Here is a 143,428-nt window from a genome sequence, read left to right as displayed (position 1 = left end):
AAGTAGTGAAGGATGCCTCTTTCTAGAAGACCTGCCCTTGCAGGTTGCTCCTGGTTGGGTGGGGCTCTCGTCCCTTGCAGACAGTGCTAGATTTCCTAAGGGGTCTATTCAGACTGGAAGCCCTCCTTGAACACACAGGTCCAACGTCAACCTGGAACCACCCTTCCAGAATGTCAAGACCTCATTTCTTCACTGACTTTGCAGGCCAGCTTTGGGGAGGGGTCCAATCACCATGGGGAGAGGAGAGGGAAAAGACTTCCCTGTTCTCAGTGACTCAAACCTTCAGAAGCTTCCCTGTTCTTTGCTCTCTCTGATACCCCAACACAGACAAGGGTTAAGCCCCTGCTGAGGCTGTGCTCACCTCCTGCCTCCATCAGGTTTCTCATTGTCCTTTACAGATTTGTCCACTACAGTCCAAGTATGTGAGTGAGCACCTCCCTGCCTCCCTGCCTCCCCTCTTGGCCGCCCCTCCCCCTTCTTCTTATTCCTTTTCTCTGCAGTTCTAACAAGACGGTTCTTTCTGGAGTCAAACCATTATCAGCCTCCCTGCAATTTCCACCCATTGCTCCTGCTTCTGCCCTCTGGGGCCACACGGAGCACATCAATAATAAAAAGGATGCCTGAATGGCTCAGTGGTTGAGCGTCTGCCTTTGGCTCAGGACATGATCCCGTGACTCCGGAATCGAGTCCCGCGTCCGACTCCCAACAGGGAGCCTGCTTCTCCCTGTGCCTGTGTCTCTGCCTGTGTCCGTGTCTCATGAATCAATAACTAAAATCTTTAAAAAAAAACAAAAACAAAAACGACCACCCTGAGGATACTGTCCACACCACCGAGGGCGATGGCAAATGTCATTCAGCTCTTTTTTTGCACTAGGAGCTCTGCATGCATTACTCCACCCAGCCCTCAGGGCAGCTCTGCCAAACAGGTCCTTCTACTCCTCCCCCCCCCATTTCAAAGACGGAGAAATTGAGCCGTGGAGGATCCCAGGTCACATAGCCCACAGATGGCAGAATTAGGATCCGGACCCAGGCAATCCAATTCCAAAGCCAGGTCTCTCAACCACCAGGATGCACTATTTTCTTTCTGTCTTTCCTTTGCAAAGTTCACATCTTCACAGGGCAAGAAGGTTTGCTGCACAGTGACACACCACCCCGGGGTTGGGGGGGCAGTCATCCAGTCTGGTTGCCCAGGCTGGGGTGACACCCTAGCTTCTTGATCCGAACTTTCTAGAGCTGAGGATACGCTTTCAGCCACGTGCCCTCATCCTTCCCAGAGGCCTCACCCCGCCTGCCGCTTTGAAAGGCACGCGTTAGCCCTGCAGATCCAGCCCGTGTCTTCCAGAGACCTGCAAAATCAACCACAAAACAGATAATGGGACCAACTGGGCTGCCGCGGCCAGCAGGAACCATGACCGCCACCTCCATGAAGTCACTTGCGGTGACCCATTTGGGAATCATCCCGAAATCAACCGCCTCCCCCCCCACTGCTCCTTCAACACGTCTGCCCTGGTTCTGTGCGGTGGGTCCTCACGGCATCACTCAGGTTAGAAGTGTCCTCCGCCTGCTGCTCCCGGGGTCCGGCCCCTAATAGACCCGGCTGAAATGCAAGTCCAAGCCCAGCCCATTGTCATCGCAGTAAACAGCCTGGACACGAAGCCCGCCTCCCTCACTCCCCAGAAGATTAATAAATCAGATTCAGACGCCTATTGTTCTGGACACAGTCAGAATCAATTGCAGGATTTTAAATCTCTCAGCACAGAGCAGCTGGCTGGCTACGAGAGGCCCCGCTATGTCTCTGGGAAAGCTGGCTGGGGATGGAAATAAGAGAGAAGAAAAGACCAAATAATCAATAGTTACCATGAGCTCTTGGCCATCTCCACCCGGTCTCCTTCAGGAGGCAGGTCCCCAACCTTGCCATGATTCTCACTTAGGGTGGGAAGGGGGAAGGGCAGAAAGTCAGGCTGGGAGGGAGGGGGCCAGAAAGAGGCAGGACTGCAGCTCTCAGCTGGGCGAGGTTGCTCCCCACCCACCTCCTAACCCCACCAATGCCTAATTCCGTCTGCAAATGTTCTCTTTGAAAAGCAAGTGATCACTGCCTGAAGCCACAGGGTGACTTCTAGTTTATTATCCTAGAATTCCCAAGAAGAATTCATAGAAATCCTTGTATCTTAAACTAGTTACCACTCCCTTGCCACCCCTACCCCCTAGGCATTGGTCTTGTTGTTGTTGGGTTTTTTCTTTTTAATTCCTTACTCTCATGGGAGACATAGTGTGCCTGCCACTGCCGCCTGAGTGGCTGCTAGCATTTTCCCTAGCTGTTTATGTGGAAAATCATAAAAATATTTGGTGGCCAAAAAAAGAGAGGGGAAATGCTTTGGTGGTCTGATGCAACAGAAATGCTTTAAAAAAAAAAAAAGAAGTGGGATGTCTTATTCTAATCCAAAAGTATGCATAAACGCCGTATTGATTGAGAAGTACTAGGTGGAAGGCACATTTTTCTTGGGAAATCTGCCCCACCCCACCCCCTCCAAGCAGACAAAAGCACTGTTGGCAGCTGGCAGAGGGTAAGTCACTTATAATCCAGCCACAGGGTTTGGGAAGAGCTGAAAGCAAAAATTCTTGTGGGCTATGTTTTACCCCGGGTCTGGTATTATGCTCCTGCCCCGGTGGCCTGATTCTCTTGGCTGAAAGACAAGGCAATCCTGACGGTGATGATGGTGATGGTGGTGGTGCTGATGTAGATAGTTGCTCAAAACATACTCATCTGCGTTTCAGTCATGAAGCCTCCTCACATACATTCTCACCTTTGATGCTCATAGACATTTCCAGGTGGGCTAGGAATCATTATCACATCATGGCCCATTTCACAGAGGAGGAAAGTGAAGTCCAAAGAGGCACAGTGTCTTGCCCAAAAGCATATAATTTGTCAGTGGCAAAACCAACACTCAAACCCTTCAGATAAGCTTTTTATACCATGTTACTCTGGACTCTCAACAGCACAGCCCCAGGTTAAAGGTCATCTAGCTACATATGTCCTTTGAAGTCTAGTAGCCACATTTTTAAGAAATAAAAAGACACAGGTGAAATTGAGTTTAATAATAAACTTTTGATAACTCTGTATATCCAAAATGTTTTAACACGCCATCAATGCAAAAATTATTAATGTGGTATTTTTCATTCTTTGTTTTCATACTAAATGTCTGAAATCTGGTGTGTATTTTGCACTTTGAGCTCATTCTCATTTCACTGTGGCTAGTGTCTACATTATTGGCCAGCATCAGACTAGAAGGATTCAACATGGCTTTGACACTGAGTGTGGTCATAAGAGAATCTCAGGCAAAGGGAAGCATCATTGTTGTTTGACTCATCTTCACTTCTAAAGAGGAGAGCCTCTGCTCTCAATCTGATATTCCCATAATCAAGTAGGCAAAGTGCAAGAGATACTTCAGCTCCTGACTGTATTTTTCCCCCTATCTTCCTTCCTCTTCTTCCTGAACATCAGGAACTATCTAATCTTCTTGAGCACCAGGAACATCTAATCTAGATATTAGCACTGAGTGATTTGCTAGTCATCTACAAGCAGCAACACAGTCCCTGCTTTCTGAAGGTTTTCTGACCTTCATCCAAAATGTACATATGCTACACCAAGCACATGCAAGAACAATGACCCCTCTAAGCACACCAGGTGCTCAAATTGTTCTTCAGGAGGCAGATACAGATGGAAGGGGGAAAAAAGAGAAAGAGGGAGAGAGAAATGCAGGGAAGGTGGCAAGGAAGGACAGAAGGAAGGATGGAAGGAAGGAAGGGAGGGAGGGAGGAAAGTGTACTGGGTTGAAGAGTGTCCCCCAAATATTCATGTTCCCCTGGAACCTCAGAATGTAACCTTATCAAGAAGTAGAGTCTTTTCACATTTAATTAGTTAAGAAGAGGTCATAGTGGATTAGGGTGGGCCCTGATCCAATAACTGATATCCTTAGGAGAAGAGGGAGATGTGGATGAGACACACAGAGGACACAGGGAAGAGGATCCAGCAAAGACAGAGGTGGAGCCTGGGCGATGCATCTGCAAGCTAAAGAAAACCACGATTGCCACCACCATCAGATGCCAGGAAGGAGGCGTGGAACAGAAGGAACCAACCCTACCAACACCTTCTTTCAGACTGCCATAACTGCGAGAGAATAAATGTCTGTGGTTTTAAGCCACCGAGTTCGTGGTAATCTGTTATGGCAGCCCTACGAAGCTAATACAGAAGTGGGGGCAGGTGGCAGGCCAAACATGCTTTCTTGTGAAAATCAGTAAAGAGAGGCAAAGATCAAAAAGAACTTGCAGTTGAGACCGTGAACTTGATGCTGGCGTCCTTATCCACACTCATTCAATTTCCAAGGGAATCAAATCAGCTTCGCTCCCCCTCTCTCCGGTCACCCATTCTGGTAATTACCCCCCAGAGTCCCCCAAGGTTTGCTGTGATAAAACCTTAAAAAGAACAAACCCAGAGGGAAGGGGTGGAAAAAAGGGCAAAATGGGAAGTGGGAGGTACAGGCTTCCATTTTGAAATGAATAAGGCATGGGGACGAAAGCCACGGCATGGGGAATATAGTCACTGGCATTGTGATAGTGTTGTGTGGTGACAGGCGGTAGCTACACTTGTGGTGAGCATGGCATTAAAGCACAGACTTGTCCAATCACTCTGTTGTACACCTGAAATAATGTAACATCGTGCATCAACTGTACTCAAAAATTAAAGAGAGTTAAACCTTAAAATGAAGGATTCAAGTATTTCAAGTATTTTCTGCTAAAAGAGAGAATCATTTACTCGGCATGACTGAGGATAGGATAAAGACCAAAGAATAAAAGAGAGAGGGAAGCAAATTTCAGCTCTTCCTGCAGAACTGTTGAACGAGCAGAAGTGATAGGCAGCAAGTGTGCCACCTGATATGCGAGCCCTGATGAACTCTGGCCCAGCAGATATCTAAAAGAGGTGATGGAGATTTTATCTTTCTGACATCATCAAAGGAATTCCTGTCTGGATCAGAGAATAAACTGGATGATCTCAGGGCCTGCTTCCATCTTAAAGCTGACCACGCGATCCTGAGTAAGAAGAGTCTGCGGTAGTCTAGGGGCAATACCGCTCTGAAGGGGTGGAAGCCTGAGGCAACTTCTCATAGGCCAGACTCAGATAGGCCGTGGAAGCGGACACCGTAGATGAGGTTCTGGGGCTGCTGGGTGAGAATCTCCAAGAGCTGTGACCCATTCCCCATAAACGTGGCCCAGCCCCTGATCTTGGCTGATCAGATCCTCAAGTGTTTTGACTAATATGGAGACTCTGAACCCAGAGATGGAGGGGCTAGAGCAAAAACTTGGTAGGAGCACAGCAAGTCATAGCCATGTTCAGGTTAAATTTATAGGGGAGCAGGAAATATGAGTAAATAGGAAAAATCCATTGGTAGGAAAGCAGAAAGAAGCAGACTTCCAGTGTTCTGCTTTTTTATCTGCATATCAAACTACTCCGAAACTTAGTGGCCATTCTATTATATATCATAAATGTGTGGGTCAGGAATTCAGGCAGGGCTCCACTGGGTGAGCCTTGCATTCTGCATGGTATCAGCAGCAGCTACTGTAAGGTTACATGCTAGCAGATGGTCTGGTGCAAGAAGTCTCCACAATGGTCTCACTCATGTGTCTGGCACCTTGACAAGGCCAGCTGGAAGTCAGGCCCAGCTGGGGCTGTAAACCAGCATGCCTAACTCTGATGTCTCCAGCATGGCCTTTCAAGGTCATTGGACTTCTTGCAGGCAGATCAAGGCTCCAAGAGTATGTCAATGAACAAGCCAGAAGCCACATGGCTTCTTTCATGATGGAGCCTTAGAAGTCACATAGCATCGTTTCAGCTTGGTGGAAGAAGTCATAAACCCACCCAGATTCAAGAGGCTGGATATAGACCCTGTCTCTCTGGGGGTTGGAGGGTGGGGGGTCAAAGAATTTATAATCATTATTTAAAACCACCACCTCAGGGATCCCTGGGTGGCGCAGTGATTTGACGCCTGCCTTTGGCCCAGGGCGCGATCCTGGAGACCGGGGATTGAATCCCACGTTGGGCTCCCGGTGCATGGAGCCTGCTTCTCCCTCTGCCTATGTCTCTGCCTCTCTCTCTCTCTCTCTGTGTGACTATCATAAATAAATAAATTTTTTTAAAAAAATCAGAATAATTTCTTAAAAAATAAAATAAAATAAAATAAAATAAAATAAAATAAAATAAAATAATAAAACCACCACCTCAGGGAAGAAAGAAATGGGAAGCATTGCTTTCTAGTTCATAGTCCTCACAAGTAGCCTCATCCTTAGCAATAAATCCTTTTTACTTGGTTAACTCGAATGGGGTTCTGTGCCTCGCAACCAAAATAGTCCTGTTTGGGGTTAAATTTTGCCCCTCAAAATTGAATGTTGAAGTCCTAACCTCCAGGACCTCAGAATGTAGCTATAATATGGAGGGAAAGTCTGTAAAGATGTGATTAAGTTAAAATGAAGTCACTAGGGTGGGCCCTGATCCAATAGGACTGGTGTCTTTATAAGGGAAGATTAGGACACAGACACGCACAGAGGAAGACCATATGAAGACACAGGGTGGGGCACCTACAAGCCAAGGAGAGAGGCCTCAGAAGAAAGCAACCCCACCCATACATTGGTCTCAAACTTCCAGCCTCCAGAACCGGGAGAAAGTAAGTTTCTGTTGTGCAAGCCACCCTGTCTGTGGTACTTTATTAGGGCTGCCCCAGCAGACAAGCCCTGACTAAACAAATGTGCTCAGCGTCTGTGTCCTGGTGCTGATACACGCAAGGGGGAGCGTGGGCCCGCAAGCCTGCTGGTTAGAGCAGGTATGGCCACGCCCAGGCAGCTCTGGTGGGCTGCAGATCATAAAGCGTACACCGAGCACAGGTCGCTGCCTCCCCAGTGTGCATCCCCTGGAATCAGGAGATACGGAATAGGTGACTCATTTCTCCTGTCGCCACTCCTGGCAAAGGAAAGCATTTACTGACACCCTTTACAAAGGCAGCCGCATGTTTTTCTTTGGAAAGAGAAACACAGTCTTGGTCCAGCTTTCTTACAAATACAGACATGTGAACGTGAATTCACACATGCATGCGTGCATGCTCACGCACCCCTACACATGCACACACTCTACCCTCTGCGTTCCCTTCCTGACCCCTCCTCTCCCCCGTCCCATCCCAAAGCCCAGCACAGACCAAGAGTCAGGAAACCTGCATCTGGTCCCAGTTACCCAAAGCTTCACTTAACTTTCCCAATTTTCTGTTTGCTCAGCTTTAGAACGTAAAGACTGGCCTACAGATGCCCTCTAGGATGACTTTCAACAGCAAAGGCTCATGGTTTTATAATCTCAGTACAGGAAGAAGCCCTAGCCTGGTGTTAGGGAACGTGGTCTCTGCTGCTAATTAGCCATGAGCATCTCACGTCTCCTCTCCCGTCTCAACTTCCTCCACTGTGAACTGGGCTTCATGGCCTCCAAGCTACCTGCTGACATTCTGGAACCCAGACCTGTTCTTTTTCCCATACTTCCACTTTCCCAAACATCTCTTTCTTGTCATCCTAGCTTCCCCATCGCTCCTCACTGCTGTGACCTCCCCACCACCCAGTCCTTCCCCACTCTGGCCTCCATCCAATGACTTTGACTCCTGTCCATTTCCGCCCCTTCCCCCATAATCACACGGGAACCTTCCATTGCCCAGTACCAGCCCCTCATCCCTGGTCACAGTAGCCCACTCTTTGTTCTCATTAAGACCTCTCTCTCAGGGCACCTGGGTGGTTCAGTGGTTGAGCATCTGGCTTTGGCTTAGGTCATGATCCTGGGGTCCTGGGATTGAGTCCTACATTAGGCTCCCCTGCAGGAAGCCTGCTTCTCCCTCTGCCTGTGTCTCTGCCTCTGTGTGTCTCTCATGAACAAATGAAATCTTTAAAAAAAAAAAAAAGAAGAAGAAGAAGAAGAAGAAGAAGAAGACCTCTCTCTGAGGCACACTGAGTTCCCTCCTTTCCTAGTCAGCCCAAGGGTCATGATTCCTCATTTAACCCACTCTTGCTGTCACTGCCAACCCCTCCCCACTTTGTCCCTCCGTCACATGAGCCCATAGAGCCTTGCAGCCTTGTAGTTAACCCAACAACATGCCCTTTCCTTCCCTAACTCTGGACACCAGAATTCCACTAGGGAGAGTCATTTAACTGCATGGGCAAGGGCCAAATGAAAGGCTTCTAAGAGCAGCTGGCCTCAACAGAGATTGGCCATCCCTCCACTTGTCCCCACCAAGGGCCCCCACAGCGCTTCCAAACCTCCTCTGGCCCCACGAGCCCTCAGCCTGGGATGCTAACGGGCTAACTCTCACAGGATGAGTGTACCTCCTACTTTGCAAAGAAAATAGAGACAATCAGGAAAGGCCGCCCTCACCTTCCTGCCACCCCACCTACAAGCTCTGCACACTGGCACTGCCCTTCCTGCTGCATGGAAGGGGTGTTCCTCCACCTGTCCCTAGCTAATCCCGCCACCTGCGCTAAGGTTCCACCCCCACCCCCACCCCCACCTCCCTAAGTGCTTGTCCCACGAAGGAGCACACCCCCTCTGCTCTCTGTGTTCTCGTCCCAGCCATGGGCATCCTTCACTCAGCCCAAATGCTTGATCACATCCCTCCTTTCCCGAAAAAAAAAAAAAAAAAAAAGAATGCCCTGGACTTTTGTCATTGCCTTAAGGGGCAACTTGCTTCCCCGCTACGTTCCTGGCTGAGAAACCTGCAAGCAGGCACACACAAGTCTACAACGTCTTTTCTATTCTCCACTCGTGGATGTTTTGAAATGAAAATCCTCTAGGGGTTCTCTTTCTGTGAATTAAAATGCATATGCTCACTGTTCATTTACAAGAGAGGCAAATCATGCAGGAACATTTGAAAATCGAAAGTGAGATCTCCGCCAGACAGCTAGGTTCGGTGTGTCGTTGCGCTGCTGCCAGGCGTCTGTCGGTCCACGGGGATGCACACGCGCCCCGCTCTGCACAGAGCTTCAGAGTCAACGTGCCGTCCTCCCACCCGCTTTCCTCACAATGTGTCAACAAGTGTGGATGCATCATTGATAGCTACTAGGATTCTGCTATATGGACTCACCACAAGGTACTCAGCCAGACTCTACTGACGGGGCATTTCATTTGCCATGTACCACCCGGCTCCCAACTCTGTACCTGGCTAACTAAAAGAGAAACCCCTCCCTAGTCCCTCCTTCCAAGTATAGCAGCTGTACCCCCACCTCAGGGAGGGGTTCCCTCAGCTGACCTGGAAAGACTCTAGGTCAAGACCCAGTATTTCCCTTACTGCACGTAGCAAAGGTCACATCAGCTCCAGGAGGCCCCAGGGAAGGTAGCTTGGGCGTGGGAGGAGGAGAGAACCCCCTAACACACACACACACACACACACACACACACACACACACACACACCTGGCTGCTAGTACCAGCAGCATCCAGAGAGAAACTTTATTTTTTAAAAAATATTTTATTTATTTGTTCATGAGAGACACAGAGAGAGAGAGAGGCAGAGACACAGGCAGAGGGAGAAGCAGGCTCCATGCAGGGAGCCCGATGTGGGACTCAATCCCGGGTCTCCAGGATCAGGCCCTGGGCTGAAGGCGGTGCTAAACTGCTGAGCCACCCAGGCTGCCCTAGAGAGAAACTTTAAAAGAAAGTTCAGGAACATAAGCCAGCTTCCCTTCTGACTCATGAGAAATGTGGCTGTAGCAGCTCCTCCACAGCCCAGCACGGTGATGAGGACACCAGCCTTGGCATCTCACAAATCTAGGTTTGAATCTCCTTCCCACCCCCGCCGACCTCAGGCCTATGGCTACAGTGGCTCTGAGCCTGTCTCCCCATCTGTAAAATGGGCATAACAACCTCTGATTTGCAGGGTGCAGGCACTGTGTGGGTGACTGGCTGGCATCGGGGCTTAGGTGAGGAGATACAAATGGATGTGGAGGATCCCACCCGCATGGGCCAAGAGCCAAGGAGGAGTCCAAGGTTTGGAAAGCTGTGAGCTGGGTTGGACGACGTGAGTCTCGGCAACAACAGGGAGAGGCGAACACAGGGTGAGTGCTTAGGTGTCCAGTAACTTCAGTCTCACAGAAACCATGGGAAGCACCAATTAGGAAAAGAGAAATCATTTGGAGTCCTCAAAATAGAAAGGGTTTAGGGGCACCTGGGGAGCTCAGCGGTTGGGCAGCTGCCTCCAGCTCAGGTCGTGATCCCGGGATCCGGGATGGAGTCCCGCCTTGGGCTCCTGCGAGGAGCCTGCTTCTCCTACTGCCTGTGTCTCTTCCTCTCTCTCTCTCTCTCATGAATAAACAAATAAATCTCCTAGTTCCCTCTCCTCCTCTTCCTCCTTCTTCTCTCCATGCATTGTCAGTTCCTCTAACACAGTGTTATTCTAAGTGTGAGCCGCAGCCCCACACCAGCAGCACCAGCATCGCCTGCCTATTTATTAAAAAAAAAAAAAATAGAAAGGGTTTAATACAGAGAGCTGACTTTCTTGAGGATGGAAGTGCCTCAGTGTCCCCAGCTGGAAAGTGGGTTGAGGGAATAGTGCCCTGCTGCCTCCCAGCTCAGTTGATACAGGAATCCATCGGTTGGGCAGAGCGACCACATTTATTCTCTGCACAGGTCACTTATGTTGAAGACACATGGCCCGTCAGGCTGACCTCTCAGGCCACATAATCCCTCAGCCCCCATCATCCCCACCTAGAAGTTTGGTTCAGAAGCAGCAATCCAGCCATCCTGCTGGCTGGCCTCTCTGAGGTGGTGGATTTGGGAAGATCCTAAGCTTTGGGTCCTCCCTCTGCCGTCACAAACCCCATGGCCTTGACCAGATCTGTTATCCTGGGCCTTGGCCTCCTCCACTGCCCGAGGGGGGAAGAAGCACTTGCAGTGTCCAGGCAGGGGCTGCGGGGAACAGAAGGTATGCTCAGTGGAGAGATTTGAAGCGAACTTATCGAAGGAAGGAAGCTGTTACCTCCCCCAGGACAGAGGCCCAGGCGAGCTGGAGGCACAAGACGGGCCCAGGCCCATCACTAGGAGCTGTCACCACAGGGACAGAGAGCTGTGGCAGCAAGGGGGGGAGGAAATCCCCCAACCTCTTTCTTCTGGGCCTCTGATGTTCTGCTAATATCTCAGACAAGCCCAGGACTCCAGCCTCCCAGGCACAGAGAGCAGGGCCAAGAGGGTGTCTGGAGGACACAGCTGTCACACCAGCAGGGCCACTACTCCACTGGAGCACCAGACAGTGCCTTCCAGTTCTCCTTATCAGACTATCAACCGCATGAGCACTGTCCCCTGCTCTGTCCCATCCCTCCTCTCTCCAGGCCAGCACAAGGACCTGGTTTTCCCTTGTCTGTTAGGGAGGAAATTGTTGGTGAAGAGGACAGCAGTCAGCTCCATGCTGATGACCAGACTTCAGGTCTCATTTTACAAAACCTCCTTCTTTACCAAAGCTTTCAGACCCTCTGCTGGGCCTACCAACAGCCGACCAGCAAGCCTACCAGCCAGGGCTCCCATCTGTAACCACTTTTTTCTCCTGACAGTCAAGGAATCAGGGGCATAGATCAAATTGAGCCCGTACAGTGTATCTGGTACATTCTACTCACACACCCAACGTAGCTCAGTAGTATGATTAAGAGCATTCACTTGGGAGCCAGGCCAACCCCGGGCAGGCTGGTGAGCTTCCCTGGCCTCACCGTCCTCATTATAAAAACAATAATGCTACCCTTCTGCGGGTTGCCACGAAGAGAGGAGACCCAACACCAAGAAGACTTCTGTAACCTCTTCTTCCCCACATCAAGCCTGGGGTGCAGACGTGACGCAGGAAGAAACCAGGGTCATAACCAGGAAGGGGTTTCTTGCCGACCCACTCCAGCAAGTTCTTCTCCAAGCCAGGTCTGCGTTGGACCAAAGCCAGTGTCATTCTACCTCCCACCCCGCAACACCCCTCCCAGTTGACTTATCCCCATCAGGGTACCATCGCTATATTCTGAAGAAGCCAAAAATATTTTCTTTCTACCCAGTCTGAGAACACATTCTGTGGCTTTATTTTTCAGCAATTACAGTAGTTCCGCCTTATCCACCAGGGAGACGTTCCAAGACTTCCAGTGGATGCCTGAAACCATGGATGGTACCAAATCCTATATCCGCTAGGTTCTGTGCTGTGCATACGTGTCCAAGATAAAGTTTAACTTCTAAATGAGGCACACAGTAAGAGGTTCACAACACGAACTAAGAATAAAACAGAACAACTGTAACTACAGACTGTAGTAAAAAGTTATGTGAATCTCTCAAAAGATCTGATTGCACTGTCCCCACCCTTCTCGGGATGATGTGAGATGATAAGATGTCTATGTGATGAGACACAGTGAGGGGAATGGCGCAGGCATGTGACATAGCATCAGGCTCTGGTGGACTCTTTGATGATACCCCTGTTGACCGCGGAGAAAGCTAAAAGCACAGAAAGCAAAACCCCAGATAAGGGAGTCTGCTGTATTTCTCTATTGTCACTAGCAGATGGGAACATAGGCGCACAGTCTGATGGCAGCTGTGGGAGCAGCACACCCAGGTGAGGGTGGCAGGTGGGAAAAGCTCATGGCGGCAAGTCTCCTAGTAGAACATCCACACAGGGAAATGGTGGTGTTGACCGCATCTTGGGATTTTTCTCTTATTGACACCAGTGGCATTGGGTATTTGAGTCAGGACCCTGGGAACCTCAGCCCTATTCTCCACCCCATAGGATAACCCAGAGTAGCCCACTCTCCACATCTAGAACATGGTCCTTTCCCTCTCCTGCAAAGCTATGAGGTTAGGTCAAGTTATTCAAAGAGCTTGGATCCAAGAAGTCAACGTTGTTTGGAAATAAATTTTGGAACATATAGGCTTTGAGTCCTGATGTCAACTTTGACCTCAGGCAAATGCCTTTATACTCCCAGGCCTCCGTTTCCTCATCTGTGCAATGGGGGTAATAGTGCACACCTCTGGGAGTCCTTAGGAGGGCGCAGGGAGGTCACATCAGAGCGGCCTTGGCAAAGGGCTGGAAGCACTCACCAAATAGAAGGTGTGTTTAGGGGACAAAGCATGTTTGAGTGAAAGCCATCCTTTCCTGCCCCCTCAGGCCTGGGATGCTGAGAGCAGCCTCTGGGGTTCCCTAGGCCAAGACAAGGCTCCTGCCTGCTGGCCTCAGGCCTCCCGGCCCCTCTCAGGCAAGGTTTCCTGTCGTCCTCTTTGACTCTTTTAAAGAAAAGAAAAGAAGCATCCTTCCCCTGGAGACCTTTGTCCTGAAACTAGCTGGGGAATGCTAGAGACATTCACTCCATGCTGAGTACGTTGAGCCACTTTCTGGGCTTAAAAAAATATATTATTGTTTACCTAACGGTTCCTCTGTGAGAAACGGGTGTCTGTTCCTTTAAACAGAGCACAGCGTGGCAGACAGAGTGGCTCCGGGTTGTTTGCAGCCAGAGGAGGGGGAGAAGGAGGGCATCCTGTTGTTGAGTAGAAAGACAGAGTCAGACAGTCAGACAGACAGACAGGGAGGAGAAAGTCAGTACAGACCTAAGCAGGGGAACCCAGCTCTTTTTTTTTTTTTTTTTTGTCTTGCAAAGAATTTTCCTTTTGAAAAAGAAAATAATCCTTTTTTCTCTCTCTTTTGGCCTATAATTTACCAGTTTAACCCACGATACTGCTGGTTGACTTAAGACAAGGGAAATTTCTCTGAGCAGAGTGGCATTTCAAGATAAAGAAGGTCCCGACAGTCTCAGGTCCTCAAACTTGGTGCAGAAGATGGCATATTGTGAGCTCTCCCTAGGTCTGGGACTTGGGATTAGGAATTACGGAGAACACATCTCGTTGACTGAATGGCCCTGCTCCCTGGACACAGCCCTGCCTGCCAAGGGAGATTACACATCTCCATTTTACAGATGTGGAAACCAGGGCTCAGGCTGAGGAAGGGCGTGCCCAAGGTCAGGGAGATACACAGGCAGTGAGCTGAGGTTTCCCCTGCACCTTCAGGCTTCTCTTTCCAGCATACCACACTGCCTTCTTTTTTTTTTTTTTTTTTTTTGTAAATGCAGCAGCAGATCTGAGGGTGGGACAGAGGGAAGATGAGAGACAGGGTGGGCTTCTGGCTGCGTGGTTTACCAGTTTCTACTTAGAACACCTCTAGCAATCCCTTGGTTCTTAGAGTTTTCCAGCATCAAAGAACAAGCCCAGCATTGTAAACCCCCAAGGGTGTGCCTGATTCAACCACTAGCATTTGCCGCACTGTCACAGAGCACTTACAAAATTTAAGGAGCATTTTATCGATCACCAAATCAGACTGTGTGAGTCTGCCGCTTGCATTTACAAGGTGGCTCATGAGACCCTGCGTGATCTGATCCCTGTCTAACTCTCCTAGTTCCCTCTCCTCCTCTTCCTCCTTCTCTCCATGCATTGTCAGTTCCTCTAACACAGTGTTATTCTAAGTGTGAGCCGCAGCCCCACACCAGCAGCACCAGCATTGCCTGGGAGCTGGGTGGGAATTCAGGAGTTTAGCCCCATCCCAGAACTCCTGAATCAGAATCTGCCTTTTAATGATATCCCCAGGTGCACCTTAAAGTATGAGATGCACCACTATTGCACATTCAGCTTTTCCACTTCAGGACCTTTGTACATGCTGCTCCTTCTGTCTAGACAACCCTCTTTTATCTTGACCTGGCTTGGCCCTATTCATCCTGAACTTAGACGTCACTCCCTCAGAAAGTTCTCCCTTCATCCTCCAATAAACTTATCCTCCCTTAACAGTCCAGTTCTTTTCTCTCATGCACTTTTTGCAGTGTGTAATTACATACAAATTCATTGCACATTAGTCTCCACGAAGGCTGTGGCCTTGTCTCACTGGCTGACCAGGAACATAGTAGGATCTGCACAAACATGTGTTGAATGAATAAACATGTCACTATTTCTGGTTCTGGATGAAGAGAAGTTCACAGACAGAACCTGCTGGGGGCATTTGGTCTCTCTAGGCATTTTCATTCCACTTCAGCAAATATTTACTGAGTGCTATTATGTGTCCAGAGCTGGGGTCACATGTGTAAGGAAACTACTTGTGACGAAGTGGATCCCAGAATTTTGGCACAGCAATTCTGTTTTCTTGTTCAGGGCATAAGGTCAGGGGCTGAATGAAACTAAGCCAAGAAGTGTTCATTCCTGGTGTTAACAACAAGGAACCCTCAGAAGGAAGGATAAGAAGTTAATATTTCCTAGCCCCCACTTCTGGGCCAGACATCTACATAGCTTGCAAGTATCAAAGCTGGATTTCAAATACACTAGGATAGCATATGAATTGCTTAAGACCCATGACTTTTGTCTTATTTTGTTTTTAAGTAAAATTAACAGTGTACATAGTTAAAAAATAAACTAGTACAGAAGGACCTCATTCCTCCTCACCCTTCATTCCATTCTACAAAGATAATTATTTTTTAACTCTTTCACCTAGTAGTTCTTGTAGTTAACTTGAAATCTCTAAATATACTTACTTGTTTCTTGATTTGCCGATTTTATATATTCACTATTGATCCCTTGCTATATCAAGATGTGAATTTAGCTGCTTTATATCACTCCCCTTTCTTTCTCTATTCTCTTCAAATATTTACATCACTGTTGATTAATTATACTTGTAACTTCAAATAATACATTTACATTATGTTAATCCTTCAACTATTGTTAGTATTTAACTTCCTACTTTATAAAAATATTAGGGCCTCTGTCTTTTCCTAGCTCTCATCCCCACACCTATCGTCTAACTTCTGACATATTTACTTGTACATTGTCAAGGTTGATAACATTTACATTCTGTTGTTTGGCAAGTGCAAATAAATCTTCAATTCTTTATCTATTGAAAAATTTAAAATATGAAAATGAATAGTATGTACATTATTATTATAAACAATATTCCTAAATAATGCATAATAATTGTGATTTCTTTATCCTAAGGTTTTTTCCTTGAGTTTCTGATTGCTTTTTATCCTACATTATTTATCTTTATTATACTTCTTTTTTTTTTTCCCAAATTCTCCATCAAGCAAAGTGTTCAGTTAGCAATACTGCCCAACAACCCTACCCTAACTTCCACATGTTTCCTTTTTAGCCCTCCTGAAAACTCTCAGGAAGTGCTCTCCTGCATCATTATTCTACAATATTCTGAAGGCTATGACTTCCTCTTTCTCAATTTACTCCCTCAATTTCACTGTAGCACAATCTCAAGTAACTTCCTAAGAAAGAATTTGTAAGAGATACCTTCTCTAAATCCTTGTATCTTTTGAAAATATCTCTCAATTGATAACTTTTCTGAATAGAGAAATTTGTTGAAAATTATTTGTCCTTGTAACTCTGAAGTCATTTGCTATATTACATATTCCAGGATCCCGCATCACTAAGAAATCTGATTCTTATTCCTTTGTAGATGACATGTTTTCTTTCTTTCCCTTTTTCTTCCTTCCTTCCTTTTGGATCTTTTCATTTCCCTTTATGCTCTGAAATTTCACATTAATATACTTTTTTTCAATCACTTTTTCACTCACCTTTCAATTTATAAACATGTCTAATCAGCTCTGGAAATTTTTAAATATTCCATTTACAAAATCTTTCCTATTTTATTCTCTTTCTGGAACCCCTGTAAGTTGAATATTATACCTTCTGGATTAAACTTTTGTCTTTTATTTTATCTTTCATAGTTTCTACCTCTGTCAACTTTCTGAGCTATCTCATTGTTCTTATCAAACAAGCCAACCATTGACTAATTTTTTCATATTACTTACATTTTTCATCCCTAAGAGCTAGACCTTATTCTGTAGTTGTTAGTTTTAGGCCACACTGAATTATCATGGCATAGTATCTTCTCAAATCTCTGAGAATATTAATTAGAAAAAAGTTGTAGGGGCACCTGGGTGGCTCAATTGGTTGGGCACCTGCCTTTGGCTGGGGTCACAATCCCAGAATCCTGGAATCAAGTCCCACATCTGGCTCCTTGCTCAGCAGGGAGTCTGCTTCTCCCTCTCGCTCTGCCTGCTGCTCCCCCTGCTTGTGCTCTCTCTCTCTCTCTCTCTCTCTCTCGCTGTCAAATAAATAAATAAAATCTTTAAAAAAAAATTGTAGTTCTTTACTCTCTAAATTATATCTCCCAAGGTATCTCTCATAGTCTTTCTCTCCACCTCTTCTCTTTCTCTTTCTTTCTCTCTCAATCTCTCCCCCACCCCATTACAAATGTTTCTCAAATATTAGGTGATCTTTAGTTAACTGTTCACATTTTAAAATAAGCAAAAGTAACGTAAAGATATTTTTCCTACTTTAATATATCAATATTTCAATGAGATTTTCCATATATATGGTGTTTTATATATATAATGCTTTACATATATGCACATACATACATGTACACACATACATATATATACATATACACACATATAGAGACTAAAAGACTAAATTAGCCAAGATAATTTGAAGGAGGACAAAAAGAGGAAAGATTCATGCTTTCGCATATTATGAATTTATAGTAATTAAGTCAGTATATTATTGGTGCAGAAACTGACCAATAGACCAGAATGGAGAGCCCAGAAAGAGACCCACAAATAAATAGAAACTAGCTACATGCATTGGTGACATTATAGATTAATGGTGAAAAGATGGGTTGTTCAATAATTGGTGCAGGGCCAACAGCTACTCATTTGGAAAAATTAAAATAAGATTTCTGGCCCACTCTACAAATAGAAATAAATTCCAGATGGATTAAAAACTAGACTTTTATGTTTTAAGTGCTTTACGTTTTTTAAAGAAAATAGAGGAGACTATATTATACTGGCGTACAGAAAGCCTCAAAACAGAGTGGAAAAAATAATCCAAAAAGAAAAAAAAATGAGCACATTTGACTGAAGTAAAATTTAAAAGTTCTATACAACAAATGACACCATAGACAAAAGTTAAACAGACAAGTAAGTCACAGAATAGATGTTCAGTTTATCTGACTGGTAATGAACTGATAACCAGAATGTATATGATAGTACCTACAAATCACTAAGAAATAAAACAAGCAAGAAAAAGAAAAAGGGGAAGAGCAAAGAATGTGAATAGTTTATCCCCCAAAACAAACAAACCATGGTATATATTTAACATGGGGTAGTGTACAGCATTTACCTTGCAGGACAAGAATCACAGGAAGAAAGAAAATCAGGCATGTGGCTTACGTGTCATTCCAACCCAGAAACCAGCCCATGCTCTTCCTAGCACCCACCTGACCCTCTAAAATAGTGAAATCTTTACTTCTACAAGATCTTTGGCTGCAGGTAACAAAAACTGACTTTGATTAAATAAAAGTAAATGGAACAATTTGGAAGGATCTTGGTATAGCCCACAGACTCAATAGAAGAGCATAGAGGGAGGCAGGAACGCAGTATCTCTGGATCTTCAGTGGGGGAGCACATAGACCATTCATTTAGAGCAAAGTTTCTCAGCCTCAGCACTATTGGTATTTTGGTCTGGATAATTCCTTGTTGTGAGGGCTGCCTTATGTACCATAAGATGTTTAGCAGAATCCCTGCCCACTAGATGCTAGCACCAGCCATCCAGGTGTGAAAATCTAAAATGTCTTTGGAAGTTACCAAATGTCCCCTGGGAGGCAAAAGTATCCTGGTTGAGAACCTCTGTCCATAGTCCCCTGAACAGCAGCAGCAGCAGCACCTGGGAACTTGTTAGCAATGCAAATTCTCAGCTGCCATCCCAGACCTTCTGAACCAGACATTCTAAAGATGGGCCCAGCAATCTGTTCATCAAGAAGCCTTCTGGATGATTCTGGAGCTTACTCAAGCTTGAGAATCACTGTGCAAGTCTTGGCCTTGGGATGACCCAGCTGCAAATTTCCTGCCATCCTTGTGTGTCACCTTTTAAGATTCAAATGCTTGGGAGCATATGCCTCCTTAGTCTAGATTAAATTGCCCTCACAGGTGTGAAGAAGCAGCTTTATAGGGAACGGTATTGAATAGAAAAGGAGGTGGTTTCCTAAAAGTTGGGGTGGAGGCTGTTTCCAGAAGATGAAGAGAAGAGATTCCAGCTGGTCCCCTCAAGAGCTCTGAGTCCTTCCTATCATTGACAGTGCTGTGGAACTACAGGTTGGCTCTGATGGCCCCAGGAGACTCCAAGTAGAAGACCTGAATCCACTCCCTAGCTCTGCTCCTTGCTGGCCATAAAACCATAGGCCCTGAGCCTGTCTCCTCAGCAGAAGATAGGAAGGACCCTTGTGAGCATCAGGTGAAATAATACAAAGGTGTGATACAAACATTTATTGACATGGGAAAGGCACAGGTTTGCCAACTGCCTGAGGAAGCAGCGCAAAGCCCTTTTTCCAGCATTTGGATAATTATCAAGTAGCCTGCTCTGTCTCTGCTTAAAACATCAATACCACGAACCCTCACGTTTCAGCAGCTGTGATACCTGGTGCTGACATGCTATGTCAGAGTTTGCAGAGCGCTTTCTCATGCATCATCTCACTGGACTTGACCCTCACAATATCCCTGGGATTCGATGGGTACAAGCATTCAAAGTCAGCATTAGAGATAAGGAAGTTGAGGGTCATATGACCAAAACTTGACCAAGATCACAGAGCTGGTACACTTCAGGACCAAGCTCTAGTAGAGGAGGAACAAATACAAACCCTACTGCCTGGTACTTTGATGCCCAGGAAGGACAGCCCACTGTGGCAAAACACAATTTAGGGTACTTTCATGAAGCAGCAGCCTATGTACGTGCAAAGGTTACTAAGAACAGCTAAATATACTCACAAGCTGCCTCCTGTACTTGGAGGAAGTAATCCAAAGGTGGATAGCTAGAGACCTGCTGGCTCAATTAGTATGCCAGTGAATTCTGTTTGACAACTCAGCGTTCTCCAAAGTGCTCTATCAATCACCAGTGAAATGCACTGAAACACAGCTAACGCCATCCCATGGAACCTCTCCATCTCTCTGCTACTGTCACTCACACAAGACTCCAGGCCCTGGGAATGAATATCTGATTGCCTGAACCTCAGAAGGGTACCTGTGCCCTGGCTGCCATCGACAGGGAGGAGTTCCACAATGTGAAGCAGGATATTGCATCCTGGGGCCACCCTGTATGATTCTGCACTACACAAAGGTAAGCTGAAGGGGGTGAGTGGGGAATGAAATCCAGCCCGCCTCTGCTCTCCAAGTCCTGTGTCCTGGCCCAGGGCATGTGAAGTGAAGCTTGGACTATATTTCAGTCTCCATTACCCTATGAGTTGAGCACTTTTGTGCAGTGTACAACCTGCACAAGCACCCATGGCAGCCCTACTTCTCAGAAAAACTCAGATTTGGCACCACTAGGCCCCATCCCCACATGGCAAAAATTGGAGGGAACCAACTCAGAGCTGCTTGCCTTGGACAGGGCACACACTCTCCCTATCACCACAAGTCCCCGCCCGGACTACTTCCCTTGTTTTTGTCACCTGCCTGACCCCTAAGGCATTTGAGTTTATGACCCCCTTCTCAAACAATAAATTTTTTTACATTGGTTTATCCAGGTAATTAGTTTCATGGTCTATTTGTGAATGGCATTTTTTTTTCTTTCCCACCCAACCCCCTTTCCCAGCACTTCTGGTTAATCTATTTATTTTTACTCTACCTCCTTCTAAAAATACATACAATACAACAAGATTAAAAAAAAAAGAAGTCAGACTCCTGGTAATCTCTGGAATGTGGGAAAAGCACTCTGACCACAAGGTTATATTAAGAAGTTTAATTATCAGAAAATGACTGTATAACAAATATATCAAACACTAACTATGTACACTGTATATATGCACTAAAATTCCTGGGCAGCCACAGTCTATAAACCCATTCGCCTCACCCACAACCTCAACCAACTCTTTATTCCTTTCCTTTGACCAGCATGGGAGACTTTGAGGTGCATTTGCTTCTGTACAGCATCCCGCTTTTGCCAGGACCCACCACTACTTATGCAGAGTTTTCAAAGCAGTTGGGAGAACTTTCTCAGCTCCTTTCAAGGATATAATCATTTCTCCTTTCTGTTGGCACTGACCCACTCCTTATTTGTGAGGCATTTATTCACTTCCTACATTTCAGGAAGCCCTAGGGCTCTGGGTTGCTATTGTGGGTTGTCTCAGTCAGGTACCACTGTGTAACAACCACAAATATAAATGGAGGCATGCAACAATAAGTGTTTCTCACCTGAATGCCTGAGGGTCAGCTGGGGTGACTTTGCATCAAGCTACACATCTGCAGGTCACCTGAGGCAGGACGGCTTCACATCTCTCTCATTCTCCAGGGCCTATGTCATGTTTTTCTTATGACAGGAGAGACGTGCAAGATAGCAAGCTCTTTGAAACAGCATAAGCATGTTTCAAGCCTCTGTTCATGTCGCATTCATTAATATATCATTTGCCAAAACAAGTAAAATAACTAAGCCCAAAGTCAAAGTCAAGTATACTTACCCCATGGAGATGGACAAGAAGGGGAAGGAATGAACATTTACAGAAAATGCCCACCTTCTGTCCTTTTGGCCACAAATATCCTTTCCCACATGCAAAACACACTGACTCCAGCCCTAAGACACTCCAAAAAATTATATCCAATCTTGACACTGAGCTGGAAATCCAGAAACTCATGACCTACATCAGATCTCATTGAGGCTCCTCTTGACCAGGAACCTAAAAATCAAAAAGACAAGTTGCTTCCCCCATGTACACCCAACATACAATGGTGGGAACAAAGATAGAATCACTGCAAAAACATTCTCATCTGAAATGGGAGTGATCTGGGAGTAGAAAATGTTCCTTGATTTGGGCCCTGTTCTACATTCTCAGACCAGCTCCCTAGTCCTTTCTTTTCTGAACCTCCTGGCTCTGCCCTCTGGAAGTCCTCCCCTTCCATCAGCCTGAGCACTTCTGAAGTGCTCACTGGGGAATACGTCCTTCTAAGTGGAGAGCAACACTGCCAGTCTGCTTCCTTCCTGAAGAAAGGCAGGGACCCAGAAGTTTGTTTACATCTCCAACAGTCTCATTTTCTCTTAAATCAGTCTGGTGGCAGTTTTGACAATAAGCTCTCTCAAAAACTTTGTAAGTTTTCTATGAATTTTATTCTATTCAATTTTTGCACCAAAGCCACATCCACATTCTTTTGGAGAGCTCTCTCTCTCTACCTCTATCTCTATCTCTATCTATCTCTCTCTTTCCTTCTCTCTCTCTCTCTCTTTCCTCACACCTTCAATTTTTCTAGGAGTCTTCTTTTGCAGTTGAAAAGATGCGCTAAATACTCTCTTTGCTCAGAAGAGCTCCAGCTTAGTGGAAGATACAGAGAGGATGGAAAGCACTCTCCAAGTGTGTGCAAAGTCAGAGGAGTGCTTAGGCTCGGTGTGAAAATCTCTACAGTGATTATTATTTCTGTGCCATCCCTTCTACTTCTAGAAGGAACTGACTAGACCACACCAACTCACGCCTGTTCCCACATAAATGGGCTTCCCTGACATATATGTTTCATTCATTTCAATGGCCCCCATCATCCCAGCCCTTCTATATAAAATCACAACCCTCTCACTCCAGGGACCTCTCTTACCTTGTCTCCCCATAATGTATCTCATGTATTTGTGAAATGTAATGAATGTAAGCTCCATGAAGACAGAAAATTTTGTCAGATTTATTCACTATGTTTCCAGGGCCTAGCAAATATGTTGCATAGGATATGTTCTCAATAAATGGAACAATGGATGAATGGATGGATAATTAATAAATGAATCAATGTATGAACAAAATCCTGAATCTTCCACCTGAAAGGAATCTCATACCTTGGGCCCTACTCAGGCTCCAATCCCGCTGAAAGACTAAACATTGTCTCATCCTTCTGGCTCTGACTTGGCCTCCTGTCCTTTAGGACTCTGCCCAATACCGCATGGCTTCTTTAAAGTGAGCCATTAAAAGACGCAGGCTGGTCTGAGAGGCAAATCAACCTCTTGCCCTCGGGACCATCAAGTGCAGTAAGGACGGTAAAATTCAGATGGAGAAAAAGTCCTACAGTGAAGAGAGCTTCCCACAGGCCTGAGAACTCAGTAATAAACTTGAGACCTAAAAAGAAGCCCTTCAGAGCTCATGTGAACTTCAAGAAAGGGTATCGCACCCTAAGAATGGCACCCTATCCCCCAGGAAAGAGAGGGAGTTGGGGTCAGGGACAAATGAAGGAGTTGAAAGCACCTTCCAAAAAAATAATAAAAGTCCAGATTTACCTTACTGTATTTTATTTTGTTTCTCAGGCTGCAAAAAGCTGAGAACCATTAATTAATTAGCTCCCTTCACCAGAGAGCAAGTAGGAAGGAGTCCTAGTTCACTGGTTCCTTGACTTGTTCATCCGCTGAACTGTTTGTGCTCTGGTGACATTGGGGGTGTTATTTGGTCTGACCACAAGGGCTGATGTGGAGGTTTGCTTTCTTAGGGTGTTGGAGAACTGAGGTCCCCAGCGGTCCCAGGGAAGGCTCAGGAGAAGGTCGCCCACGCCAGGCCGTGGGCTTGGTGAGCAAGAGGCTGCGGTGTCCCTGTGGGTCTGGAGGAACCAGGTATGTGCCCAGGGAGGGAGAGTTATTATGCCTCTAACGGAAATATGAAAGAGACAAGCTTCTTTTGCTGAAATGCCCTTTCAGCTCACGGAGCAGGATTTGATTCCCAGGACAATCAGTTACCAAACTCATGGCTTATTCACAGCACAGCCTCTGTAAAACAGGGTCAACCCCTTCAGTCCAATAGTTTACAATATTACATTTGCTTCTAGAAGCCAGGTTTCCAAGCTCTGGGGGCTACCTTGTCCGGGGAGGACAGGGAGATGCAGACATAGTATTTACAGCATATCCCTCATTAGGAATTCCAGGAAAGTAAGCTGACCTCTCAGTTCAGAGCTCCTTGAACTTGACACTGCTCTCCTGTTTGGCTCCGTTAGGCCTGAGGCAGAGGTGGGGGCTCAGAGAAGGGTAGAAAGAAGAGTTTCCTGGATCTGGAAGGTGGAGTCGTAGAAGCACCTTGGAACAGATGCCACCAATACAAGAAGTGGTTTTGTCTCCTCGGTCTCTGTACCGCCTGGTTCATGGCTGAGTGCCGAAGCCAAAATTTGGTCAAACTCTTTCCCGGATTCCCAGCTGGGTCTTCCCTGTCCTGAGTTCCTGGCAAATTCTCTACTTACTAAATGTGCTTTGTGATCTCAGTTAGTGGGAGGCAAAAAAAAAAAAAAACAAAAAAAAAAACCCCACTGCTAAACAGGGAAGCGACTGAAAACCCAAAATGCCAACATGTCTCGTCTGGTACACGGTAATGCACTATCCCATTCATTCATTAACACCTCCATTCACAAATATCTATTGCCCATCCACAACACACAGCTGCGTTGCGAGGGCTTTCGGGTCTAGAAGCTTCATTCAAAACTGGACGGGAGAACCAATGGTGGTTGGAATGTTAGGATAGGGGAAAGCGCCTTCAGTCTATGACGATACTGCCCAGTACAGCCCAGAGGCAGGGTCTCTATGGAGAGACCTGAGAGAGGTATCCCAGAGAGGGGCGTGAAGGACGGATGGAGCTGTGGGTTAGTAAAGCAATGACAAACTGAAGCTAAGGATACTCTCAGCACTGTCCCCCCACCCCCCGGAGGGGTGAGGACTGGAATACTGTGCATCAACCCTCCTCTGCACCTCACCTCAGAGACCATCCCCAGGACCCGACTCAACTCTGCAGATGCCGGGGCAGCCTCCCGCTGTGGGGCAGGCAGTTTGGAGAGCAAGGAAACCATCAAAGGCTCCAGCAGCAGGAACACTCCAGCCATTAGACAGTGGAAGACAGATTTCCTCTAAAATGTCCCTTTAAAGGCGGCTCATTTACCTTCATGGGCCCCAGGAAAGCCCGAGATAGGTGCCATCCAGGAAACCCGGAGTCTTTAAGATCAACACGGTTTAATGCAGCATAAGAGCCGTAGGTCAGACCAAGAAACGACTTCCTGACTGTAAGGGCTTATTGGACCATGAAAGAGGATTCCCAGAGAGACTGTGAAATCGTCTTCTCTCAAAGTGTTTAGATTCTTGTTTTGGGGCTGCGGTGGATTGAGGGCCAGCCCAGGGGCAGCACGGAGAGACCTGGCCAATTCTCAGGGCCCCTTCTTCTCACTCAGAAGGCACTTCCCAGCTGAAGAACCGAGCCTCCCCACTTCTCCGATTGGAGAGTTGGTCTGGAAAGCAGGTGAAAACAGTAGATATTATATTCAGCCTAAATTGCTCTTTATTTCTCATTGGCTTCCCCATATTTGTTTTTTTAATTGAGGTATAATTGACATATAACGTTATTTATATTAGCCTCAGGTGTGCAACGTAATGACTTGATATTTTTATATATTGCAAAATGATCAGCCTAATAAGTCTACTTAACATGTCTTCCTACGTCATTACAAAGTATTGTTTGTCTTGTGATGAGGACTTTTAAGATCTACTCTCTGAGCAATTTTCAAATATGCAATACAGCATTATTAGCTATAGTCACCATGCTGTACTTAAATTGCTCTTAAGTACTTGGGGGCAACCAGTGTAGGATGAAAACTTTCACTTTTTTTAAAAAAAGATTTTATTCATTTATTCATGACAGAGAGAGAGAGAGGCAGAGATACATGCAGAGGGAGAAGCAGGCTCCATGCAGGGACCTGAGGTGGGACTTGATCCTGGGTCTCCAGGATCAGGCCCTGGGCTGAAGGCGGCGCTAAACCGCTGAGCCACCCGTGCTGCCCACACGTTTTATTTTTTATTGTGTTTTTCAGAGATGGGCCAACCGAATTGTGGGCTCCAGATCTTCAAATGCTGAAGAAGAAATATTCTCAGCCTGGAAGCCATTTCACTATTTTAAATATGTGGGGTTTCTCCAGCTTTGCAACAGCTGTAGGATGTAAAATAAAATCTCTCCAGTTTCTCTCTAGTCCTTGGGCAACCCGAAAGTATCAAATGGTAAACCAGGATGGTGGGTGGTGGGTGGTGGGTGGTGGGAGGTGGGGAGGGGTTGTGGCAGGCAGGAGTAGAGCAGAGAGGACACTTCATGTTGTGGAGCATTTTCTAAAATATCACATGTAAACCATTGGAGCCCCTGGAGACTTTAGATTTTAACATCAGCAGAGCACCTGAGAGCTTTGGAAATGCCCCCAAATTTAAATACAAGCTTCCTGAGTGCAATGGTTGGATTCAAACGGGCTGTGCCTCCCGGCAGCTGAGCACTGACACTCTGGTTGAAGAGGGGGAAAGGGCAGGAGAGTCAGGGTAGGACATGCCCTTTCCTCTGAGTTGTTTTGGATTTGTGATCCTTCTTTAGAATAATTCTTACTGGGTTTGCAAGCACAATTGCCATACTGGCAGATGCCACAGCCGTTTGGGTTACATAAATTCCTATATTTAATGACTATTTGGGGGGCGTTTACTGACATTGTTTCAGGCTGGGCCAAGCTTCTGACGATGGAACCAAGTAGCCCTGATCTTGCCTGACCTTCCGTCTCTGCTATCTCCTCATCCTTGGTGCCTTAAAGAGCACAGAACTATTCACTCATTCTTTCACCCACTCATTCATCCAACCAATCCTCCAATGTATTCATAAGTACTCAAAGCACTCCTCCCAAGAGCTAAAAATGCAGCAATACACGAGATACCCAGTGCTTTATTTCCATGGGTCTGGTGACAGAGACTATGGACAAAACCACAGATAGATAAAATGTTTATATTTATTTAGAAAGATTGTAAGTTATATTTTATATGCAAATTGTATGTATAGCTATAGTGTATATATATATGCAATATATACATGTATAGATGTTATACACACACACACACACACACACACACAATTCAAATGGTGATGAGGTCTCTGCAGTAAACCAACCAGGCCCAGGTAACAGAGTGACTGGGCTAGAGCCCCATCATTTGCTCAAGTGGGTGGAAAAGGCCCCACTGTGACCTTAGCCCTAAACCGAAATCTGCATGCCAAGGAAGCAGCCAGCCCCCTGAAGATCAGAGGAAGGTACTCCAGGCAGAGGGCCTAGCCCATGCCAAAGCCATGGACAGGAAGGAGCTTCACACATTCAAAAAGCAGGAAGAAGTGCAGTGTGGCTGGGGCAGGGAAAAGGACGGATCTAGAAAGAACCATATAGATTCAGTTAGGACCTAACACAGAATTAGCTCCGTAAAGAAATGTAGTCATTGCGTGCAATTTCCAGCTTCACAATTAAAGCACGTGAGGCTCACATAGCAAACATGACTTGCTCAGAATGGCACAACTGTTAAGAGCCAGGACTGGCCCCTCTGCCTGTGAGTCTCTTGCCCGTGTTCATTCCATGTGTCACATATGTCACGGCTCACATGTGAGCAGCATAAGCCCTGCATGTGTACTGCCCACAAAGATCAACAAGGCACATCATTGGGAAAAGCAGGATTGGAAAAAACAAGAGGAATGAGAAGTGGTAAAAGAGCAAAGAAGAGCCCAGACTTCTGTGTGAGCCCGAGCTGGCCTCAAGTTCAGACTGTCTCTTAGGAGATCTACAACCTTGGGGATGTTGTAGAGGCTGAGAATATTTCTTCTTCAGCATTTGAAGATCTGGAGCCCACTATTTGGTTGGCCCATCTCTGAAAAAAATGCTAGTTTCCCATCATTTAACCTCCCTGAGCCTCAGTCTTGCCATCCATCAAGTGGGGCCATCCCATCTCGTGGATGGAATATGGGGATAGTATGAGATGGTATATTTGGAGGGTTTGGCACAATGCCTGGTGCATAAAGGAGCTCCTGCTACATGTTCATTGTTATATGATTACAATATAGTCCCAGGCCTAGGAGAGCTTCCCCCATGGTGCTGGAGAAAACACCCAGGCTCAAACACACAAACACTTGATGCTTCTTCATGCACTCACCACATATGTGTTGAACACCTTTTCTATGGCAAGCACTGCACTGCTCATGAGGAATGCCGCAGGGAACAAAACGAGTCTGATCCTGCTAGTGTGCAAGATGGGCACCTGTTGATGCCACCACACAAAGTGCAAAGCTGCAGTCTCAAGAAGTGCTAGAACAGCAAGGGAGATGCGCACAGACCTCCATGAAAAAGTGAAGCTTGAGATGCAATGTAAGTGACAAGCTGGGAGTAAGCCGGCAATGGATGAGAGCAAAGAACAGTGTTCTAGACAGAGGGGAATAGCATGTGCCAAGGCCCTAGGGAGGTAGGGGTATGGTGGATGCAAGTGACGCAAAGGAAACCAGAGAAGCTGCCAGAGGGTAGGGTGTAACAGGAGAGAAGGACAGAGGAATAGGCAGGGGCCCAACCATTAAGGGCGTTGCACCAAGACACAGAGTTTGGGTCTTAACCCAAAATGAGTGATAGGGAGCCTTAAAGGAGATTTGAACAGGGATGCTTGGAACATGATCTTATTCCCTCAAATGTGCTAATTCATTCAACAAACATTTATTGGGCACCTGTATGTACAAAGCAGCATTCAGGCACTGAGGATTGGGAAGATGTCCCCAGCACTAAAGCTCTTGGAGAACAGTGGAGCAGACAGGAATGTTAGCAAGAGTTGATTGTAGAAGAAAGAATGCTGGACTTGGATACTGTTAGCATAGGTTCAAGTCCCAGCTCTGCCCTTTATGGAAAAGCACAGAGTTCTTAAGGATGGCAACCAGGTTTAACCATCTTTAGGTCCCCAGCTCCTGGCCTACAGAGGGATCAGCAAACCTGGGATGATTGTTTCACTTCTAATAATATCCATAAGACCTTGCATTTAGCTAGTGCTTTATCATCTTTAAAGACCGTTCACATGCTAGATGTTATTTTATTTTCATATCATCCCTGTGAAATAGATTAGGGATCAGCTCCATAATTTGTGGGACCTGGTGCAAAATGAGAACATGGGGCTCTTTGTACAAAAATTAGTAAGAATTTCAAGATAGTCACAGCAGAGTGTTAAACCAAGGGCAGGACCGTTGGCAAGCACAGCATCCTGGGGACTGCACAAGTTGCACAACCATGAAGGCAGCCCTGGGTAAACTCTATTTTACTCACGTTCCAGGGAAAGATCCCAAGGTGCAAGGTGAGGGGCTCTGTCAATGTCCTCAGCCAGCAACTAAAAAGGCAAGCTGCAAATTAACCCCAGCCTTCTGATTCCAGGTCCAGAATACTTCCTGCTGAAGTAGGGTTGGCCTGGTTTCTGCTCTAAGGGGTTAAGGTGTCCCTAGCAGGGCCATTGTAAGCATCCATTTAAAAAGCAGTATAGACAAAGAAGCAGAATGTAAATGTGCAGGATGCTGCCCTGCAGGAAACCTTTCTCTCCAGGATAGAGTCCAAAGGTTTAGACTGAGGTATGGAGTCCTTTTGTGGTCTGACCCCTGATTGAAATTCTCCAGCTGCGCCACCCACCTCTGCCCCCTCCCCAAAAATGTGCTTTCCAACCACACACACCCACATGCCTTCTTGCAATTTCCCAGCTGGGCCTTGCTCTCTTAGGCTTTGTGGCCTTTTCTTACACTACTCCCTGTGCTTCAAATTTTCTGTTCTAAAGGGTGACTTCAAGTTAGCAGGCTGAGGAATGAGGAGGATGAGGAAAGGCATCCGAGGCAGAGGAAAAAAAAAATCACAATTAATCTGTCTGCTTGCTTAGAATAGCCACCCACCCACCCATCCACCCATCTACTCATCCATCCTTTCTTCCATCCATCTACCCATCCATTCATTTATCCTTCCATCTATCTACTCATTCATCCATCCCTCCATCCTTCCTTCTTTCCATCCATCCATCTATCCATTCATCCAACAACTATTCACTGAGCTACTAAGCCCTGAGTGCCATGTGCCAGGTATTATGTTAGACACTGGGGATCCAGAAATGAATGAGCCATACTTTCTGCTCATAGTCCCAAGGAGCTCATAATCCAATGGCAAGACAAACAAGTGTTACCCATAGCTCAAATCCCCAATCTTATAACCTATGAGAATCCAGATCCCCTCTCCACAATTCATGCAAAGTCTTTCTTCCTCCTGACCTAGTCTCCACTCCTGTCAATAAGTGTCATCCCAACCCCAATATGGCCTTGAGCCATTTAGGATGAGGCCCTAGGCCCCTCTACCACTTTCCAGAAGAAATACAATTCCAGTGGTAATTTTGTAGATATAATGACTTTACTCAAGACCTGAGGAGTCCTGGTGAAGGATTACGTCCCACACTCTACAGCCTTCCCTCAGCTTGCTAGTTTCCCAATAACCCTCCTCTTTCCAAAAGCCCAAGCAATGAACATGGGACCCTCCCCAGTGCACAGGCCCTGGGAGAGTCATCTAGTCCTCATTCCCTACTCTGACATATCCAGGACAGTTGGCTGTCCCCAGCATCTGGTGAATATAATGTGCTCCAACTTGGCACACACGTGACTACTAGAATATAGGCAGTGGCGAGCACTATGATAGGGTAAGTTCAGGATACCTGTGTGAGGTGGTACAGAAGAGGGCTGGGTTCTGTGAAGCACTCTTGGGTAAAGAGGGAGATGGGAAGAGGCTAGCAGAACAGATGACAAGGGCAGAGAAGCCAGAGAGGCATGGTGCTGTAGGGGGACACAAAAGCGGGTGAGCAGGGCTGGAGGACCAAGGATGCTAGGCAACAAGAGAAACCCTCAAGAAGATGGACAAGGGCAAGACCAGAAAGGATGGGGTGGGCCATGCTAAGGACGGTAGACTTGAAGCTTAGAAGTGACACAATTAGAGAAGCTGGAAAGAGTGTATGGGGCCACTGGACTGTGGGAGCCTCAGGCTCGGGACCAAAACCCATGCATGGTGGCAGTGCCTTCCCCTCCCTGGGAGTAGGGACCACACAGGGTCAATCCAGGGGACAAAGCATCATGATAAAGACAGGCAGAGCCTCAGGGTGGCCCTCTTTCTTTTGGGGAGGCTTCGTGTCTGCTCTGTTCTCCAAAAATTCCCCCTGGGGATTGTTATCAGACCAAAACCAGAGTCTGCAAGATTCTTGGACTGTCAGGACCTGGCAGAGAGATTCAAACTCATTTTCAAACATCTTCGGGTCAGCAAAACCTCAAAAGCACTGTTTCCAGAGTTCTTTCCTACACTCCACACCCCCCACTACCACCGCGAGGCTGCTTAATTCGAAAAGCCACATGGAGCTTAAGGGGAAGGGAGTCAGGCTGGTCCTGGTTCATTCACAGCTGAATCCTCCACCAGGCTGTTTTGCAAGAGACAGAGGACTTCCAAGACACCTCTGCAGGCTCCCTTGGACAGCATCTTGTTTTGAATCAGGAAATTGTATTTTGCCAGAACTTTATGTTCAAGTTCAATATTAATCTCAGAACCCACGAAATGTGAGTGGGTTCTAAATTTGGAAAAACATGTTCTTCAATCTCTCCCCAAAGCATTCCTTCGGCTTATTGACTTTGGAGGCAACTTCTCTATACCGTGTGGTTATCCGACCTCTGCTCTGAATGACACACTGAGGCTTGGAACACTGGCGCTGCTCTCTCAGCAGATCAATATATCAGCAATCGGCTTTGGAGGAGCACTGCAGAGGAATCCAATACACAGCCAGCTTCCTTTCTTGGCAAAGCCACTGGGTTGGGTCTTGTTTCCATGCAAGACGTCTGCCCTGACTTAAACTTTGACTCCCTACCAGTGTCTTTCCTGAGCTATTTGCACTGTGAACATAGCGCCTAAAAAGATTTATTAAAAAAAAAAAAAAAAGAACTGAGTGTCATTTTTAGAAAGGCCAGACACCCAACACATCCTACTCTGAGTAGATTTCTTTGACGGCTTGTGATGTTGCCTGAATGGTAAATATGCCCTCAGACTCCGAGTAAATAGTCCATGGCATGTAACTAGGGTATAAAAGAGGAAATTTTACACAACGTGGCCACAGACGCCTTGTCATTTCCCAGAAAATTAGAGGGTCTTCCAGTGACCCTGTAAATTTATCACACAAGTATTCTCCCACAGTTTCAGGAACAGATGGGGCCTGTTCTGATAATGTTTTGCAATCCCCATAGATAACACGCTGGGGGGGCGGGGCAGGGGAGCGTGTGCAAGGGGGAGGGGCGCTGCCCCAGGACCCTGCAACCAGCGCTCCCGCCCCGCCCCCGCGCTGCGCCTGAAAGACACCTTGTTAGCAGCACCCGGAGCATTTGGTGTTTGAAGGCAAGCAGCAAGGCATCTGTGGGAACGCTCGTCCCTGTATCTGGTAACCCCGCACGAAAGCTCCACGACTTAAGGGATTACCTGAACGAAGACACTCAACCCCGGAGGGAGGGCGGGCGGGCATCAAACACGGGCTGCTGCCAGGGGTCGTGAGAGGCAGCCCTCCGCCTCCAGGAAGGATGCCAGGGTTCGGCAAGCAGAGGGACACTTCACGACCTCCTTACCAACTCTTTGCAGCGTCTCGGTGGAGATGGAGCCATGCAAATCCGCATCTTCCCTGTGGCGACTGTCGGGTTCGCTTTTTAAAAAGGGCCTTTCAGGGCAGCCCTGGTGGCTCAGCGGGTTAGCGCTGCCTTCAGCCCAGGATGTGATCCTCGAGACCCGGGATCGAGTCCCACGTCGGGCTCCCTGCATGGAGCCTGCTCCTCCCTCTGCCTGTGTCTCTGCCTCTGTGTGTGTGTGTGTGTGTGTGTGTGTGTGTGTGTGTGTCTTCCATGAATAAATAAAATATTTTTAAAAAATAAAAATAAAAAGGGCCTTCCACCCCTAATCATAAGGACTAATGTTGACTGGGGGAGTTCCAGGGCCCCACAGAGTGCGCAGCCCTGGGTGCTGCTGTTTCATCTAATCCTCGCCTCCCTGAAGGCGAGAGGAGACCAATGAGGCTCCCCGCAGGTAAGGGCCGCGGGAGGACCCGCGGGCTGACCCCCACCTCCACCTCCACCTCCTCCACCTCCGCCCCCCAGCGCAGGTGCCTGGGGCCCTTCGCGTTCCCTCCGGTGGAGCTGGGCTCAGAACCAGGAACAGCAGCCTAGCACGGCCCGGCTGGTCTGGTCTGTGCGCCTCCCGTCACCTTAACCCCCATGCTTTGCTTCCCAGCTCTCAGGGTTCCTTCGGCCCAGCTGAGCACCTACTACCTAGGTCTGTGCCATACGGACTTTCAACCAGGGCCTTTCTGATGAGCGAACCCGCCGCCTCTTCACAGAGGGCTTGCCCACCATCATCACGCCTTTAACAAGCATCTCATCGGGCCACCGTCTGCTCTACAGAAGCTAAGCTTATCTGTTTTGTGCTTTGCTGTTCACAGTCTTCTCACACAGACTTACTCGTGTGGGATCCTTATGACAACTTAGCAGAGAAAAACGAATAGGATATTATGTATTATTTTCCCCCATTTTACACACAATTGAAGTGAGGCCCAGGCATATTAAATGAATGCTGGAGCCAGGATTCAAAGTCAGATCTCCTGATGGCTACACACCCAAAATCTTTCCACTGCAGCACACCACATCAACTGGGACATTGCCCTCTGGGAGGGTGCCATCTAACATAGGCAAGGTTGAGGGGCGCCTGGGTGGCTCAGTCAGTTGAGCATCTGACCCTTGATTTCAGCTCAGGTCATGATGGTAGGGTCATGAGATGGAGCCCTGTGTCTGGCTCCCTGCTCAGCAAGGAGTCTCCCTCTCTGCCCCTCCCCACTCACACACGCTTTCCAGCATTCTCTCTCTCTCTTTAAAATAAATAAATACAATCTTAAAAAAAAAAAAAATAGGCAAGGTTGGTAAAGCCCAAAGGAGCAGGGTAGCTTAGTGGTTAAGTGCATGGACTCTTGTGTCAGCCAGCCTGGGTTCTAAGTCTTGCCTCTGCCACTTCTTAGCTGATGGCCTTGGGCAAGTGACTTCAACTCTCTGATGCCTCATTTATTCATGAGTAATAAGGGGATGACAATACCTACTTCATAGGGTTGTGGTGAAGATCAATGATCAATATAGGGAAAGCTCTCAATGACAGTGTTTCACACTTAATAAATAAATGCCATCTAATTATTCATTGTGTCGACATTTTCATAGAGGCATCTGAAAGCCAACAGAGGTGATGGGGGGAAGGACAGTAGGACAAAGAGCTCTACCTGGAAATCCAGAGGAAGAAAGTTAACAGGAACTACCCACCAGGAGATGTGGTTCTGTTCTCCATTTGGCCACTTACTATCTGTGCCACCAATCAGTCACTTTATTATCTTCAATTTCTTCATTTATCTCGTGAGAGTTAAACCACATTGGGTAGAGGAGTCTTGATAAGACCCAGTGACTCCTTCATCTGACCCAGAGCCCCTGGAGACTCTGATGAGTAAGTACACCAACCACCCCATTTTGATGAAGACTGACCGGCCGGGCTGACCAACTCACTCCGGTTGCCTGAGACTTTCCTGGTTCTAAAGCTGAAAGTCGAGGATCCCTGGGTGGCCCAGCGGTTTAGCGCCTGCCTTCGGCCCAAGGCACGATCCTGGAGTCGCGGGATCGAGTCCCGTCGGGCTCCCTGCATGGAGCCTGCTTCTCCCTCTGCCTGTGTCTCCACCTCTCTCTCTATGTGTCTATCACGAATAAATAAATAAATCTTTAAAAAAAAAATAAAGCTGAAAGTCCCACATCCCAGAAACACAATCCCAGGAAAACGGGGATGGCTGATCACCCAAATTAGCTCACACACACACACCTTTTTTTTTTTTTAATTCTATGATCTCATCCATCATTCTCCAAACTTTGCCACTCGTGCTCTCACCCTTATATGTTTTGCCATAGCTGTGTTCCAAAGGTCAAATCACTTAAATACATTTATTTCAAAAGAATATGTTACATCATTGCTGCAGCAGTCAGGATAGGCCAGATTAGCTGAGGCAACAAAGAACCCCACAAAACAGAGCTGGAGCAATGCAGTGGACGGCACTACCAGCATCTCATGCTACACAGAGAAAAGAACATTAAAATCAATGAAAATAAAGCCATTGTCACTAGAGAGTGCGTGCAGCTGAAGCCTCCTTCTGGCCCCAGGAAACTGCTCATTCTTTGTCCAAAGGAAAGATGAGTAAAATTTGAAAATATCCTGGGATATCCATTCCATAAACAGGATTGAAAATGAAGTAAGTTCATCACTATGTGATTTGATGTTACTTAATGTCATGCCTTTCTACCAGTTAGAATCATCTCCCATGCCAGAAGACATTGTCTCCATTGGAAAAGAGACTCAGAGTGCAAAAGGTGAGAGGGCAAGGGTCAGGTCATGCATCTAAATGCTCAAATCTGTGAGGGCCACACAGTCTTCCCTCCATAGTAGCTCTTACTCCCAGCTAACACCAAATCAGACGCCCACCAGCTGCAAGCAGAACCCCACACACAAATGCTTTTCTTTTATCAGGAATCTCTCCCTACCTTGCCCAGTGGCTGCCTAGGAAGATTTAGAATGGATCGAGAAACAGAAAGTACCCAAAAGAGATCCTTGATCCAGCAAGGTCAGGTGGCAAGAAGTTCAACCACGCAAAGACAAGCAGCCAGCAAAGGACCTGTGACTTTTAGATCCCAACAAGGTTTAGGCAGCTCCCCCAAACAGACTAGGAAATGACTGTAAATTTTCATCCTGTAGCTGAAATTCCAAGGGCCCATGTCACTGCTGTTTCTTCCAAAGACAAAGAGTGCAAAAACTGGTTTGCCTCCAAAGCTGGGTTACCCAGACCTATGCTTAACTGGCTGCAGGGGAGCCCAACAGTGCTATCAACACTCGTCATTGCCACCTCTCCAATTCCTAAGAGCCATTCATATTCTCTGTTCCAGGACCAACCTGCTCACCTAGTCGGGCCACCTCATCCATTCTGGGCCTTTAAATGCCATCCATGGCCAACAGCTCCCCATCCAGCCTATCCTCACACTGCAGACCTTTCCTGTACCCCCACTTGGACATCTCACCAGGACCTCAAACTCAACATGTCCAAAATTAAACACCCAGTCTGCTCTACCCCAAACCTATTTCCCTTCCCATTCACTCCTTTACTCCAACTCAAAAACCTGGGAGTCACCTATGATTCCTCTCTCTCCCCTGCCCCTGCCTCCCATATCCAATCCTATCCATTTTATCACCTAAGTGTTTGTAGAATAGATCCACCTTCACTGCCACCACCCCTCCCACCCTCCCACAGATGGCCCATATCTCTCCCCAAGCCTAGGACAGAGGCTCCTAACTGGTCTTCCAGGGTCACCTTTGCTTCTCTCTAATCTTCTCCAATCCACATTGCAGCACAAGTAACTTTTTTTTTTTAAGATTTTATTTATTTATTCATGAGAGAGAGGCAGAGATATAGGCAGAGGGAGAAGCAGGTTCCCTGCAGGGAGCCCAATGTGAGACTCGGTTCCAGAGTTCCAAGATCATGACCTGAGCCAAAGGTAGATGCTCAACCACTGAGCCACCCAGGCATCCCGCAGCACAAGTAACTTTTAAAAATATATATGTATCTTATTACTTTATTTTCCTTTAACTATATCCTATTACCTTGTAATAAATCCTCAAATCCTTAGCGTGGCTATCAAGGCTCTGGATGAACCATCCTCCCTACTCTGTAGGTTTGCCATGACTCACTGTCCCTGCCCTGTTCTCATTCCAGCCCCACAGGGCTTCCTCCTCTTCTCACCTTAAGAGGCTTGCACAAGCTTGGAACAGGCCATCATCCCCGTCTGCCTAGCATCCTCCTGCTCCTTCCTCACTACTCAGCTTGGACAGCACCGTCCTGGGAAGCCTACCCTGATCTCTCTCACCCCCACATGAACTCCACAGCAGCCTGGCCTTCTCCTGCACAGGGCTCAGTGTCACAGCACCTCTTGTCTACTAGCCACTCCCCATCAGGCTGCCCCTCCATGGAGACGGGGACCCACCACCATCCCCACACCCAGCTCAGTGCCCAAGGGTATAGCAGCTGCTCCGTAAACCCTGGGAGCCAGCGTGATAACAATGAGAATCACCCCCAAGCACTCTGAGTATCCCTACCCACACTCCTGGTGCACCTTTTGAAGAAAACTCGATGGCATGCAATCCGGTCTTAGTGTCTGGTCATAGTGTCTGGTGACACCACTGGCGCATTGACAAAAATGTGGCCGGAGCGGGTTCACCCAGCTCTCAGGAAGGAGCAAGTACCGAGTCATGCTGCATCAGACACAGGAAGAGCCTGAGCTGGTGCCGCCGCCGGCGCGGGGTGTCCTGAACCTCTGGTCTTGGGTTTCTCTTCCTTAGAGTATTTATAGCCATCCGGAGAAGCTGGCTGGCTTCATTAATTGTAAGCGTATGTCCACCCGAAGCAGCCATACACTGAATGTATTGAATACCAGGCCTTATATGGGCATCCCTGGTTGCTTTCTATGTTGTTAACAAGTGACATGAAGTGGAGGCTAAGGCCGAATGCCAAGTGTTTGCCTTTCCCCTGTCATCTCAAAGGCGCAAGTATGTTGTTGGTTTGGCATATTGTTTGTTTTTAATGGGATGACTACGTTTTAAATGAAAAAGAGGGAGTCCTGAGGCCCTGAGACATTTCATGAACTCTATAGGGACCAACATAGAGCTCATAAGTGGCAGCAAAGAATGCAGATTCTGTACACAGTGTCTCAAACAAGCGGCCGGTACCTGTGCCAAGCACCATCACATGAACCCCATGTAATCCTCGCCACAGCTCCGTGATGCGGGTGCTACTACTATCCCCATTTTGCAAATGAGGAAACCAAGATGCGGGGAGGTTAAGTGACTGGCCCAGCTGGTAAGCAGCAGAGGTGGAACTGGAACCCAGAGAGCCTGGCTCCAGAGTCCAGAAGGAGTGGGGCCCCCTGGGGACACATTCAGTACAAATTAAAGCCAAGCCCAGGTGCCCACTTCTGGAGGACTCAGACCCTGCCCTGCTTTGGTCTTTTCTCTCTTGAAGACTACAGAGTAGCCGGAAGCACAGCCCGGGCCTCAAGAAGCACCCCATTTTACAACAGCACAAGTTAGCAAGTGCACAGTGCCGTATGAGGGATCCATGCACCATGCCAAGGCGGGGGCCTCCCGGGCAGGCAGGGGGTCCTCCCACCCTCCAGTCTGTCTGGTCCATATCTCTGCTCTGGTTGCTAAGTTCTGTGGCTGTGGGCAGGTCAGTTTCTTCTTCTGAGGCTCACTCTCAAATCTCTCCCTACCTCTGTAGGTTTGCCACGACTCACTGTCCCTGCCCTGTTCTCATTCCAGCCCTTCCTCCTCTTCTCACCTTAAGAGGCTTGCACAAGCTTGGAAGAGGCCATCATTCCTGTCTGCCTGCCACGATGATGGTGGTGATGATGGCACACTACCTCCTGTCTCACAAGGATGGTGTAAGGACAAAATGAGAAAAAGCACACAAAGCATTTAGGACAGGGCACATGTTCCATCAACATTGGTCATTATTATTTGTAGCAGAGGACTTTGGGACACCACCATTATTCCTTCACAAACATATATCGAGCACCCTACTAACAATGTACAAGGCACGGCACCAGGTGCCAGGCATACCAAGGACAAGATAGCAGCCAGGCCTTCAAAGAGCACTTTGTTCAGAGAGGTTGTGTGATGCAAGGACAACAGGGAGGAGGCAAGGGGGGGTGGGGTCCTGGGTCCTTGCAGAAGGAATAAGAGAAGGTGCCATGGAGGAAGGTGACCAGGACACAGGAAACAGGGTGAGGCTGTTTGCATGTGCAACCAGAGTAAGGGGCCCCTTCAGGGCATCCCATCTGCAAGTCAGGGGGTTTGGGGATGGGTGGGTACCACTGGCAGACAGGAGCTGCGTCCCAGGCTGGTAGCTCTGATGTTACAAATTCTACATCCAAGTCCCGAAGTCTTCTGTAGCTCCAGATTCAGCCCGAGACAAAGGAATACCCAAACATCCAAGTAGGAAGCTAAGTGAGGCTGGTTTTTTTTTTTTTCCTTTTTTCTTTTCGGTGCCCAATTATTTGCCTGTTAGCCAGCTCCAGGATGAGACTGAATTTATGTCTCAGCAGAGAGGCACCAGAAAGGGAAGAGGAGCAAGAGAAGGGGGAGGGGAAGATTATGCAGGGTGGTTGGTTGGTTTTTTTTTTTGTTGTTTTTTTTTTTCTTCAAAGTGTCTCCTCTGTAGAATCCTGCCTGTCTCCGGGGAGCGGTTCGCCCTCCAGAAAATATGACACTTTATTTCCTGCCCCTGTTTGTTAACACACCCCATTACCATCCATCTCAGTTTCATGTAACTGCCAGCCGGCATTAACGCCCTCCTCCTCGCCCGGGCAGAAAATAGAAAAGGAAGAATTCAGCAGATTTTCCCCCGTGGCACCCTCGGAGGCACCAAGATAGCCAGAGGAGAAACCACAACTGGGTTCCTAATCCTTCAGCCCAGGAATGCGAGGGACGGGGCGGGTTAACCACCTTCTGCATTTTCCTGCAAAGAGAGTCGACTTGTTATTTCGGTTGTCTGGGCTCCCTTCTCTGCTACGGAGAAAGATACATTCATTAATTAATTTTTTTTTTTTTTAACCTTAGGCGGGAGATGTTGCAAACTGTCAGGCAGGGACTGTCAGCGGGCGCCTGCCCCATCAGGTGAGCGGCCCGCGGCGCCTGCGGCGGAGACACACTGACCCCTAGTGGCCGGCGCGGCCCTCGCGGCCCTCGCAGCCCTCGCAGCCCTGGCGCCCCGCCCCCGCCCCGCTCCCCGCCCCCGCTGGCCAGATCGCGGGGGCCTGCAGGCAGCCCCTCCCTGCGCCCTGGGGTTGGCGGTGCCCCAGCACGCCCACGCACTCGCAGACAGACGCACAGACATACGTGGACACCCAGACACACACACACACACACACACACACACACAGACATACACCTGCATACAGACACACACATACACACAGACACACATGGACAGACACATAGACACAGACATACACACGCACAGACACACACAGAGATAGGCACACACACAGACACACACAGATGCATGGACATACAACCCACACGCAGACACACACACACACACACCCCCTCACGTCCAATTTCCAACTCCATGGAGCACAGATTTCCCTAAGAACCTCCAGGGTGCTGGCCCTGGGCTACAGATAAGGCCCGTGTCTCCGGCTTGGGGGTTGAGGGGAAAACAGACAGGGGCCCAACAGGACACAGGGCAGAAAGGGAGGAAGGGAGCCAGTGTGTGGAGACTCCCCAGGGCTGGGCGCTATGCACTGCTTATCCCACCGGAGCCTCACACTAGCTCCAATGTGCAGATTTGGAAAGTGAGGCTCTGGTGGTCCAACGGCGTGCCCAGGCCGCAAAGCTAGTGTGATTTGATTTGTCTTAAAGAGCAGATATTTGCACAGCACTTTCCTGCCAGGCGTTCTTCTAGTGCTTTCCCTGTATTCAAATTACCCGTGTTGAATCCTCATCACAGCCCTGGCAGGGTACGACGATTACCTCCATCTCACAGATGAGGGTACTGAGGCACAGAGAGGTGACACAAGGAGCAAGGGCTGGCTCCAGCATGAGGCCTAGGCAGTGTGGCCTCAGAGTGCTCTCAGCCATCACCTGGATGCTGCCTGGTAAGGAGACCCCGATTCCAAACCCTGGCCCTTCCCCATACTCCCTTTATCCCCTAAGAACAAAGTGCTGGTGCCACACAGGAAAGGGGGCGGTCATTCTAACTGCGTCCGAAGGAGGATCCTCATGGGGAAGAGGGGTGAGGCTCCTTGAAGTCACAGACCTTGTTGCTCACCTCCACAGCCTCGTGCCTAGCACATAGAGAGGTGCTCAGTAAAAAAGCCCAACCACACTGGACCTTGAAGGAAGGTTCAAGAAAGGTAGGAAGGCAGGAGGGAAGCTAGGAGGGCTGAGTGAACCACAGCGCCCCCCCACCCCACCCCCCACACACACACAATAAAGTATTTTCCAAAACACCCACACTCTTTGTTGGCCAGGGCAGGGGGCTTAGCAGTGCTACTTTCCTGTTCCTGTGATTAATACCATCTCAAATGTGTGTGTCCCTCTGTATTTTATCTCATTTGAGCTTCAGAGCAGACCCATGAGGTAAGGATAAACAGCCCCACTTTTACTGGGAGAAAACAGAGGCCTGTTCCAAATGGGCTAAGTCACTAGTGCTAGCCTAACTAGCACGTAGAGACCTGGACACCCAGGCTTCCTGACTCCCCAGCTCTCATCCCCTTGTGCTTTTGCTGCCCTCCAGGACCCCACAGAGGGACCGCCCAGCCCACCTCCCCCTCCCCTTTCCCCCTCCCCCTTCCCTCCCGCCCCCACACCAGCCGCCCTGTCCTTCTCCCAAGTGGCTCCTTGAACTGGCCAGCTTGTTCCTGTCTTAAGATCTCTGCCCTGGCCATTCCCTCAGCTCTTCCTGTACATGAATCCTCATGCAGTTGGCTCCTTCCTGTCATTCCGGTGTCAGCTCAAGTGTCACCTCCTCCAAAAAGCCTTCCTTGTCCAACCGACCTAAAATAGCCTTCCAGTCACTCTCTGTTGCATCACTGTTTTATTTTCTTCCCAGCAGTCATGAATCTCTGGTAACTTCTTGCTCCGTTACTATTGTTAGCCTCACCTCAGGTGTATAGTAAGAACTATCAGTTACATCGCACAGAGCCACCACATGCCATGCAAAGTTCCAAAAGCTGTACATGCAGCAGCTTCCTTAGTCTTGGCAGCCATCCCTTACTCCACCTTCTGTTATAATCCCCCTTTTGCAGAAGAGGACACTGAGGCAGGAGAAGTTCAGAAACGTGTCCAAGATTCTACCCTTAGTAAGCTCTGCTCCCAGCACACCTAAAACATCAGCCCTTCAACAACCAAGTTTTTATTTTTATTTTTATTTATTAATTTTTTTTAACAACCAAGTGTTTAAATGGTCAAGACACTTGGACATTTCTCCAAAGAAGATATGGCCCACAGGCACATGAACAGATGCTCAACATTATTAGTAAATGCAAATCAAAACCACAATAAGATACCACTCCACAACTTCTAGGGTGGCTATCATAAAAAAAAAAAAAAGAAAGAAAGAAAGAAAGAAAGAAAGAAAGAAAGAAAGAAAGAAAGAAAGAAAGAAAGAAAAGGAAAATAACAAATGTTGGCAAAGACATGGAGACTTTGGAACGACGAGTGCAAACACTGGGTAAAGGGGTATTTTACATTTTTTCTTAAAGATTTTATTTATTTATTGATGAGAGACAGAGAGAGGCAGAGACATAGGCAGAGGGAGAAGCAGGCTCCCTGTGGGGAGCCCAATGTGGGACTCGATCCCAGGACCCCAGGATCACATCCTGAGCCAAAAACAGACACTCAACCACTGAGCCACCCAGGCATCTCAGGCCCAAGTTTCGGATTCAGAAAGTCTAAGTGGGGCCTGAGAGTTCGCATGTCTGACAATTTCCTACTGGACCTTGGGGGCCACACTTTAAGAACAATTGTTCTCTATTCCCATTAAACTGCAAGAGAAAAAGAACCTTGATACAACCTAGTACAGAAAAGATAGGGCCCACATTTCATTAAAAGAGAGAGATTTGAACCATCTGAAAACTGAACTACACCAAAAAATGAGTAGTCCATTTTAATCCGTGGAAAAAATCTGAGGAGGTTAACTGGGCTGTATGAGATCTACTGGCTACCTCCTTGGGGCCAATGCTCTCCCTCTCTCTTCAGAGATGAGGTCACTCTGGCTTTGTGGAAGCTCCTCAAACAAACCAGCTCCTTTTCCCACCTCAGGGCCTTTGCACTTGTTGTTGCCTCTGCCTGCAATAGCATTCCCCACCTAAACCCTCCCCTTGTCCTACCTCTCATCTCCACTCCATCTTTTTTTCCAGCTAATTCTCTCACAATCATTGAAGTCACCGCCCCCCCCCCCCCCCCCCAAGAAGCTGTCCCAGACAAGCCACACTGGATCAGGAACTTAAAGATGGTTTAACATTAGGGAAATCACATTAATGTTATTGTAAAAAAATTAAAAATTAAATAAAGGGAGAGAGAGAGACTTTATCTTGGATAATGAAGTAACGCCCAGTAATCTTTTAATCTTTTTAAGCAGTAATCGCTACTTATATGAAGTGTTTACTCAACAAAAGAATTTTCACAATAGCATTTTTGAGGTAAGTACTGTTATTATTTCCATTTTATAGATAAGAGAGCGGAGGCCCAGAGAGGTCGATCAACTTGCCTGAGGGCACACAGCTAGTCAGTGGTAAAGCCAGGAGTGGAACCCAGGCAGTCTGGCTCCAGGCCCGTATTCTGAACCACTGATGTCTGCTGCCATCAAGACAGTCCCGGCACGCTGTTGCTGTCACTCACCTGCCATCTGAAAAGCTGTCGTGAGTAGGGGGGAAGGTGAGGCTGCAGCAAGCTCACTGGGAACTATAGTACCCGAGCCCCTTTGTCTGTGGGCATCGGGGGAGTGTGTTCTGGGCAAGTACATCCATCACAGATGTCAAGGGGAGGAGGTTGAAAGCCAGGCTCTATATGACAGATGCAGACTCGCCTCTATTCCTAAGGGGAGCATTTGCCGCTGAGAAATGAACCATGCCCGGAGGTCCTGGAAGCTCAAAAAGGTCCCTCCTCTGCTCAGACATAAGACCCTGGTTCCCTGTGGGTCCACTGCATTTTTCATTCTGCTCTAGTCCTTCTCTCTATTCTGACCTGTTAGTCTCAGGCCCTTGCATTCTGTGCCCCCCCCCACACACACACACACACAGATACACAGGTACTCAGCTCCTACTTCTTAGCACCCTGAGAGGCAGGTAGCATGAGGTACTGAGCAGGAGCGTCCTGTCTGCCGCTGTTCTGCGTGCCCCAGGCAAGTCCCTGTGTTCAATGTCAGAGTCCGTGAAATGGCTCTGGCACTTGACGGATGCCCCCCTACCAGGTGAGGGATGCAATGGTGTCTCGGTAAAGACGCATGCTGAGCCCTCAAGGAGCTCAGCTGAGAAAACCACTTAATTCCAGGCAGAAGGATCTCAGGTTTAGGGCACAGGTACAGTGTTTGGGAGAACAAGGGCGATGAGGGGCTTCTTAGCTTCAGACTCCCAGCTGCTCTACCTACCAGTTGCGTGAACTTGAACAAACTGCCTGTGGGAGGCAGAATAATGCCACCCACATCCTAATCCCTGGAGCCTGTAAATATGTTACCTTACATGACAATGGGGAGGCAGGGGCACAGTAATCAACTGGCCCAAAGTTAGTGAGGTTGTCCTGCTTTATCTGAAAGGACCCAACGTTATCACAAAGGTTCTTAACAGTGGAAGAGAGAGGCAGGGGAGACAGACGACGACGTGGTGTGAGAGAGAAGCACTTGTCACTGCTGCCTTTGAAGGTGGAGGAGGCGGACACCCGTTGAGAAGTGCAGGAGCCTCTAGACTCTGGAAAAGATGAGGAAACAGATTCACCCTTGGAGCCTCCAGAGAGCAACGCAATCCCGCGGAGTGAGACTTCTGACCTCGGAATGTAAAATGATAAATTCACGTTGTTTTAAGTCACTAAGTTTCCGGTAATTTGCTGCAGCCAAGACCGAAAATGAATACACTATCAAAATTCTGTAAAGCTCAGTCTCCTCCCCTATAAAGTGGAAATAATAAACCACATCTACTGCGTGGGTGTGATGATTCAACAAAAATCCTAGTATGTAAAGATCCTAGTGTGGGGCTTGGCCCTGAGATCCTCCGTGACTGCTCCCTAGACAAGCCTGCCCAGGGTCCCTTGGGTCAGGTGACAGGCCCTCCCTCCCCACTGTAACCCAGGGGACTTGGGCCACTCTCCGAACCACCAAAAAGACGACGGCAGATTCTCTGTAGGACCATTCAGCCCACTTTCCCTTCCCTCCCAATTTCTGCCTGCTTCTGTTGGTCTTTGATAGTGTACTCTCTGATTCTGGGAGTTGGGGGTACGTGAGGGACATGGGAGCCACCATCCATTTTCCACCAAAAAAAATGTATCCTTTGCTAGAAGACCAGGGTGTGCACCTGGTATTAAGTGATGCCTCTATTTCCAGGGCAAGCCTTGGGCAAGTAATCCCTTTACCAAAAAAGGATGGTCCTTGTGAAAAATTGCTAGGTATTTTGTATTTGCATCCATCTATTTATTCACAGAACCATAAGCTTTCCAATGCTGGATTCACAGGCAAGGAAATATCAGCTGTCCTTTTTGGAAGGAAAAGAAAGGAGACAGCACAGAAAGTAGGTTTAACACCAGTGTTTATTAGAGCAGACAGGATGGAGGGCGGAATAGATGACGGGACCCCTTTGAAACCCCCAGGGCTGGGCTTCACTATACCCTGCAAGACTTTCCAGAAGTTCCAGCTCATTGGCCCCAGGTGAGCTTCTCCTTCTGCCCACCCTATCAAACCTGCAGGAAGGCCATGAGGGGCAGGGAAGGGAGTGATACTTCAAGCTATTGGCTTTAATGAGTGATGCACGTTAGTCAAATGAAGCAGCATACATGTATATATATTTGCCATCAATCCCCGAGGCAGCCTTTGCCACAGAGGTCTGAAAACATCCGTTTCCATGGCTGAAAAATAAAGAAGGAGCCTCATCCGGTGTTTCAACAGTAGCCAGGTCGTTGCTTATCAAACTGCTGGCTGGAAAAGAACAAGAAAAGAACCATCTTGTGATGATCGACTTGATAAAAAGGAGAGAGGGAGAGGGCCAACAGCCAGCAAGCTGTCATCTCCTAGCACTCCCTCATATGCACCAGGGCAGCACTGTTTTCCATGCATCCAACTTTTTTTTTTTTTTGCATCCGACTTTTTTTTTTAATTATTTATTTATTTATGATAGTCACAGAGAGAGAGAGAGAGAGAGAGAGAGAGGCAGAGACATAGGCAGAGGGAGAAGCAGGCCGGGAGCCTGACGTGGGATTCGATCCCGGGTCTCCAGGATCGCGCCCTAGGCCAAAGGCAGGCGCTAAACGGCTGCGCCACCCAGGGTTCCCTGCATCCGAATTTTTTAATGGTCAGAAGGACCACGTCAGGGAGGAGCCCTTACTGTCCTCATTTTGCAAATGAGGAAGCGGAGAGAAAGTGACATTGTTTCCTGTCCCCCCCCCCCCCATCAGTCTTTATGACCCGAATCCTCTCTGAATCCACATTCCAAGTTGGTGCATCCCTCGGGCCACTGCTTCCCTGTTTCCAGGTGAGTGCCAGCTGCCTGCAGTGAGGCCCCCGTGGAACCTGGCTTTGCAGGAGCCAGCCTAGTCAGCACCCCGGGGTGCACCCGGAGGCAAAGGCCTTCCTCAGTCAGGCCTTGGAGGGCGCCACCCTGGGGGGCTCGCACCCAAAACCTCTGCTCTCGCCCCACCCACACAATGGCAGTAAGTGTCTCCCTCTATGGAAAGGTGTCAGTCCAACTCCGGCCCCTCAAAAGCAGAGCTTCTCTTCCACTGCCGGGCAGATGCTCCTCCTCTCACTGTTGGCTGATGCCCCTCAGAGGGACTCCACATGCCCCCACCCCCGCCCCCATCCACAGGGAGGGTGCCATCCCAACTACTGCCTGGCATGAGTGAGCGGCTTAATCACGCTCAGTTAGCTCCTCCATAACACGGGGCTAAACATATGCCTTTAAATGGCACAGGGGTGTTAAGAGGATCAAATAGGAGACGTCACGTGAGAGCACCCCGAAACTTACAAAGAACCCTAGTCTAGAGGGACTGCTCCTCCGCTGGCACAAAATCAACAAGAACGGAGATGTACGATTTCTCCCAACCGCAGATGATAAACCACCCAATCATATCCTGTCCTGCTTAGTCCATAGTACAGAGAAGGAGAGACACCCACTAGGCTCACCCTCCAAAGGGATCTGCTACTGTATCTAACAGGATCTGGGAAGGGGGAGACAGTGAGGGAAAAAGCAAGTGGCCTCGCGGGAGCAGAGCGCAGGCAGGCGCGCAAGGGCGCGGGGAACGCTCACAGTCCAGCGCAGGTGGCCTGCAAAGGCAAACCCTGAGCAAGAGGGATGCAGAATGGGTGGGCTGGGCAGACCCCCGGGGTTGGAAGGCTAGGGGAAGGCAGGGAAGACGTGGCTGGTCCTGGCCACAGTGGTGATGGTTGTGATGGAGGTCACTGGTCAAGCCCACGGTTGCCCACCCCCGCTGTAAAAACCAGAGTCTCCACTCACCTCTAGATGTGTATCCCGGAGTGACTTTGGACAGCAAATAGGGTCACATCCCTCCCCTATTTGGGATCTCTTGGTGAGTCTGTAGGGGTCGGTCTGTGTGTCCCCAGGACCTCTCTCATCCTGGCTGCCGCCTCTCCGCCCTGCGTGGCTCTTGCCACTCCCTAGCCCTCAGCCAGCTGCTTAGCTGGCTCCCCTAAGCCACGGCTTTGAAAGCTCCGGGCCCATGCACGTGCCGTCCAGCACCATCTCCCAAAACCAGAAGGCCTGGGTAGGAAAAGGATCATACCAGAAGCTGGTCCTGAGCCCCTTACACGGGATGGACCACATTCCGGTCACAGTGGGGCTTGCAGTGAGGGTTCAGCCAGTGCTCCAGGAACTGCTCCTCGGCGCGGTGTTCCAGGCGGAGCAGATGGTGCATGTACTCCTGTCAAAACAAACCCACACAGCAGAGAGTCTTTTATCCACAGTGACAGCTGAGCTGCTCTGGAGCATGGCACGGCGGTACCTCTGAGACAGGGCGCGGACAGGCCGAGGGAGACTGGGAGGTCGGACCAGAGGCAAACCTGTCATGCCCAGGTCTCTGTGGGGGGGGGGGAAGCAGTCAGGCAGCCCGCAGTCGATGGGCAAAATAAAGAAATCTGACAACCCTAAGTGCTGAGAGGGCGTGTGTCTATGGGAACTCACACACAGTTAGTGGGGTGTAACGTGGAGCCACCACTTTGAAAATTGTTTGGTGGCCTACAATCCAGAAATCCCACTCCTCAATTAGATTCTAAGCTGTGGCCCTCAAATATCAGGCATCAGAATCACCTGGAGGGTTTGTCAAAACACAGATTGCTGGGCCCCACCCGCCAGAGTTTCTGATTCACTGGGTCTGAGGTGGGGCTCCAGAATTTACATTTTGGGCAAGTTCCCAGCCAATGCTGATGCTGCTGGTCACTTTGAGAACCAGAGAAATGTATATCAGGAGCTGTGCAAGAATGTTCACAGCAGCAAAACCCTGTAGTAACAACACACTAGCACGGTGCCAAATATCCATTGACAGGAAGATGGATACATAAATTGGGGCAGGGTCACACCATGGAGTATTATACAGCAGTGTCCATGAATGAATTATAGCTACCTATGTAGTCACAAAACATGAATCACTAAATAAAATATTATTTGTGGCTGCATGCATTTGTGATAAAAATCATTTTTTTAAAGAGGCAAGGGATAACTATAAGAAAGCTGAAGTTGCTCTAATACTATTATCAAACAAAAGAGACTTTAAAACCAACAAAACAGGGCACCTGGGTGGCTTGGTGGTTGAGCGCTTGCCTTTGGCCCAGGGCGTGATCCTGGAGTCCCGGGATCCAGTCCCATATGGCACTCCCTGCGTGGAGCCTGCTTCTCCCTCTGCCTGTGTCTCTGCCTCTCTCTGTGTGTCTCTCATGAATAAATAAACAAAATCTTTAAAAACAACAACAACAACAACAAAACAGTACTAGGGAGAGAGGGGCATTTCATAAAAACAGCCTAGTAGTTCCTCAAAAATGTTTTTATTTTTTAAAGATTTTTTAAAAATCTGATAGTCTCAGCTGCACTCCTCCATCGCTGCCACATCTGTAGGTCAGGTCCTCAGTGCTCCCCACCCAGGCTATGACAGCCTCCTCCTCACCCCTCCACTCCTCACTTAGCCCCCCTACCCCTCCACCCAACACCACACCTGCCCCCAACATCTCTGCTCCATCCTGACAGTGACCAGTTCAAAATGCTGTCCAAAGGGGTCACAGCTGCCCTTGGGCCTTCACCAGCACTGCCCACCTGGACGGAGGAGCAGGTGACAACTCACTCTGCCCTCAGGGTTGGTCTGCAGCCCTGGATAACATCACTGTACCCAGCAGGTAAGGGCAGCTTCCTGTAGGAACTACTCCACTTCCCCATGCTTCACAACAACAGAGAGAGGCCCTGCCCCCTGCCCTGCTCCACACTTGTCATTGACAGCCTCATTGATTTCCGAGCTTCTCTAGAATCACTTTCTCCCTCATATGGTTCACCTGAAGGGTCTTTAATGAAGGGCCATTCACGTCCATGAGAACAGGGTTAAGGGGACCACCAAAGAACATTCCAGCACCCAGGGACTAGCAATAGAGGGAAGCCATGGACACGCCTATGCCTATACAAGGCTCAGAGGAAGAGGCCATGGAGGTCATGGAGGGGTGCAGCCTCTGCCGAGCAGGGAGGGAACAGGGAACAAATGCCCCAGCCCCTCTCTCCTCTTTTTCCTCTTGCCCTCCAAGGCCTGCTGAGCCCACACAGAAGCCAGGTGGCCAGGGAACCCAGCGGTGCAGACTGTGCAGGTCAGCCACCTGAGCAGAGCAGGGTACGGGATGGATGGGGAACAGGATGGAGACAACCAGCAGCCGTACAGGATCATGGGTGCTAGGGTTGCGCCGTTGTCCAAGAAAGGAGCACAGAGCACAGACAGCAGATGCTACCGACGTATGCTGCAGAGGAGCCGCCCACTGAATACACCGGGATCCAGCCTCGGGAGTACAGCTGTTTGCTTTGCGTGAGGTGGTTCTCCCTCCCCTCACGTCCTTGCTCGCTCATGCTCTGCCTCCATCCACGTGAGGGTCGCTTCCAGGGTCAGGGTGGTCTTGTCTTCCCAACAAGGCTCGGTCTTCAACCAAGCCAGCTCAGCCTGTGGGTTTCCCACATTGTTTCTCATTGCATTATCTCGTATAAATGATACACAAGATGGAAAAAATGATAAATGATAAATCAACAGGTTGCTTCTTAAATAAGAGTGAAGTGACAAAAATCTCTTCCTTCCTTAAAGACCTTGTCTCTCCATCTCCTGATCCAAACAGAGAAGCCCAGACTGCCTAGAACAAAAAATCTACCCATGTTGCTTCCTTGATGAAATTACTTGAATGGGATACACAGGGCTTAGGAGAAAATTTTAATTCCTTAATGTGGTTTGTATGGCTCTCTGTGATCCACCCTGACCTTCCCTCACCATCAATCTGCCCGAGCCTTCCTGGATGGGTCACACTTGCTCTGCTCTCTGAGCTTATGCTATTCTCTCCACCTAGAACACCCCCGTGCCTTCTCTTTTTCCTGACTCACTTTTACCTGACTTTTCAGGCCTCAGCCTAAATGTTACCTCCTCCAGGAAGCCTTCTCAGATTCCCTGTGACCTCAGAGCTCTCCAGACATCCCCCAGCATTGCCCTGGTCACTCTCTTTGTCAGTGACCTCTCCCTGAGGGTAAGGATGTATTTGACCTACATCATATTTTTTAGTGGTGGTGCCATGTGGGTGGGCTTACATACTGGCACATGAACTTGATAGTTTCTCCCCAAAAGGGAGTAGGTGAAGATGAGAATAATTTTTAACTTGGAGGTAGGCTGTTGACATTGCTCTGAATGAAGTCTGGGTGCTGTAATTATGGGATGGGAACCATTGCAAAGTGTAAAACAGATCCATATAAACACACATGGGTATCCCAAAACAGCAGGTCAATAATCAGAGAAGTGATATCTCACTTTGGGAGAGAGTAATCATATTCAGTAATATCTGTGCAAGATTAAATTATTTTGGTATGTATAAATATCATAAAAATCCCAAATCCTGAACACTCTCCTATGGTATTGTAAAGCTTTGAGAGAGGAATCCAGTTTAGAACTGTAATTTTTTAAGTTTCTATGAAACCCTATAGGAAGTCTGCATCTTGTATTAAATATAGCCTTAAAAAAAAAAAAAAAAAGCAGGGATAATGGGTTTCTCAGGGGTTGAGCGTCTGCCTTGGGCTCAGGGCGTGATCCCTGGGGATCCAGGATTGAGTCCGGGGAGCCTGCTTCTCCCTCTGCCTGTGTCTCTGCCTCTCTCTCTGTGTCTCTCATGAATAAATAAATAAAATAAAAACAAAAAACGTTTTTTAATGACAGTGCAAAGGAATGAATTATAAAGTGTCCAAGTTTCCTGAGTTTTTTTTTTTTTTCCCTTTCCTGCAGGACCCATGCAGTTTGAATTTGTTTTGTTTATCATTGTTGTTTTCATCTGACTTGTCAAAATGCATTCCTTGTCCCAGGCAGGGAGTCTCTGGGGCAGCCAAGGAGGAGGCAGATGGTGAGAGGCTCCTGCGGGACCCCACTGTCGGACCACGACTCCCTAGCAGCTTGCAAGGACCTGTTTGTGAGTTTTGGGCTGAATCCTGCCCTTTCATGCCCTGTCTGGGGAGTTTGGGGGCAGAAGAAGAAGAATTGGGGGAAACAGGAAAGCAGTGTGGAGTCTTGTAAATAAAGAACAAAGTTTTGCCAGCACACAGCTGTCCTCCTACAGTTCCTTGCGAGCAGCTCACTGAAGGAAGCCCACGTGGCCACCTTCTTGCCTGCCTGTGTGCCAGGCGGTTGGGTAGAGAAGCTAAGAGGTCTGGGTGTGAGCCTGGGGCGGGGTCTGTTCAAGTCCAGACTCTGCCGGTATCGGTTGGCCTGTCCATCTTCATTGCATCCATCTGCACGACAGGGATGGCTCTAGCACCCATTTCCCTGGGCTGTCAGGATTAAATGAAATGATACAGGTTCTGTGCCACATACGTAGTCTCCATCTATGCCTTTCAATCCATTTCTCTCCTCCCTCACCTGGCCCTATACAATGAGAAGCTGGCCTAGAAGTGCAGCCCAGACTCCCTTAGGAACCTGGGGCTTGCAGATGGGTCTGAAGTAGAGACCCCAGCAGGGGATTAGACGTAGGAGAGAGGGATGCCTCCAGTGAAGTCCCAAAGTGTCAGATGGCTGCATCCTCTCCTGAAGGCTCTCTCATTCCGGGAACCTGCCTTTCTGCTTCATGCCCAGGGGCTGTGAGCCTGGAATTTATCATCTCTTGCTAGTTGACCTGAACTCTGCAATGCCTTTGCAAGAAGCCTCTTCCTTATGAGCTGCCCAATTATTTGTGGTTACAATTAGATAAGAAAGATCTGAGCCTGTCTTGAAGTTGTAGGTGGAGCCCCTTTCCCAGGAACTGGTCTGCAGGAAATTGTCAATAAATGCTGGCGGAATGAAAGACCAAAGCAGCGGTCCTCAAAGTGGGGTCTATGCTCCCCCTCAGGGCTCCATGAGGTCAAAACTCTTTTTAGGATAATCTAAGACATTATTTGCCTTTTCATAGGTGGATAAAACTGGTGCCTTAACCATTTTAGTGATGGTGACAACCATTATCACTGTCCTTGTGCCTTTTACCATCACACACTCACAGTGAGAATACATAAATAGATATAGAATATTCTAAAAATGCCTGTTTCTCTGAAGAACACCCCTGTGAGGCAGACGAAAGTGACCCAATGTGAAGCATGCAGGCAGCACCTCTGTCGCATGGCCAAGTACAGTGGTTTCCTCAAAGAAGAACCCTTAAGTGACTGTTGGTGTCAAGGACTAGCTGTGTTTGGCAGGCATCTTTTTGAAAATGAAGTGAGCCTGTCACTTCAAGGAAAACAACTGACAGTACTAGTTACTAAACGATAAACTTCTTCCCATGAGTCTGACCGTTTCCCAATACGTACAGATTTTTCTGATGAGATCAGTGGGGATTTTAACAAATGTCGCCACTAGCATATAGCATTTGTATGCCTCATTTTTTTAAAAAAAGGATTTTATTTATTTGAGAGAGAGTGTACGAGAGAGAGCACGAGCAGAAGGGGCAGTGGGAGAGGGAGTAGCAGACTCCCCGTTGAGCAGAGAGCCTAATATGAGGCTCTATCCCTGGACCCTGAGATCATGACCTGAGCCAAAGGCAGTTGCTTAACCAACTGAGCCACCCAGGCACCCCACATTTGCATACCTCTTATATGCTTATTTGCATCCCTACTCATTTAATTTCTGTCCCATTCAGCCAAACCTCCAAACAGGCTTTTTAATGGCAGTGATCAAGGTATACCTAGTATAAGGCTTAGCACTTGGCACATAGTAGGACCTCAATAAAGATCACTGGAGAAATGTACAAATGAGTAAATGAATAGATGAAATTACTCTTTTTCCATAATCCCTCTAAACCCCTCTTGGAAATTTCCTCAACATCTGTGTCAATCTGCTCATTATAATGGCCCAGGCCAAACATACATAAAAAGCATCAAAGAGTAATATATACCTCACACTCCTAAATAGCAGCTGAAATCAGCATTGAAGAAAAACAACCAAAACAGACACACACATAGAGAGAGAAAGAAACAAGCACTGGTTTCCATGACATTTCCCTATTTATTTAAAACGTTAGGAAAATGGATATGCCACAAAGGCCTAGAAGCAATCATTAGTCAAAGATGAAAAGCCAAACTGCAAATCTACTGAAAAACCACAAATTCAACAATTGCATTGGCTGCATTAGAAATGACCCAGCATTAATGATAAACTCAAATGTTCCTGGATCAAGAAAGAAAGGATAGATGGAAAATAAGTTTTAATTTTTTTTCAGATTCCTTTCTTTTAAGGGGAAAAAATTTAAAGCAAAACAAAAACCAGTATCTGCATTCCATGTCCAATCCCAAGTGTAATGATTTAAGTAAATAATCTCCAGTAATTAGAGAGGAAATTGGAAGCGATCCTTTGTGATGGCACTGGTGTGATAATGAAATTAAATACTCACTGGAACCTGATCTAAGCAGAGAATTATTATAGAGTGGACAGTTAAGCTATCAAGGCAGGAACTTTTTCCAAGAAGGCAAAATCCTTCCTCTGACATTTGCGTGAAATTAAAAGTCCATCAACATTTGGATGAATTATTTTGCTCATTAGTACAAGCAAGATAGTCCTCTATGCAGGACGGGGGCTCCAAACGTAACTTTAGGGCTCAGCGCTAAAAGAAAGCAGATCAGTGATGTGTGCGATTTACATCATTGTCACTCCAAACTGGCCTTTGACATCATGGGGCACAAAAGGGTAGTAGAGTGACTACACATATTTGTCAAGGAGCTAAACATGAAAGCATATTTTAAGAAGACTACTTACAATAAAGCTAATATGATTTATACATGCCCAACAAGAACTTTCCTTAAAGAAACACAGGCCGAATGGAAAGCATATTCCCAGGGCACATGACCACTTATGAATACACTCACAGAAGACATAATTTTAGCTCCAATGTCATCTTTCTAAAGAATTTCCATGGCTCACCCCAGCAGTTGGCAGATAATTTCTTCCCTAAATTTTGGGATGATTACAAGAAACGTAATGAATTTAAGTGAGGCCATAGAAAAGATGTCTTTGAAATAACCTCCTAGTTGTAGGATAGAGTTATATCCTCCACAATTTCTCCCCTGGAGAGAAGAAAAAAAAAAAAGGGAATGGAAATAAGTATAATGAGCATCTAGTAAATGCCAAATACTGTGCTTGGTGATGAGGACCCAGAAATGCAACAAAAAGTCCATCTGCTCAAGCAGTTTAGAATAGTCTAGTAAGAGAGACAAAAAAAAAAAAAAAAAAAAAAAGAAATAGCTATCTTGTGTTATGCCAGAGTGGTGCTCTAATTCATGGTGGGGAGGGTACGAGCATCAGGGAGGCCTCCCAAAAAAGGCATAATTTACCATGAATCTCTGTGAACAAGTAAGAGTTAACCAGGTAGACGAGAGCAGAAGAAACAAATGCAAAGGCAAGTGCGATAAGAGAATTTCAAATTCAAACACCATCATAGCAGACAACCTGCTTCTCCTCAGAGCTTTCTAATGCCAATGAACGGTGCCAAGTTGTCCGTACAGACACCTGCAAGTCTGGATTCAGACCCAGCCATCTGTGACCACCTCTTAGCACTCTCCTGTATTGTTTTTGTGAGACTTATATGTTTATTGAAACTAGGAGACTGGGCGTACTTGAATGAATGGTGTCCTCCCCAACATTTATGTTCATCTGGAACCTGCACACATGACCTTCCTTGGAAGGAGGATCTTTGCAGATGTAACCAAGCTAGGATGAGGTCATCCTAGATTAAGGTGGGCCCTAAATCTGGTGACTGGTGTCCTTGTGAAATGAGTGCAATTTGGACACAGGGACACATGGGACACAAGGCCCTGTGATCACAGACAGAGAGCCTGTTTGAAAAAACACCAAGGAAGGACTAAAGAAACCATCAGAAGCTGGGAGAGAAAGCCAGAACAGATTCTCCCCCAGAGCTAGTTCTCTGCCTTCATCCCACCCCACCCCCTCGGCAGGAAAGAACCAAACGTACCAACATTTTCTTTTCAACTTCTGGTCTCTAGACCTAGACTAGAGAATCAATGAGAGAGAGAATTGACGTCTGCTGTCAGAAGCCACCCCACTTGTGCCACTTTGTTATGGCCACCATAAGAGACAAATACACTGAGGAATAGGAAAAAGGATGTGAAGATGAAAGTAAAAAATTTGCCCTGAATCTTATCACCAAGAAAAATATGGTCCCTATTGTTTGGCAACATGTCTCTATAAACATGTACAGATAGAAGAGTAGGTAAGTGTGGTAACTTTAAAAAACCTTGTTTCTTGGGCGCCCAGGTGGCTCAGTGGTTGAGCGTCTGCCTTTGGCTCAGGGCGGGATGCTGGGGTCCTGGGATCGAGTCCCCCATTGGGCTCCCTACAAGAAGCCTGCTTCTCCCTCTGCCTATGTCTCTGCCTCTCTGTCTCTGTGTTTCTCATGAATAAATAAATAAAGTCCTTTGAAAAAAATAAATAATAAAAACTTTATTTCTTTTCATTTTGAAAGTACTGGCCAGAGTATAGGGACCCGAGTACTCTTACGCATGCTCGAGGTGAGGGTTGGTACAGTTGATTAGGCCATTTGCCATATTTAATTCAGCTAAAAGTACATAAGCTCTCTGACCCAGCCAGTCCATTTGTTATCATTGCACTCGGCAAAACACATGTGCACACATACCCTGGAAATAACCAAAAGTGTCCCTTGTTCTGGGAAGGGCTAAATAAGTTAAGTTGAAAAATGTCTCCATCCATTTGGGCTGCTCTCACAAAACACCACAGACCGGGTTGCTTATGAACAACAGAAATGTATTTCTCATGGTTTTGGAGGCTGGAAGTTGGAGATTAGGGTGCCAGCATGGCCGGGTAAGAGCACCCTTTCGGGTCACAGACTTCCCATTGTAGCTTCACTTGGCAGAGTGGGCTAGGGAGCTCTCTGGAACCAAATACCATCACATGGGGGGCAGAGGGGTGGTGAGGACATTGACATATGAATTGGGGAGGGGGAACCACTGACATTCAGACCACAGCATGATACATTTCTACTATGCTTCAGCTAAAAATGAGCAAGATGAAGACATATTGCTGAATGAAAAAAAAAAAATAGCAAGTTGCAGAACAAAGCCAACCCTACTTACCATACAGCCTCACTGCAGCTGCGAAGGGATACGTTAAATCTGATGCATTCAGAGCACACTGATGAGGCCAGCTTGCAGAGCGGAGGACGAGGTGGAGGCCGAGATGGGGACAACAGGCCTCTAGGGCTTGGTAGGCCACTGTAGAACTAGGGATTTTATGGGGCATAAGGCAGGGAATCATTGGAAGGTTTTGAGCCAGGGAGGGACAAGATCTGGTTTACATTTTTAACATCTGATTCTTGCTGCCCTCTTGAGAACAGACACAGAGGGATCCAGAGAGCAGGCAGGGAGGCCAGGTAAAAGAGAATTTCTCTATCTCCCCTAGGGACCCCAGTGTTAGCAGTGGAGGGTGAGGAGTGGTCAGAGTCTGGATATGGGGCCCACAAAACTAGGGGAAGCCGGCACTATTCATCCTGATGTGGGAGGCAAGAGCAGGAGCTGGTGTCAGATTCAACGTAGGGCTGTTGGGTCTGAGCTGTCTGGAAAATGTTGCCAAGCAAGTGGACGGTCACGTAAATGAGCTGGAGCTCCCAGGAGAGGCAATGTGCAGTTGTCGCCATAGACATGATATTTAAACTCACGAGACTGATGAGGTGGGAAGACAGGCCCTAGGACTCTCTGACATTTAAAGGACTGAGGATCCAGCAAAGCAGATCCACAAAGTGCCAAGCAGGTAGAGAAGTCGGGGGCAGGGTGTCCTGGGAGACTGGAATCCAAAGGAGCAGAGTACCCAGAAGGAAGGGGGAGAAGTCAATTTTGTCATGCAAAACAAACACAGGCTGGCTCCTGGGCCTTGGGGTGTCAGGAACAGAGGCTGAGAGCCCCCCTCGCAGCTAGCTCTGCAGGACTGAAGTTACTGCTCTCAAACCACGGTGTGCACGGGCCCCCTGGGGCCTGTGGGAGGTGCAAGGAGGAGTGTGAGGTTCCAAGAAGCCAGGTGGCCAGGGCTGGGGACCACATTTTGAATAGCAAGAGTTTAGACCCAAACCCCAAAGACCAACAGAAACAGAATCATAACTGAGGCAATATATATTCAGGGAAGTCTCAATATTTTTTCCACTTTCTTCCTTCCAAACATAAACCTAGCCCTTCTTTCCATGCATCAATTTCACCCAAGGCGGATTTTTTCCCCTCCCTTGGGATCTTTTTTTTTTTTTTTTAGATTTATTTATTTATTTGACAGAGAGAAAGAGAGAGAGAGAGAGAGAGAGAGCACAAATAGGGAGAGGAAGAGAACCTACCGAGCCGAGAACCCGATATGGGGAGCCAGATGTGGGACTCGATCCCAGGATCCTGGGATCATGACCTGAGCTGAAGGCAGACGCTTAACTGACTCAGCCACACGGGTGCCCCTCCTTCCCTTGGGATCTTAAAACTATTCTAACACGAGGTCTTTGCAAACTGTTTGGGGTCCTAATGTAGACCCCAAAATGATTCAACTGACACCTAATCCAGATGGCTGCCTCCTTCCCCTGCAGTGAATCTCAGCCTTCTGTGAGTGCCCATCGAATTCCTGTGAGATCTAGAACCCACTCCCCCAAATCTCTGAAGATTTGGGAGCCATGTTTCTCCCAAATCAGTCCCATAGCCTGTTTTGCCACCACTGTAGCTTCCAGATTTGAGTGATTACCATCCTCTTTTGTCAATCACACAGCACACCACCCGCCACCTGCCATTCCCCACAAAGAACCACTAACACAAGGTTGCCGAATCAGCAGGCTTCTCCTAAGGTCTAAGGGTTACAGAGGGTAATGACACACAGAGCACAAAACAGCTGCAAATTTAATGCCAGGAACTGCTATAAATAAGTGTCCCCTACCCCTTCCTGCCCAGCTGCCTCCATACATTCAACATCCCTCCTGTTTTCTTCCCCAGAGCCATATCTCCTCTCAGCCTCTGTCCTCATCCCCACAGGGTTCCACCTTCTTCTATCAAGGATCCCAGCACCATGCTTACACTCCTTTGAGGCCAAGACCAATGCTCCCTGCAATGCAGGGCCACAGCTTTCCAAGAGCATAATGTTCTTGCCACTGCATGGTCAGAAAAGAACAGTCCTTGCGGTGAATTGCGGTCAAAACAGTCCAGCCCCTTGGAAGCACGGGCACAGCTTGCCTGAATGTGTCTCCAAAACACCTGTCTGTCCACAAGAAGCCAACATCTGTTAATACTTAGGCCACGTGTCAAGATCATAAACATTGCTTAGTAAATACTCCTGAACAGGGGATGCTGCAAATCTTCATACTTGTTTGCATTTGGAATTCTGTCCAAAGCTCCACTCATTCACCCCCATCACTAGCCTCTCCTCTCTGTACCGGTTTTCTTTTGCATGCTCCCTCGGAGGGAAGAAGTGAGATGAAATAACCCAACTGGTCATCTCTGTGATTTCAACTCAGGGGTGAGCATGAGTCTTAAGGCACAGTCCCCAAGAGTGCATACATTTCCCAAAGATCACTCTCTCTGCTCATTTCCACCTGGTCATCTCCTGAGTCACATGGCAAGGAGGGACCATAACCTGTCCAAAAGTGTCATTTCCCATTACTCATGGATAGTGGTAGCCGAAGGGCAGCTTTGACGAGACTGTGTCCCAGACCTCTGTCCCAGACCTCACGGCTCCTGGCAACTAGCTCCAATCTTGTCACTCCCTTGCCCAAAATTCCTGGTGGCTCCTAATGAGTACAGAATGGAAGTCAACTCTCCTGTGACAGCCATGGCTTTCCAGCCTAGCCCCACAGGACCTTCCGTTGCCATCACCTGTCCTTTCACATATTCCAAGGACTCAAGTCAAGGTTGAAAGTGGAAGAGAGAGAATTGGAATCCAGACCTTCTGAAAAATTATTCTGCAGGATGCCTGGGTGGCTCAGTGGTTGAGCATCTGCCTTCGGTTCAGGGCGTGATCCCGGGGTGCTGGGATCGAGTCCTGCATCGGGCTCCCTGTGTGGAGCCTGCTTCTCCTTCTGCCTGTGTCTCTGCCTCTCTCTCTCTCTCATGAGTAAATAAATAAAATCTTTTTAAAAATTTTTTCTGCAAGGTCTTTTCCAAAGCACACACACACACAGCCTCACATACATACACAGTGATACACACACCCATACATATACACTCTTACACACATACTCTCTCGCATATATTCACATCCTCACATATACAACAAATACACACACCTTCACATACACACACACCCACACATATACAACACTCAGGATGCGCGTGCACTGAATACACAGGATGGTGCATTTGCAGGACAGTGCCCTTTCCCTAGCAAAGGGACATCTAAGCAGAAGGTTTGCACAGAGAAACAAGGAGGGTAGCAGGTATCTTGGCAAAAGATAAAGAGCAAGGAAGTGTGGTTCCTTACTCACAAATCAAAGGGACTTAATTAAGCCCTTAGTTCCCATGCTGTAGGGTTTAAGCCTGTGAGGCAGTCCCACTCACCAACCCCTGACCTCCCCTACGGCCACAGGTTGCCACTCAGGACCAGACAAATGTGGGCTCACCCTGTCCGTCCAGGGCTCCATCACTGTCAACAGTGATGAAGAACCAGGATCATCACGATGTCAGCTGTCACCTAAAATGAGTAAATCGCTTCTTCTACATGAAAGGTGATGGGTATTCACTTTGCTCTCAGCGAATCCATGAAAAGGAAAAGTCAACAACAAGACCTGATATGGGGGAAGAGGTCAAATATAGGTCTCGGATGTTGGATACAGTGGTAGCAGGGCCACCATGAAGGGAGGAGGCTCTGGAGCTTTAGAGAAACCCTCTAAATAAACTCCTCTGGCTTCTCACCGGGGGGCCGCATCCTGCAGTCCTTGGCTTTTCCTCAAGTTGCAGACTGGCACCAAGAAACCTGGCTTGTTCCCTCAAAGCTCTATTCAGTACCCTAAAATACAAGACCTAGAATAGACCTTTTAGCCAGATTCACTGCAAATTCTCTACACTCTAGAGGAAAGTGAGCTCCAGAAAAAGGAAACTGACTCATCCTAAGTCCAAAGCCCAAAGTCCATGACTAGTTAGTGGGAGAATGTGGACTGAATGGCACTGGGTGGAATATGCTTCCCACCTCCCCTCCATCCCTTGCCTGAAAACTCCTCATCCTTCAAGCCTCAGCCGGTGGACACCTCCTCCCTCCTTCCAGGTAGAGCTAGAGACCCTTTCCTCTCAACCTCATTAGAGAACTCCAATCTAGTTGAGTCGCTGTGACTCTGTCTCCACACAATGGACATGGGCACCTGGAAGAAGGAAGACTGTCTAGTTTGTTTTATGTCCCCAGTGTCTGGCACTTGGTAAGGCCCTATCAGTGTTAAGTTTAATGAAGTGCACATCAGGTCAGCAAGGAGCACGCTCTGCATGCACCCCATGAGCCTCCTACTCTCTCTGACTCAACTGAATCCAGACTGGTGCCTTCGCTCTCCATGTCACTCAGTTCAACCTTTAACTGTTCCCTAAACATTTCGTGCTTTTAGCTTTCATGTTCCCGACTAGCCCACAGGAGCTGGTATTACATATGCCAGGTCTCTCCCAGAAGGCCTGGCACAGTAGTTCCCAGCTTCGGGCTGCACGTTGATACCACCTGAGGGGCTTTGTCACCCACCCAATGCCCAGGCCACACCTCAGGCCATCCCCTCCTGGGATTGGGACCCAGGCATCAAATTTTTAACTTTCCCAGTTGGTTCCAGCATGCAGCCAAGGTTAAGAAACACATTCCTAGAAAAATGTGATACCAGAAATTGCTTGTTGATTCAGCTGGTTCTGCATGTGGGTAAATATAATATAATATAATATAATATAATATAATATAATATAATATAATATAATAATAAATATAATATAATCTAATAATAAATGATAGTGCAAGAGATGCATAGAGTAGCACAGAATAAAAGAGAAAGAGGTTGTTCAGCATGGTATAGCCAGGGTTCCTCACTCTTGGGACTGTTGACATTTTAGGCAAGATCATTCTTTGTTATGGGAGCTGCCCTGTGCATTATAAGATGTTTAGCAGAATTCCTGGCCTTAACCCATGAGACACCAGTAGCAAACCCTCCCTCTTCCCACCTTACCTACCCCACCACCACTGCCCTCTCCCCTCTCCCCCTGCCTCCTCTGCATTGTGACAACCAAATGTCTCCAGACACTGCCAGATGTCCCTGGGGATGGAGGAGCAAAATCATCCCTGGATGAGAACTACTGATATAGACTAGCCACCAAGTATTTATTGCATATTTATTTCCCACTTCAACTGTAGGTCACATGAGCACTTTTCCAAATTCGGCTGAGTGGCAGAGGATTCTGGACACTGGGGTCAGTGTTTGGGGAGGGACATGCAGGGCTGGGTTATACACAGGAGGCATGAGGGGTCAGCAGTGAGTTCTGAGGCAAGAGAGAATCACACAGAAACTAGATATTGTAGGCTCAGTTAAGAGAAGTCATTGGTGATCAGCCTATAAGATGACCAAAAACAGAACAAAACCAAAAAAGTCAGACATTCAGTAAAATCACAGAGTTCGAAGCAAGATGCAGGTTGTCACAGGTGAAGACCAGTGGCGACCAGAGGTCAGAGGAAAGAAGTGGTCAGAGAAGGAGCTTTGGGAAGTTCTGGGCAGGGAAGGACCACACTCAGCCGTGTTGGGGACACAAGACTAGAATGGCAGGGAGGGTGACGCTGGAGGAGCGAGGGAGGCAGGAAGCTGATCTGCGTGGTCCAACCTCCCCTGCTACAACCATCCAAACTCACCTGTTGCCCAATGTCTAAGATGCCTTCAGCCCCTGTGAAGGCTGCCATTCCTCTGAGCCAGAGCTCAGAGGAACCAGGGGCAGATGCCGACAGAGAAAATGCCCAGTGGCAGACTCTACTGCTGATTAGAGCCTGTCTTCTGAGACCTGTAGCCTCCTAGGTTCCTGAGGAAGAGCCTCTGGAACAGCCCCTCCAGACATCAGGCCAAAAGCACAAGGTGCCAGTTGGAGCCCCTGGGGACCCTCGAGCCAAGCATTCCGCTCCCCACACTTTCTGGGTTTCCCCAATGTCTGCCCACATTCCTTCTCAGCCCCTTCGAGTTCCTCCTCTTCTGCTCACCTCTGAGTGTTGGTGTCCCCAGACTTCAGTCCTCGGCCTCTTCTCTTCTAACCACTTCTCAAACCATCTATCTGAAGCTCCAGTCTCCACCTCCCCATTGTCTTCCACCAAACACAAGATAAAGTCCACGGAACTCCAACCCTCCCTGATCTTGCACCTGCCCCACCAGGCCCCTTCTACCCTGCGCTTAGATATTTCAAGCCACATCTGACTTCAAGAGAGAAGGGAGAGAGGGAGAGAAAGACAGACAGACAGGAAGAAAAGACAGACAAGGCATGCCCACTCCTGACAGCCTAAAGTCCTTGATTCATTTCTAAGCCACTCTGTATAACAGCCATTCACTGACTTCTCTGTGTCTGCTATCAACTCAGAGCAGAATTCCAAGCAACTGCTCTGACAGCCTCTGCACCTTGCCTGGTCCCTGGTACTTAATAATCAAAGGAGTAGTTACTGTTTGCTGAGTATTATTATTATAAGTGCCTTACTAGGAATTCCTTTATTTTATCCTTATAGTTATTTTATGTTATTATTTGGAATAACAATATTAGAGGAAGGTAAGTAATATTTATTGTTAGCCCGCTTTTATAGATGAGAGTACTGAGGTATAGAAACATGTGGAAAGCTGCCCAAGTTTACACAGGTAGAAAATGGGAAGCCAAGCCCACACAGTCTGACCCAGAGCCAGCACTCTTCAGCACTGCGCAACATTGCATTTTTTTTTAATACTGTACCTTAATAAGAGATTTTTAAATGAACTCATCCTGGTAAAAATAATAATAAAAAAAAATACCAGGAATGTTAGTACTTCTCCAGGGAATGCGGGGACAAGCCAGACCTGGGGTCAGTGTGGCAGGATCTAATAGCACCCAGCACAACTGACAAAATGAAGGCAAGGATGGGTTCAGGAAGACAAGGCAGGGGCAGCCTGGGTTTAGCGCCACCTTCAGCCCAAGGCCTGATCCTGGAGACCCGGGATCGAATCCCACGTCAGACTCCCTTAATGGAGCCTGCTTCTCCCTCTGCCTGTCTCTCTCTCTCTCTCTCTCTCAAACTCTCTCTCTCTCTCTGTGTGTGTCTCTCATGAATAAATAAATAAAATCTTAATAATAAAAAAGAAATGATGAATACCCACCATTTGCTTCGACGTGAGTGGAACTAGAGGGTATTATGCTGTGTGAAATAAGTCATTTGGAGAAAGACAATCAACATATGGTTTCACTCATATGTGGAATATGAGAAATAGTGAAAGGGACCGTAACTAGGAGAAAAACTAGAGAGGAAGACAAACCATAAGCGACTCAACTCTGGGAAACGGAGGGCTACAGAACAGGGGATTGGTGGGAGGATGGGGTAACTGGCCATTAAGGAGAGCATGTGACTTGATGAGCACCTTATACTGTATGTTGGCAAATTGAATTTAAATTCAAATAAATGAATTAAATAAATTTATAATAAATTAATTAAATAAATAAAAATAAGTAATAATTAAATTAAAATAAATTCATAAAATGATTAAATTAAAAATTAAAACGAAATACATAAAATAAGTAATAATAAAAGAAAATTAATTAATTAATCAATTTAAATTAAAATAAATAAAAATTAAATAATTAAATTAATAAAATAAATAAAAATAAGTAATTATTATTAAAAGAAGAAGAAGACGATGACGAAGATGAAGACGAAGACAAAGACGAAGACGAAGACGAAGAAGAAGAAGAAGAAGAAGAAGAGATCACACTGTCCCTTCAAGTAGCAGGAGGCTGGCACTCACCCGCATGGGTTCATCAGGGAAGCCAGGTTTGCTTGGCCTGTCCTGGCGTCGGGACCTGAGAAGCTGTTTGGCCTGCTTTTCCGTCAGAATCGGGGAGGACCCTGAAAAAGTCAGGAAGGGGCCTGAGGGACTCTAGGCACACAAGCTCATGCTCCAGTTCACAATCTAAGACAAAGGATTTGCAAGTTCAATTTCGGTCACACACAAAAGTTCTTTCACGGCGACCTGTCCCAAAGGATGTGGCATTCCAGAGGGCTCTGAGAAGAATTGTAAATTGTTTCTAACATGGTAAACTCAGAGCAAAAGCTGTACAATTTCAAGAGACTTACCTATTGCAATGGTGTATTTCTTTAAAAGTGGGTGCTAACTTCATGAATATAGAGTTTTTTTCTTTTTTTTTTTTTTTAAGTAATCTCTATAACCAGCATGGGGCTCGAACTCACTACTCTGAGACCAAGAGTTGTATGCTCTACCAATTGAGCCAGCTGGATGCCTCTGGATACGTTTTTTAAAACATATTTTCCTCAGTTCTCTGGTCAATATGTTTCTCTTCCATTAGATTTGCTTTGATTTTTTTTTTAAAGCCCCAAAACACTAAATCAACTAAAAGTTGTTATTGGAAGATTCTCCTTGAGAACAAGATTGTGTTAAACTTGATAATCACACATGATCCCTTGAAGAAGATATTATGATAATAAAATTATATATTAAGTTTTAATAATCACACATAAACTCCAAATGATATCATCAAATAAGTCTGTCAGGTCTTGATGATCTCATATGAACTCTAAAAGATGCTATAGTTGGGGTGCCTGGTGGCTCAGTTGGTTAAGCATCTGCCTTCTGCTCAGGTCATGATTCCAGGGGATCGAGCCCCATATCGGGCTCTCTGCTTAGTGGGGCGTCTGCTTTGCCTCTGCCCTTCCCCTCCACTCATGCTCACTCGCTCTCTCTCAAATAAATAAATAAAATCTTTTTTATAAATCAAATAAAATATAGTATAGTTAAAGATTTATCAGCATTTCTGAGAATTACTATTCAAATACATTTAAAGATTTAAAGAATAATAATTTATCTCTAATGATAGCAATTCTGGGAGCCTGCTCCTGGAGAGGGGGGAGGATTGAATTATTACATATTATGTATTCTTTGAAATGAAAAAATATTTCAAAAATATAAAATAGGCTTATTCCAGTTTATCACGTCAGGAGAGAAGTAGGCCGTTTTCAGAGTTTATGCTCACCTGCGAAGTCAGTCAGTAAGGTAAGGGAGAGGACGAGCACAAATAGCTTCTCCATCCTGCCTTGTTCGCGTCTCAGCCTCCTGCAGAATGAACGGCCCGGGAATGGGCCAGCCTACTTGAAGAAAGCCACGTCCGGCCCAGGCTTGTTTACGCTGCAACTAGCTGCACTTACGGTATGATGCTAAGTGAATATGACCGAGTTTTTAATATGACCACTAAACTATTTTCCTCTGAAACCCTGTCAGTTTTCATCCTGAGCAAGGAAATTACCCCCTCTGAGATGTGACTTGCATAGCATGAATTTGAGAAGGCTGCACCGATACTCACTTCATTTAAACAGACACGGCCATGCAGTAGTTGTGTTCGTAGCTGCAGAGTATGCTCCACCTGTCTTCATCTCTTTCACTAATCATCTCTTACATTTGCACATTGTATGGCATTTCTCCAAAGCCCGTCCACCAATTTGATTTGCCCTTCCTGAGAGTTTCGGAGGTAGGAAGGGAAACTGGCAAAGTGCAGAGTAAAGGGGAAAGGTTTTTCCCAAATGACTGTGGAGCCAGAAAGATCAGGGTTCATGTCCTGGCTTCACCTCTTTCTAGCAACGTAACCTTCGGTAAGTCACTTACCCTTTCTGAAATTCAGTTTCCTCCCCCGTAAAAGGAGATAATAGTCCCTATCTTGTGGGTGTTATTAAAGATGAGGGGTAAGAAAGATACAGATGCAATGAAACGCCGGGACACCTGCACCCCGATGTTTATAGCAGCGATGTCCACAATAGCCAGACTGTGGAAGGAGCCTCGGTGTCCATCGAAAGATGATGGATAAAGAAGATGTGGTCTATGGATACAATGGGATATTACTCAGCCATTAGAAACGACAAATACCCACCATTTGCTTCGACGTGGATGGAACTGGAGGGTATTATGCTGAGTGAAGTAAGTCAATTGGAGAAGGACAAAAATTATATGGTCTCATTCATTCGGGGAATATAAAAAAATAGTGAAAGGGAATAAAGGGGAAAGGAGAGAAAATGAGTGGGAAGTATCAGAGAAAGAGACAGAACATGAGAGACTCCTAACTCTGGGAAATGAACAAGGGGTGGTGGAAGAGGAGGTGGACGGGGGGTGGGGGTGACTGGGTGACGGGCACTGAGGGGGGCACTTGATGGGATGAGCACTGGGTGTTATTCTATATGTTGGCAAATTGAACACCAATAAAAAATAAATTTATAAAAAAAAAAGAGGGGTAAGTAGCAGCTAGCACCATCTCCATTTAACAAATAAGAAAGTGAGGTTCAGAGAGATGGAAGCACGATCAAGTTTGCACATTATTGATGCTGGGGTAGAGCCAAACTCTCCAGTCTTTAAAGACCACTGTTCTTCCCGCAATGCTCAAAAGGGCCTCCTGCAATATGCTGTCAGTAAGTGGGGTAAGCAGCCCACTCCAGACTTAGGGTTATTTTTCTAAAGACAATAAAATCTCAGTAAGCTGACATCCTTTTTAAATTCAAATCATCTGTAAATATTACATAAAGAAATTATTAAATAGGAGCACCCGGGTGGCTCAGTGGTTGAGCATCTGCCTTCGGCTCGGGTCGTGATCCCAGGATCCAGGATCGAGTCCTACATCGGGCTCCCTGTGAGGAGCCTGCTTCTCCTTCTGCCTGTGTCTCTGCCTCTCTCTCTCTCTCTCTGTCTCTCATAATAAATAAATAAAATCTTTAAAAAAGGAATTATTAAATATATTCTTTAAAAAAATATGTCCAGAAGGTATGTAGCACTGGTGAGGATGAAATCCTCAATTCAGAGGAGTAAGCTGCTATTTCTGTGGTCACTTGGCCAGCTCAAAGGAAAACAATGACCTCTCTGTAGTTGTCCGAGTTAGTGCTAATGTTGTGTAACTGATATTGAACCTAAATGTTCTGCGGGCTCTGATGGTATAAAGACAATTTGAACAGATTGTAAACTGGGGCGGGGTGGGGGGTTGGGGGGGAATCATGCATTGTCCGCAAAGTTGCTCAGATTTAGATCTTTGGTTTTTTTCTCTCTGCCACATCCTTCTGTTTTTATATCGTTTTCAATAACTGAGGAATTTTAGGAGTATTATTTTAGGAATAGATATTTGTCACATTAGACATCTTGGGATTTTTTTATGTGCATTGTTAAATTTTTCATTGCTTTTGCTCTTCATGGTCAAATCGAACACTGACTGTATTATTTTATCAAATAAATATCTTCAGTGGAACAAAAAAAGAAAATATATACCTTTGTAGAAATTTCTACTGTGTTCAATGTAAATTGGACATATTAGAAACTAAGAAAAGTATTTTTTAAATTCAGTAACTTTTGTCCGTATCAGTAGTGTTCACAAAAAAAGCATAATGTGGGGGCACCTGGGTGGCTCAGTGGTTGGAAAGGTATCTGTCTTTGATTCAGGTCATGATCCTGGGGTCCTGGGATCGAGTCCCACATCAGGCTCCCCACAGGGAGCCTGCTTCTCCCTCTGTGTCTCTGCCTCTCTCTGTGTGTCTTTCAGGAATATATAAATAAAAAAATCTTAAAAAAAAAACAAAAACATAATGTAGTATACAAGCCACATACATAATTTAAATTTTTCTAGTAGTCACATTTTTTTAGTAAAAAACAGGTGAAATTTTTTTATATTCTATTTTATATACCATGAAATATCCCAAATATTATTTATGTCAATATGTAATAAAGCTAAGCAAATTACTAATGAAATATTTTGTGAGGTTTTTTTTTGTATCAAGCCTTCAAAATCCGGTATGTATTTTTATATTCATGCATTTCAGGTGCTCAGTGGCCACATGTGGCTGGTAGCTACCACATGGGACAGCATGGATCTAGATCCTTCTATCTCTACCACCGGCATCTAGGCTACTGTTGTTTCTCCTCACTCAGCTTCCGTCACCAGGCTCCCAACTAGTCTCCCAACTTTCCTTCCTACTCATTTCAATCCATTCATTCTCCATGCAGCAACAAGGATGACTTTTTTTTTTTTAAGATTTTATTTATTTAATCATGAGAGACACACAGAGAGAGGCAGAGACATAGGCAGAGGGAGAAGAAGGCTCCCTAAAGGGAAACTGATGCAGGACTCATCCCAGGACCCCAGGATCATGAAGTGAGCCAAAGGCAGATACTCAACCACTGAACCACCCAGGTGTCCCTGGGTGACTTTCTTAAAATAGAAAATGGACCTCATCACTTCCCTGATTAGGAATCCTTTCTTGGGGCACCTGGGTGGCTCAGTCGGTGAAGCATCTATCTTCGGCTCAGGTTGTGATCCCAGGGTCCTGGGATCTAGCTCCTTCCAGCTCCCTGCTGAGCAAGAAGTCTGCTTCTCCCTCTCCCTCTGCCCCTGCCCCCCCCCCCCCGCCGCCTCGTGCAAGCCCTCTGTCTCAAATAAATAAATAAAATATTTTTTAAAAAAACTTTCTTCTCTTCTCACTGGACTCAGAATAAAATCAGAATCCTTACCATGCATCACAGAACCCCGTGGTATCTCCGCCTGCTGCCCTTTCCAGCCCCACTGTGACCACTCCCCTCTAGCTCCCTGCAATCTAGCCACACTTAACAAACCCTTTCTCAGCACCTTTGCACATGCTCTTCCTCCCCTTTTAATGACTGGATCCTTCTTATCCTTCAGGTTTTGATATGAAATTCTCTTGCTCAGGCAAGCCTGCCTGTACCAACCTCATGAAGGTTCCCTGCCCCTTCCCTGGCCCCACCATTCCACTCCATTTTCATAGTACTCACCATAATGTGTAAATACTGGTTTTGTTTACTTTTAAAAATCTGGCTCTTCCACTGGACTATCAGCTCTAAAGAAGTATTACTTTTGTACTTTAGAAAAAGAAAAAAAGGAACCTCCAGTGGACAAGAGAGGTGCTTTTAGAGACAAGTCAGGGGCCTATAACCCACCCTGGGAGGCTGGCTCAAGGTTTCAGGGAAAGGGGCAGAGGGCTCTTCAGGTGTGATGGCTGGGCCACTCAAATGTCCCTCTGCCGATATTGTCCTAAAGGGATAACTATAGGAAAACTGAAAGAGCACGATCACTCTGTAATGAGTGTCACTCTGGTGGGAATTCTTTTCTACCCTCTACCCCGATTCTCAAGGAAAGCAGCCGCGGGATCAAAGGGGGTGAATCTGCAGGGCTGTTGAAGCTGCAACTCCCAAAACCTCCACAAGGTGGCAGCCTAGAGAGCAGCACCAGGGGATAACCAAGGTCACGGGAAAGAAACACAAGGCCATGGAGGTTAATTCTTCTAGAAGCTGCCAGGAATTCACTGTAAATGAAGAGAGATGGCCCTGCTGTGCCTCAGACTGTTTTCCTAGGATTTTAATCAAATCTGAAGATCTTCATTAGATGCAGAGGCCTAGGAAAGCTTCATTACCAATTACCAACAGAAAGAATGCTACCAACCAAAATCACGTCGTCCTTACACAACTGATATTTCCATTTGTGTGGGTTTCCTGTCTTTTTGTAAAAGGAATTCTTGGGGTACCTGGCTGGGACAGTCAGTACAGCATGCAACTCTTGATCTTGGGGTTGTGAGTTTGAGCCCCACATTGGGAGTAGAGATTAAAAATAAAATCTTTTTTAAAAATTAAAAAATAAAAAGAATTCTCAAATTGCACTGCTTAAGGATCAGTGATAAACCTGACACCATCAAGCTCCTGCCATCATCACACCAGATACTCTCTTAAAAGGATAAGACAGTGAGGTCCCCTGGATTGCTTAGTGGGTTAAGCATCTGTCTTCAGCTCAGGTCATAATCCCAGGGTCCTGGGATCAAGCCTCCCGTCAGGCTCCCTGCTCTCTGAGGAGTCTGCTTCTCCCTCTCCATCTGCCCCTTTCCCCTATTCTCTCTCTCTGTCTCTCAAATAAATGAGTAAAATCTTGAGAAAAAATAAAGGATAAGATAGTAATTTCTTTTTTTTTTTAAGATGTATTTATTTATTTGAGAGAGAAAGTGTGCGAGCAGGGGAAGGGGAAGAGAGAGAGAATATGCAAGCAGACTCCCATGGAGCACGGAGCCCGACAAGGGGCTCAACCCCAGGACCCAAGCTTAAACCAAGGGTCAGATGCCCAACTGACTGAACCATCCAAGTGCCCCAAGACAGTGATTTCTAATTCTGACAGCTTTAAGAACTTCAGAGACAAGAGAAACATCTTTATTTTTCTTTTAAAGATGTTATTTATTTATTCATGAAAGACACACAGAGAGAGGCAGAGGCACAGGCAGAGGGAGAAGCAGGCTCCATGCAGGGAGCCCGATGTGGGACTCGATCCCAGGACTCCAGGATCACGCCCTGAGCCAAAGGCAGATGTCCAACCGCTGAGCCACCCAGGTGTCCCAGGAAACATCTTTAAAAACAAAAACAAAAACAATTATAGAAAGATCTGAATCTGTCCCAAGAGAATTGTAATATGTTCACATTCTTTAGGCCCGGAGTCAATTAAATAACTTCTAATATTCCTTTTTGTAGTTGTTTTCATTTTTTTTTGTCTACCTTTCCCATTAGACTATAAACTTTTTATTTTTTACAGTATACATATAATTCTTTTATAATATTTATAATAATAACTGCATAAACTGCACATGAATAGTATACATGTTAATCTACAGGCACACCATACAAGCAGATGTTAGATTTGGGCAGGTGTGGTGGATTAGAGCATCAGCATTGATTCGTCACCACCGCCACCACATATGTATGCTCTTTGCCATATGACTTTGCAACCTGCCCTTTGACTGTGGGCTCAACCAAGGAACTTGCTTCAGACAATGGGGTGGTATCAGACACAACACAAACAAGGGTACCTGCAGTGTGTTTGTGCACCAAGGTGCACCCTCTTGCATTTCTGCCATTGCTCAAAAAAGAGCTTCCCCCAAATAGCTGCCCCTCTCCCCTTCAAGCAGAGCCTCAGAATTATCTCAGTTGGAAAGGATCGGAGCAAGAAGCTCAGCCTACTGAGCAGTAGACCCACTCAACCCAGCCCCACTCAGCTCACTTGGCCTCTGGCCCCCACAGCATGAAGCACAGCCACCCAATACCTGCAGATCCTTAAAATTACATGATTGTTATTTTAAGTCACTGAGTCTAGGAGTGGCTTATTACACAGCATCCTTATGACAACAGCTAACTGACACAAGGGTTCCTACAAGATGGGTCCCAACACAGAAGCTATTGAGTCTAAGTTTATCATAGGGTCCTGACAGAAGCTTCCCTCAAAAATGAATGAATATCTAGTGTGTAGGCCTTTTGATATAATGGCAAAGATTGTAGAGCAGAGTCATCAGTGAACCTGAGCTTGAATCCTGGCTCTGAAACTTCATACCTAGGTTATACTGAAGCTGTACTTGGGCAGATTTCTTTACTACCCAAATTACTGCTTTCTCATTTATAAGAAAAAAATAGTAATTATAACTTACCTCTCACAGTGTTTTGAGATTTTAAAAAAGAAAGGAAAGTGTGCCAGGGTGGCTCAGTCAGTTGTTGATTGTTTTCCTTTGGCTCAGGTCATGATCTCATGGTCCTGGGATTGAGCCCTGCATTGGGCTTCCTGCTTGGTAGAGAGTCTGCTTCTCCCTCTCCCTCTGCCCTTGACCCCCTACTCGTGCTCTCTTAAATTATTAAATAAATAAATAAATAAATAATTTTTAAAATTAAAAAAGGAAAAGAAATAATAGAAAAATTAATTTAAAAATAAATTAATAAAAAAGAGAAAGTATATGTAAAGTACTTGACAAATACAGGAAGGCTCTAATACTCGGAAACCACTGTTATTATTATTATCAGTAGTATTATTATTCCTCCTTCTCTTTGTGAAAGCACTTTTGCTTATATTTGCATGTCCATCCCATTCCCAGGCATGTGATAGAAAGTCGACAAAAATGTTTTTGATGATCAAATGATGCAGAGATTAATCACACATATATTTAGATATATAATTCTAGGGGCGCCTGGGTGGCTCCATCAGTTAAACATCTGCCTTCAGGTCAGGACATGACCTCAGAGTCCTGGGATTGAGGACCAGCAGGCAGAGAGCCTGCTTCTCCCTTTCTCTCTGCCTCTGCCTCCAGCTCATGTGCTCTCTCTCTCTCACTCTTCTCTTAAATAAGTAAGTAAGTATGTAAATAAATAAATAAATAAATAAATAAATAAAATATAATTCTGCATATTGTTGAAATAAAAATCCATCTTTATTAGAAAAGAAAACATGGTCCCTTTCCAAGAGGAGTTGATTCCCTGCTCCATGTTTACACCCCATGCCCCTGGCTTCCCTTTTCATACCCTCAGTACTTCTACACAAACACATACCTTCCTGTTTGGAGCAGTAAATACAATGGTAAGATGGTTTGGCTTTGGACAGGAGCCCAGCCGGCCTGCTGCATGCTTCCACAAGGGGGCTGTAATTTCTGCTCTGGGCCCAGGACGTTGGCCCCGGCTTCCAACTGCCCAGCAGGTAGGGACAGCCAAGGTCAGCATCAGATCCCCAATGGCCAGTGCTAGGCTTCCCTCCAACCTAAACAGGAATGACAGGCAAAGTGTAGGAACGTACGGTGGTACAAATAAACACACTGGAGGAGTGGATTGTGGATCGAATAATTTGTGAAACCACTTCTAAGGCTGCTGTCACATTACACTTCATTCAGGAAAAGTGCTAAACCTTCAATTGGGAGAGAAAAGCTCGATTCTGGGAAAAAGGTACTGAAATCTGTGTTGTTTTTCTCTGTGGGATCTCAGTTGGGACGATCAGCTTCAGAGAGATTGAGACACTCTGGCAGTGGTTCTCTAAACTAGAGCTGCATTAGAATCACCTGGAGGTTCATGAGACATCTGTAACAGCCTCTCATGCGGAAGGTGAAGACAAAGAAAACCAATGAAAAGCCATGTGGGGCAATCAGAGACCAAGCGAGGAGAGAAGGGGGAAAAAACTATCCAACAGTATCCTCTGAGAGACAAGAAAACATTTTTGCTCCCATGAAACGTGAACAGCATGCTGTAGAAGAAGAAGAGGAAGAAGAAGAAGAAGAAGAAGAAGAAGAAGAAGAAGAAGAAGAAGAAGAAGAAGAATCCAAAATCAAATCAACAATGAAAGAAGCTCTTAGAAATTAAAAAATCAATTAAGATAAAGCTATGGAATTATTTTAGAAAAAGAGCAAAATTGAGAGAGAGAGAATGAGAGAGAGAAAGGGGTAGAGGGAAGGTTCAAAAAAAAAGCAAGAGAGAAAAAATATTTTAAAGATGTCATTTATCCAGGTGAGTTGAAATTTTATGGCCACACAAAAACCCACAGACAGACGACTATAGTTGCTTTATTCATAATTGCCAATTCTTGGAAGCAACCAAGAAGTCCTTTGGTATGTAGATGGATAAATAAACTGTGATTAATAATATTCCAGCAATGGAATAGTATTCAGCACTAAAAAGAAATGAACTGTTGGAGTGGCTGGGTGGCTCAGTCAGTTAAGCATCCAACTCTTGGTCTCAGCTCAGATGATGACCTCGAGGTCCTGAGATCCAGCCCCATGTCGGGTTCTGTGTTCAGCAGGGAGTCTGCTTGAGATTCTCTCTCTCTCTCTCTCTCTCTGCCCTTCCGCCCACTCATACTCAAGCTCCCTCTCTCATTCTCTCTGTAAAAAAAGTAAATAGGGCAGCCCAGGTGACTCAGCAGCTTAGCGCCGCCTTCAGGCCAGGGCAGGATCCTGGAGACGCTGGGTTGAGTCCCACAACAGGTTCCCTGCATGGAGCCTGCTTCTCCCTCTGCCTGTGTCTCTGCCTCTCTCCCTCTGTGTCTCTCATGAATAAATAAATAAATATTTTTTTAAGTAAATAAACAAAATCTTTAAAAAAGAAAAAAGAAATGAGCTATTACGCCATGAAAACAGAGGAACCGTAAATGCTTATTACCAAAGGAAAAAAATCTGAAAAGGCTACATATGCTATGACTCCAACTCTATGACATTCTGGAAAAGGCAAAATTATGGAGATGGGGGGAAAAAATCAGTGGTTGCCAGGAGTGGGGATTGAAGGGAAAATGAATAGACACAACACAGTGAATTTGTGGGGGTAGTGAAACTACTCTGTAGGATATTATAATGGTGGGTACATGTCACTATACGTTTGTCCAAACCCATAGAATGTACACCAGTGATCCCTAGTCTAAGCTATGGGTTTTGGGTAGTGATGGTGTGTTAACGGAGGTTCATCAACTATAGCAAATGCACCACCCTGCTGGAGGATGCTGATACAGTGAGAGAGGCTCTGCCTGTGTGGGGTCTGGGGGTACACCAGAAATCTCTGCACTTTCTAGTCCATTTTGCTGTGAACCTAAGCCTGCTCTAAAAAATAGAATCTATTTTTTTAAAAAAAAAAAAGGAGACAGTAAGGAGAGGACAGTCTAGGAGGTCCAACATCTAAATAACAGAAGTTTTAAAAAGGAGATCACAGAAAATAGGAGGAAATGAACCATATGATTCTAGAACCAAAGGATATGAGGTGCTAGATTGAAAGCACCCAGCAAACCTGGCAAAATAGATGAAAACAGCCTCACACCAGGCACATGTCTGAAATTTCAGAACTCTAGAGAAAGAGAGAAGATTCTACAGGTTTCCAGAAAGCACAAACAAGTCCCATTCAAGGGATCAGGAATAAGAATAACCTCAGACATCTCTGTGGTAACATTAAAAGCAAGCAGAAATGGAGCGATGTCTTCAAATGTTGTGAAGAGAAATTATTTCCAGCTTAGGATTCTATGCCCAGATAAATAATCAGGTATGGAGGGTGGAACAAGGATATCGGGAGACATCCAAGGACTCAAAACTATACCTTCCATGTACCTTTGCTCCTAAAATTCCTGATGGGTGTGTTCCACACATACACACACACACACACAGGAATTCACCAAGAAAGGGGAAGTCCCCGGACCCAGGAAACAGAAAATTCACAGAAAAACAGTGAAGAGAAATTCCAAGATAACCACTGTGCTCTGACACAAAGGGCAGGCAGGCCAGGTTGGCACAGGGGCAATGTGCTCCATGAGGTCCAGACACACTGTGGATAGACTATTGGTACTTTGACAACTATGAGCTGATGAGGTTCCTGCTCCCTCAGCCCCATGCATTTTTTTTTCAAGATTTTGTATTTATTTGAGAGAGAGAGAGAATGAGCAGTGGGGAGGGGCAGAGGGAGAGGGAGAAGCAGGCTCTCCACTGAGCAGAGAACCCAATGTGGGGCTCGATCCCAGGACCCCTGGGATTATGACCTGAGCTGAAGGCAGCCGCTCAATCGACTGAGCCACACAGGCACCCCCCCGCCCAGCCAGATTTTCGCCAGATGAGCAAACTACAGCCCTACTCGGTTGTCCCCACTGTGGTTAGCAATCTTCCCAAGACCATGCTCACTGACTTCCCCAGGTGGTATCTTCTCGGAGAATCTGGATTCAGACTCTGTCCCAGACCACTCAACGCATCAACTCCAGGATCTTTCATATATTAGTGCTTTTACTCCTATTTCCTGACAGAGCCAGGTTTGTGTTTGTTTTTTCGAAAGAAAACTATATTGTTTAGGGATACTTTCAGGGATGGCAAAACTATCAAAGGCAAGGGAGTGGAGAACATAAAGATTAGGATAGTAGTCTCCCGATGAGGATAGCAATCAGATGGGCAGAGGAGAGGCTCCTAATGTTCAACATGTTAACCTGTGTGGTGGGCACACAGGTGTTTACTACTGTTTTTAACTTGCATAGATGTTTAACTGCATGTATGTGCATGTATGTTTCATAAGATCTTTTGTGTGTGTGATCTATTTTACAATTAAGCCAAAAAAAATATTCGAACAAGTAAATGAAATAATTATGTGGGGAATTGTTAGGCACACAGAATCTCAGCTGCACTACAATTCTGATTCGGGAGACCTGGTCAGGACCTGGGAATCCACATTTTTAGAAAATGCTGCTGTAGGTGGTGAAAGAACATATCTTGAGACATCTGCCTGTCTTGAGAGCATGACTGGCTTTGGCTTCAGACTAACTGGAGTCAAAGCCCCAACTCCACTGACTCTTGGCTATATGACATCAAACAGGTTTTCTTCATCTGTAAAATGAGGATGATAAACTTGGCACAGTGCCCAGGCTCTAACTAAGCAGGCAACACAGGTTGGCTATAATAATAACTATTATTATCATTTCCTTTAGTGTAAGAGTGTCTCCCTCAGGGGCGCCTGGGTGGCTCAGTGGGTTAAGCGTCTACCTTCAACTCACATCATGATCTCGGGGTCCTGGGACAGAGCCCCACATCTGCATCCTCTGTAACTGGGCTCCCTGCTCAGCAGGGAGTCAGCTGCTCTGTCTCCCTCTGCCCCTCCCCCCAGCTCATACTCTCAATCTCTCTCTCTCTCTCAAATAAATAAAATCTTTTTTTAAAAAAGTGTCTTCCTTAGACCTGCTAACCTCTATTAATCTGTCCCTATACAGATAAATTTCCCAGATGATTTTCACTTAGGAAAGAGAGATTATGATTGTTTTTAAAAAATTTCCATAACCCTTAAACTTTTCATATCCTTTAGCCAAATGTGAGAATCTGAGCAAAGAAACCTAAACAGAGGAATTATATATATCATAGCACAATATTTAAGACAAAGAGCCAAAAACAGAGGTAAGGTCACAACTGTGAACTGTCTTCATAGAATGGAATATTAAGAAATCACTAAATATAAATTCAAAAAAATGTGTAGAAGTTATTTTGGAAGTGAAAAAAAAAGCCAGAGAGCATATCCACCATACAATCAAAATTACGTATAGAAAAAGTAAACCACAGTTTACTTGCCAAGATCTGCAAGTACAGGTTGTCATTGGGGTGAGAGATGAATGATTCTTCTTCCTTTTTTTTTCTTTTCTACATTTTCCAAATGTTCCACAATGGAAATTTTTTTTTAAAACCCTCAATTTTTAAAAGTGTATTCTTTGTTATGCTTTCAAATCAAAACTACATTAAGAGCTCTGCCTCAATTAGGATCCACAGATGTGTACGGCCAGGATCGATCTGCTCCAGGTCTCACCGTGCAGCCTTACGCTCTTCCCGCTTCCCCCACAGCCAGCCCCCAAGCTTCATAATCCAGATGGTCAAACACTTTAGATAACTACTCAGGGCGTGACCTGGAAACCGTCAACATCAGCATCACTGAACCATGGGTCAGAAATGCAGACTCTCAGGCCTCTTCCCTAAAAAGGGAATTAGAATCTGCATTTTAACAAGATCCCCAGGGGCAAGGTTCTTAGAGAAATAACAAAATAAGAGACACTCTAATGGTTTCGTTTGGATTTGAAGCTCACTTGGACCACTAACTTAAAACAAAGGGACCTCAGTCCCAATATCGGCTTCGAGGCTTCAAGCATGTTTCTCTGCCGCTCTGTGCCTTGGTTTTCCTCATCTGGGAAATGGGGATGATAAACTCAGCCTGGTGCCTAGCAAGTGCAGAGATGGAGGCTGCAGTGCAAGTAAGCCATTGCTGATAGGTCTAAATAAATGCTTCTCGTCAGGCTTGTTACAATAGGCCCGGCACTCTGGGAGAGCTCGGTACCCGGCCCACAGCGCGTGTGTAATAAACAACTGGCAAGAACGCAGGCGACATTTATTAATTCCTGACTCGGATTGTTCCATGCTTTTTTTTTTTTTTTTTAGGATGTAACACAATCAAAGCTGCCAGTTTTCTCCCTTCCATCATGCAAAACCGGGCCAGCTCCCACCTCCGCCAGGCAGTACGCTTACTGTCAATTCCTAGGGCTACAGCGGTGCACGGCTCTACCTCGCAGCCCTCTACCGCCGCACCTGACTGTGACTCCGCCCACCGCCCAGGCCACGCCCAGGCCACGCCCAGGCCACGCCCCTTCCGCTCGGCCCCGCCCCCTCCAGGCCCGTCGGCCTCCGCGCCGCCCCTCGCACCTCCGCCGCGCCGCGCCCCGCCCCGCCCCGCCCCGCCCCGCCCCCGCCCGCGCCGTCCGGCTCGGCGTGCGTGCGGCCTCGCGGGGCCCTCCGCTGGCGTTGGCGCCCGGGCAGGCTGCGGAGCGAGGGCGGCCCCAGGCCCGGGTCGCGGAGCCGCGTTCCCACCCACGCGAGGTAGGGCCGGAGGGGCGGGGGGCTGCGGGCTGCGGGCTGCGGGCTGCGGGCTGCGGGCTGCGGCGTGCGGGCCCCGGGCTAACGGTCGCGGCCGCGTCCCTGCCGAGCAGCCGCCGCCTCCTGCGGCCGGCGCGGCTGGCGGGGGGCTCCGGGGGCGGGCGGCTGGGAGCACCGGGCGCGCGCGCGTCCCGGGAGGCAGCGCCCCCGCCCCCACCCCGCCCCGCAGGCTCCCCCGGAAGGCGGCGCGCGGCCCCGCGAGCCAGCCCGGGTGTACCCCGCCTGTTCCTCTCCCAGTTCGAAAGCGGCGTTGGACGCGATGGAAGCGGAGAGGCGGCCGGCGCCGCACGAGGGCCTGTTTGCCGACGGGCACCTGGTCCTGTGGACGCTGTGCTCGGTGCTGCTGCCGGTGTTCATCACCTTCTGGTGCAGCCTCCAGCGCTCGCGTCGCCAGCTGCACCGCAGGGACATCTTCCGCAAGAGCAAGCACGGCTGGCGCGACACGGACCTGTTCAGCCAGCCCACCTACTGCTGCGTGTGCGCGCAGCACATTCTGCTGGGCGCTTTCTGCGACTGCTGCGGGCTGCGCGTGGACGAGGGCTGCCTCAAGAAGGCCGACAAGCGCTTCCCGTGCAAGGAGATCATGCTCAAGAGTGACGCCAGGGCCCCGGACGCCATGCCCCACCACTGGATCCGAGGCAACGTGCCCCTGTGCAGCTGCTGCGTGGTCTGCAAGCAGCAGTGCGGCAGCCAGCCCAAGCTCTGCGATTACAGGTGAGGCCTTTGTGGGTCCTCGCGGTCCCGGAATGCGTGGTAAGCCACGCGGCAGGATCCCCTGGAGCGGGCGCAGAGGCCTACCTTGACCTCTGCCAGTGGCCTCCACTGCCCACTGGAAGGAAACAAGTTCATAAACGTCCCTGGTATCCGACAAACAGGGCAGCTTTGCAGTGGGCATCGGCCTGGACGATACCTCCATGCCCTACTCCTCAGCCCGCGTGCCCTTTTAGGTAATGACACTTGGGCCTTAATTCGGATCCAGAGATCTCCAAGTGCTGCATACTTCATAGCCACTGTGCCTAGTATTTTAGCGTTTATTCCTATTGATTATCTCCATTTTAAGTAAGGAACAACGAAGTATGGACACAATTCGCTTTTCTCTGGACTCGTGAAACTGATCGTCCTCCGGGTGGTATTATAAATGGGCAGTGAAAACCAGTGTCCTTCCATGGCAGCCCTGGAAGCATCTTTTTCGAATATAGACGTCCCCACTGTAGCGAAAGGTAACACTTAGAGGGGCTCTCCTTTTGTCACATGGCCTGGCAGGACATGTAGCATCTCAGACAAAAGCCTTTGGTTAAGCCAGAAATATTTTAGCAGCTTCTAAATACACACACGACAACACATTAATGTTCTTAAATACTATCTGAAAATAGGGGAAGATGCCCTTTGCTCTTGTTAGAGATTGGTAATGAGGGAGGCTGCTTCCGCAGATCATTTGATCTAACTCATTTTACAGTTAAGAGAATTATACGCGGTGGTAAAATAGACCTGCTCTCTGGGATTTGTAACCCCCAGGATAGGGTTAGGCATACCGACATGCCTAGCCTTGGCTCAGCCTTACGTCTGGACATCTTCATTGTTATGAGTTTTACTTCTGACAAGTGGAAAGGGCTCTCTAAACCTATTTAGAAACTAAAATAGAAACCTGACACTGGATGGCAAGTTACTTTTTTGTTTTTGTCTTTATTTTGTATTTTACTTCAAAATCTTTTTTTTTTTTTTTTTCTTTTAACTTAGCATGAGCACTGTTAGGTCAACACCTATTTTTATACTTCAGATTTAGACTTAAGAAAATTTTTCAAAAATATGTTTTAAACAACTACAGAGTTTTATAACCATTGATTTTATTTGTTATCTTTCAAATTTAGAAGTCCTTTTGGCATCAGCGAGAGCTAGGTTATAACCCAGCGTCTTTAAGTAAACTTTGTAATTCTCTCTGTAAGTCACCTTTAGCTTCAAAAGCTGGAATTAGTTGGAAAGAAGACATGACTTGCATCTTATTTCCTTCCCTTCTTTGTGTCTGTGCAGAATTAGATAAAAATGGCTTCTATAAATATCTTAACTGTGCTTTAGATACTCCTTAACGAATAAGCCTAGTGCTCTGATCCTCCACCTGAATAATCTTAGAAACGCATTATCAGATCCAGTCCCTGCTCTACTTAAACCCTTTCAGTTGCTCTGGTCACTTACCCTGATGAACCTTCAGTGTGAACTTCAGGTGCTTACCACGGTACCCAGAGTCTCATGTGCTCTCTGGACCCCACCTGCATGACAAAACGCCGAGCTGGTTGTGGCTTCCTTAAAATATCAGACTCTTTCATTCTGCCCTTCCCTTTCTCAAGGCTGTCCTCCCCTGGGTAGCTTCTAGTTATCCTTAGGGACTCATCTCATGCCCTTTCCTCCAAGAACCCTTACCTGATCTTCTATTCATCCCCAAGCCCACATCTTTTCTTCTCGGTGATGACATTCTATCCTATATTTCAGTAGTTTTCAAAGTAGGTTCCCCAGACCAGCAGCATTAGCATCATTTGGAAACTTGGTAGAAATGCAAATTCTAGTGTTGCCAGATTAAGCAAACAAAACATTTGCAGTATTTGAGACAGACTTATACCCGTTATACCTGATAAAAACTATTTATCTGAAATTGAAATTTAACCAAACATCTTCTAGTTTCCTGGCAACCCTACGTCTACCCCAGACCCACTGAATCAGGAACTTGGCCTGGAGACCAGCAATCTTTGCTCTAGCAGGACCTGCAGATAATTCTAAAGTTGAGGAGACACTGCTGTATTTATGTACGTTTCATAACATCAGCCTCTGTCCTTAGTGTTGTATCCTCCCCTTTGTGCGCAATGAATGTGAGGATAGATCTTTTCCTCACGAGGTTCTTCTTACCAGTTACTGAGCCATCTGTTCCCAGCATGCTAGAACCCCTCACTAATGGTAGAAACGATCTCTGTATAATTTAGGAAGTGTTTATTATTCCCATGGGGAAAAGCGCACAGTGTCCTGAATGTCCCGCAGTGTGCTGATTAATTTTAGCCAATAATCTTATGCAGGATTACTGTCTGCTATGACCTTCTGTAGGAATGAGATATTTCAGAAAAATAAACAAAATAAATATCTATTTAGAACCTTTAAACACAAGCCAGACTGTCCGTCTCTGGATTTTATCCAGCCGTGGCAAGCGCCCCTTCCATGTCTATATCACAATCTAAGTAAGTACAAGACTTAAGAGAACTGCATAGACTCAGGTAATAAGTGATTTTATCACACTGCAGTTAAGCTCTGCAGAATGAGTGACAAAGGCCCTTTAATTTACACTCATTAGGTCATTATTTAATTTTCACATAGCAAATACCCATTTTGTGCCAGGCACTGTGCCAGATTCTACTTTCCCTGTAGGCTTTTTCTCTTGTGAGTATATTCTCACATCCACCCCAACCACTATAATGTGTGTCTGCACCTGGTGTCTCACACGCCTTCCTGGTCTTCCTTTTTTCCTTCCCACTTCTCTTCTGACTAAAATAGGGAATTATAATTATTCATTACATTTTTTTAAATAAACCTTTGTTCCCCATAGTATGCCATCTCTTATTAGGAAAACTTAAGGTACCTTTTTATTTATAAGACCTTTTCATTACATCCTGTCACTGCATGCCCCCTTCCTCCCCCGCACGTGTGGGCTCTGGCGCACAAACATGCTGATTAATGAAACAAAGCTTCTGACTTTTAGCAGGTAATTACATCGACTACTTCAGTCTTGGCTTTGATCTTAAACTTTATGTTTCTGTGTTCTCTTGGTATGTATTTATTCATTTCATTCATTATCTGAAACAGTGAAAAGGTACCAGATCACCTTCTAGAGCAGAGGCAGACGAACTTTGTATAAAGAGCCAAAACTAAGTATTTTAGGCTTTGCAGACCATTACTTAACTCACTGTCCATCATAATACAAAACCAGCCCTAGACAGTACATAAACGAAATGGTGTTGCTGAAGTATTGGAAGGTAAAAATCTCATAAAGTCTCTAATACTTTTAAATGATTCAGCAGTATATGAGTTCACATCAAAAGAGGTAAAGCAATTGTGGGAAAAAAGATTAAGGATCAGAGTGAAAGGTTGGCTTAAGGTCATTTTGCTATCCTTTCGACTTCTATGTAGGTTTAAAATTTTTCAAAGTAAAAAGATAAGCAGTTAGTCAATGACATGATTGTTGAAACTAAAACATCAAGACATTAGTAGTGTCTTATTCTTCCATCAGGTTTGAAATCTAGGTTAAACCCTAATAACAAAATAAAGAAACCAGTCCCAATTTTGACTATGGTAGTTGTAAGGAAAAGTCTAATGTTTCATAGCTTGCAAGCATTTGGCTCTAGCTTTACAGAGCCAAGGCTGATAATAACCATCATTTTAGTTAAAAGAATCTGTTGTGAAATTTATGAGAATGTAGTAAATGATAAAGATGTCCCAAATCAGCTGGGATAGAAAAGATTATGAATTGTGCTGGGACAGGTACTCTTTGGGGGGTGGGGGGGGAAGAAGCGAGATTTTTGGGACGCCTGAGTGGCTCAGCAGTTGAACGTCTGCATTTGGCTCAGGGCGTGATCCCAGAGTCCCGGGATCAAGTCCCACATCGGGCTCCCTGCATGGAGTCTGCTTCTCCCTCTGCCTGTGTCTCTGCCTCTCTCTCTCTCTCTGTCTCTCATGAATAAATAGATGATATCTTTAAAAAAAAAACAAAAACAAAAAAAATGAGATTTTCGTATCATACTATATACCAAAATAAACACTAGATATATTAAAGCAGGGGCTCTTAGTTCACAGATGAATAAGGTTCTAAGAAACCTAGACACTTCCATGAGTTTCTCAGTGGAACCTCTAGCCCTAGAAGCAGCACGGTAATTAAAGACATAGATAGATATGGGGGCACCTGGGTGGCTCAGTCAGTTAAGCACCTGCCTTTGGCTCAGGTCATGATCTCCAGGTCCTGGGAACAAGCCCCCACATTGAGCCCCCCCATCAGGCTCCCTGCTCAGTGGGGAGTCTGCTTCTCCCTCTGCCCCTCCCCCTGCTTGTGTGTACGCTTTCTCTGTCTCTCTTTCTCTCTCTCTCTCTCAAATAAAATCTTTTTTTAAAAAGATGTAAGTATGAAAACTGAATGGGTGGGATGGGGGTTTAGCGGAATAACGATAGGCAAGTGTCTTTTTGGAAATGGTGAAGGACTTCAGGGCATAAAAACATTTAAATAAACCACAGAGGGAAAGAGATCTATCAAGAAATAATTTTTTAAAAAGATTTCATTTATTTATTCATGAGAGACCGAGAGAGAGGCAGAGACTGAGGCAGAGGGAGAAGCATCTCCATGCAGGGAGCCCGACATGGGACTCGATCCTAAACTGCTGAGCCACCCAGGCTGCCCAAGAGATAAATTTTTTTTTTAAGATTTTATTTATTTATTCATGAGACACAGAGAGAGAGAGAGAGAGGCAGAGGCACAGCAAAGGGAAGAGCAGGCTCCATGTAGGAAGCCCAATACAAAACTCGATCCCGGTACTCCAGGATCACGTCCTGGGCTGAAGGCAGACGCTTAACCGCTGAGCCACCCAGGCGACCCTCAAAAGTACATTTAAAAGAAAACTGAAAAAAAAAAAAAAAAAAAAACCTGAAACAAATTTGCAATAAATGTGACAGAAGGGGTTGATATCCTGCAAAGTAAAAAGTACATGCAATTATTAAAAGTTAGTAAAAGATGAATATGGGTCATGAGTCAATTCACAGAAGCAGGCAGAAAAATATACAGCTTCACTAGTGATCAAAGACCCCCCAAATTAAAACAAAAGTCTTCTATCCAATTATCAAAGAAAACATTTAAAACACTAATGTGCAGGATTAGCAAGTGTTAGATATGATGAACATCTCCATGCACTGAAAACAAGGACACTAGACAGACATATCAGTGACTATATTGTATATTTAAAATGAGTGTACATATTATGTGTCAACTATACTCAAAAAAATTATGGAAGAATTATTAAAGAAAAAAATCTTAGGAAAATACATGCCCTTTGAGCAGGAAATTGACTTCTAGGATTCCAGAGAAATAATCTCATTTCTGTTTATGGTAGTTCATCATGTTGTTTATACTTAGAAAAATAAATTATCTAAATGTCTTGTACAGGAGACTATAGAGTAAAAAAAAGTGAATGTTCTTCTTACCCCTGAGTCCCACTTTTCTTACTGGAGGAAACCTATGTGAAATAATTCAGGGGTACTCTTTCAGGTTATTTGCAATAACAATATCCTCTTTTTAAAGTTAATAGCACAGTAGATGGAGTTGGTATACTTTGCAGTACACATGTATTGTGTATTGTGTATTTAAAATCAAGTATAAACAAAACATATGCAGGTTATTTTATAGTTTACTAACAGATAATGCAGATAACACTTCTTTCAGCAGCAAATAGGACTCCTGAGTAAATAGCAGTAATCACTTGGCAAATCTGAACATCCACCGGAAAAAAACAACCTTAAAATAGAAGTCCAAAAAAAGTCCAAGTTGACCTTGGGCAAAAACCTTTTATCCTCTTTTTTTTTAATTATTCATTTAATTATAACCATTATTTTCTGTCAGCCTGCTTTTGTCTATACAGTCAGCTCTGCCTTATTTGTGAGTGGATTAAATTCTTAGCAGATTAATAATGGAAACCCGGGACCTTTTCCAGCACTATTCTGTTTATTTCACACACATGGCCATCCAGAGGTAAATCTGAATATAAATGTCTTCTGCCTGTATTTCAAATGCAATATATAGACTAGTTTTGTATTAACTGCCAACAAGAAATTGACTGTCTTACTCTACTTACTAGACTGTTCAAGGATGTCCTAACGTAGGAGGTTTTCAAACTGGACCCAGGCCAGTGGAGCATTTCATTAAGCAGCAAGGACTTTTAGGCCTCACAAACATATTTCAACCAAAACACAAATAATTGGGCAGCCCCGGTGGCGCAGCAGTTTAGCGCTGCCTGCAGCCTGGGGTGTGATCCTGGAGACCCTGGATCGAGTCCCATGTCGGGCTCCCTGCATGGAGCCTGCTTCTCCCTCTGCCTGTGCCTCTGCCCCTTTCTCTCTCTCTCTGTCTCTATGAATAAATAAATAAAATCTTTAAAAAAAAAAAACACACAAATAATTCGGATTCAGAACCATTGTCGTAGACCCAGTTTTTTTGTTTATGTGGATTATGTCTACAGGCATTTCCATGTTTCACATTAAAACTGAGAAATTGTTTAAACATTCCTTTTTAAAGTAACATAACAATATTTTTATGAAAAAGAAATGAAACTTGAGAAGAGTGACACTGTTTTACTTTTTTGGTACATTTCTTTGGCTTAGAGGCCACCTACATACTCCTATCTGCTTCTGCATTGGGTCTGCACACTCCTGAGAGAAGGAAAATGGAATAGCATCTTGGTATTACTATTAAAGTGATTTTTTTTTTTAAGTTGGCTCCACACCAGGCACGGAGACCAACATGGAGCCAGAACTCATGACCCCAAGGTCAAGACCTGAGCTGACATCAAGAGTCAGACACTTAACTGACTGAGCCACCCAGGTGCCCCTTATTATTAAAGTGATTTTAACCTCAGAGTCGTCTTGGAAGGATCTTTGGGGGCCCTGGACCACACTTTAACTTTTTTTTTTTTTAATTTTTATTTATTTATGATAGTCACAGAGAGAGAGAGAGGCAGAGACACAAGCAGAGGGAGAAGCAGGCTCCATGCACCGGGAGCCCGACGTGGGATTCGATCCCGGGTCTCCAGGATCGCGCCCTGGGCCAAAGGCTGGCGCTAAACCTCTGCGCCACCCAGGGATCCCCTGGACCACACTTTAAAAACCACTGTTAGATTACACTGCCAAGTATATTCAAACTTGATCACTCCTTTTCACTATGCAGGCAGTTACAAATCTTTTATTTAGTAGATTTTATGTTCTAATAATGATGAGATTACTACTAATTTTTTTTACAGGAACAATCTGTTTACACATCAGTGAAATTATGGTTTAAAATTAATTATTGTCTTTGTTTCTTTCTTCCCACAGGTGCATTTGGTGTCAGAAAACAGTACATGATGAGTGCATGAAAAATAGCTTGAAGAATGAAAAATGTGATTTTGGAGAATTCAGAAACCTCATCATTCCCCCAAGTTATTTGACTTCTATCAATCAGATGCGTAAAGACAAAAAAACGGATTATGCAGTGGTAATTAGAGTTCATTTTTCCTAATGTAATTGATTTTCACAAGTCATTGAAGTCCGTGTGCAACAAGTATGGGGCATTGAGGGAAGAATCACTATGGTGAGCTGTAGAACCCCGCCTAGTGGTCAGAGATGTGCCACAGGGTTTGGCTCTGGAGCGCTTTCATGTTGAAAGGGAAATTGGAAATGTTCTCTTACTGGTTTCTCAATCGGTGCCTGCATCTGAATCACACGGGGAGCTTTTTGAGAATAAATTCCCAAGCCCCCCCCCCCCCCCCCCCCCCGCCCCACCGCCATCACCAGGTTTGGTTTAGTGGGTGGAAGGCAGGTCCCAGGAATATGTATTTCTTTAGGGTCCTCAGATAACTCTGATAAACATCCAGCTTTGAAATTCTTTATTACTATCTGTGAAAAGAAAACATGGATTTTCCTCACACGTTATTCTAACCGAATTTTTTATTTGGAACTTTATGTAGGGTGCCTAAAGATAGATTTACATTGCACATTAGGTGCTCCTTACAAATAATTTGAACATTAAAGGTGTTAACACTTTGCAGGATATATGTGTATGGAAACGGATATAAATGTATCTCTCAGTCTTTATGTAGTTCTTAAGGGATAACTTTAAAAAACTGCATTTATTTCCTACTTGAATATGCCAAAATAATTGAACTATTTTATTTTGAAATTATATTTTATGTCTTTTCCAAGTTAGGATTTTATATCTTAAATGTCATCTTTGTCAGTATTCCTGCTGAAGAAAAAGACATTTTAAAATTTTAAAACAGTGGGACACCTGGGTGGCTCAGTGGGTTGAACATCCAAGTCCTGGTTTTGGCTCTGGTCATGATCTCAGGGTCCTGAGCCTGGGCTCCTCCCTCAGCATGGAGTATGCTTGTCCCTCTCGCTCTGCCCTGGGCTTCCCCCAGCTCACACATGCTCACTTGCTCTCTAAAATATTTTTTTTTAATTAAGGCATTATGTTTAATGTTATACATGTTTTTTTAAATATACAGTCCCTTAATATGTCTGAATTCAATCTGAGACCCTGCAGGATGAGAAATGGTAAGTAAGGCCAGGGAGCATCTCCATTCAGGTTTACATCCACAAGGAGAAGGGAGAGGGAAGAAATGGATTGGTTAAAAGAACATGAATTTCATTTGACTTTGGCCTTTGTGCAAATCTGAATTCTTAAAACTGATTTTGAGTACCCCATTTAAAAAAAACCCTTGCAAACTAAAATACATTAGAATACATCCAGAAAAGGACAAAGTAAGAGAGCAGAGAAAATCTGTCTATTCTGTGAACAGTTGAAAGAACTTAAAATGGATCACCTAGAAGACAAGGCTCATAAAAGATACAATGCTTCAGGTGTTTGAGCAGAAGTTTTGTGGAAGAACAAATAAAACTATTTCTGGTTGCTCTAGGAAGCAAAATTAGAATAAAGAGACATTATTGAAAGATTTTTAACTCCGTTTAAGTCAAACTTCCTAATAATTTGAGTTAATAGTGGAATGGGCTACCTTGTTAGTTCCTTATTATTTAGGCATCGCCCAGGTGACTTATCTAGAATAATGGAGAAGAGAATTAAGACATAAATGCAAGTTGAATTATTCTCTCTGAGTTCACTTTCCATTCCTAGAATTCTTTGATTTATACATTGTATTCATTGTGCTGGGATAGTTGGTTTTCTCCCAGCAAATTTACAGCACCCATTACCAAGAAATGAAAATTTTATTGCTCAGTATCTTTGAGATATTAAACCCTTTTCACTTACATTAATTTTTTTTAGCTAGCCTCTAAGCTTGGAAAGCAGTGGACCCCATTAATAATCCTGGCCAACTCTCGTAGTGGAACTAACATGGGAGAAGGGCTGCTGGGAGAATTTAGGATCCTCCTAAACCCAGTCCAGGTAACGAAAGAGAAAAGCTTCTGTCTATATTAATCTTGTCATGTTTAGCTTTTCATTTTCCCTAAATTGTAGTGGTGGTTAATGCTTTAAACCAGTTGTCACTCTGTTATAGGAAAGAATTATAAGAGTACCAGACCATTTGAATATATGGAGAAAGGGATATTCTCATGGTGGGGATATAAAATGGTGCATCCACTTAAGAAAACAGCGCAGCAATTTCTTGAAAAGTTAAACAGAAATTCACCATACCACATAGCAATCCCATTTCTAGCAGACTGCCCAAGGGAAGTGAAAGCATAGGGGACATCCCACAAAGACTTTTAATGCAGATGTTCATAGTAGCAATATTCATAATAGCCAGAAAGTGGAAACAACCCAGCTGTCCATCAGCTGGCAAGTTGGTAAAACCAAATTTGCACCTACACAAGGGAATATCAGTCAGTGATAAGAAGGGACAAAGTACTGATGCATACATGCTACCATGGGTGAATCTCAAAAACGCGCAAAGTGAGCCAAGTGCAAGGACCCATATAGTTTGGCTCCATTTATATAACCTGTCCAGAAAAGCCAGGAGCACAGAGACAGAGGAGGTGCGTGGCTGCCTGAAGCCAGGCAGTGTGGGATCCTACATCCAGTGCTTGCATCCAGACACCAAGGGATCTTCTTAGAGCAGTGAAAATGTCCTGAACTGGATTATAGTGGTGCTTGCACAACTCCATAAACTTACCAAAAATCACTTCATTGTCCACTTTCAGTGGGTTCATTTTAAATGAGAGTTTTGTTATATGTAACTTATACCTCAATTTAAAAAATAAGAATCAGGGCGCCTGGTAGCTCAGTTGGTGAAGCGTCTACCTTCAGCTCAGGTCATGATCTCAGAGTCCTGGGATCGAGTGCTGCATCAGGCTCCCCGTTCAGTGGGGAGCCTGCTTCTCCCTCTCACTGTGCCTGCTGCTCCCCCTGTTTGTGTACTCCTCTGAAAGGAGCTTGTCCTCACAGATGGAGGACAATGTTGGATAAAAGTAATCTTTCCTTTTCTTTCATTTCTAGGTTTTCGATGTGACTAAAACTCCCCCAATCAAAGCCCTGCAGCTCTGTACTCTTCTCCCCTATCACTCAGCCCGAGTGCTTGTTTGCGGCGGGGACGGCACAGTGGGCTGGGTCCTGGACGCAGTGGATGAGATGAAGATGAAGGTATCTGTCTTTGAGACCTGTACGCCTCCCACAGCAGCAGCTCCGAAATAAGGGTTGTGGTATTCAGGCTGCCTTTCTTTCTACACTGAGGAGTGTTAGAAGACTTTACCGGTTTTGAATATAATGACTAAGCAGATCTTCTTACCTTCAGAAAAGCAACATATGGTTCAGTCTATGAGTTTTACCAAATACTGTTACCCCACAGATGGTCTGAAGAGAAGCCTCTCACCTGTATCTCTGGTTTTCTAGGGACAAGAAAAGTACATTCCACAGGTGGCGGTCCTGCCCTTGGGAACAGGCAACGATCTGTCCAACACCCTGGGCTGGGGCACAGGGTACGCAGGGGAGATCCCAGTCGCACAGGTCTTAAGAAACGTGATGGAAGCAGATGGAATTAAACTAGACAGGTGAGCAGTATTTCCCCTGAACAGTGGATTTCTGGAGCTTCAGGAATATCGTTTGGTTTAAAGATGAAGACTCGTGTGGTTATCGGATGTCATTTAAATGTACAAGATGGTGTTAGTTGTCCTCATCCACAGGCACTGGGCTTCTATTCTCTTACTATCTACTGTGTTATTATTGGAAGGACTGGAGTCACGGAGGCTGAGGATATCCCTCAGAATTTGCATCATCATTTAGGCGTGCTTATTTTTTCAAATCCTGTTTTCATAGAAGAACATCATCTATAGGCATCCAGAATTGACTGGTAATAATTATAGTTAACTGGTGGTTAATTTAGTAATAATTACCTTTTTTTTTTTTTTTGTAACTTTTGTTTTTTAGATGGAAAGTTCAAGTAACAAATAAAGGGTACTACAACTTAAGAAAACCCAAGGTATGTTTTTCGGGCCTCAGTAGCAGATGGTTTCAGCAGACATGGGGAAGTGCCCCTTGTACACGTATGGCCCAGTGCCGGGATGCAGAGACGTGGTGCTTATTACCTCAAGGGACTGCTCCCAGAGCAGAAGAGAAACCCACATGTTCAGCCCTCAAGTTGAACTGCAAAGAGGGCCATGGGGGAAAACACAGGGCGGGTGCACTTCTTACCTCCTCAGCAGATCAGGCAGGAAAGACTACAGGGGAAGTGATGTGTGGAGGGTCCTTACAAGGCAAACACAATCTAGAACAACAGAGAAAGGCACACAAGGCTTTCCAGGCAGAGGAAGTAGATCCTACAGGTTGCAGATTCTGGGTAGCAACAACTACAGAGACAGTAGCTCAGTAGCTCTGTATTTTCCAGCAGATATTCTGGGGATGGAAAATAGCCTGGAAACTTGCACAAGGGCAAAACACTGGGACTCTCAGCAGGAAGACAGTTAAAAGATATTCTAGAGGTAGAATTGAGGGGCAATGTGGCAGCTGTTGGATATTAGGGAAAGAGAAGATAACACATTATACCATGTTTCTGGTTGTTTCAGCTGGATGTATGGAAATGACATTAACCAAGCTAAGAAAAAGAGAAAGAGTTTCAGGTTTGAAGAAGAGGAAGATGAGTTAGATTTGGGGCACACCACCCTCGAGGCTGTGGCACATTGGATGGAAGTTGGAAGTGCAAGCTCCAGGCTCAGGAGCAAGAGACAGAGCTGAGATGGAGACTGAGGGGTTTGTGCAGGGTGGGAAGTAGATAAAGCAGGGACCCTGAGAGTTGCAATGAAAGTGAAAAGCACATGTGATGGGAACACAGGCGTGGAAAGCCTGGATGCAAAGTAGAGCTGTGCTAGACGAAAAGATCTGAGGTGTAGCATGTGAACCAGAAGACCAAAATGAAATTCATATAGGTTGTTATTGGCCTTTGAACTGAAGCTTTATTTCTGGAAACTTCACTGGGTAGCATCAGCTCTAAGTGAAAAGTAACTGCAGAAGGTATTAAATTTTCACAAAGAACTCAAAGACTAAGATTCAGGGATCCCTGGGTGGTGCAGCGGTTTGGCGCCTGCCTTTGGCCCAGGGCGCGATCCTGGAGACCCGGGATCAAATCCCACGTCAGGCTCCCGGTGCATGGAGCCTGCTTCTCCCTCTGCCTGTGTCTCTGCCTCTCTCTCTCTCACTGTGTGCCTATCATAAATAAATAAAAAATTAAAAAAAAAAAAAAAAAGACTAAGATTCACATTTTTTACATATGTCATAGACTTAGACTGAAGCATAATCTGTTGCTTACTCTTACCCTTTTGCACAGGAATTCACAATGAACAACTATTTTTCTGTTGGACCTGATGCTCTCATGGCTCTCAATTTTCATGCTCATCGTGAGAAGGCACCATCTCTGTTTTCTAGCAGAATTCTTAATAAGGTGTGTTGGATAAAATAACATTTCCTGCTTATCACTGAAGGTACAGTAAAAATCAATAGTTCGATTCTATCTCGCACTCTTTCAAGTAGATTCAGATAGAACTTATGGAAACATTTACTTGCTCTGTTTTGTGTAAGACTGTCAAATTAGATCCTTAAATGTATTTTATCAGAGTAATTTATAACTGTGACAAGCTTTCTAAAATTCACATTTTGCTTAGGTGACAACTAATGGAAGTTGGAAATGGAAAGACGCATGTTGCTTATCTTATTTACGTAAATGTAAACTAAGGGAAAAAATTTTAGGCAGGAGAAAGTTTGGGTGAAGGCCTCAGTGGAAAAAACAGATTCCTGTAGCCTCAAAAAACTCCCAAAATGCAGATGAAGTAAGAGAAGCAGCAATTTGTTTACTATGGCTTTTAACTATGATCATCACTCTAATTTCTAGTACCATTAATTCCTTCGGTGGAGGTTTGATTTTGGAGTTTTTTAAATGACTTGATAATTAAGCAACAAGATGTGAAAATTAAATGCAAAACAGTTTTTCTCCTGGTTTTGTTTCACAGACATTTCAAATTTACAGAGTTCTTTCCTATTCATATAGTTACTAAGGCAGTGTTGCTATTTGTATGATTAGTGATTAACATCTCAGAGCCTCCATCAACCTTCCTATATCCAAAAGTGATTATAAAATGTTCACTAGAATGATGTGTATTCCTGTTTCAGTGAGTAATTCTACCTTAGGAAAAGGTAGAATTTTCTGATTTTAATATAGTATTTCTTTGTAAAAAGTAGCTTTTTGGATAAACTGAGAGAAAACATCACTTAGGCGAACCGCTCCCTCTCAAATTCCCTGAAAAATGGACTAATTCAGCTCAAAAGTAATGGTGCCCATTATTCCCATGAGAATCTGGTCCATTCTAAGGAAACATGGCTCAATGGTCATGTCAGGAAACTTTGGTCTTTGTCTTGCTTTCAGAGCTTGGTAGGTTGTTTTGATATCCCTTTTTCTGTCCATTTCTCATAGGCTGTTTACTTATTCTATGGAACCAAAGACTGTTTAGTGCAAGAATGTAAAGATTTGAATAAAAAAATTGAGGTAAGTTTTTAAAGTTTTAGGTGATCTGTGGGTTGTAAACTTTTTTTTTTCTTTTAATAGAAGTGCTGAATTTTCTGTTAACATATTTCACTAACATACATGGAATATTTACTATGTGCCATGTAATTTATTAAATGCTTTATATGCATTATCCCACTAAATTGTCACCACAACCCTATAGGGCAGGTACTTTTATATTCTCATTATGCAGAGGAGAAAACTGTGTGAAATTAAGTAATTTGCCCAAATTCACGCAGTGTCCATCCATATACACCCATAATCAGGATCTGAACCCGAGTTTATCCACCTCCAGCCCATTTAACTGATACTGAACAGTTTCCCTTCATACTGGATGACAGACGTGAAGCAACCTCACACAGTGCCTGACCTCGTCAGTGACTCTCAGAGGAAGTTTAAACGCAAAGTTGAATTTATATTAGGTTGCCATGTTATCTTTCTTCTATACTAAAGTAAAGATGATATACAAGCAGTAAAAGTAGAATGTTAATGAGTGCTTATTGCTGCAGTATCCCTGACATCATGATATGGCAAAGTCTTATATGTATATTCCTTGCTTGCTTCCAGAAAGAATCTGTAATGGCTAACCATACCAACAAAGACATTAAGCCAGAAAAGCCTAGAACTAGTAAAATAAGTAAAAGGGAAAGCCAGGCAAACAGCTTGGAAAAAAGAAAAATAAGGGAATATGAGGAGCCTGATGATATGTACACCGAGGAAGGGCGTGGCGGTCAGGCTGATGCTGAGCTCACAGATTTTGCAGCCACGGCTCAGGATAGATAGCAAGATTTGCCATTAAAAAAAAAAGTTTTATCATCTACTTTATCATGTTTCCTTTATCCTGGCCTCTGATAGCATTGGTAAAGTGAAGCAAACATGATAATACTTTATTTTTATGTGTCTAATATTTTATTTATACAAAAATTATTTGTGGGGGTGCCTGGCTGGCTCTGTCAGTTAAGCATCTGCTTTAGGCTCAAGTCATAATCCTGGGGTCCTGGGATTGAGCGCCACATCTCAGCAGGGAGCCTGCTTCTCCCTTTCCTTCTGCCTGTCATTCTGCCTACTTGTGCTCTCTCTCTGTCAGATAAATAAGTAAAATATTACAAAAAAAAATTTACTTGTGAAGCCACCTATAAAATGCCAAGCACTGTCTTAGGTACTGGAGATACAGTGATAAATCCCTCATTCTGGGCAGCCTGGGTGGCTCAATGGTTCAGCGCCTGCCTTTGGCCCAGAGCATGATCCTGGAGACCCCGGATCAAGTCCCGCGTTGGGCTCCCAACATGGAGCCTGCTTCTCCCTCTGCCTGTCTCTCTCTGTGTGTGTCTCATTAATAAATAAATAAAAATCTTTTTTAAAAAATTAGGAAATTTGACAAGTCAGAGATTAGTAAATAAATAAATAAATCCCTTATTCTCACTAAGGTTATGGTGTAGATTGAAGGAAGATACTTAAACCACGCTGCAATACAGAATGAGGGATGACATGATAAGGAAAGTATTTGATCTTAAAAGAATAAGAGCAGCGCATAACCCAGAGGCTGGAGAAACTGTCTAGGGAAAGGGACCATACCAAGTCTTTCTTGAAGAAGTGACAAGGTGGAATCTGAAAATTAAGTAAGAGATAGCTAAGTGAAAAAGGAGGTGAAAATTGTTCTAGGCTGGGCAACCCTCTCAGATGGGTTTTGGGAGCTTTGTGCTCTATCATTCAATAACCTTCACTCTTGCTCAGTCAACCTTTACTGCCATTCCCCCTCCAAAAAAAGAAGATTGTTCTAGGCTAAGAAGAACACGTGTAGAGACCCAGAGGGAAGAAAGAACATGGTGTCTTTGAGTGAGTTGTAGCTGGAGCATAGCTTGTGGCAGGGAGAGGGGCAAGAGCTGAGGCCAGATGACAGAGGGGCCATGGTGGCCTGTCAGAGAAGTTGGATTTTGTGCTGAGCACGAATCAGGCACTGACAGGCTGTCATCGGGGATGGCATGTTTGCATTTTGTTAGTGCTGTGAGAGCGATGAGGAAGAGGAGAGACAGCTGGCTGGAGCACGTGGGGGAGGAGCTTGAGGAAGTGCCCTCCCTCACTCCCAGGTTGTCACTGGGAGTGAGGGAAATGGTAGCTACTTAGAAGTGGAGGGTGAAAGCGAAGAAGGCAAAGATGGCCCTAGCTTTGTGGCTTAGGTAGCTGGGGCCTGAAGCCTTCTCTCCTGGGAAGTAGGTGGTTGGGGCCATAAAGAAGATGCTTCACGTTAGCTCAGTGCCATGCATAGCAGTTTCAAGGGCTGCAATTGGTTGAAGTGTTTTATGGGCAGTAGGATACACAGTTTTGGCCCAGTGCTTTTCCCGGCCCAGTGAGCTAGAGCTAGCAGCCCCGAGATGGCAGTTAACGACGTGGCAGTGGCTGAGCTTCTCCTCCATAGTCTGCAGCCTGAGAAGAGTGTGGAGCCTTGGACATAGCCAACCTGAGGCAGGAGGTGGGACTGTCAGTGTTGTTTGAGAAGGACCACCCCAAGGAGAGTCTGGCTTCCAGAAGCAAAAGAAGGGAGTAGTTCAGGTGCCACAGCAAATCAGAAGAGGCCGGAAAAAAGATACTGAGATTTAATAAAAACTGTGCCATTTTAACCTTGGTAAAAAAAAAAATAATAATGAGGGATGCCTAGGTGGCTCAGGGGTTAAGTGCCTGCCTTCAGCTCAGGGCATGATCCTGGAGTGCCAGGATCGAGTCCCACATTGGGCTCCCTGCATGGAATCTGCTTCTCCCTCTGCCTCTCTCTCTCTCTGTGTCTCTCATGAATAAATAGATAAAATCCTAAAAAAAAAAAAAAAAAAAAAGAATGTTACCATTAATGTATTATAATAACCACTGAATAGGAAGGCAGATTCCTTGGTGGGGGGCTGGGGGGTTGGGGGGCGGGGAGGAAGGAATCTGTTACACGTGCGTCTCTCACACCCTACATGTATGGAAATGGATGTGAATCCTGAGTGGATATGTCTGGAAATAGCATGCCCCATAGTAACTAACTCCTCGGATTTCTTTAAAGCTAGAACTGGATGGCGAGCGAGTAGAACTGCCTAACCTGGAAGGTATTATAGTTCTGAACATCGGATACTGGGGCGGTGGCTGCAGACTGTGGGAAGGGATGGGAGACGAGACTTACCCTCTAGCCAGGTGGGTACACTTGTGGTCACTTTTGATATGTCATGTTCCCTCGTTCTCTATAAACTGTTAATATTTTGTGTTCAAAATTTTTCGTTTTTCCATACCTCATTAATACGAATATTTAATAAGTCAGTTGTCCACCTTGGTGAAAACGTTGTTGTCCTAACATGGCTGGTTGTATTTCATGGCATCACCTAATCGGTGTTTCCTTTTTCCACCCGTAGGCATGACGACGGTTTGCTGGAGGTCGTTGGAGTGTACGGGTCTTTCCACTGTGCTCAGATTCAAGTGAAACTGGCAAACCCTTTCCGAATAGGACAAGCGCATACGGTGCGGGTAGGTGGAATGTTGCTCTGTGTTTCATCTGTACGTAGGCTCATGGTCTGAGTCCATTTCTAAGCCACTGCTGCGTTAGAAGATCTGCACACTATAGCTTCCCTTGAAGGGTGCTCTACAGCCTGCACTGTTGTTCAGCCTCTGCTGAAGGATTGGGTGTGAGGGGGAAGAGACAGGAAGTGTAGAAGAACCAAAGCTTTCAGTGGAAAAGAATCCCTTAAACCATTGATGACCAAAGATAAATTCAGATTAATTTTGTAAGAACGAAAGACTAAGAACTCCTTGAGAAAGGTTAAGGGGCTGTGGATGGTAGTATTAAGGAGGACCCCCTTCTGAACTTTTGGGGACTGACTTTTGTCTAATTATCTCCCCCATACCAGTTGATTTTGAAGTGCTCGATGATGCCCATGCAGGTAGATGGGGAGCCATGGGCCCAGGGGCCCTGCACCGTCACCATAACTCACAAGACACACGCACTGATGTTGTATTTCTCGGGAGAACAGACAGATGATGACATCTCCAGTACTTCAGATCAAGAGGACATAAAGGAAACTGAGTAGGCGGATGAGGAAATGAAAGAGTAAAATCCTCACCAACAAGTAGATACATAGTCATCCGGAAGTTAGAAATTCTCTACCAACTGTTTAGTCTTAATTTCACCAGTAGCATAATGGGGATACATTTATGTAAATAGCATTTCCCAGACAGCCAAATTTCCAGTTGTTTACAGATGCCTGTTCCTTTTTCAGCAGAACACCCCATTCATAATGCACTAACTTTAAAAAGTCACAGAATGTTAATTACTTGAAGGTGAAGTGTTTCTTGTGGCTTTATGTTGGAGAATGGGCCTTGCTCTGAGGCATGCACCCTCATTCCTTATTCTTGAGCACACATTTGATGGACATGTTACCCATCCAGCAAGATGTAGGTGGAAAAATCATTGCCATCTTCTTAATGTGTGACACCATAACATTTTTAAGTAATTAACCCACTTTTTTGAAAGGATATGCTTAGTGTCAAACCAGCATGGTTAATGCAGGGCCTCCTCCTGCAGCTTGCCCCTGACCACTTCCTGCCTCCCAGCACTGAGTGGATCCATAAGGATCTATTTCCAGGAAACCTAAAAGGACAAGTGTTAAAGACAATACTTAAATTTTTTGTTATAATTTTTATCTTGAGAGCATTTTCAGACCCCCAAATGTTGTTCAGTTAATCTTACTAATGAACACGTTGAACTGAAATTCAGCATCTCATTTATGACCACGTGTAGCCAGCCGACAGTCACATAGGTGAGATGGTAAAGATGAACATTCAGAGCACTTTGGATTGAAATGTAGGGTTTCTGCGTTGGACTGTTGACCAGTTTCTCCTGAGTAAAAGACAGTATCAACAGTTCAAAAAAAGTACTGCAGAAAATTTGTCATAGTAATTGTTCAAAAAAAAGTTCAGTCATGATTACTAACTTCTAAAAGTCCAGTGGTCTTGTAGTATTTTGAAGTACAGTAGTTTTTGATATCCAAAGTACTTAACAGAAATTTCCCTTGGGGAAGTGGACAGATTCCTGTGCTAAAATGTTTGTATTTATTTATTTTAAAATGAGAGAGATATTTTTTTATTTATTTATTTTCTTCGTTGTGGTATACTTGTGGTTAGTGTTTACAATACATGGCTTTATTTAATATGTTAAATTTATCACATAGTCACAATTAGAAATGTAGCCTATTGACTAAGTAATTAAAACCCATAATTTAATTCTCCTGACATATATATTACCCAGATAATCTCATTTTCCAAATATATTACTCAATATTTTTTAAAAAGAGGGGAATGAAAGCACTGGCAAACAACTTTTGCATAACTGAAAGTTTTGTTTCATTGTTTTTATTTGACCCTCATTTGCCAAAAACTTATGGAAGGGCTAGTCTCATGGTTCACCGTTAGAGGGCGCTCTTCTGGTGTGAACCAGCCTGGTGTTTTTCTAACAAATGGCCCATTTTGTGGGCTTGGTGGTCTTTCATGACATTCATCTCTGAAAGACTAGACTGTTATCTCCCAAAACAACATTAATCTTCTTTAGGGATCCATTTTGGATCTGTCATCCGTGAATTGCCATAAACTTAAATTTCATTGATCCTCAGGCTGGGGCCATGTTTTGAAGGAAAAAAGTAATGATACAGTAGTCAGTGCATTATATATATATAAAATGCTTTTATTCGGGTTAAGTTAACCTCTCTTCCAGATCTAAACAGGAGATGTTAAATTCTAGTATTGAAAGATTTTGTGAGTAAATCTGTTTTCACCTTTTTCATACGCCTTTGTTGAGGTTGGTGGGAGAGTTTTATAGATTTTCTTTTATGGACTGATCATGTTTTGAGTATAGTGAATTTTATTCCTTAACTCATGGTCAACATTGTTACAGAAACCACATTTTATAAATACACTGTTAAATTCACTTTGCTTTAGGCTGTAATTTATCTATAATATAATTCTATAATGCTAATTATAGAATCCAAGTAGTTAGTTTGGGATATCAGAATTAAAATAATCAAAATAACTATTTTTTAACCGTTAAAACTATACTCTAACCCTGATGTTACATTGGACTTAAAACAGGTTTATGTATAACACCCTTGTGTATTTAAACAAATTTTTTCAATTTTCATAATCCAGTAAGGTTTTTTCCCCCCTACTGACCGTTCATGAAGTTTTTCTGTTGCTTTATTCAGTCATTCAGACTTCATTTTCATTTAGGAAAGTTATTTCTGAATATCATTATCATAAAGTACCATTTTAGCAAAGCCCATTTACTTTTTAGGTACATTTACCCAGCATTTCAAATAAATGGATAGGCACATGTCTGGTTTTAAATAAGGGCAGTTTACAAGGCTCATGTTTGCAAGTTATATATTAGAGTAGCAGATGTCAACACTACCAGGGATTCTGTACTTTCCAAAAATAACTTGCCATGATATTTTCCTGTTCATTTTAAAGTGTCTTGACTTAAACATAATAGCAAATTCTACATTCTCAGGAAGAAATACACGAAGTAAAGCATATCTCCTTGTCTGTTTTTAGATTTCTCTCCTTTACCGTCTTAGTACATTCCTAATTCCTTAAACTTAGTGGCTTAAACACTGAATACCTGGCAGCTCCTAGGGATCCCTCCAGTAGATGGTGATAATTTTCAGTGCTTTGTTATGTTTAGCAGAAATCAAACTGACTTGTGTTTTAAAATACAGGTTGTCTAATAGGGAGATTACGTGATCTTAAATGAGTTTTAGGTTTTCTGTAACAAGTAGCTGTGAACTCTTAATGTAGCTAATGTTTATACAAATTTTATAGTCAAAATTATTTATTTTTATTTTTGTAGGGTTGTCAAAACATGTAGTATTTGCTTTTTGAAATATGTTTGCCTAGAGTTGTAAAATATTCTGTGACTCAGAAATTGTAAAGTCCTTTTGGCATTGTAAAAATTAATACTACCAGCATGTCAAAAGAAAAATGGTTTGCATTTGTAATATAAAGTAAAATTGTATTTACTGTATATTATGGAATTTTAAATTTGCACTAAATAGAAGACTTTAAAGGTTATATTAATTTACAGATTCACGTGGATCCGAATTCATAATTTGTACTTGTTTGGCCAAAAAGGTCAACAGAATAGGTGATAATTTTGTGTGGTTTTTCCTTGAAATGATAATATTGAAGCAAGAACCAGCACTTTATATTCAGAATTTTTTTTAATTCTACCTAATTTGGAACAATAGAGTATAGGTAGATTTATCTTAAAAATATCTAGGAATTTAAAAAGAAAAAACAGTGGTGTTACTCTGTCCCAATCTGAATGAAGGTATGTTCCCAGCAACAAGATGGAAGAGGTGGTTTTGGTTTTAAAGTTTGTCCCTACTTTCTCAAATTTTCCCTTTAGGGCCTATCTCCTGTTTCTCAGAGTGTGATCTACGGGTGGTCTGCAGCATCAGAAGCCCCTGGGGAGCTGACTGACTCTGATGCTGAAGCCCAGCCCCTGACTTGATGAATCAGTGTTTCAGGAGATGGGACATAGGCATCTCTGGTTTTATTCACAAGGACCTTGAGTGCTCCTGATGCACACTGAAAAAAAATTTTTTTAAGATTTTACTTATTCATGAGAGAGACAGAGAGAGATGCAGAGACACAGACAGAGGGAGAAGCAGGCTCCATGCAGGGACCCTGACGTGTACTCGATCGCGGGTCTCCAGGATCAGGCTCCTGGCTGAAGGCGGCGCTAAACCGCTGAGCCACCAGGGCTGCCCTGAAATTTTTAAACCTACTGGCCCATACCGTACCTCATGTTGGCTTCTGTTGAATCGATACCTTGCAGACAAATCGAATTAATTGGATGTTCTTAAAATTGTCTAAGAAAAATTTTAGGAAGGGAGATTCCACTAACTGCTTTCTCCCCCCACCCCAAATCATTCTTCTAAAGGAATTCTATGAACAGTTTGTTCATATCCTATCCAAATTAATCTATCCGACTGCTTAAAAATTGGTAGCCTCAGATCCTTCTATGGAAATCGGTTTTGGACTGTGATCCATGGAAGCTTAGAGCACAAGCAGTGCTCAGGGATCAGTGGAGTAGACCCCCTCGGAGCTCCTGCTTTCTCTCTTCATTCGGCACAGCCCCCTGCTGGATGCTGCTTAAAATAAGTTTCCGTAGATAAAATCCTTCCTCTTCTTGAAAAAAAGGATTCCACTGTATTTTTTTTTAAGGGTTTAGAAGCCACTACTCTGATGACTTTTGTCACCTGGTTAATTTTCTGCTGATTTGTATATATTCAGAAACCTCATGTTTTTGGTGAAAAATATTTTGGAGGTCTTGGTTGCTGCTTGGAATATGACAACTTGGCTATTTCAAAGTTTTAAAGGCATTTTGTGAATAGTAAAGCACTGGCTTAACCTCTGTTCCTCATGTTTCTAATTTTAGTGAAGAAATGGTCTGAGAATCCAGTTAATTTTAGTTCTGACAGTGTGCACGTGTGCGCGCGCGCACACACACACACACTTACTCCCAAGGCCCTGACTGTAGTCTGTGTGTGAGGCTCACAGGAATATCAAAAAGGTACGTTCCAGGGATCTGGAGAAAGAATCCAAAAATGTCACTGTCTCATACAGAAGTTCACAAAACTTAAATGATTGAAGTTAGTCATCTCCAGAAACATGTGAAGAAAGTGAGTCACCTAGAAGCTGCAGTTTCAAGCACATTGTTGACACCAGACACTTCCTCAGTTTCTGCTGGGGCCTGGGCTGCCTCCCCATGAAAGGGAAGCGTGCATACACACTGAGCAGGATAGACCATAGAAGTTGCCACAGTGTGGTGCTTTTTGGTGACCAGTGTGGGGAGTTGAAGAGGAGAGCTGGGAAGTTAGATTGCTGTCCTTGTTCCCCTCACACTGTCCAGGCTAACAGGGCATCTGACGGATGTGATCCGTCAGATGCCCAGACCATGCCATGTATGAGAACATTCCTGCTGGAAGGGCAGCCGTGCTAGTGTCAGAGGACGGTGGCTCATCAGAACATTTGATCTTGTTCCTCTAGTTCTGGGCCTGGCAGTCTCTCTGTAGAATGGTTGGCTTGAACGAGCCCTACAGATAGGGCGCACTCTGGTTTGTAATTCTATTTTATACAAGTCTAGAGCAGCCTGGATCCTTGGCCCTGATCAACTGGCAGGTAAGCTGGCGGCACTTGCTCTCGGAGCCCAGAGCGTCAGCACTTGGGATGGCCCCGCTGACACAGCCCACTGGCCCTGTGCACTTTCTCCCCCACCCCCGGCCCCAGGGCCACAGACCTACCACTTAACTACCCTGCTGTACTTGCCTTTGTTGCATTTGCTCTGTATTGTGGTCGATGCCTACAGACAGAGAAATGGAATTAAAGCATTTGATATGTTGAAAACGTTTGCTTGTTTTTTAATAAAATTTAAAGTTCACTCCAAAAAGCGTGATCCTGCTTTTTTTGACACAACAGTGAGATAAAAGAGGCAGCTTTGAATTAGTTTCCCAGAAGATGGTCCTTGGTCTGCAGCAGGACAAACTGTATGGGAGACTCTGGGTCAGCTGCTTGCAAACAGAAAGAAGAATGAGATTCGTACCGCTAATGGTTCTTGTAGCCTGGGGCAAAGCACTTGTACTTGAACGCACATTCATTCTTGTCATCTTTACCCAAAAGTTCCATTCTTACAAATTTTTTGAAGTAACTTAAAATTCCCTGTTCACTTACCTACTTTTTTTAAACAGACAATGCCAAGGACAGTGTACCTTTTCCTGATTGGTCAGTTTAAACATGAATTACCCCGCTTGGCTGTGACCCCCACGGAAGTTCACAAGGAAGACTCTATTAACTGAAGAACCCTGGACAAGTACTTTTTTTTTTTTTAAATGCAGTTTTATTTAACACATTATTGGCCATTTGGGTCCTATGTTAGATGTTTTTACTTTCAACTCATAATCTGCAGTGCTGCAAGTAGACATTATCAAGTCCATTTTACAGATTGCTCACCCAGAGCTGGATGCTAATGCCAGGTCTTCACGCCTGCTGCTTTTTTTACCCTCGACACACCCATCAACCCTGTACAGTATGGAAAGCAATGTAAGGTGTGGGCAGACACGTCATTATGCTGGGCACTGAGAATGCTAGGGTTTATGATAAGCCCTCAAAGGGACTCCCCCCTCCCCCCCCACACAAGGAAACTCATCACATACATAAAAAGACAAATTACTTGTTCAGAGATTTTGATGAACTGAAAGCATTGCACATTGGCCACAAGAATGTAATTTTTTCAGTAGGGTTTTGGAACTAGGAACTAGAAACTGAATTAATTAGTCTGTGAGAAAGGTGTGTACACTCTGAGCTCTTGAGGGCAGGGAGCTTATCTTGTTCATCCCTGCATTCAAATTAACGAGGATTTGCACATCTTTTGTGAAGGTTCCGTCTGTGTTCGAACACTTACTCTGCAGGACAGTACTTTCAGCATCCAATTTCCAGCATACAGAGCACACTCCATAGGCTTCAAACAAATGAACTTGCTAGGCACAGTCCTAGGGCAGTCCAGGCAAACAGCATACCTGTGTGTATCTCATGCCCCGTTCCCCGGGAAGTGGCCCCAGTCCAAGATTGCCAAAGGGCCATGTAATCATTCCTCCCTTGTGGCTGATTGGACCCAGGAGCCCGTCAATTGACCAGTAACCAGATTCTCTGCCGGGCTTTGTTTTCACATAACCCCTGCAAATCCGTACTCAAAGCATGGCCCACAAATTGCTTGCAATCTATCAGGCAGTAAATGCAGAAATTGAGTTAAGAATTTAGACATTTTTATACCTTATTTTGGCAGTTGATTATTGAATAAAGATGATCAAATGTGGCTTGTTTGTATGTCTTTTTCATGTCATTTTTCTCTATTTTATAAAAATACCAATATCTAATGCATTGACGAGCCTCCTGGTCCACCTGGTCCACCACAGTTAGCTTTGAGAAGCCCTGTTTTAAATAAATCCTTACATCCCTCAGTAGAGGAGGGGGCCCAGTTGCAATGAGTCTCCTCACAAAGAAGCTCTGCCTGAACTGTTGCAGGAGACTTGCTGCAATTTGGTGATAGGAGCAGTGACCTTTAATATCCTACCAAAGTGTGTGGCCATGATCAGGTAATGACAAAGGACTTTGAACCAAGGAAACAGATCACAGGAAGGAGGGGGAGAGAGGACAAATAAGAATTTGTCAACTCTATTTCAAATTAAAAAGACTGGTAAGAACTTGTTATTTCAAGATAGGTAAGAAATTGTGTAAACTGGAACATATACGCAGAACCATATGGCTTGGAATTAAGTGGTATAATAATTTATGCTTGTAGAGTGATCATTTATGAAGCAATTTCATATATTTTATTTATTCCTCACAAAAGCCCAACTGAAGTAGGCAGAGGAGATGTAATTTGTTTTCCAAACAAGTACACTGTGATTCGGAAAGGCTAGTGACATGACAGTGTCTCACAGAGCTGGGATTCCGGTCAGTCTTGTGACTCCAAAATCTAATGGGGTTTGTTGTTGCTCTAAGTCCTGCCATGTTTTGTCTAGGTCAGGGGTTCTCAGCCTTTACTAGGTCACAAGCAGACCTTGTAAGAAGCCAGTTATAGTTACAGACACACACACACACACACACACACACAGTGTTACAGTCTTGCTATACACGCACAGCAGAATTTTACAACCAGCTCCAGGGGCCTCCTAGACTCCACTTACGAACTTCTGAGCCACAGTCTCAGCAGAGATGTCTCAGACATTTACTACCAACTGGCGGTGAACTTGTTCTGATTATCCTCTGCAATCTAGTCATTTTCTTTTCGGACTCATCCACAAACCCACTGAGTACTACAGAGAACTCAGCAGCACACGGGTTCAGGAAGGAAGAAAGTGGCACTTGGCCTGAACCTCACGGGAGATGCCACCTGGCATATTCAAAGAGCATTGTTTTGGCCAAGCTGGTGAGAAGAAAAGGTTAACCTGGAGGATTACTGGAAGACGAATGTGGAGATAACAGCAAAAATCGGAGAGCCTTGAACAAGAAGCCAAAGCATCACTGTACGCCTGAAAACCTTGGGGTACCACGTATGAAATGGCATTTTGACATTACTCGGGCAGTACTGTGGAAGATGAGTCACAAGGAGAAGGAATGGAAACAGGAAGCCTAGTTCAAGGACAGTACTACAATCTAGGAGTGAGCGGATGAGGGTTTAAAGGCAGGTGGAGACCACAGATGAGAATAGAGGCAGAAATGAGAACATTTACAGAGGAAGGATTGACAGGTCTGGATGAAGGATACCTCAAGGAAAGGGTTCAGCTGTCTCAAGATTCCAAGCCTTGGAAGAATGAACTTGTTCAATAAATATGAATTGTGAATACATAAATGACAGGGACGGGGAAATGCAGGATTTCAAGTTCACACATACATTGCCAAGGCTAAGCCCTGACTGACTGAATCAGTGAAGTTACAAGGAGCCACTTCTAGATTTAAACAGTTTTTTCCTGGATTCCCCGGGGGAGCTCAGTCAGCTAAGCGTCTGTCATGATCCCAGTTGAGGCTCCTGGAATGGAGCCCTGCATTGGGCTCCCTGCTCAGTGAGGACTCTACTTCACCCTTTCCCTGGGAGCTTGCACCTTCGGCTTATTCTTTTTGCTCTTTAAGTAATAAACTGTTATTTTTATTTTTTTAAAGATTTTATTTATTTATTTATTTATTTATTTATTTATTTATTTATTTATTTATTTATCTATTTGAGAGAGAGGGAGAGAAAGCATGAGCTCCCAGGGATCTTTGCCTCACACACCAAAAAGCACACCAGCGACACGAAAGGGGCCAGGTGACTGCAGCATGCGTGGAGCAAGCATTGCTGAGGAGCTAGTTCTACACTGCAGCGAAGTGGTTTGAGATTCTGAGACCCACGCCTCGGGAACCTCAGGGAGCTGAGAGACGCTCTCATGACAGCTTCCCAGGAGGGATGCGGAGACCAACAGAAGCCGGCCTTGCACCAGCTCCTCACCGACCTCGCGTCTCCCGTCGGGGAGCATCACAAGGCATTCTGGCAAGATTCAGTTACGAGGTGCTTCAAGCCTTGGCCTGAGCCGTACCGGCAAGGACGTCACGCTGGCCTGGCAGGCCTGGTCCTCTAGGCGAGGGAGAGCTGGCTTTGAGCAACAGGACATGAGCTCGGTCCTACACACTCCCAGAGACTGGAGTTGCAGGACAGTCACGCCGGCTGGAGCCCCGTGACCAGATTTGTGCGTCATCGTTGGAGAAGTGGGGGGAGCAGCAGGCAGTTTTCAGCCCCAGGCCCTGGGTCCGGGCTCTGGCTGTCACTCACTGCGTGTGCGTTCCAGTTCGCACGGCTGTGTGACCAGTTACCTGAAAACTTAGTAGCTTCAAGTACCAATATTTATTTTGCTCCTGAATCTGCAGCCTGGGCGGGGCCCGTGCACTCCTCGCGGGGTCTGTTTGCCGCGGGCTCAGGGGCTCACGCATTCGCATACCCCTCGGGTGGGGACGCCAGCTGGGCCGGGCTCCCGCATCCGCATCCGCACCCGCATCCGCACCCGCATCCGCGGTGTCTGATTTCCCAGGAAAGCCGGAGAGGGAGAGCCCTAGCTCCTTTTGTGACTTGGCCTGTAAAGTCCCACAGTGTCACCTCTATCACTTTCTAGCACCAAGGTGGGGACAAAACTGCCAAGTCTCAACAAAATGAGCAATAAGCTCTGCCTGTTAGAGTGTGGGAAGGTTCTGGAAAAGCATGAAGGGCTGTGGCCGTTTGGGGAATCTCGCTCTTGCTCTGTTGGTAGAGTACACATAACAAAATGTATCATTTTAACCATTTTTAAGTGTGCAATGCAGTGGCCTAAGTACATTCCCCTTGTGCAACCGTCACCACCATCCACCCATCTCCAGAACTTTCTCATCCTCTCCAACCAAAACCACCTACCCATGAAACGCTAACTCCCAACTCCCTGCTTCTCCCAGCCCCTGCAAGCCACTGTCCTGCCCTCTGTCTTCACGAATGTGCCTATTCTATGTACCTCATATAAGTAGCATCATACGCTATTTGTCCTTTTGCATCTGGCTTACTTCACGTAACATAACGCCTTCAGGGTTCTAACATCTCTTGAGCCTGTGTTCCTCATCTACAAAAAAAAAAAAAAAAAAAAAAGGAGAATAGAACCTTCTCAGCGTGGCTTGGAAGATGTAATAAGGTAATATGTGTTAGGGTCTGCAGCATCCTGACTACACAGAATGCCTGCAGCCATTACAGTCGCTTTCTGACCATGAGATAAGCAGACCTGAAGGAAGACAAAGCCAACAGGCTAAGAATGGCAGTGTGGAAGGAAGGAAAGACCCACTGATGACAATGTTGAGCCACTGAGTCAGTCAACGCTGGAATTGCCCTACCTTGAGACTACTTGGTGCGTGAGATGAAAATTTTCCCAATTTTTTAAAGTTGGGTTTTCTGTTCATTGGCATCAAAAGTGGAGTCCTAATTAATATGCGTGTATAAAGTCTGATACCAGGAACATAAGAAGTGGAAATCAGTGTTAACTATGATGGTGATGGTGATGATGGTGGTGATGGTGATGGTGAGTGGGTTCCTGGAGGGCAGAGTGCTACGGTGAGAATAGCAGGAACCCTGGACACTCACCTTTAAGGGGAAGTGGACAAGTAGAATTGACAGGATGAAATGACAAATAACCAGGAAAGGGGAAGTGAAGTATGATCCAAGTCAAGGAGATGAGAAATATCAGTATTCAAGGGAAGGCTTCACCATGTAGAGAGCTGCCAAATGAACGTTCTTTCTCTTGCATCAGTGGACGTCAAAGGGACCCAAACTAGACACGCAAAAGCCCAGATGGATATACTTATTGATGCCCCCGAAGGTGTTCTTCTAGACCAGTGATTCTTAAAGTGCAGTCCCCAGATCTACAGCATCAGCAACACCTGAGAACATGCTAGAAATGTTAAGTCTCGGGCAGCCTGGGTGGCTCAGCGGTTTAGTGTCGCCTTCAGCCCAGGGTGTGATCCTGGAGACCCGGGATCGAGTCCCACAATCAGGCTCCCTGCATGGAGCCTGCTTCTCCCTCTGCCTGTGTCTCTGCCTCTCTCTGTCTCTGCCTCTCTGTCTCATGAATAAATAAATAAAATCTTAAAAAAAAAAAGAAAGAAATGTTAAGTCTCAAGACCTACTGAATCTGAAACTCTGGGGATAGAGCCCAGAAATCTGTTTTAACAAGTCCTCCAGGTGATTCAAATGCGTCGAATGTCTGAGAATCATCCAGACTAAATACCTAGGTGTAAGGGAATTTGCTCCTAAGGATGTTGTGTCGTATGAATTGCCCTGTGGGGAGAAATGGGAAGAACTAAATCCCAGAGCAAAAATCAGTCTGTATCTAGGGTTTGTGAGGGGTATGGAGGTCTTCTCTGTTTTCTCTTTCTTCAAGTTTGAAGAAAGGGCTCTCTCCTCCCAGTAAAATGAGATGGACTCAGACCAGAAAAGATAGGCTAAGCTCCAGAGGGCTTCTAGGGAATATCTGTGAAGGATTTAACTTTTGCTTTTTTCCCCTAGAACTCTGGAAATAGTCATGTTTAGCATCAAGTGTTAAATATTATGACTTTTTTGCTCTAAATTCCTCTGGCTGACCCCAAACATATTGCAGTCTTTCATGCACATTGGAGCATGTATTCTCAATGTTCATTCACAAACTGACAAACATTTCTTGTGCATCTACTATGTCCCAGGCACTTTTCTGCATGTTTGCAAAATAGCTGTGAACAAGAGACTTGAAATTCCTGTTCTCATGGAGCTTACTTTCTGGAGGGAAACAAGAGAGAAAGACTAAAGGGAAGTGTGGCCTTCCTTGCATTACCTCACACTTGGAATAAAATTCAAAACTACGCCACGACGTCCTCCAGATGACAGACACATTCCTGCCACAAGGCCTTTGCTCTTCTCCCCAAGCTTAGCTTCATATGGTCTGACCTTCTACATCACTTCATTCTGGATGTTGATCAAATGCCACCCCGTCAGAGGGGTCTTCCCTGAATATCTTATCTAGACCACCACACACACACATAAATCTATGACACTATGTCCTGACCTTGCTTTATTTTCTTCACAGCACTGTTTCCCTAATATTTATCTGTTTTCTGTTCCTTCTCCTAGAACATAGACTCCATGAAGGCAGGGATTTGGGTTTGTTTTTTTGCCCTGCTGTATCCCCGGCATTAGAACAATACCTGGCATATAGTAAGAATTCCAAAGTATTCACTGAATGAATAAGTCACCCCTCCATTAGGCCAGTGTGGCAACAGTAGCATTGTGGGGAGGGGATCTGTAGTCAGAGTTTCACACAAGGAACCACTGATGACCCACAGAGGCATATCTGGGGCAGGGGCGGGACAAGTGTCCTAAATAGAGCAACAGAAGATGACCTATGACCTGGGGAGGCTCGCCCTTAGGCTATACCAGATTTGGCAAGTTGGTGGGGTTTTCACTAACTATTGTTGCTTTGTTAAAGGAACACAGGGGAAAGGAACTACTTCATGGAAAGGGAATGATCACAAACACAACAGAGAAGAGACACAACTCTGGGATACAATTCCAGCACCTACTTTTCACCTTCATTTAGTCTCCACCTTGCCAGAAGGTTGGGAATGATCACTTCTAGCATTCTCTCCTTTTCCCCATGGCAAAGCCTGCAGTTTCCTAAGTGTACAACCATACCTAATACTGTTGTACTTAGTTTCTGGTTAATGGCCACTTTCCAGAAAGGTGATAAATGAAAGGTCACTTATGTGTCACTGTTTGAATATGCTAAAGAAATATCCAACTGTTAGACATCAAGAATAATGTCTCATTATGAGTCATTAAGGAATACAAAGGCAAAACAGAAACCACCCCACCTAATAGTCAGGACTCCTGGTAATAGAACAGAGATCTGCTCATAGAAGAGTACAAAATTGTGTGGCCACCCCACAACAGGGAAGTAAATGGGGAAGCTTTTTTGTTTACATTTCATAGAATTCTTTTTAAGATTACATTGCTGGCATCTATTTCTGACTAAAGTTAGTTGACACTCCTATCATTAGCAAATTTCAATTTATATTTTTAAAAATAACTTTTCCAAAAAGAAATAGAGCACATAGTGCATTCAGCCTTTTCATTAGGTCTTGCATAAAGAGATGTTATTCCTTTATAAATGAGTGTTTTATAAAGTGGGAATGCATTTCTGAGCTTTTTTTTTTTTTAATAAAGAAGCAATTTCTGTTAATGAAGCATTAATTTGGTTTGGCATTTTAAGAATTTAGTTTCTGAAAAAAAAATTTAATTTCTGGGGGCACCTGGCTGGCTTAGTTGGTGGAGCGTGCAACTCTCGATCTCAGGGTTGTGAGTTTGAGCTCGATGTTGTGTGCAGAGATTACTTAAAACTAAATTTTAAAAAAAGGCCTTTGCCTTTTAAGAATTTAGTTTCTGTGCAACTAAGCAGGTGACACTACTCTTTGTGTCACTTCAAGAGTTTTCACATTTGGTAGTCCCAGGAACATCAAAGGGTAATAATACAATATTATTAATAAATATCGGTAGTAAGGTTCAAATGTTATTGTGTGTGTGTGTGTGTGAATCTTCTACATAGAGAAGATGAATGTAAAATTACAAGCTGAGTAGTTTTTTTCATATGAACTTTTCCCTATTCTCAAAAGTAAAATAATAGTAATCTCACAGAACAAAAAATAAATTAACATAGATACTGGCCACTCCAAAACCCACATAGAAGTGTTTGAGGAGAGGTGAAAAAAGGAAGAGCATTATGGCAGTATTTTTTTTTTCAAAGATGACCAGAGCATTATTTCCCATTCTACATGCATAATTACCTTACATGTAAATAGTCTAAACATACCAGGTAAAAACCGAGATTGTCAGATTGCAGATAGAAGCAAGAACCAAATATATGCCATCTATAAGAAATCCACTTTAAATATAATGACATAGGTTAAAAGCAAAAGGATGGAAAAAAGATATGCCTTGCTAACATTAATCAAAAGAAAGCTAGAATGTCTATATTAATATCAGACAAGTAGTTTTCAGAGTGAAGAATTCTAGTGGGACATATAATGGTCACTTCATAAGAATAAGAGGGTCACTTCAACAAAAGGATATAAAAACCCTAACTGATATTTAGGTGCTTATAGGAAAGCTTCAAATTTCATAATATGAGGCTGATAAAAAGGAAAGTAGATACACCCACACTTTCAGTCAAAGACTGTAACTCCCTTCTCCCAAGAATCAATACAATAAATAGATGTAAATCAGTAAAGAAATAAATAAAAGGCTTGAACAACACTATCAACCAACTTGACCAACTGACATTTATAGAACACTCCACCCAGCAACAGCAGTATATACAATCTTCTCAAGTGCATATGAACATTTTCCAAGCTGTATCATATTCTGAGTCATAAATCAAAACCTGATAAATTTCAGGATGCCTGGGTGGCTCAGTGGTTGAACCAGATGTCTTTGGCTCAAGTTGTGATCCCGGGGTCCGAGGATCGAGTCCTACATCAAGCTCCTTGCGAGGAGCCTGTTTCTCCCTCTGCCTATGTCTCTGCCTCTCTCTCTGTATCTCTCATAAATAAATAAATAAAATCTTTTTTTAAAAAACTTGATAAATTTCAAACAATTCAAACAATGCGAAGTATATTCTCAGACCACAATGGAATTAAATTAAAAACCAGTAACAAAGATATCTAGAAAACCCCCAAATATGTAAAACAAAAAACAAAAACAAAACAAAAACAAAAAACAAAAAAACACAAAAAAAAAACACTTCTAAATAACTGATGGGTCAAAGAAGAAATAAGGGAAACTAAAAGTATTTTGAACTGAATAAAAATAAAAGCATGAACGAATGTCCAGTTTCCAGTTCCACACATAGGAAGCTTAGAAGCTGCAATTTCCTCCTACCAATAAGTAAAAAGCTGACAGATTGATGATCAACCATTGGACCCATATGAGAGGGGAGGACGCAGGGCAAACTGCTGTCCCCAAGATTGGAAAGACAGGCAAACACAAGGAATCATGACTTCCGAAAGTAGACACTCACCAATGGAACCAGTGCTGGAGTAGAAACACCTAGAGTGTAATTGAAGAATTGCTGGAGGCTCTGTAGACGACTCTGAAGGTTAAAAACTCCAAGGGGACCCAGTCATGGAGGTACTCCCACCATATTGTGAGATTTACCTCCAAGAGCTCAATCAGGTTTCCCACAGTAAATATTGGAGAATAATCCTCTTGAGCTTTCAGGAGGGTGGGCAAGAGGAACCATTTTGAAACACAGCAGAGCACTCTGCTCTTCTTAGCAAGGCCTGCCCTCAGGAGAAATTATTTAACCAGAGCCTACCCTGCTGGGGTTTTATCAGGGCTTAATGATCTGGAGGCAGAGGAATACCCACTTCCAGCCCCCTCTAGCCATCCAGTCCTACTTAGAGGGAGGAGAATAAAACTGATAAATATTTGTGAAGTTCACAGTCCAGAGGCATAGGCTCACCCAAGTCTGAGACCTCATCACAGGACAATGGTACATGTCTCCTCCCCACCACACCAAAGGCCTGTCTACAGCAGTTCCTTTCACCTAGTACACCCCATCTGGCTAGTCAGAAGAAGTTACAAAGCACACCAAAAGGCAAACAACGTAAGCTGAAAAGATAGAGCAAGCATCAGAACCAGACATGGCAGGGAGGTTGGAATTATCAGACCGGGAATTTAAAACAACTATAATTGGGACGGCTGGGTTGCTCAGTGGTTTGGCACCTGCCTTCGGCCCAGGACATGATCCTGGAGTCACGAGATCGAGTCCCGCATCGTGCTCCCTGCATGGAGCCTGCTTCTCCCTCTGCCTGTGTCTCTGCCTCTCTCTCTCTCTCTGGGTCTCTCATGAATAAATAAAATCTTAAAAAAATAAAATAAAAAACTAAAACAACTATAATTAATAAGCTAAGGGCTTTAATAGATAAAGTAAACAGCATACAGGAACAATGGGTGCTGTAAGCAGAAAGAACCAAAAAGATGGGGGCGCCCAGGTGGCTCAGTCAGCTAAGCATCTGCCTTTGGCTCAGGTCATGATCCCAGAGTCGGGCTCCCTGCTCAGCAGGCAGTCTGCTTCTCCCTCTCCCTCTGCCCTTCCTCCCTGCTCATGCTCTCTCTCAAATAAATAAATTAAATATTTTCAAAAAAAAAAGGAGAAAGAAATGGCAGAAATCAGAAACATTGTAACAACTAAAGAATGCCTTTAACAGGCTTATTAGTAGCTGGGACATGGCTGAGGAAAGAATCTCTGAGCTGAAGTATGTACCTCAACAGAATCCTCAAAAACTAAAAAGCATAAAGAAGAAAGACTGAAAAAAAAAAAAAAACAGAACAGAATATCCAAGGACCATGGGATTACTAAAAAGGTATAATATACACATAATGGAATACCAGAAGAAGAAAAAAAAAAAGAACAGAACTATTCCTCAGAATAATGACTGCAGATTTCCCCAAATTAATGTCAGACATCATCAGTCCAGATCCAGGAAGCTCACAGAACACCAAGCACGATAAATGCCCCCACAAAGCTACACATGCAACAGCTGAACATCCTAGAAGTACCATAGCATGCACCATGCCCTAGCCCCATGCATTGGCATCTCATCAGCAAGCTTCATGGACATTCAACCAGGAATGTTTCAAAATCCAACTGGGAGATGTGCCCCCAGCTATAAGTTTTCAACTGAGAAAACCCAGGAGGAGCACATGGAAAAAATGAAAAACCTCAAGTGTTTGGACTTCCCAAAGGAAACAATTGTTCAACATAGAAAATTCTGTCACAAAAATGGGCCGGGGAAATCATCAGTCATGACGTGTTTTCACCCAAAACACCCAAAACAGTTCCCACCTGCCTAGCCGTCCTTATTATATTACTGTCCCTTCTCTTCCCCTTAGACCTGCCCCCCTATAGTTTACGTATTGAGATTGTTCTGCAGCAAAATGCAGGCAGACCATAACTACAGGGTCAGGAAAGGCTAGGTTCCATCCATCGTCCAAGATGCAGTGGTGTTCCAATACCACCTGGGATGGACATTCTTTTATAGAGGAAAGTGGGGCGGGGGGAGTTGGGAGGGCTGTTACCAACAAAACACCTGCTGGAGTAAACTGGGAGTTCTAAGAGGCTTTCCACTGGCTAAGTTGTAAGGGTCTCTCATTGGCTGAGCTGTTGCCAGGAGGAGGAGAAAAATCTCCCTTCCTCCTGCTGGGGTAGTAAAGTGCAGGTGCTTTCCTGTTGGGAATGCAAGGTGCTTTCTTCCCATTGGGTCTGCAAGGGGCTGCAAGGAGTGGTACAGCATGAGAACTCCCCCTTCTGGCTTCCCAACTCCATTCTAGGAAAAAAATATTTTATTTATTTGGGGGGATGAGGCATAAGCAGGGGGAGGAACAGAGGGAGGGGGACAAGCAGACACTGCTCTGAGCACAGAGCCCAAGGTAGCACTGAATTTCATGACTCTGAGATCATGACCTGAGCTGAAACCAAGAGTTGGACACTTAACCAACTAAGCCACCCAGGTGCCCACCCTCAACTCCATTTTAAATGAAGTTTCCTTTATTCAGTTTCCCAGCTCCCACGGTATCTTCGTCTGGGATGCTATAACAAAAATACCAGAAACTGGATGGCTTAAATCACAAACTTTATTTCTCACAGTTCTGAAGGCTGGAAGATCCAGCCAAGATCCATTGTTGGTAGATTCAATGTCTGGTGAGGAACCACTTGCTGATTAAGACAGCCGTCTTCTTGCTATGTCCCCACATGGCACAAGCGGCGAGGGAGTTCTATGGAGGTCTCTTTATAAGGGTACTTAATCTCATTCACGAGGGCTTCACTTTTATGACCTAACCCATCCCCCATACCATTGCACTGGGGCTAATTTTCAACATATAATCTTTGAAGCAAAAATAAAATAATAATCTTTGAAGCAACGCAAACATCTAGTCTATGGCACACGACCTCCCTCAGGCTCAAGAATTCGTGAAAACTTAAAAAAAAAAATCACGAAGGACTCACAGAACTCAGAAAGTGCTATACTTTTTGCTGTGTGTAGACAATGCATACAATGTCTTCAATGCAAGAAAAAGTATCAGACACTGCTTTGTTACATTACAGCTTCCTAGGCACGTCAACCAGCCTTGGTGCTGGTAGTTCTCCTGGGTTTCAAAAGATCTGTGGTAATGACCCTAATTAGCTCTTAAAGAATCGGCTCCCTGGGCAGCCCGGGTAGCTTAGTGGTTTAGCGCCGCCTTCGGCCCAGGGCGTGATCCTGGAGACCCAGGATCGAGTCCCACGTCAGGCTCCCTGCATGGAGCCTGCTTCTCCCTCTGCCTGTGTCTCTGCCTCTCTCTGTGTGTCCCTCATGGATAGATAGGTAAAATCTTAAAAAGAAAAAAAAGAAAGAATCGACTCCCTAAAAAAATCATGAAATAATAGCTCAAATACTCCTAATTAACTAAAATCAATAGTGCGTTGGGTGGGGGGGGAGGCAGGATAAAGAGATTATGTCTCAATATTACAGATCACAGATCCATTTCAGAGCAATTAAAGCGGGCAGATCGGCCAGCCTTGAATAATACAAAAACCTGACCCTGACCTGATCATGCCAGAGTGACTGTCAGTCCCTGATACCCGGATCTAGGATAGTATTTTTATGTTTGTGTTCCTGGGGATTTCTGACTCTTCCCCAGGGTACCAGGGGGCATCTAGGAGGCATCTCCTCCATGATGGGATGGCAAGAGTAGGAAGCAGAGTCATCCAACTTCCTCATCTGACTTACTTTGCAAAACAAGAAGTCAGATAAATACAAAGTTGCCCCAAACTCTGGGGTGGGCAGTGTGGAGGGAACACTGTCTCCCCAATGCAAATAGAATGGCTCGAGACAGCAAGGGCGCACTCCTCCATTTACATCTCCAGAGCGCCCTGTACAGAGCTCAGCGTGGGTTACCTACTTGCCTCTTTTAGAAACAGAGGCAACCCTGCTTCCCTGTCCCGAGCTGTATGATCTCCAGGGACGAGCACTCTGTGAGTCTCAGGTGTGCATAAGGAGGCCACAGCAGGACCCTTGGATTCGTCTTCAGCATTCCCCTCCTCTAACCCCAGCCATTCCCCAAGTAGGAATTGGCTTCAGACAGGACTTTTGTTTCAGAAGATCGATAAAGATCTGACCTGGGCCAAAAGCAGAGAAGAATCACTAAAGAACTCTCCTTCCCAGTATCAAGGGAAGAAAGCTTTTTAAAAACCACATCTCGGCTACTGCAGGGATCTCTTCCCTACAAAGATGATCTCCCTCCCAAGGAAGTGAAAGTCCTTGCTGGGAGACAATCCAGACGAACCTGTCAGGAATTTCCAGTGCTCTGGGCCTGAGTGAAGTGCCCTGGAATTCCAGCACAAGGTCAGAGATGTGTTAAATTCTCAAATATTCATAGAAGAGGTCTAGGGTCCCCACGTCCCCAATGGTGACCTCTTCTTTATATCACAAAGAGCCTGATCTGAGCTCCCCCTCTTAGGAAAGTCCAGAGCAGGATTCATTTCACCAGCAAGAGGCTAAATTCCTCCCACTCTTGGATTGGGAATTTATGTCCTGACAACATCAGGACATAAGCTCGGGGAATTCGGCAATCCATGCCCTCCTTCCCCTTCGTGGGCTACGGTTCTTTTCACTGCAGAGAAACACTGCGGGAAAGTCATCCCCTTCTGCTTGGGCCCTGGAGCGTGTTCCCTCCCTGGCCCTGAAAGTCTCTGTGCCCCCTGTCCTGGTCAATCCCCACATCTGGAATTAGCTCAAAGGAGGAAAAGAGAAGGGGCCAGAGCCAGTGACGGGCATCTGACTCCCACGAAGGCCAGCACTGGGTGTGCAGCCCGTGGCCAGGGGTAAACAGGAACATTGCCATTTCCCCGGGATTTGCCAGAAGGCGCTTCTGGCCCTAGGTAGTCACCCCAGCAGGTGAGCTCACATGGTCCCCGAGGCTGCCCCAGTGACCTGTCCACACGATTGTGGGCACTCGACTGTGCCGGCCATCGTGGTATCTACACCAGCCAGGAGAGGAGAGGCTCTCGCTGAGCACAGTTAGCAGCAAGGCAAGAGGACGCTCCGGAGAGCAGGACCACCACACCTTGTGAACCCAGGGCAGCCCTCGCCCAGTAGAGTCCCTTGCCCCAATGCCTGAGCTTTGGGAAGAAGGCCTCCCACAAGGCTCTCTGGGTGCTGCCAGAGTGTCTACCAAGGGTAGGACTGGGAGGGGTTGCCATACATGGGACCTGGGTCACCCTGATATTGAATCACAAATCCCACACAGGGGGATTCAGATCAGGGCTCAAAACCTTAGCCTGAAGTTTCCCATTGGATTCAACGTCCTAAAAACCATCCAAGGGGTGTCAGGTATGAGGAGAGGAAGCGAAGCAGGGCTATTTTCCAGTGGAGGGAGAGGACACACTTCTTCCAGAAACTGATCTGGATGGAGACCCGCTATGGGTAGCTTAAGGATAGAAAATAACCAGGAACCTGAGCATACACCTGAACCCCCCCAGGTGGGGGATGAATAATATTGAAATTCAATTACTTTGGAATTTTTCAAAAATCTATTGAGTTGAATAGCCCTATAGAGAGTAATAAAAAAAGCTAAGATCCAAAGGCTGCTCCAGAGAGCAAAGGAGCCTACACCACATGGCCTGAGAAAAGAGTGTGCAGTGGCTACAGATTCCCTCCAAGAGGAAAGGGTGCTAATGATTTTACTTCCCAAAGCCCCGTCCACCTGCCAGTAGCCGGGGACCTAGAAGAACAAGGGGGAGGAGGTTTCCCTGCCCTGATGGGCACCAGGACGTGGCCGTGATTCCTGGCCCACAGTGCAATCACCCCACCTCTTCCCCTGGCCAGATCATCCTCTTACCCCAACCCCCTAACCCTAGCTTTCCACAGGTCCTCTCCCACACTCCCAACCCTTGAGGAAATCTCAGGAAGCTCTCGGAGAGGTCCACTGGCAGCTCTGTCATCCCAGTCCCGGGCACCCAGAGGCCAGTGTCTGTGGCCTGCCTACTTGTAGGAGCAGATGGAGAGCATGGCCCCGGCAGAGAACACCCAGAAGGCTGGGTACAGAGCCTCAGTGAAGTCCACCCTGTACTTATACATCAGGTGGACCTTGTCAGAGACCCCAAAGAAGATGACGAAGCCATGGTCACAGTTGAGCAGCACGCCGACCCGCGTGGCCTTGGTGGAAGGCAGCGTTTTCTCTACATTGTTGTGCCAGGCAGAGATCTTGGTGTTGAACCACTCCACGCACCAGGAGGCACTGTTGCGGCCGAGCCGGCTCTCCGGGCCCTGGCGCGGCATGCTGCCATAGCAGATGCCCACCCCACAGAAGTTGTTCTTCTGCAGCTCCACCTCCCAGTAGTGGATCCCTTTCTTGTAGCAGTGCAGGCCCAGCACCTGGGAGCAGTATGTGAACCTCTTGGGATGTGGCTGGTAGTTCAGGGGTAAGTCTGCCACAGAAGCTACAGTGTAGTTCTCCAACAGAGCTACCTTGTTGTGGGCAGTGTTGTAGTCCAGGCTGAATTTCACAGCATCTAAGAAAGTATCACCCAAGGAATCGATTACAAGGAGCCCAAAGTGCTCTCACTTTTAAGCCTTTCCCTAACCGGGAAAAGTTTTTATTCCATCCATCCATCCTTCCACCGATCCATCCATCTATCCATTCATCTACCCACCCATCCACACATCTATCCATTCATCTACCCACCCATCCACCCATCCACCCACCATACACACATCCATCCATCTTGTCCAGCCAGCCAGACATTTGTTCATCTGTCTCTCCATCTCTCCATCTATCAGTCACCCAGCTGTCTATTCATCCACCCAAGGCCATTTACTTAGCACCCGATTCTGGGCAAGATGCACAACTCTGACCAGACATGGTACCTGACCCCACGGAGTACACACTGCAACAAGCAAGACAAGCCCATCAAGAACAACACCGTGAGACCGCACCCCACCGAATGGTTGCCTACACTGCTAGAGGGACAAGTGGCCCTACTTGAAGGGTGAGGAGGGTACAAGGAAACATTTCGCTGTTTGATGAGGAAAATTAAACAGAAGCTATTCTGGACAGAGGGGATACTGAGAGCAAAGCTTGGGGTCACAATGATTGGTGGGCACGTGGTGGGACCAGGCAAGGCTGAGCACCTGGGAGAGAAGCCCTAGCAGGAGAAGAGAGACATGTCTGGGCCACATAGCAGAGAGCTAAAGAATCTAGACTCTACTTGGTGGGCAGCAGGGAGCCAAATGGCATTTGTAAACATAGCGATTACCTGAGTATTCCTGGTTGGGACACCAGCACTGGCCTCCCCACCCTTCCTGCCACACTTTCAACCAGTTCCAGGAGATCTGAAGATGGAGCGCAGCTGCTTGTTGTCCTGACTCTCCACCTCCTTCCTGGGACACACTCATTTCTGCCCCTCCCCTTCCAGGAGACCCTGGACTGCGGGAAACAGGTCCCAGGGCAGCAGAGCAGAGGGGAAATCCCTAGCCCGGGAACTTGGGAACCAAGAGGCCTGGAGTCTCCCCCTACCTGCCACTCCCTTGCTAGGTGGTTTAGGGCAAGATGCTTTTCATGGAGGCCGGAGGCTCCCCCTGGGCAAAATGAACAAACGGACAAGGGAAAATGTTCTCTAAGGCCCTGAGTTGCTAGAACTGCCTTCTCTTGCTCACGTGTCTGCTCCCAAGGAGCACAGGGCTCCAGAAACACAAGGGTCAGGGCATCACCAGTGGCTACGCGGCTCTGCCAGGCCTGGGTCTTGATGGGGACAGGAGAGCAGGAAGTTCCGGGGAGGCAGGCCCTGAGAAAGCCGAGCCCCCTCACCCCCCACACCTGGCCCCCTGCAGCTGCGGAGGGAGCAGGGCCAGGGGCACGCTTGGTGGCGGAGTCTCCGCTACTGCGTGGACGAGGGTATGGGTGGCTGTTGAGCGAGGCTGCGGGTGCAGATGGGAAACAGAAAGAGCAAGCAGGAGGAGCCCAGAGCTGGGCCTGAGGACTCAACTCCAACCACTTCCAGTCAGTTGAGGGAGGCAAGCTCGCAAAGGAGCTTAAGGAAGAGCACCAGAGCAGCATGGCGAGTGTTCCCTTCTAGAACGATGAATGCCGCTGAGCCGCACAGCCCAGCCAACTGAAGCTGAATGGCAGCTTTGACATTTAGCTGCATGGGGCTGCCACTACCCACAGCCAGAGCTGGCCTGGGGAGGGGGCAGGGTCAGAGGCCAGGCTGCCGTGGGAGAATGAGGCCCGTGGCTCTGGCCACCACAGCCCCGGAGGGCTTCCAGCAACATGGAGACTTACAGCTCCACCAGCAGGGTTTGGTCAAGCCTGGGGCGGGCAGGGCAGAGGGGGGGGTCTGACATGCAGCCACAGTTGAGGCCCAGCACTGGAGTCTCCCCTCCACACGGCTGTATTTTTCCAACTTCCCTCAATAGGATCACTGAGGAAATGAGAGGACCACACAGCCTTCTGTGCTGGTCCCCTGCAGCTTGATCTTGCAGCACTGGCCCGGCGCCCAGGAATTTGTATTTTTAACCAGTATTCAGGTGAGAGGGAAGCAGACACAGAGCAGCAGCCAAGAAAGGCGGGCTGCCTTGGCTGCTTTTGTGTTCCTCTGTTTCGCTTTCGCTCTCGTGATGAGGAAAATTTAAACACGCTGTGGAGAGGCAGGCCCCAGAAGAGCCAGTGAGGGTGAAGAGGTGGGGATGGGAGGCCTAACTCAGAGCCTGAGTCCAGACAGAACAGGAGTAGCTGGCCTTGGAGTGGGTGCAGGAGGGGGCAGGTGGAGATGCAGGAGAGATGGCAGTAACAAGGGGAGGAGGGGCCCCTCTTCTCTATGAAGTGAGGGTGGGTGGGGGACAGGGAGAAGACTGGTTATGGCAAGTGGGAAGGTTCTGGAATGGCAGAGGAGTCAGGAGAAAACTGGAACCAAAGTACCGGCAGTGGGCCCCCAGCAATGCCTGAGGCACAGCAGGGGGACCCCAGAGAAAGCGGGGAGCTGGGTTCACGCAGGGCTAGGGGTTCAGAGCACTGTCTGTGGAATCTGTGCTGGCGAGAAGCTGGGGAGGGGGGAGGCAGGTGCTGGTGGGACGGAGCCAGTCAGGCTGCGGCAGAGTGTAGGATAGGCCAGTCGCCAGCAAGAAGGAGGGGGACCAAGCTGGACCTCCCGGCGGAGGCGAGGGCAAAGCCATGCACAGAGCCACCCAGAGCCTGAGAGCCAACAGCATCACACCTCAGAGCCAACACTACTCACACTCCAGGAGCTCGGGCCTGGACTTGAGTAAGAAGTTCTCCAGCACCTTGGCTTTGAGGGACACGAGGTTTTGCTGCTCGGAGGTGGCTTTGGCTCCAGCTGGGTGAGGACACAGACAGCCATTTTCAGAACAAAGTCAGCGTGGGCACCCCGCACTGCCCCTTGCCCGCAATAACTCACTCTCCGGGCTTGCTTGTTTGAGGTCCAGTAACTGCTCTGGGGCTCCGAAGGTGGGCATCTTGACAGACGAGGCTGAGCCAGAGGCAGTGGCTGCGGATGAGGAAGAGAAACATGTCACTGAGGGATTAGATGGCCTGTCCTCCCTTCCACACTCATCTTCAAGAGCTACTTCCACAAACACACCTGGACAGCTGGCATGATACAGGTGAGCCCACCCAGGGCAACATTCACTATTCATCTCGCTCACATGTACTTGAGCTCACCCCCAACCTCAGGCCTCATCCCCACCCTGCCCCAAAGGAACGTAATCCCAGAACTCAGGCTCCATCCCGGAGCCCCAATGCCAGAGGACAGCCTTCGCGGCCTGCCAGCACTTAGCTCCACACGTGAGCAATTTCCAGAAACAAAAAGATGCACAGGTACATAACCTACCAGGTTTCTTGGTTTTCTTTTCTTCTTCTGAAAAAGAAAATTTTCAGAATGAAGATCTTTGCAAGCACAGCCCAATGACACCTTCAAAATCCCATGAGAACCATTTGCATGAATGTGATCCACACAGATACTTTCACTGGGAATATATTTCACTAGGATATTTTCATTGGATGCAAGCACACAAATCTATGATGACAGAAACATGCATCAGTGGTTTTGGGGGTTGGGACCGATAATGAGGAGCATGAAGGAATTTTCTGGGGTAATTCTCTAACTTGATTTGGGTAAGGTGACACACACATACACGTCTGTCAAAATTAACTGTACTCTAATTAAATTATACCTCTGTAAAATAAAAATACAAAAGAAAACATACACCCAAAAAAGAAAAAAAGATGGAAAAAGGAGTCAGCAAAGAAAGGTGCTTGCCGAGTATCACAAGAGTCTTTAAAAACTGTCTGGAGAGGGACGCCTGGGTGGCTCGGTGGTTGAGCACCTGCCTTCAGCCCCAGGCACGATCCTGGAGTCCCGGGATCAAGTCCCACATCGGGCTCCCTACATGGAGCCTGCTTCTCCCTCTGCCTGTGTCTCTGCCTCTCTCTCTGTGTCTCTCATGAATAAGTAAATAAAATCTTTAAAATAAAAAAAAAAAAACTATCTGGAGTAATCACCTATGAAAACTGAATTTTTTTTTAATTTTCTTTTTTCTTTTTTTTAATTTTACTCACTTATGATAGTCATACAGAGAGAGAGAGAGGCAGAGACACAGGCAGAGGGAGAAGCAGGCTCCATGCACCGGGAGCCCGATGTGGGATTTGATCCTGGGTCTCGAGGATCGTGCCCTGGGCCAAAGGCAGGCGCCAAACCGCTGTGCCACCCAGGGATCCCGAAAACTGAATTTAGCTAAAGCAAAGACTCTCAAAGAGTGCCCCTCCCCGCCCCCAGCAGCATCAGCACTGCTGGGGAATTGTAGGAAATGCAAACTCTTGGATCCCACCCATGACCCTGATGAATCTGAAAGTCTGCGGGTGGGGCCAAAGTGATCTGTGTTTTACAAGCCCCTGGTGAGTCTGAGACATATTCGAGTCTACTGGAGCTAGAGGATTTCGGGTTCCTTCTGTCACCTTCCCCACCCCTAGAATGAAAAGGGGTGTTTTGGCTCTTATCCCTGCCTGCCTGCAGGGTACTTCACGTGGTGGACATGCCCGGCTCTCTTCTATCATCCTCCACCTCCCTGCCAGCCCCCATTCAGCCCCATGTGACCCCCTGTGTCCCCCTTCCTCCCACTCCTGAGTCCTGTTTCCAGACGCTGTCTTCACACTGGCCCCATTTCCCTCTCTCCCGCCCACTCCCGCAGGACTGGCATCTCTGGAGGGCCCCCTCCCAGGTCATCGCAGTTGCTCCAAGTCCCGTCTATACTGTGACTGGTCCACTCCTTCCCTGCCCATTGCCCCATGGCAGCCCGTGGCCAGGATCCACAGCTCACTCCTGCCAGAGCGGCGCTGTGATCTGGGGCAGCAGCAAGAAATTCTGCCGGGGGCGGGGGTGGTGCTCTGAGAAGGACACAGGTACACAGCATTGGTTCTGCTATTTTTCCTTTTCCCTTGGTCACGCCAAGTGTCCTTCCACATCTGCCCGCTGAGCTGGGGGCTCCCCACTCCACCCACACCCGGCACCCGGGGCCCTGGCTCTATTCTGTTCTAATAGCACGTGCCTTCTCACCATGGCAGTGATATGCCCCCAAGCGGGCCAAAATGGATTTTTGGTAGAAGGTGAAAAAAATCTTATTCTTTATATGTATAAAAGCATAGTCTATAAATAGACATACTGCATATGCACGGTATTAAAATTTCATGGGGCAATTAGGGCCAAAACTTGGGTGTTGGCAAATATTTCTCAAGACAAGTGGGCTTTGGTAACCTTGCTGGCCCAGGCCACCTGCAGAGCCAGTGCTGATGGGCCAGTCCTGCTGAGCACCCCAGGGGAGCTCTCACCACAGCCCCTCCAGCTCCTGTTCAGTGGCCCGTGGCCAGATGCATCTCCAGAGGCACTTGCCCCCCTCCCCCAGCAATTTGGGCCAGGCTGGTGGGAGCAGCCATGCCTGTGAGGGTCTCGGCTGGAGCCCCGGCTGGCCACAGCCGTGCTGCGCCCCAGGAACAGCAGCAGAGTTACTTACTCGGGAGCTTTTTCGCAAAATGTATGGGTTTGTGCGTGGATGCTGAGCCATGCTCTCCAGGGTTCCCTGTGCCAAAGAAGAAGGCATTAGTTTATGCAGCTCCTCTGAAGGCACCCTCCGGGCCAGCTTGGCTAGGGCCGGGAGAAGAGAGGCTTTACAAAGGCAATTTCCAGTGACTTTCCCCATCCAATCATTTACAAGAGCTAGAAACAAGGTGACACGAAGACAAGTTTGTTGTGTCCTTCTCTGGCTTAAAATATAGCGGGGGTCAAGTGTTTTCTCTGCCAGTGCCCCACTCCATGACCTCTGAAGCCTCTCTGAGGTTCAATTTCTTCCAATGTCAACAGGGATGAGCCCCCTGCTTGTGGCAATGAGGCCAATAAGCCTGGTATGCAGTGCTAGTTCCTCCCCCTCCAGTTTTTCCATCAACCCTCCTCCCCCAGACTAGCAATCACTGATGTAGCAGGAAAATAAATATGCATGGCCAACTCATCCACAGTTTTACCCTCTATACAGAGTGTGCCACACCTGTCTCAGAGGCCCTTCTGCAAGGACACTCAGCTAGCCAAGCTGAAATGCAAGCCCACCCCCAGGGTTATGCACTAAGATTAACTGTGTGCAAGGCTCAGTGCCTGGCATAGGGGAGAGAGTATTGGATGAAAAACAGACTGAGCCCCGCCCTCACAGAAACTGCAATCTAGTGGGGGAAGAACAAAATGACAGAAAAGCAAACGCTGCCAAAGGAAGATAAGGATCCTGGGACCTAGTCTGAGGAGTGGGAGTGGTGGTGACAGGGAAGGTTTGCTGAGAAATACAATGTTTCACCCAATCTCTGAAAAGTGAGAGGAGTGAACTGGTGAGGATGGTGGAGTCTGAGCCTTCTAGGCAGTGGGAAGGGCATGTACAAAGGCCCTGTGGTAGGAAGTTTAGCATATGTGAGGAACTCAATGCAGAGACATGTGTGGGACAAGGGGGCACTTCAGGACTGGTGAAGTGGACAGGGCCTGACCAGGCAGGGTCCTGTAGAACACTGTCAAGAGCGTGGTCTGAAATCTAAAAGCAATGGAAACTCTCTTAACAGGGTGAGGGAAGAAAGTCCCAGGAGATCAGATTTGCATCCTAAAAAGCTCTCTGGCTGCAACAGGCCTGGATACGGAAGGATTATTTAGAAAGCTGCCACAGGTGGTGGCAAGAGAAAGCAGGCAGGTGGTAGCTGGCACTGAGGACTGAGTGGACTGAGTCAGGAGATATTTAAGAAGTAAAATCTTAAATAAAATCTTTAAAAAAAAAAAAAAAAAAAGAGCAGCCCGGGTGGCCCAGCAGTTTAGTGCTGACTTCAGCCCAGGGCGTGATCCTGGAGAACCGGGATCAAGTCCCACGTCGGGCTCCCTGTATGGAGCCTGCTTCTCCCTCTGCCTGTGTCTCTGCCTCTCTCTCTGTGTCTCATGAATAAATAAATAAAATCTTTAGGAAAAAAAAAAAAAAAAGCCATCTGAGCAAGCCTCAAGATCACAGACAAAAAGAGCCTGTCCAGAAAGTCCCATTGTTAGCATCAAGGCCCCCAGAAATGTTTTAGGCAGGATGGCTACAACCCAGGATGTTTCCCCACCACCTCCCAGATGGAGGGAGGGGGCAGATGTCTCAGGACCCCTGAAATTCAAGCCCTTGTGCTCTGAATCAAGACCCTCTCCCCAACACCAAAACACTGAGGGGACCCAACCCATTTCAGGGGTCCCAGGAGGGGAGCATGGTGGTTGCTAATGGTTACCTGAGCTGGTGGGTTCCTCAGCCTTCTGGTCCTGGGACTGCCTGATATAGTGTTTCAGCCTCTCTTTGAGATTTGAGGTGCCCTGACAGATACCCTTTATCAGCTCCTGATTCAGGTCCACTTTGGGGACGTAGACTGGCTTTGTTGAGATTCCTTGCAGTTTTTTCGCTTTCTGAAACAAGCCAAGGAGTTAGTTCAGGCAGCTCCAAGGAAGCCAGGGCCCGAGCTCCGGCTTTATGAACATCACCAGAAGCTTCCCTATGCCCACATGTGCTCAGTCCAATCAGCCTTCTCAAATTACAGGCCAGAGGTTGCTGGGGGCTAATGTGTCACTTTTGGTCACAGCTCTCTGGATGGGGACAGGCCCTCAGAGACCAGTCACCTACCATGAGAGACACTAAAGTCCACAAACAACAAGTGTCCAAAAAAAAAAAAAAAAAGAAAAGAAAAGAAAAAGAAAAAAAAAAGAAAGAAAGAAAAGAAAAAGGAAATAACAAGCATCCTGCCAGGAACTCTGCCAATTAGTGGCAGGGACAAAGTTGGGACACAATCTGCTGAGCCCCATTGATAATGTTCCCCCCTCCTCCAGCTGTGGCGGGCCAAGTAAGGAGGTGCAGGACCATGTCCGGCCCTTAAGGACCAGCTCTGAACACACGTTCTAAAACTGGACAGGGATGCCTTAGGGGGCCCAGGTTGGGCCAGGGCATATGCAGGGAAAAGGAAGGAATGTACCGAAGGTCCCAAACCTTGAGATAAAGTTGGGTCATACAACATGAAGAGGCTCTAGAGAGGGACTCAGAATCATTCTCAAAGAGCTGCAGGCAGCCACTCCAACAAACAGGAAGGAATACGGAGATGAAAATCAGTGGTGCCCAGCCCAGGCAGGGAGAAGAGGAGGTTCCCAGTCACTCCTGTACTCTCCCCAGGACCTAAACAAGGAATCTGGTCCTCTGAGGCTTTGTCACCCCATCGATGGGGCTCACCAGAACATGCGCTGCGTGCCAGGAGAAGGGGGCAGTGATGAGGGATGGGCTTCCCGAAGGAGCAGGCGGTCTGAACAGACATGACTACAAGCACATCTAAAAGCACGCCACCCAGTGCTAGGGCAGAGGCAGCGTGACCTGCTCCATCACCAGTAATGGCAGGATAACAAGATCTGAGGAAGATGGGGGGAAGCTGGGGTGGCCCTGTAAAAAAAAAACAGGATATACTAGGCAGAGGAAGTCGCCCTGGAGTTCCCCTCCAAAGCCCAGTGTGTCTGGGGAACGATGAATGCTGTGCGGTGCTTATAGCACAGAGCATGGGCTGGGGGCGGGTGGCAAGAGAGGAGGCTGCTGGCAAAGACAGGGTCTGGTCACTGAGGGCCTTTAGAAAGAGACCTCCAGGGTCCATGGGGAGGAGGGGCGGAGGCATATGCAGTAGGCAGCGCTCTAAGATGGCCCCCAAGATGCCCACCTGGCCTGGGGGTACATACCCCGTATAATCTGCTCCCCCCTCCCCATGCCCTGGAGTATGGGTGGGACAGTGAATACCGCAGGATATCACTCCTGTGGTTCAGTTACCAAGCATGGGAAAACTGAATGAATACTGCAGATGTAAAGAAGATCCCCAATCTGTTGGTTTTGAGTTCATCAGAAAGGTGAGTATCCTGGGTGGGCCTGATTTCACCAGGTCAGAGCCATTAAAAGGGATCAGGCTTATAAGAAAGAATGGAATCTTGCCGGGACGGGACGCCTGGGTGGCTCAGCCTTCAGATCAGGGTGTGATCCCGGAATCCAAGATCAAGTCCTGCATCAGGCTCCCCGCAGGGAGCCTGGTTCTCTCTCTGCCTGTGTCTCTGCCTCTCTCTCTCTGTGTGTCTCTTATGAATGAATAAATATTTTTTTAAAAAAAGAATGGAATCTTGCCATTTACGACGACATGGATGGAGCTAAAGAGTATCATGCTCAGCAAAATAAGTCAGAAAAAGACAAACACCATGATTTCTGTCATATGTGGCAATTTAAGAAACAAAAGGAGCAAAGGGTAAAGAATAGAGAGAGACACACACAAAGCCAAGAAACAGATTCTTAACTCTAGGAACTGGTGCTTACTGGAGGGGAGGGGGGTGCGGGGTTGGGGGAACAGGGGATGGGGGTTGGGAGTACACTTATCATGATGGGCACTGAGTAATGTAGAGAATTGTTGAATCTGAATCTGTTGAATCTGTTGTACACCTGAAACTAACATAACACCGTATGTTAACTATATACTGGAATTAAAATTTTTTTAAAAAGCGGGGGGGCACCTGGGTGGCTCAGTGGTTGAGCCAGATGCTTTTGGCTCAGGGTGGGATCCCAGGGTCCCGGGGATCATCAAGTCCCATCAGGTTGCCTGTGAGGAGCCTGCTTCTCCCTCTGCCTATGTCTCTGCCTCTCTCTGTGTGTGTCTCTCATGAATAAATAAAATTTTTTTTAAAAAGAGGGGTACCTGGTGGGCTCAGTGGTAGACCATGACTCTTGATCTCAGGGTCATGAGTTCAAGCCCCACATTGGGTGTGGAGCCTACTTTTAAAAAAGAGAGATAGAGAGAGGAGAGAGAAAGAGAAAGACCAATAACCTAAGGAGAAGAAAAAAGGGACCAGGCTTTCCTGGAGGGAGAAATTCTCTGCTGGCTTTGAAGAAGTAAGTAGCTGCCATGCCAGGTACCGGGAGGAGGACACTCGGCAAGGAGCTGCAGCGGCCTCTGGCAACCAGCAGCAGGCCTCAGCCAGCCAGGGAGAGAGCAGGGACCTCGGGCCCGCACCCCAGGAACTGAATTCTGCCGACAACCCCATGAGCCCTTGGCTCCAAAAGGTATGCAGCCCAGCCAACACTCAGATTGCAAGCCTCTAGGCCACGTCCTGACCCCTGGGCCACAGAAAGCATGAGGTGACAAAGAAACGCCCGTACAAACCACTAAGTTTGTGGCAGGTAGTCCTGCAGCACAGGAACCGGGTACAGTGCGTGCTCGGGGCCGCGTCCGATGACCACTTAGAGCCACACCTCGTCAGGCCCCGCTGCACTGTCAACAGCACGCAGGCAGGCGGAGAGGGCATTCCAGTGTCTTCATCGAGACCTACCTCCAGAAACTCAAACTCGTCTTGCTTGATCAGGGCAAGTTCAACTTCCTCCTTCAGAGTCTGGATCTCACTCTTCTTCTTGAGGAGGATCTGGTAAATGTTGCCCAACTTGGTACTGACCCTCTTCTCCTCATCCCTTATCTTCTGTATTGAGATGGCCTCTGTGCCATCAATGAGCGCCTTGATTTCCATGCATTCCTGTCTAAGCTGCTTCATCTTCTGACTTGCAGTCTCCTAATGGGGCCAAGACACAGGGGCATCCATCAGATAGGCAAGAAAGTTAAGCCTGTGGTACCAAGTGTCGTGAGATGAGGAGCACCAGGAAGTCTTAGCTGTACTTCATGTGAGGACAAATGGGCACAATGGCTTTACATGGGAATTTGGCTACTAGTATCTAGGGAATCTGAATCTGCTCATACCTGATCCAGGGAATAGTCTCTAGAAAAACACTCAGATGAGGTGCTTGCGAGGCTCAGTCGGTTAAACATCTGCCTTCAGCTCAGGTCATGATCCCGGGTCCTGGAATGGAGCCCCACATTGGGCTTCCTGCTCAGCTGGGAGGCTGCTTCTCCCTCTCCCTCTGCCCCTTCTCCCTCTCATGCTTTTACTCGCTCACTCTCTCTCAAATGAATAAATTTAAAAATCTTTTTAAAAATTTTAAAAATAAAAACCTGGGCAGCCCGGGTGGCTCTGCGGTTTAGCGCCACCTTCAGCCCAGGGTGTGATCCTGGAGTCCCGGGATCGAATCCCACATCGGGCTCCCTGCATGGAGCCTGCTACTCCCTCTGCCTGTGTCTCTGCCTCTCTCCCTCTCTGTGTGTGTGTCTCTCATGAATAAATAAAATAAAACCAATCAATCAATCAATTAATTAATTGAATTTTAAAAATAAAAACCTGCCCCAGAGATAGACACAAGAATGCTCCTAAGCAGCATTGTTTGAATTATCAGGACCCCGGGAACAACCAAATGTCTATCAATAAGACACAAATCTGCAAATTATTCATGGGATAGACTATTAAATAGTAATGAAAACTAATGAACTGGGGCAATGCACAAATTTCCATGAGGGAAAAGACAACCTGCAGAAGACAACATACAGCATGATGCCCTTTAATGCTTAGGAACAAACAGAATGGCTTTCTTTCAATAAGAGAACACCCCTGGGGTTTACAAAGGCACATGGCTGCCCTGTCACAGACTATATTCCCAGCCTCCCCTGCAGCTAGACTCGGCTAGGGCACTAAGCTAGCCCCAGTGCAACATAAGCAGAAGTGGTGTATGCAACACTCTTCTTCCCTGTCCCCTCTTTTGCAAGCTAGAACGAAGACGTGATGGTCACCCAGCTTCAGCCAGGGATGAGATAACCCCCTGCAGTAGTCAGGTAAGAAGAAAAGACTCTGGGCACCTGGGTCACTCAGTGGTTGAGCATCTGCCTTTGGCTCAGGTCATGATCCCGGGGTCCTGGGATCGAGTCCCGCATCAGGCTCCCTGCAGGGAGCCTGCTTCTCCCTCTGCTTATGTCTCTGCCCCCACACTGTGTCTCTCATGAATAAATAAATAAAAGTCTTTAAGGAAAAAAAAAGGAGAAGAAGAAGAAAAGATTCTGAGTCCTGTCCTGTCCACATGGACAGAGACATCTCGCTAGTCTGGGTGGCTCAGATCTGCCAAAGGGAACAAAGGAAACTTCTATCTTATCTAAGCCTCTGAATTTGGAGGAGGGAGGGAAGTAATCTCTGTTAGCAGGTTAGCCGACCCCCTCCAACCAGTACAGGTACTTTCCTGTACATGCCTTCATGTAGGCTGCACAACCACCTTTGGGAAAAATATGTGATTCCATTGTGCAGCTGGACTCAGAGATCTGCCCACAGGAGCCAAGTATCACAGGTAAATTAAGGCAGGAATCTTGAGATGAAGTTATCCTGGATTACCCAGGTGAGCCCTAAATCCAATGACAGATGTCCTTATTAGAGACAGAAGAAAAGACACAGAGGGAGGAAAAGGCCATGTGAAGACAGAGGCCAGGGCTGGAGTGACTCCAGCCACAAGCCTAGGAATGCCTGAGCCACTGGAAGCTGGAAGAGGCAGGAAGGATTCTTCCCTAGAACCAGGAAGTGTGGCCCTGTCTTTGCTTTTGAACTTCTGGCCTCCAGAACCATGAGAGAACACATTTCTGTCCTGGTAAACTGAGTTTGTGGTAATTTGTTACGATAGCCCTAGACCTACATTTTTGCTTCCTGTTTTTTTCCCATTTAAATCATAACCACTTTTTATATTAGCACTTTTTTCTCACAATCTTTTTATTTTTAAGATTTTATTTATTTATTTGACAGAGAGAGAGAGGAAGAGAGTGAGTACACAAGCAGAGGGAATGGCAGGGAGAGGAGGAGAGAGAAGTAGGCTCCCCACAGAACAGGGAGCCTGACGCAGGACTCAATCCCAGGATCCTGGGATCATAATCCGAGCTGAAGGCAGATGCTTAACTGACTGACCCACCCAGGAGCCCCTCACGATCTTTTTCTTTTAAGTAAGTTCTACACTCAACATGGGGCTCGAACTCACAACCTTAAGATCAAGAGTCCCATGCTCTACCAACTAAGCCAGCCAGGCGCCCCTATATTACTACTGTATAGCCCTAATTTTTAGGGATTGCCCCTGTCCTCCCTGCACCACAGTCAGGGCTTGTAGACAGTTTCTAGTTTAGGTCTACAAAAGATCTTTTCAGGGACATAGCTTTCTGGGTATTTTGCAAGGTGATGCCTATTCCCGACCCTGTGTGTGAAACCAACTGGAGCCCCCAGGGCCGTGGCTGGCAGTGGAGAGCCCCGTCACTCACCTGCACATCCTGCTGCCTGGTTCTCACATCCTCGAGCGCCCTGGATGCGCCACTGATCTGATCGTATATGACGGTCAGTTTATGCTTCAGCTTGGTCTGCAGAGAAAAGCACCAGCATGAGAAACCACCTCAACCAGCCCCCAACAGCAGGGATTGCCCCCAGAATCTATCCCACAGAGTCTTCCGCCAACCCAAGTCTTGCCTGCCTTTAGCTCTTTGAAGTATCCTCGTATTTATTGCCTCCTTTCAAACTTCTACAGGGACAGTACAAGAAAGAAGTTGAGCATAGAACCTGGAGACAGACAGACCAGGGTGCCAGTCCCCAGTTCCCAGCTGTCCAAGCATCTCTCACCTGTGTCCTTGGCCAAGAAAGAGATACAAATGTTTCTACCTCACAGGGCCAGTGGAGGATTAACAGAAACAACGTAAGAACTCAGTAGCACAGTGCTTGGATTTTAGTAAGGATAAACGAAATGTCAGCCTGGATTATGAGGAGCCTCTTTGTTAGCACCCATTTTACTGAGGACGAAACAGAGGCAAGAAGGCCTGCACGGACGGGGGCTGAGCTCACAAAGCCAAGAACGAGCAGGGAGGGTTCATTCCATGATGGTAGATGAGGTCGTTGGGGCCACCCTCCCCCTATAAACAACCAGAAAAGCAAGCTTATTGGGAAGAAAAATCTGCTTAACGACAATGGGGAGCTAACCAAACAGGGAAGGATGGCAGCCAAGATCTAGGGGGAGCAAATCCAGAGAAATCAGCCTGGCGTCTGGAGTGGTTCTCCCAGAGCCACCTGCCATTCCGGAAGACAGCTGAAAGAACCACTGTCAACCACAGGGAAGCAGAGGGACAGGAGTCAAAGTCCAAGGCTCTGGGGCAGGGACCTCCACAGGCTACAGGCTGGGAATAAGGATGAGCAAGCAGTAGGCCAGCTAACCATCAGCTCAGTCCCTGAAACTGAACTAAGGTGACTCAAAATCGCTAAGTCCCTAGCCACCTCCAGGAACCAGAGCCAATTATGCATGAAGGAAGATAATATCATCCAAGGCCTCTCAGCATTTCTATAAATTTTCAGAATCAATCTTGGAGCGTCCTACCTCCCTGCTAAGGTGAAAAACGGGGGCACAGAAACGGGAAGGAAAAAAACCCAGCACCATAATCATAGTGACTAGAGTTTCTTATATCTGCACCACGAGCCAGGCATTGTTCTAGTGCTTTACAGGCATTAACTGATCAAAAACTAAGAACGACACTATAATGTGGGAGTTACTTGTCTTCTATAAATTGGGACATTGAAAAACAGAGTAATTAAGTGGCTTGCCTGAGGTCACATTTCTGTTAACTAGCGTTACAAGGTCCCGGCGTTATAATGAAAGCACTGAATACACTAGAAATGTCAAGAAAAAACATTTACTTCCCCTAATGAGCTGGCTCAACATCCTCCAGCCTCGCCTCCACTTTCCTGCCTCTCCCACTCAACTAAGATATTCAGGCCTAAATCTGACCTTGAATCTGGATTTGAACAACCCAAGGACAGTCACATGGAAGGGCTGGAGGCAGAGACCAAGGCCACACTAATTTGTCCCTGAAAGCCCAAAGTACTGATGATGTTTCAGATTCAACCTGCGTGAAGATGCCCTTTGACCCGTCCTCTTACAGTGGCCAAGATAAACAGTGGGCCGAAGGCAGAAGGCCAGGCCAAGGCAGATCCTGACTCAAGGGTCTCAGAGCTAGAAAAGAACTCAGAACACCCAGGCCTGTCAACTGTTCCACCTCCAAAAGCCACTCTCTGCAGTACACCCCAAAACTGGTGGTTTGGAAAATTGTTTCCACCACTAATGAAATGCATATGGCAATCCCCTGATGGCAGAGAGAGGGGCCAACATGGCTCCAGACAAAAGAAAGTGGCCCAAGGATTTTGAGAGGCGCAACAATCTCCTCATTGAGGGTAGAGAATATTTTGAAGTTCTGAGGTTCTGCTCACATATTGGGGACTTGAGTCCTCCAAGAGGATATAGGAAGAGCCAGAGTCCTGAGTCTGCCCCACACCAGTAGCCAAGCCAAGCCGGCCACTAAAGGCTGGGGCACTGATCAATGAGACTGGTTCTGTCCCAGTAGTGAACAGCAGCAGGGCTAGAAGGGGAGGCCGATCGAAGGACTTTGCAAGCCAGGACAATGGTGAGGCCTGGGGAGGTAGCAAGGCCAGGCCTGATACAAGGATTACAAAGCCAAGCACGTACGGATGCAGGCCCCAGAGGCTGAGAGAGAGCTGTAGCTCCAGGCCAGGCTGAGAAGAACCCTCCTGACCCTACTTGCCTTCTGACTTCATGGATAAGAACTTCTAGAAGAGCCTTTTGGCAGGAGCCGTCATGGGTCCTCAAGGATAGGCCCATGCACCCTGAGGCAAAGAAGAAATGGGCAGCCTGATACCTGCCCCCCCCCCCCCCCAGCAAGTTCTCTTCCACCCCAGCTGCACAGAAAGTACACCTGCAGCACTTAGGCAGTACTCGCCCAGCGAGGAAGCAGTCAGAATTGAAACCCAGGCGTCAACACCAAGCCCAGGTCAGAGCCCAGGTCAACCAGCCACCTGCCTGTCATGGGGGCCTGCCTACAAAGCACTTTCCACACAGCTCCAGAGCCTCCTGACCGCCCTCGCAGATTGGGAGGGAAGGCTACTATCCCATTTTACAGATGAGGAAGCTGAGGCTCAGAAAATTGCCGTGACTTGCCCCAAACCATAGTTGATATGGGGCAGAATGCAGCTCCTGGCTTGAAAAGTGATACAGGTTCTTTAAGGCAGCCGGTGGAGACCCAGGTGGCCGTGCCTGACCTGGTCATGCCTCAGAGGTCAACTCTCAGGCCATGTCTTGAGGTCTGGTCTTTGAGACTCAGGGAAGAAGTTCTGAGGGCCCCAGCTCAGACAGAAGCAGACCAGGCCCAGGAATGGCTATGGTTGCACAGGAACAAGACCTGGCTCCTGGTCCTGGCGCCTGCCCCTCCCTCCCCCCCCCACCCGCCCCAAACCTCTGCCAGGCCTCCTATCTCCTTCAACAACAGGACAGTCCTTGTTCTCCATGACAGGGCCGAGAGACTTAAAGGCAATCAGGCTATGCTGTGGAGCTCATGCTGATATAAAAAAGGTGGTCCGATTACACCTTGTCAGCCCCTGCCTTGAGTCCATAAGGGGAAATTATGATTTACCCCAAACCACTAAAACCATCACAGACCTGGAAGGCTCCTTTAGGAGCCACCTGGTCCCACCTCCTCAATTTACTGATGAGCACTCAGGCCCCGGGGACCAACAGTGTGCTCGTAAAGTCTCACAGCCAGGCTGGAGGGTACTGTGGTGCAAGAGTCTGGCGCTGCCTGTGGGGGTCTCCAGAGAGATCTGGCATTTGCCCACGGTTCTGCTCATCATGATCCTACCTGGTCACTAGAACTCTTGGGGATCCCTGGGTGGCGCAGCGGTTTGGCGCCTGCCTTTGGCCCAGGGCGTGATCCTGGACACCTGGGATCGAATCCCAGGTGGGGCTCCCAGTGCATGGAGCCTGCTTCTCCCTCTGCCTATGTCTCTGCCTCTTTCTCTGTGTGTGTGACTAAAAAAAAAAAAAAAGAACTCTCTGCCTACCGAAGCTTTTTGGTTCACATGATCTCAAGCCTCCAGGAATGTCCCATGCTCCAGGAATGTCCCAAACTCGGGTATTGGGCTGGTCATGGGGAAAAGTGGCAAACTCTAGAGTCGAACCAGGGAGGGGTCCCAATGCCTGCTCCACCACTCACAGGGTTAGTTTAGGCTAAATGAACCTCTCTGGATCTTCCGTTTCCTCAACTGCAGGATGAACCCAATTAGATCCACCTCTTGGATGCTGCCAAGATCTCCCGAGGTAACCTCCAGGGCTCCTATTTGATATTGGAAACCCTCTACTAAACGCCGTCAGCCAAGGAGTAGGCTTAAGGCAAGCCACATCAGCTGTCTTCCGCGGTCCCCTCTGTGCAGCAGGGGCCCGCGGAGGGTGGACCACGGACGACGGAGGAGGCCTGTATGTTCTCCTTGCCCCGCCTGGGTGGTCAGGCCCAGCAAGGCCCATCCTCCCACCCCAGGTGGCCCGCGCTGGGCCTCGAGGCGATGCGCGCACGGTGGCTCCCTCGGCCCCGCCCGCCCCGCGGGCCCCAGGCGGCCTCCCTGTGCCCTCCCGCGCCCCCCCCCCGCACCCCCTCCCCTCCCCCCCCCCCAACCCCGCACCTCCAGGTCGGCGCTGGCCTGGCTCAGGGACGCAGGCGAGCAGGCCTTGTGCTCTATCAGGCAGATGTAGCAGATGCACTCGTCATGCTGGGGGCAGAAGAAGTCCCGCAGCCGGTTGTGCTCGGCGCACTTGCGGCGCAGCAGGTCCTTGACGGGCGGCTGCAGCTGGTGGTCCTGGAAGGCGGGGCTGTCGAGGTGCGGCTGCAGGTGCTCCTGGCAGAAGGAGGCCATGCACACCATGCACGTCTTGACGGCGGGCGCCTTCAGGCAGTGGTCGCAGGCCACCGGGCCGGTCTTGGCCGGGGCCGCGGGCGTCCCGCCGTCGGGGGGCTGGGGCGCCGCGCCCGCCTGCAGGAGCTGCTCCACCACGGCGCACAGCACCGTGTTCTTGTGCAGCTGCGGCCGCGCCTGGTAGACGGCGCGACACTGCGGGCACAGGTACGGCGGGCCCTGGACAGCCCACGTCTCGTCCAGGCACGCGCCGCAGAAGTTGTGGCCGCACGGGGTGGTGACCGGCCCCTTGAAGGGCTCCAGGCAGACGGAGCACGACAGCTCCTCGGCCAGGGGGACCAGCTCGGCCATGGCGCTCGGCGGCCGGACGGGACGCGCTGGGACGCGCGGGCTCGGGGCGACACTGGCGCCCCACCCCCCAGGCCGAGGAAACGAAACCAGCGAGCGGCAGGGCGGGCCCGCGGCGCTCCAGGAAGTCACGCGGGGCGGGGCGGGGCGGGGCGGGGCGGGGGTCCCGGGGCGCCCGGCGCGGCCGTCGGGCTCCGGGTCTGGGGCGCCCCCCCGCGGCGGTCTCTACGCGAGGCCGCCCCCGCCCCCGCCCCCGCCCCCAGCAGCCGAGCGGGCCTGCCCTGCACGCGAGGCGCCCCGGGGCGCAGCCTGAGCCGCCCTGCAGAGCTCCCCGAGCTGCGCTCCCGCTGGGGGCCCCGGGCCAGGCTGTCTCCGCACTGGGCTAGCGCCCGAGGCCGGGCAGGGAGGGTGCCCCTCTCCCTCCCGACTCTATGTATTTATTCATGAGACACACAGGCCGACGGAGAAGCAGGCTCCATGCAGGGAGCCCGACGTGGGGCTCGATCCCGGTCTCCAGGATCACGCCCCGGGCTGCAGGCGGCGCTGAACCGCTGCGCCACCCGGGCTGCCCATCCCTCCCTTTCTAACTCCCTGAGGCTCTTGGGTGGCTCAGGTCGTGATCCCCGGGGTCCTGGCATCGAGTGCCCCATCGGGCCTGGCAGGGAGCCTGCTTCTCTCTCTGCCTATGTCTCTGCCTCTGGGTCTCTCATGCATAAATCATAAAAATAAAAATATTTTTAAAAAGAAAAAAAAAAAAGGGCAGCCCCGGTGGCGCAGCGGTTTAGCGCCGCCTGCAGCTCAGGGCGTGATCCTGGAGACCCTGGATCGGGTCCTGCGTCGGGCTCCCTGCATGGAGCCTGCTTCTCCCTCTGCCTGTGTCTCTATGAATAAATAAATAAATAATCTTTAAAAAGAAAAGAAAAAAAAAACCTTTAATAAACAAATACATAAAATAGACTCGTTTCCTCCCCGCTGGTCGGTGGGACTGTGGCACAGCAGCTAAGGATAGGTCCCTGAAGGCCGACCCCAGGCACTCATGCTTAAAGCTAGCGATTTCTTTCCATACCAACCGACAGAACATGCAGTTGTATTTTGTTTTTTAATTTCCAGCTCTACTTTCCTGGGGTTTGCAGATATACTAGTTTTAACAAACTAATTATATTAAACTACTCTCTCTCTCTCTCTCTCTCTCTCACACACACACACACACAATAATTTTGAAACAAACGTTTTTCTCAAAATTGCTTAGATTTATTTCCATTCATTCATTCAGCTCTGTTCCCCTGGCCTGGGTGCAAGAGAAGTGAGTGTACAGGAGGAGACAGCTGTTCAAAGGAGGGAAGAGGGGGTACAGAAAAGAAAGGTAGTGTTTTGGGAAGAGTTAGCTGGAGTTTGCCTTGGAGACAGAGTGAACCACAAAAATTACAAAAGGTAAATGTCTTAAACTGCTAAAAGTAAACCCTACCATTTATGGGGCACCTACTCTGTGCCAGACAAGTCACGTACGCTATGTCCTATAATCCTTACAAACACTAGAAGACTTACTACATCCATTTTACAGATGAGGGTCATGTGTTTGGTGTTTGTTTGTTTGTTTGTTTGTTTGTTTTAAGTAATCACCCTGCCCAAAATGGGACTTAAACTGGGGACTCTGAGATCAAGAGTCTTGGTGCTCTAGGACTGGGTCGGCCAAGTGCCCTCCGCTCACCATTTTTTTTTTTTTTTAAGTAATCTCTCCACCCAAGGTGGGTCCTAGAATAGGATCACATATATTATACAACACAGGGCTGAGATTGTGGCTCAGGACTGCTTTGCTTAAAATTCTAATTCCTGGTTTTACTATTTCTATTCCTCCAAGACTCAACCCCATTTGTTCACTTTTATATTACGCTGTTGTTGTTGTTGTTAGCTTGGGGAGGAGGAAGGCAGAAGGAAAGGAAGGGTTAGGAAATCAAATTTTGTATATAGTATCTCATTTAATCCTTGCACTAAACCTTTAAGGTAGGTATTATTATCTCATGTTACAGATAAGAAAACCAAGGCTTAGAGAAACGAAGTAGCTTGCCTGGGATGCCAGATAGGCATGCAGCCTATCATATTCTAGAAACCAAACATTTCTTACTAGAAGAGGTTGCCTCCCAACGGGAGGGATGGAGTCCTTTCCAGGAAATAAATTATGTGAAACACCCTATGACTTAGCTCTTGTGGGTGAGGTGGCCTGGTGACTCATCCAGAATGTCTAGAATTTTCTGAGTGTTTAGAAGGGCTTGTTAGTGAAGACTAGAGGGAACATAGTTTATCTTTATCAAATTCCATGCAGTAGATACTTACTAAGACCTGAGACAGGGAAGCTGAAGGGGCTCCATTTTCGAAAGGCCCCATATACTCACACTCTCTATTTCACCTAGCATGTGGGTAAACCAAAGGAGCTACTTTCCCACTCCAAGGGGGAAGCAAGGGAGTGATTCATTCTCCGAGTCTCATCCCAGCCCCCTAAACACTGGATAACATCTAAGAAGAACCAGATCCCAAACATGTTCCAGGACATTAGCTTTGAACAAATCTCAGCCCACGCTAGCATCAATACCCCTACCTGTGGTGATTTATGAAATAACACCTGTTGTTCACCTGACACTCGTCTTCGATTGGACTCTACCCTGGATTCCTGAAGGAACACGTACCCTGAACCCCTTTCCTGTATAAACTCCTAGCCCCAAGTGATGGGAAAACTCACTTTTTCTTTTCTGAGTCTCCCAGACACTCCATTTGCTAACACCCTATCACTGCTCAGTAAACCCCATGTTCACTTCCTCCTGGCTCACATGCGATTTCTAGCTGTCTGAAGCCAAGGGCCCTCCTGACTGGTCCTGTGAGGAGCGATTGGACCTACTCCTGTGGGCCCTCAGCCCAGGCTGGCCTACGTCACTGCTATGCTAAATTCATCCCATCATGGTTAGAGAATATGCTTTATATTGTTTCAATATTTTAAAAGGTATTGAGACATCTTTTATCTCCTAAATGTAGTCTATTGTGGATTACTGTTTGCATGCTATTTCTTTTTTCATCCTATTTGTGTCTTTGAATCTAAAGGATGGCTTTTGTAGACAGCATATGGTCAGGTTGTGTTTATTTTATCCATCTTACCAACCTCTGCCTTTTCATTGGAGCATTTGAGCCATTTACATTGAATTATTGTCAAGGTAGGATTTATATCTGCCATTTGCTATTCATTTTTATGTTTTATATCTTTTTTGTTCTTCTCTTTCTCCATTACTGCCTTCCTTCGTGCTAAATATTTTCTGGTGTACTATTTGTATTCCTTTGTTATTTCTTCAAATATTCTTTCTGCCCTCCCTCTCTCTGTGGAGGCAGAGAAAAATCAAGGCCATTCCCCCTAAAGTTTAGCATTAGCACAAGTACAGCCATCTTAGGCCCCTGTGAATAAGAGCTGAACTTTACGGGGAAAAACTGCAGAATGTCCTCAATGTCCTTGGCAGAGAATCCCATATCAGAAAGACAACAGAGCCCACGCCCGTGGTAGAAAGTCCCATATTAGAATGAGAACAGAGCTCAATGCCCTTAAGCCCCATATCAGAATGTAAACAGAACTTGAGAAATTCCTCCCCCCCTTCTGAAAATCCCCTAGACCAGCCTATAAAAACCCAGCTGTAACGCACTTCGGGGTCCAAGTCCCTGCTCCGCTGTGTCAGGTACGCTTGGACCCAAGCTCGAGCTTGTAAATAAACCCTTGTGCGCTTGCATCGGTGTCGGCTCCTCGGTGGTTTCTTGGATTCGCAATCGTGGGCACAACACTCTCCCCTCTCCTCCACGAACTCCCATTCTATAATGTTGGTATGGTGGTTGGTGTTCCACAGATCTCTGAGGCTCTGTTCATTTTCCTTTATTCTTTTCACTTTCTGCTTCAAGGCTGGATCATCTCCAATGATCTGTGTATCCAGAATCACAAATTCTTTCTTCCATTTGCTCAAATTTGCTGTTGAACTCTGGTGAATTTTTCATTTCATTTCTGTTACTTTTCAACTCTTGAATTTACATTTGGTTCTGGTTTTGTTTTGTTTTGTTGGATTTTTTTTTTTTTTACATGTGCTGCCAAAGTGAGCGCTCATTTGGCTCTTTTTAAAAAATTAGCAGGGTGCTTGGAGGGTTCAGTCAGTTAGTGTCTGCCTTTGGCTTGGGTTGTGATCCCAGGGTCCTGAGATGGAGCCCCACATCCCATTCCCTGCTCAGCAAGAAGTCTGCTTTTCCCTCTCCTTCCTGCTCATGCTCTATCTCTCTCAAATAAATAAATAAAATATTTTTTTTAAAAAAGCTTGCTTACCTCTGGAAAGGATAATATTTTTTAAAAATAAACAAAAATTTAAAATTAAAAAATAATTGGGAGAAGGCACCTTACAGTTGGGATAAGCATCCAACTCAGCATCCAACTCAGCTCAGCTCATGATCTCAGGCATGAGATGGAGACTCCATGCTCAGCACAGAGTCGGCTTAAGACGGTCTTTCCCTCTCCCTCTGCCCCTCCCCACCACTCTTTCTCCATCTCTCTCTCTCTCAAATAAATAGATAAATCTTTTAAAAAATAAATAATCTTTTTCTATCTCCTTACTGATACTGTTGAGAAGGACATAATTTTCATCCTTTTATGTATTTCTTTAAACGTATTTTTCTCGGGATGCATGGGTGGCTCTGCAGTCGAGCATCTTGCCTTTGGATCAAGACATGATCCCAGAGTCCCGGGATTGAGTCCCATGTTGGGCTCCCTGCATGGAACCTACTTCTCCCTCTGCCTATGTCTCTGCCTCTTTTTCTGTGTCTCTCACGAATAAATAAATAAAATCTCTAAAAAACAAAACAAAACAAAAAAATGCTCTTCTAATATTCTTTGAACATATTTAAAATAGCTGATTTTAAGTTTTTGTCTAGTAAGTCCAACATCTGCACTTCCTCAGACACAGTATCTATTGATTTTTCTTTTCTTATATGGGCCATTCTTGTTTCTTTGCCTCATGATTTTTTTTTTTTCAGAACTGGACATTTAAAATAATACAGCATGACACTGTGGACGCTGGATTCCTCTCCTCAGGATTTGTTGTTATAGCTGTTTGTCTCTGTTTTTGTTTAGTGTCTTTCCTGAATTAATGCCCTAAATTCTATATACTGAGTCTCTGCTCAGTTGGCTTAGTGATCACCTAATGACTGGATAGAGATTTCCTTAAATCCTTAGAACCAATAAGTTTTCCAGTATTTTCCAAGGGCTCAGACTTGTTTGCAGAATATTGTTGTTTTTTTTTTAAAGATTTTATTTATTTATTCATGAGAGACACAGAGAGAGAGGCAGAGGGAGAAGCAGGCTTGATGCAGGGAGCCTGATGCAGGACTCGATCCCGGGTCTCCAGAATCACACCCCAGGCTGAAGGTGGCGCTAAACCGCTAAGCCACCAGGGCTGCCCAGACTGTTGGTTTTTAAGACTACCATGGAGCTGGGGTGGGAATAATGGGAATACAGCAAGCTAAAAACACCCAAAGCTTGCTGTCCTCATCAATATTAAGCCACTTTTCTTAAATAAGCATTCCCTGAATTGCTTGCTGCAAGCTCTTCACTCTTTTCCAGAGTTCTGAAAAGGTTGATCCTGACCATTTTTGTTAGGTTTCTTTTATGAAAGCAGAATTTTCAGAGGTCTTTCACAATATAATGACTTATAAGAAATATCTATTTGGCCATTTGAATAACCAAAATATATTTCGCAGATATTTGATCTTTACCCACAGTTCCTAAAAACACTCCAGAGCCATAAAGGTGAAATGGGTGGCTTCTTATTAATGAGGGGGACTTTTGGATCCCACCCAAGGATGGAGGATGGTTGCCAAGAGGACCAACCAAGTGATTAGAGGGTTGGAAATTTTAATATTCCCCACCCCTATCTCCAGAGAGGAAAGAGAGCTGGAGGTTTAATTAGTCCAATGGCCAATAATTTAGTCTCATGACTATGTAATGAAGTCTCCATAAAACTCCAAGATAATAGTTTTTTGGTCTTTTTCAGAGAACCTT

The 143,428-nt window shown here is 46.3% G+C and overlaps 3 protein-coding genes and 1 long non-coding RNA gene across 4 annotated transcripts; 1 reads left to right on the top strand and 3 right to left on the bottom strand.

The window, feature by feature from the left end:
* Positions 1-45,293: 45,293 nt before the first annotated feature.
* Positions 45,294-65,748, bottom strand: C16H17orf67 (chromosome 16 C17orf67 homolog). Its single transcript, XM_072779896.1, has 4 exons — positions 65,657-65,748; positions 64,414-64,514; positions 47,517-47,654; positions 45,294-45,696 (listed from the first exon to the last, which is right to left on the bottom strand). The coding sequence occupies exons 1-3, from the start codon at positions 65,709-65,711 to the stop codon at positions 47,538-47,540; spliced, it is 273 nt and encodes a 90-aa protein (XP_072635997.1). The 5' UTR covers positions 65,712-65,748; the 3' UTR covers positions 45,294-45,696; positions 47,517-47,537.
* A 5,105-nt stretch (positions 65,749-70,853) lies between these two features.
* Positions 70,854-79,522, bottom strand: LOC140606462 (uncharacterized). Its single transcript, XR_012008781.1, has 3 exons — positions 79,174-79,522; positions 73,006-73,210; positions 70,854-71,047 (listed from the first exon to the last, which is right to left on the bottom strand). It is a non-coding gene; the product is annotated as an uncharacterized lncRNA (long non-coding RNA).
* Positions 78,680-103,094, top strand: DGKE (diacylglycerol kinase epsilon). The gene is made up of 12 exons (XM_072779895.1): positions 78,680-78,803; positions 79,098-79,574; positions 86,961-87,120; positions 88,909-89,028; positions 90,079-90,222; positions 90,472-90,629; positions 91,006-91,057; positions 92,399-92,512; positions 93,539-93,610; positions 96,666-96,793; positions 97,009-97,120; positions 97,501-103,094. Exons 2-12 carry the CDS (start codon positions 79,120-79,122, stop codon positions 97,678-97,680), a joined length of 1,695 nt encoding a protein of 564 aa, XP_072635996.1. The 5' UTR covers positions 78,680-78,803; positions 79,098-79,119; the 3' UTR covers positions 97,681-103,094.
* Positions 103,095-115,391: 12,297 nt separating this feature from the next.
* Positions 115,392-137,462, bottom strand: TRIM25 (tripartite motif containing 25). The gene is made up of 9 exons (XM_072779918.1): positions 136,783-137,462; positions 132,540-132,635; positions 129,706-129,939; positions 126,606-126,777; positions 124,838-124,903; positions 122,662-122,688; positions 122,230-122,319; positions 122,050-122,148; positions 115,392-119,328 (listed from the first exon to the last, which is right to left on the bottom strand). Exons 1-9 carry the CDS (start codon positions 137,362-137,364, stop codon positions 118,799-118,801), a joined length of 1,896 nt encoding a protein of 631 aa, XP_072636019.1. The 5' UTR covers positions 137,365-137,462; the 3' UTR covers positions 115,392-118,798.
* Between the last annotated feature and the right edge of the window lie 5,966 nt (positions 137,463-143,428).

Source organism: Canis lupus, chromosome 16 (assembly GCF_048164855.1).
Source record: "Canis lupus baileyi chromosome 16, mCanLup2.hap1, whole genome shotgun sequence".
NCBI lineage: Eukaryota > Metazoa > Chordata > Mammalia > Carnivora > Canidae > Canis > Canis lupus.
This window is presented reverse-complemented; position numbering and strand designations above follow the sequence as displayed.

Coding starts and splice junctions, on each gene's coding strand:
- DGKE (XM_072779895.1), top strand. CDS start 79,120: ATGGAAGCGGAGAGGCGGCCGGCGCCGCACGAGGGCCTGTTTGCCGAC. Junction 87,121..88,908: donor AAAAAACGGATTATGCAGTG/GTAATTAGAGTT, acceptor AATTTTTTTTAG/CTAGCCTCTAAGCTTGGAAA. Junction 93,611..96,665: donor ATTTGAATAAAAAAATTGAG/GTAAGTTTTTAA, acceptor ATTTCTTTAAAG/CTAGAACTGGATGGCGAGCG.
- C16H17orf67 (XM_072779896.1), bottom strand. CDS start 65,711: ATGGAGAAGCTATTTGTGCTCGTCCTCTCCCTTACCTTACTGACTGAC. Junction 64,515..65,656: donor CTTACTGACTGACTTCGCAG/GTGAGCATAAAC, acceptor TGACTTTTTCAG/GGTCCTCCCCGATTCTGACG. Junction 47,655..64,413: donor TCCCTGATGAACCCATGCGG/GTGAGTGCCAGC, acceptor TTGTTTTGACAG/GAGTACATGCACCATCTGCT.
- TRIM25 (XM_072779918.1), bottom strand. CDS start 137,364: ATGGCCGAGCTGGTCCCCCTGGCCGAGGAGCTGTCGTGCTCCGTCTGC. Junction 129,940..132,539: donor CCAGGCAGCAGGATGTGCAG/GTGAGTGACGGG, acceptor TGGCCCCATTAG/GAGACTGCAAGTCAGAAGAT. Junction 122,320..122,661: donor AAAGAAAACCAAGAAACCTG/GTAGGTTATGTA, acceptor CCTCATCCGCAG/CCACTGCCTCTGGCTCAGCC.